A 144179-nucleotide genomic window follows, 5' to 3' on the forward strand; every position below is an offset into this window, starting at 1 on the left:
TTATTACAAGATCAGTACACTCATGTTATTTTATTTTTTATTTTTTTAATTTTTATTTTTAAAAAGGTGACTGTCCCCCTTGCTTGATAAGTGTCTACCTAGTGACAGCTCCATACATTGGTGGCGTCCTTCGTGTCCTGGCGTGACTAGTCAGCCTAATCCATCCAAGTCTTTCTCATCTCCTAACCCATGAAGTGGTGTCACGAACTCTGTAGGAGATCTGGGTCTTTTCCAAGACAATTGACCCCCTTGCAGGTATGTGTTACCTGCTTTAGCTCACATTCCATTGCTGCCTGGCTCTGTCTTGGCTCTGTCATTCAGGTGGATCCTGCCTTTAGCTCCCATAAGCTTGAGATCTCCTTCTGTCTTCCCCTGTCATTGAGCCCTGGCTTTCTCTCTGAGACTTACAAGAGAGGTCTGGGCTGGCCTCTTGCGTTTCTGGAGTTCTCCCTTCCCTCAGGGGGGCAGCTGCCCACCCTAAACTCAGCGCCTCAGAACCCAAACCCTGCCTTAGCTTCTGGTTCTCACACGGGCTTGGTTTCTGACCTCCACACAGCAGGGGGAACATGAGACACCCCTCTCCTCTAGTGAGAGGCCTGGCCATTTCTGGTGCCATCTAACCCTTATCACCATCCTAAACCCATGAAAACCCAGGATGTTAAGGCCCCCTCAGGCATTATCCCTCCAGGTGGATACATGTGAGCAAGAAGTTTTTCTTCCTTCCTCCCTGGATCTTACGTAGATTGTCCTTGGGAATGAGCCAGACAAATCCCAGCAAGAAAGAATGTGAGAAATGGTGTGAATTCACTCTCCAGCATGGGGGTGGTCCACGTCCCCTCCCCACTTGCTTTTCGGCTACTCTGATGCGGAGGGCTGTGAAGGGTTGCCAGTGTATTTGTTCTGGGCAGGGGAGAAAGCAATTTTCACCAGGCAGGGTTCCTCCTCAGGCTTGGTTCTGCCCAAAACAAGAAAGACAAAATGCTTTCATGTCAACCTCCACTCAGGTTGTCCTTTTCCCCATTGGCTGGAGAGAACACTGAGTCAGGCTAGACTTTTTTTTTTTTTTTTAAGATTTTATTTATTTATTTGACAGAGAGAGATCACAAGTAGGCAGAAAGGCAGGCAGAGAGAGAGGGAAGCAGGCTCCCCACTGAGCGGAGAGCCTGATGTGGGGCTCAATCCCAGGACCCCAAGATCATGACCTGAGCCGAAGGCAGAGGCTTAACCCACTGAGCCACCTAGGAGCCCCAGGCTAGACTTTGATATAAGCAAACTTTCTGCTTCTCTTGGTCCTTCCCCCAACAAGTTCTATCAAAGGGCAATATGGTATTTGTTTTTCCTGTACATTCCCCCAATCTTCCTCCCCTTGGGTAATCATCAGTTTGATCTCTGTACTTACAAGTTGGTTTCTTGGTTTGTCTCTCACTTTCTTCCCCCTCTTCGTTTTGTTTCTTTAATTCCTCATATGAGTGGAATCAGGTGGTATTTGTCTGTCTCTGACTGACTTATTTTGCTTAGCATAATACTCTCTAGGTCCATCCATATTGTTGCAAATGGCAAAATTAGTTTTAATGGATGAATGATATTTAATGATGAGTGATATTCCATTATATATATATATATATACATATATATACATACATATATATATACACACACACACACACCCCATCTTCTTATCCATTCATTTATCGATGGACACTTAGGCTGCATCCATAATTTAGGTATTCTAAATAACACATCAATAAACATAGAGGTACATGTATTTCTTTGGATTAGTGTTTTTAATTTTGGGGGTAAATACCCAGTAGTGCGATTCCTGAAATGTAGGGTAATTCTATTTTCAACTTCTTGAGGAACCTCCACACTGTTTTCCGTGGTGGCTGCACTAGTTTGCATTCCCACCTACAGTGCAAGAGGCTTCCTCTTTCTCCACATCCTCGCCAACATTTGCTGTTTCTTGTGTTTTTTATTTTAGCCATTCTGAAGTGTGAGGTGATATCTCATTGTTTCTGATTTGTATCTCCCTGATGATGAGTGATGTTGAGCGTCTTTTCATGTGTCTGTTGGCATCTGCATGTCTTCTTCAGAGAAACGTCTATTCATGTTTTCTACCCATTTTTAATGGGATTATGTGGTTTTTGGGTGGCTCAGTTGTATAAGTTCTTTTTATATTTTGGGTAATAACCTTTTATCAGATATGTCATTGGCTAATATCTTCTCCCATTTCTTAGGTTGCCTTTTAGTTTAGTTTTGTTTTGTTTTTTCCTTTGCTGTGCAAAAGCTTTCTATTTTGATGTAGTCCCAATAGTTCATTTTTTACTTTTATTTCATTGCCTCAGGAGACCTATATAGAAAACTGTTGCTATAGCCACCAATGCCTGTGTCCTCTTCTAGGATTTTTGTGCTTTTAGGTCTCACATTTGAGTCTTTAATCCATTTTGAGTTGATTTCCTGTATATGGTTAAAAAAAAAAAAATGGTCCAGTTTCATTCTTTTGCACATTGCCATCTGGTTTTCCTAACACCATTTATTGAAGAGAGCATCTTTTTTCCATTAGATATTTATTTCTCCTTTGTCGATATTAATTGACCATATAATTATATGTTTACTTCTGGGTTTTCTATTCTGTTTCATGGATCTATGTGTCTGTTTTTGTGCCAGCACCATGCTGTCTTGATGATCACAGCTTTGTAATAGAGCTTGAACTCTGGAATTGTGATACCTCCAGTTTTGTTATTCTTTTTCAAACTTGCCTTGGCTATTGGAGATCTTTTGTGGCTTCACACAAACTTTAGGATTGTTTTTTCTAATTCTGTGAGAAATGCTATTGATATTTCAATAGGGATTGATTTAAATCTGTAGATTGCTTTGGGTAGTACAGACATTCCAACAATATCTGTCCTTTAAATTCGTGAGATGGAATGTCTCCATTTTTTGTGTCTTGTCTTTAATTTCTTTCATTGGCGTCTTACTGTTTTTAAAGCTCAGGTTTTTCATCTCTTTCGATAAGTTTATTCCTAGATATTTTATTATTTTTGGTGCAATTGTAAATAGGATTGTTTTCTTAATTTCTCTTCCTGCTACTTCATTATTAGTGTATAGGAATGCAACAGGTTTCTGAACATTGATTTTGTGTCCTGTGACTTTACTGAATTCCTTTATCAGTTGTAGTAGGTTTTTTTTTTTAAATGGCAGTTATACTTTATTTGGATTTTAGAAAGGCAGTTAAATTTCTACATGTTATTATTTATTATATAAAATTATTTTTTAATTTAAATTCAATTAGTTAACATATAGTGTATTATTAGTTTCAGAGGTAGAGGTCAGTGTTAAATAATACCCAGTGTTCATTACATCATGTTAATTAATGCCCATCACCCAGTTACCCCATCCCTCCACCCACCACCCCTCCAGCAGCCCACAGTTTGTTTCCTCTAATTAAGAGTCTCTTATGGTTTGTCTCCCTCTCTGATTTCATCTTGTTTTTTTTTGCCTCCCTTCCCCTATGATCCTCTGTTTTGTTTCTTTAATTCCACAAATGAATGAGATTATATGATGATTGTCTTTCTCTGATTGACTTAGTTCAATTTACATAATACCCTCCAGTTTTATCCACATGGTTGCAAATGGCAAGATTTCATTTTTTGGGGTTGCTGAATAGTCTTCCATTGTGTATATACACCACATCATTTTTATCCATTCATCTGTCAGTGGACATCTAGGCTCTTTCCATAGTTTGGCTATTGTGGACATTGCTGCTATAAACATTCATGTGCACGTGCCCCTTTGGATCACTATATTTGTGTCTTTGGGGTAAATACCCAGTAGCATGATTGTTGGGTCATAGGGTAGCTCTATTTTCAACTTTTTGAGGAACCTCTATACTGCTTTCCAGAATGGCTGCACCAACTTGCATTCCCACCAACAGTGTAGGAGAATTCCCCTTTCTCCACATCCTCACCAACACCTGTTGTTTCCTGACTTGTTAATTTTAGCCATTCTGACTGGTGTGAGGTGGTATCTCATTGAGGTTTTGATCTGTATTTCCCTGGTGCCAAGTGATGTTGAGCACTTTTTCATGCATCTGTTGGCCATTTAGATGTCTTCTTTGGAGAAGTATATGTTCATGTCTTCTGCCCATTTCTTGATTGGATTATTTGTTCTTTGGGTGCTGAGTTTGATAAGTCCTTTATAGATTTTGGATACTAGCCTTTTATCTGATAAGACGTTTGCAAATATCTTCTTCCATTCTGTCAGTTGTCTTATGGTTTTGTCTATTGTTTCCTTTGTTGTGCAAAAGCTTTTTATCTTGATGAAATTCCAGTTGTTCATTTTTGCCTTTGTTTCCCTTGCCTTTGGAGATGTGTCTAGCAAGAAGTTGCTGTGGCTGAGGTCAAAGAGGTTGCTGCCAGTGTTCTCCTTTAGGATTTTGTTGGATTCCTGTCTTTCATTTAGGTCTTTCATCCATTTTGAGTCTATTTTTGTATATGATGTAAGGAAATGGTCCAGTTTCATTCTTCTCCATGTTACTGCCCAGTTTTCCCAAAACCATTTGTTGAAGAGACTATCTTTTTTCCACTGGACATTCTTTCCTGCTTTGTCAAAGATTAGTTGACCATGGAGTTGAGGGTCCATTTCTGAGCTCTCTATTCTGCTGCATTGATCTATGTGTCTGTTTCTGTGCCAGTACCATACTGTCTTGATGATGACAGCTTTGTAAGATTGCTTGAAGTCTGGAATTGTGATGCCACCAACTTTGTTTTTGTTTTTTTCAACATTCCTCTGGCTGTTGGGGGTCTTTTCTGGTTCTATACAAATTTTAGGATTATTTGTTTCAGCTCAGTGAAAAAAGTTGACGGTATTTTGGTAATACCATCATTATATGTGTAGACTGCTCTAGGCAGCATAGACATTTTCACAATATGTGTTCTTACAATCCATGAGCGTGGAATATTTTCCATTTCTTTGTGTCATCCTCAACTTCTTTCATGAGTGTTCTATAGTTTTTTGAGTACAGATTCTTTACCTCTTTGGTTAGGTATATTCATAGACATCTTATGGTTTTTGAAGCAACTGTAAAAGAGATCGAATCCTTAATTTCTCTTTCTTCTGTCTTATTGTTAGTGTGTAGAAATGCAACTGATTTCTGTGTATTGATTTTATATCCTGCCACATTGCTAAATTCCTGTATGAGTTCTAGCAGTTTTGGGGTGTAGTCTTTTGGTTTTTCTACAGAGTATCATGTCATCTGTGACGAGTGAGTGTTTCACTTCTTTGCAGATTTAAATCCCTCTTATTTCTTTTCTTGTCTGATTGCTGAGGCTAGGACTTCTAGTACTATGTTGAACAATTGTGATGATAATGGACATCCCTGTCATTTTCCTGACATTAGGGGAAATGATCTCAATTTGTCCCCATTGAGAATGATATTCGTTGTGGGTTTTTTGTATATGGCTTTTATGATATTGAAGTATACTACACTGTGAAGAGTTTTGATCAAGAAAGGATGTTGTACTTCGTCAAATGCTTTTTCTGCATCTATTGAGAGGATCATGTTGTTCTTGTCCTTTCTTTTATTAATGTATTGTATCACATTGATTGATTTGCAGATGATGAACCACCCTTGCAGCCCAGGAATAAATCCCACTTGGTCTTGGTGAATAATCCTTTTAATGTATTGTTGGATCCTATTGGCTAGTATCTTGGTGAGACTTTTTTCACCAGGGATTTAGGTCTGTTTTGGTGGGGTATTTGTCTGTTTTGGGATCAAGGTAATGCTGGCCTCATAGGAAGAGTTTGTAAGTTTTCCTTGTTTCAGGAAGGTTCCCTGTTTTCTTGGAACAGCTTCAGAAGAATAGGTATTAATTCTTATTTGAATGTTTGGTAGAATTCCCCTGGGAAGCCATCCGGCCCTGGACTCTTGTAAGAATGTATTATGAACAACTATATGCCAACAAATTAGGCAATCTGGAAGAAATGGATGCATTCCTAGAGATGTATAAACTACTAACACTGAAACAGGAAGAAACAGAAAACCTGAGCAGACCCATAACCAGCAAGGAAATTGAAGCAGTCTTCAAAAATCTCCCAACAAACAAGAGTTCTAGTAGTTTTTTAGTGGAGTTGTTAAGGTTTTCTGTATATAGTATTATATCATCTGCAAATAGTGAAAATTTTTTACTTCCTCCTTACCAATTTGGGTACTTTTTATCTCTTTTTGCTATCTGATTGCTGTGACTAGGACTTCTAGTACTACGTTGAATCAAAGTGGTAAGAGTGGACATCCTTGTCTTGTTCCTGACCTTAGGGGGAAAGCATTCAGTTTTTCCCTATCAAGGATAATGTTATCTGTGGGTTTTTCATATATGGCCTTTGTTATGTTGAAATATGTTTCCTCTAGACCTACTTTTTTGAGAGTTTTCATCATGAATGGATGCTGAACTTTGTCAAATGCTTTTTCTGCATCTACTTTAATGATCATATGGTTTTAATCCTTTCCCTTATTGATGTGACATATCATGATGATTGTTTTGTGAATATTGAACCACACTTGCATCTTGGAAATACATTCCACTTGATCGTGGTATATGATTTTTTAAAAAATATGTTGTTGGATTCAGTTATTGCTAATATTTTGTTGAGGATTTTTGGATTTGTGTTCATCAGAGATAACGACCAGTAGTTCTCTTTTTTTGTGTGATGTCTTTATTTGATTTTGGTAACAGGGTAATGTTTGCCTAATAGAATGAATCTGAAAGTTTTCCTTCCTTTTCTATTTTTTGGAATAGTTGAGAAAAATAGGTATTAATCCTTCTTTAAATGTTTGGTAGAATTCACATGTGAATTCTAGTCATGGACTTCTGTTTGTTGGGAGTTTTTTGATTACTGATTGAATTTCATTGCTGATAATTAGTCTGTTCAAATTTTCTATTTCTTCCTGCTTCAATTTTGGTAGATTATATGTTTCTAGGAATTTACCCATTTCTTCTAGGTTGTCCAGTTTGTTGGCATATAATTTTTCATAATCTCATATAATTCTTTGTATTTCTATGGTGTTAGTTGTTTATTTTTCCTCTTTCATTTATGATTCTATTTATTTGAGTCCTCTCACTCTCTTTTTTTAATGTGTTTAGCTAGATGTTTATCAATTTTGTTGATCTTTTCAGAGAATCAGTTCCTGGTTTCATCGCTCTACTCTATTGATTTTTTATTTTTTTAATTATTATTAAAGATTTTATTTATTTATATGACAGAAAATGAGGCAGCGAAAGAGGGAGTGCAAGCGGGGCGAGGGACAAGAGAAGGAGAAGCAGGCTTCCTGCTGAGCAGGGAGCCCGATGCGGGGCTTGGTCCCAGGACCGTGGGATCATGACCTGAGCTGAAGGCAGATGCTTAATGACTGAGCTACCCAGGCACCCCTGTTCTATTGATTTTTTAGGTTTGATATAATTTATTGTGCTCTAATCTTTATTACTTCCTTCCTTTTGTTAGTTTGGGGTTTTGTTTGTTCTTCTGGCCCCTTTAAGTGTAAGGTTAGGTTGTTGACTTGAGGTTTTTCTTGCTTCTTGAGGTAAGCCTGTTTGTCATATACTTCCCTCTTAGAACAACTTCTGCTGCATCGCAAAGGTTTTGGACTGTTGTGTTTTCATTTGCATTTGTTTCCATGTAGTTTTCGATTTCTTCTTTGATTTTTTTGGTCAACTGATTCATTATTTAGTAGCATGTCATTTAACCTCCATGTATTTGTGGTCCTTCTGATTTTTTTCTTGTCATTGATTTCTAGTCTTATAAACTGTGGTCAGAAAAGATGTGTGGTATGACTCCCTTATTTTTCAATTTGTTGAGACTTGTTTTGTGGCCTAGCATGTGATCTCTTCTGGAGAATGTTCTGTGTAAACTTGAAAAGCATGTGTATTCTGGGGCGCCTGGGTGGCTCAGTGGGTTAAGCCTCTGCCTTCGGCTCAGGTCATGATCTCAGGGTCCTGGGATCGAGCCCCACATTGGGTTCTCTGCTCCGCAGGAAGCCTGCTTCCTCCTCTCTCTCTCTCTGCCTGCCTCTCTGACTACCTGTGACCTCTGTCTGTCAAATAAATAAATAAATAAAATCTCAAAAAAAAAAAAAAAAAGCATGTGTATTCTGCTGTTTTAACATGGAATGTTCTGAGTGTATCTGTTAAATCCATTTGGTCCAGTGTGTCATTCAAAGTCACTGTTTCTTAGTGGATTTGCTCTTTGGATGATCTGTCCATCAATGTAAGTGGGGTATTAAGTTCCCCTAGTATTATTGTATTACTATCAATTATTTCCTTTATGCTTGTTATTAACTGTTTTATATATTTGGGTGCTCCCAGCTTGGGCATACCTATTTATAATTATTATAGCTTCTTGTTGGAATGTCCCTTTATGACTGTATAGTGCCCTTCTTTGTCTCTTCTTACAGTCTTTGTTTTACAGTCTGTTTTGTCTGATATAAGTATTGCTACTTCTGCTTTCTTTTGTATATGTGCTGCCGAAGCGAGCACTTCTGCTTTCTTTTGATAACCCTTTGCAAGATAAATGTTTCTCTATCCACTCACTTTCAATCTGCAGGTGTCTTTAGGTCTGAAATAACTCTCTTGTAGATAGCATATATATGGGGTCTAATTTATTTATTTATTTATTTTTATTTTTATTTTTATTTTTTTTACCCATTTTGTCACCTTTGTCTTTTGATTGGAGAGTTTAGTCCATTTATAGTCAAGTAATTATTGATAGATATGTATTTATTGCCATTTTGTTACTTCTTTGTGGTTGTTTATGTCATTTTTCTCTGGTCTTTCCTTCTCTTCCTTTCTTTCATGGTTTGTTGGTGTTCTTTAATGATACACTTTGGTTTCTTTCTCTTTATTCTTTGCATATTTATGATTTTGCATTTTGATTTGTGGTTACCATTAAATTTGTATATAGCTTCTGCATATAGATAGCAGTCTATATTAAGTTGATGGTCATTTAAATTTGAACCCATTCTTTACTCCTGTCCTCCCCATGTTTTAGGTTTGTGCTGTCATATTTTACGTCCTTTTATTTTATGAATGCCTTGTCTCATTTTTATAGGAATACTTATTTTTGCTGCTCTTGTGTTTTTTACTTTTCATACTCTCACTTATGTTCTTTTCTTTCCATTCACAGTGTTCCCTGTAATATTTCTTATAGGGCTGCTTTAGTGATCATGAACTCCTTTCATTTTTGTTTGTCTGAGAAACTTTGTTCCTTTTTTTGGAGAAGCTCTTTATCTCTCCTTCTATTCTAAATGACAGCCTTGCTGAATAGAGTATTCTTGGCTGCACATTTTTCCTTTTCAGCACTTTGAATATACCATGCCACTCCCTTTTGGCCTGCCAAGTCCTGAAAATCTGCTGATAACCATATGGGATTTTCCTTATACGTAACTGCCTTCTTTTCTCTTGCTGCTTTTAACATCCTTTCTTTATCACATTTGCCATTTTGATTACCCTGTCTTGGTGTGGACCTCCTTGGGTTGATTTTGGAGAGGAGGGTCTGTCTCTAGGCTTCCTGGATCTAGACATTGATTTCCTTCCCTGGATTAGGGAAGTTTTCAGCTATTATTTCTTTAAATTAATTTTCTGCCCCCTCTCTTTCCTCTGTCTTCTTCTTCTGGGATCCCTATAATGTGAACAATGTGGTATTTTTTCCATGGTTGCACCGTGCTGGGTGGGGGATGCTAAGCCTCTGAGGTTTATGTAGAAGGAATCACATCAACAGATCACCTTGTCCCTGAAATGAAGATAAATGCAAATGCAGCCTGTTTCCCCCCAGTCTGCCTTCCTAATCTTGTATGGCAAACAGGTCAAATTTGTCACTTGTATGGCAAGCAGGTCAAATGCAACAAATCCATATTTTGGATATTTGGTTTTGGAAAAAGATAACTCACCAGAGAATAATTTCCAAATACTCTGCAAAGGTTATATAGACCCACGGTGGTTTTCTAGCAGTAGGACGATTGGGGAATTTTTCAATTCCATTCTTATCTACATTTCAAACCCTCTGTATGTTTTGAAAACAGCAAAGACACCCCTTCTTCTCAAGGCTGAGTCTGTCAGACTCTAAAGGGGAGATCATGAGCACAGCCCAAGAGGAATACACCAAGAAAAGAACTGTGCTGTAAGGTTTAACTGCATGGAACCCACCACTCTTGGGCATCCACATTTGGCCTAATTAATATAATAACTCACTCACATCAGGCTGTAGGGTTAGCAAAGGACTTTAAAAAAATATCGTCTATGTGAACCTTGCAGCAAAGTAGGTTTTTGTTGGTCTCTATTTTTCTAATAAGAAAATGAAACAGAGGGATTAAGGTCACTGGGAAAAAAGTCTCAATCTTCAGATTCCAAATTCCACTTCTTCCCACGTATTCAATCTTTAGCCTTTGTCTTTTGCTCTTTGTATTGAAGGCAGGACTGAGTAAGTCTGGGGTGAGAAACTCTGCAGCCCTGGGAGAGTGTATCTATTTTTTTCTATGAGAAAACCAGGACAATATTTTTGGGAACAAAAGCTTTGTGACTCCCCCAGGTTCACTCTGAAGGAGAGCCACAGTGTACTACTCTGTGACATACCATCTTCTTCCTGTGTTCTGCCACTATGGTCAGAGCTGTGACCTCCCTCCCAGAAAGAAACTGGGCTCTTCACCGCAGTGAAGTACATCCATTAGTCTCATTCTCAAGATCAATGTATGACAGGTGCAGAAGGGGTTTAATACAAAACAGTCTCTCCAACATGGAACAAAAAAGACCTCTTTTCTATTGCTTGAGGTTTGAGGTCAAGATTCAACACAGCCAAGTATAAAGGTGAATCTATAAATAGCATCTGATAATGGGGCTACTTTGAGGTTCAATGGGATTTTTCCTTCCTTTGCAAACCATATAAGGTGGCAAGGTTCCAGTATGGCAGCCCTGCGTACCTAAAACTAATTTCTTTACTGACCTAATGAAGAATTCATTGTGTCAGACTGCTCAGCACTTTTTTTTTTAAGATTTTATTTATTTATTTGACAGATAGAGAGATCACAAGTAGGCAGAGAGGCAGCCAGAGAGAGAAAGGAGGAAGCAGGCTCCCTGCTGAGCAGAGAGCCCAATGCGGGGCTCGATCCCAGGACCCTGAGATCATGACCTGAGCCGAAGGCAGAGGCTTTAACCCACTGAGCCACCCAGGCGCCCTGTGCTCAGCACTTTTAACTTTGAAAATGTTCCCAGAGGCAGCTTGGCATACAGTGTCCAGCAATTAGAATGCATATGTTCTCCAAAGGGAGGTCCAGTGCTCACTTTCATGAGATTTTTCTTGGCAGGTTCTCAGAGGTAACAGAATCTACTCCAGTTAGCTCAAGAGGAACAGGATTTATTAGGGGATAGAGATAACTTGCCCAATCATTGTGAAGGATCAAAACAGAGAATTGGGTTGAACTTCCAGGAAAAACTCTCCTTAAATATAAACCTGAGCTGCTGAGGGAAGGGGTGCTTTGGTAGTGGTCCTAGAATAAGGAAGTGGCTACAGCCTTTAGAAGAAGCCACCATACTGCTTTCTCAGAGCCATGCCACCACAGTCCCAACCAACAAAGCAGATGTGTGATATAGAGAGTGTCTCTTCCCATGTGGCTCAGTTCTGAATCAAATTCTCACCCTAGTGCATCTGAAAGGCAGAACTGAGGCTGCATCTTGAACTCTAAGCAAGTGAGCATCTGGCGTTGGCATGCCAGCTGGGTTTAGAAAGGGTGTTGAGAGAACAGCTCTTCCCTCACTTGCATACTAAAGAGCAAAGCTTATTTCCCATACATCTAGCTTCCTACCTCTCCCTTTATCAATCACTCACCCATTTATCCAACCATACATGTATCTATCCATCCATCCATCATCCATCCATCCATCCAATTTTTGAACTTTTGGTATTCTTTCTTTCTTTTTTTTTTTTTAAATAATCTGTTTCAGATTCTTTAAAATTTGTGTCTAAAAGATAAGGACTGTTTAAAAACTCTGACTACAATACCATTAGCATGCTAACATTTTTAACAATAACCTCTTAAGATCATCAAGTATCTAGTCAGTGTTCAAATTTTCACAATTATCTCCTAATTTTCAAAACCAGTTTGTTTGAATCAGATTCTAAATAATGAGGGTCTCACAGCATGAATTGATGGGCACATCTCCCAGACTCTTTTAATCTACAGTTTAGAGTGCTTGAGGAGAACACAACACCCTGAGGCTTGCAATCTTCATTTGTGTATCTTTGGGTGACTTATGTAAGCATCCAGTCATGATCATTGTTTCTTGTTCCATCACTTCACTAGGGGTTTGCAAAGCATGTAGTTTCTTGGTTTTTCATTCTTTCCTCATTTATTGGCTGGAATATTTCAAGTGTGTGAAACTATCCCCCATCAGTAATTTGGCTTCCAAGGTAAATTTACATAGGAAAAGTAGAATACATTCTTGATCTCCCCCCTTTTTTCTTATCAGTTTTCAGAAAAGCAAAATAGAATTAATTAATTTAAAGGTAGCATCTTTTACAGGTAATTGAACTTTCTTTAAGTATTAGTATGATATCATAGATTTAAGCAAATTTGGTTTGCGTCAATCTACTGCAATTTTTTTTAAAGATTTTATTTATTTATTTGACAGGCAGAGATTACAAGTAGGCAGAGAGGCAGGCAGGGAGAGAGGAGGAAGCAGGCTCCCCACTGAGCAGAGAGTCTGATGTGGGGCTTGATCCTAGGACCCTGAGACCATGACCTGAGCTGAAGGCAAGGCTTTAACCCACTGAGCCACCCAGGTGCCCCTCTACTGCAATTTTTTTAAAAAACTGATGTCCAAGTTGAGCCATTTGAGAGGAAACCTCTAATTCTTTTTATACAATTCTAATTTTTGTGATCATCACCTTGGCCTCCTTGATTCCTGGTGTGAAAACATGCTGCAGGTTTCATTCATGTATTTCTTGTCCCAGATGTAGAATCAGCCATTTCTTCAAGGATCTCCTGTCCCTTTTACCAAGAAACAGTACTAAGAGAGCACAATCTGTGAAATAATCGCTTCTCGGCCTTTTGGCTAAGATCAAGTGTGGATGCTCTATGAACTAATATATGTTTTTAAGAAGTAATTTATTCCACGGGATGCCTGGGTAGCTGAGTTAAAGCCTCTGCCTTCAGCTCAGGTCATGATCCCTGTGTCTTGGCTCAGCGGGGAGCCTGCTTCCCCATCTCTCTCTGTCTGCCTCTCTGCCTACTTGTGATCACTCTCTCTCTGTCAAATAAATAAATAAAATCTTAAAAAAAAAAAAGAATTCAGTGAGTGGCAAGAGAACTTGTTGAGAAATCTGGAGACTTGGCTCACATCCTACAGTAAGAATTGCTCAACCACGCTCACTTTGAAGCATCCTTTCCTGTTCTGGAAGCCATGTCACCCTTTTGTGTGTTTCCTCATCTGTTCAGTGGGTGGAGTATGAGCACATGTCCTGGGGTAATGTATAGAGTAGGACAGTCATCCTTATCCTAGCAAACAAGATTTATCTGAGGGCCATTCAGACAGAAATCAAATCTATGTAGACATGAAACGACTGGCAGTGATTTTATCTTCTCCCCACCGCCCCCTGTGGTCCGGGCTACAGGAGCCAGCTGGTTTGAAGTCTATTGCTGGTCGCCTTGGCCCAACATCATTTGTCCACTGGCTTTGCCCCAGTGCTTGACAGTCCCTTGATTCTCACCCCTTGGTATTTAGGGATGGTTCTTCAAATGTTGTCTGGGAAATGATATATGATCTACTAAGCCCTGGTTAAAATGATCTTACTGGACTAGACTGCAGGTTACCTGCTAAGTCTTGGTGAGAATGAGCATGGCAGGGCTCCTTTTCTTGGGGCAGAAAGTGGTGGAGAGGTATGGAGGGGACAGTGGGGGGCTCCATCGTAAGGGAGAAGGGCGGGAGACGGAAGTCTGATGACAAGTCACTAGGGGTATCTATGGTTTTTATCTGCCTGGATTTCATTCTGGAGAATTACCCTTCTGGTCTTGTTGAGAGGTTTAAGTATCTCCTCGAGGGAAAGGATATGTCTATGCTCTGAGCTGGGCCAGTCAGATGCTGTCCCTGAATCTTGAGTAGTGAGACATAAAGACCTAAAGACCTAAAGACATAAAGACCTAAAGCATTTCCATGGCATTCACTCCTGCCACCTAGATCTGTCCAGATCTCTGGCCTTCCAGAGCCTAGATCTTCAACTTCTTTTGCTGCCTTTCAGTGAATTTACTTCTCTCTCTTTTCTCCTCTGCTTAAGTTAGCTGGATTTGGCTTCTGCTCCTTGACACCAAGAATTCTAACATCAGTGCATGAAAAAAAAAAAAAAAAACAAAACAAAAACAAACAAACAAACAAAAAAAACAAACCAAAGAAACAACAAAAAAAACCCAACCCAAACTGGTTTAATACCATAATTTAACCTGCTCCCTGCTGTGTCAGAGAGAAGTAGCTAAGCCACATTATTGAATGCACTATTGGGAGGCACTTATAGATCTAATATTTCCAGTGGACTTTGGGGGCTGGTCTCTTTTAAGCCTGCAAGGAATAAAGTGCCCTGTGTGTTCTTCAAACTTCTTCCTGGACAGCTTGGATTTAGTAGGGAAAAAAGTGGTATATGGAGGGGAGAAGTTTGGCCTATTTCTTCCTCTTTTTGTCTCTTGTGTGCCACTATTTAACGTCATACTGTTATACAGTATACATTCTTCAAGAGGAGGTAAAACATTTTATCTCCCCCCTTACAAAAATGCACAAGGCTCTTATAGAAAATACCAAGACTCAAAAAGATGAAAACAAAACTCATAATCTTACCACCAGATTACTTCTTAACATTTTGCTGTGATTTCTTTCTTTCTTTTTTTTAAGATTTTATTATTTATTTGTCAGAGAGAGAGAGACAGTGCAAGAGAGCAAGCACAAGCTGGGAGAACATCACGCAGAGCTAGAAGCAGTCTCTCTGCTAAGCAAGGAGCCTGATGTAGGGACTCAATCCCAGGACCTTGGGATCGTGACAGGAGCTGAAGGCAGACGTTTAACTGACTGGGCCACCCAGGTGTCCCTGCTGTGATTTCTTACAGTTCTTATGACCACACACATATAAATAAATTCTACTTTAAAAATTGGATTATAATGTCTTTTAAGCTTAAAGTAACTTAATACAGTAATGTTCTTAGGTCATTAAATTATTTCATGGTTGCACAGCGTTCTTGCCCTGTTGTATACTCATTATTCACATTCTTAGTTCATCTAAAATTTCGCGTTCTTTTAATGTACAAAAACCTGAGAGTTAAGAATCACTTTTCTTATCTGAAATTGGTATACGCGTTGTGGACGTAGCTCAGTGTGAGCCAGAGCCCACACTAATGTCCAGTACACATCATCGGTCCCTCTTGGTCACTTGTTGGGTGACCAGTGGGAAATAAAGCAGGTGCTCTTTTCTGGTGACCCAGGCAATAGACCTTGCACGGAACTTGCTGTGCTGGAGAGACGTGTAAAGGCTGAAATCCATGACCTTCAGTCTAGCAGATCTCTATCTTAGTATCAGTCCATCCCAGGGGAGAGTTTGCTAGAAGGTTCTTGTTATCAACGCACTTTAATCTCATCCTACACCAAGCCCACAATGATATGCTAAGGAGAACTCTACTCTCCTGGGCACGACAGTGAACATTTTTCCTTGGTAGGTTTCAGAACGTGCTGAGGAATCTAGGCTGAACAACAGGAAAGGGGGAAGAAACGAGATTCTGGCCTGTCACTTGCTTTACTGGGATGCAGGATTTCTTTTGATTGGCTGAATCAGGTAAGAGTACCTGTATGGTCCTGGAGAGGGAGGGAGGGATCTTGAATCATCTCTCTGTCTTAGAGATCCTTATGAAATCCTAAAAGCTTCCCTCCATTTTCTTAGCCTTGGAAACCCATTTTACAAAATTATCACCTTTTACTCTCACAGTCTCAAAAAACTGAGACCTCAGCGTGGTAGAGATGTGGCAAGTGGCTTGCTGTGGTGTCACAGAACCTCATCACTGAACTTGCAGAATTGTGCCAGAAGAAGTGAGAACCAGTGGGAAGTGTCAAATCTTTTACAGCCATTAGCTCAGCTCTCCGTGGCGCATTCTGAAGGCAGACAAGGCATTTGCTTTCACATCTGACTTCAGATGATAGTCATCAGTGGAAAATAAATAGTGCTAAGTGGTTAAAAAAGAGGAGTAATAACTTTGGCAGTAATTCTGGCAACAGAGCAGTGAACCCCGTGAAGTACATCATTGAAATCTGAGTTTGAGCCGGACATGCTAATGTTAAATCAAGTGTCTTGTTGACTTGTGTAAAAGGCTGGTGGTGGTCAGCAGTTCAACAGAATAAAACTTGCAAAAGAAGAAAGAAAGAAAAATAACAGTATGATTTTGAACCATGTCTGTTTGTTGCATAGGCTCCTACCATGAGGTCACATTTACACACACAATTCATGTGTGGACGCTCTGGGGTTGGGAACTCCCCCTGTCGGTCAGCCATGTTTAGTTGTTCTATTGGGACAGGACTAGTAAGCTTAGTTGGATCATCAAAGTTTCAGTGGCATATCTTAGATGGGTCTCCTGACTCCTGGGGGCTGACGGTGGATGTTGGGACCAAGATCGGAACTAATTTGTTTGGCCTTAAACTTGAAATTGTCCCTGATGGTGGCGGTGAGAGTGATCATGGTGGTGATAAATGGATGAGGAAATCCTCCTGCTATCCAAGAAGTTTGGAAAGATGGGCCAGTCTCTTTGATCCCTCCCAGTTCAGCCCTGCCTCTGAAATGTTTGCTGTTAGACCGCTTTTTAAACTCTAGTCCAGCGATTGCAAAATAATCTATCTGCAAAGACCAGGTAGTGGAAAAGATGGAAAAGGTCCACTGGGAAGAGTCGGTGGTGGGTGGGGAACGTGCGTCCCATCTAAAGGAACAGCAGCAATGGAGTTCTACCAAACTCCTGGCACGTAGGAAGGCTGACTCAGTGTTGCCGTGGATTATCAGAGATTTTGGAAGGAAACTTGAGGGTTTAGATTAGTAAATGTAGACTCTTTTTACAGATGAACTATGAGCTCTTCTATCTTGTCAACTAAATCAAGTTGAAATGAAACATTGGGCCAGGCTAAGCACACTTTCTTGTAGCCAATTTGTAACTCTTGGGGACAGTAACATCTAAGCTGTGTATTACCCCCCTCGGAGGCAAGTCCTGGGACTCTAATTCCATCTCATTGTCCTGGCTTCCTGCAGTACAAGTTAAGAAAATGGGCTCTGAAGTTCCTACCTGTGATTCCAGTAATTCTTTAATGCTCGCTTCATATAAACTCCCTTTGAGGACAGTGAGGAGCAGAGTCTGCTGTTTGGCAACCTAATGATAAATGCAAACATGTTCAACACCTACTGTGTTTTATGGGATGAAAGAATTATTACTCTCATCTCATTTTTATAAGAACTCTCTACGATGGGGACTAAAATTGTCATCATCATCACATTCCTACTTACAGATGGGCAAACTGAGGCTTGGGGTTGGGAAGGATTTCCCTAAGTCGTCCAGTAAGTAGCAGCAATGAGATTTGGACTCTGGAGTCAGAAGGCAGAATCCAATTTTTAACCACCGCATTATGCCTTCTCCTGCTACATTAAGTGGATTTTTAGCTTCGATAGTCTCACTGAGTGACGACAACTCCTACTCCCAAAATAGCTTAAGGAGTCTGTAAGGACGCTTTCTGCTTTTGTAGAGCACAGGGGCATGGTCTTTGTCCCCATCCTTTGACAGGGTTTGCAGAATGTGTGGGACCCTTCTGATGACAGAAGAGGGAGATTTTCTTAATGCCTGGCTTGAGACCGGAAATGCCATTCCCTCTTCCCTATTGTTTTCTATTAGGTATTAACTGGAGATTAGCAAATGGAGTTTCAAGGTCAAAATTGTGAGTTTCACTTCCTTATAGACAAGGTAGTCTTTCTTAGGCCATGACCACAGAGGACAGCCTAACCAAGGGCAATCATCCCTATTGACGGAAGTGCTCCAAACTCAACCTGTGTGCAGATAATGTCACCACCATAAATGAAAGCGGTATGACGCAGCCAAGGAGTACACATAGATTTTGGCTGAGATGCTAACGCCAATTGATAGGCGGTGGCTTTTAGAATGAGCACTGTGCCAAGAAGGCTTTGGAAACCACATGTGAGTTCACCAAAGAGTGCTGTGATTGATTGGTCTTGTCTGCCCTGCCTCGGGATAGAGAAGCAGTGGCAGGTATGCTGTGCTTGCCATTCCTGGTGTAGTCTATTCGGATGGAAGAACTAAGACATCTAAGGCTTGGGCAGCTCAAAGCATATACGTTTTAATTTGTGATTCTGTCTTTTTCTGCCTCTTCCATTTCTGCTTTTTCTCAGGAGAGATGGCCAAACGCACCTTCTCCATGCTAGAGACGTTCCTGATCTTCCTCCTCGTGTTGATGACCGCTATCACAGTAGCCCTTCTCAGCCTCCTGTTTATCACCAGTGGGACCATCGAAAATCACAAAGGCAAGTTGTCATGGGCTCTCTTGGATGCTCTTCCTAGCCTGTGGGAAATTTCTTGATTACTGGGGACGCCAAGGCAAAGAACAGTGTCTGCTGATAATGCAGATAACAGGGCAGTTCAATGTGTACTTAAGCAGCCGGGATGGTCGTCTAACCTTTACATTAATTGCCTTTTCTGCATCGATAGCAATTTTTATCAAGCTTACCTTTGTCCACAAATAGCCAGTTGATAGGCATTATGACATGCATTTATTCCTCTCTCACTTTTCCACTGACCTAGGCCCAGTTCAGAATTCTTCAAGGCCCAGTAATGTGAGCATTTGCCCCAAGCCTTCTCTCTTTCTCTTTGCCTTTTCTTAGGCATCATCTCCTCTTGGGGACAAAAGGAAAATGACAGGCACACTGGATATTAATGAGTCTGTGGAAAGCTTTAGAGAAGGGAGCATTGAACTCAACTTCTTAGGAGGGCCACTCAAGTTCTGTAAATGATGTGGTGTGGGGAGGTGGGTGGGGTGGGTAGTAGTCATGGTGTCACATGGATGCAGATCTCCAGAGTTTTCAAGAGAAGCTGGAATGGATGATTTAGGCTTCTCCTGATGTATTAATGTTGGGAATTAATTTAGTCTTGGAAAACAATGTAGGCTACATTACAGGCAATATTGGGCCCCTGAGTCTTTGATGATCCCTACTTCGGTGGTGGGTCATACACTGGTAAACAAGTAGAGAAGAAAGGCGGGGGTTGAACACTTTGACCGAAGTAAAGGGAGAGCTGGTTTTAGACCAAATAGAGAAGGAGCCCAATATTTTTTACCTCCGTTTTCTCTCTTATGGCCTCTTTCTTCCAGTATATTCTCTAACATGACCCTGTGCTTTGAATTTCCTGCAGAGGGACAGAGATCCTCTGCTCTAGCAGTGTGCAGAGTAGGTGCATGGACTGCTAGAAAGGAAAGCATCCATAGGACTTCCTTAGTTTTAGCTCTTAAACTTGGAGAATCCAGAGGCTAAGATTCACAGGGTGATCAACAATTATGATAACTATTCTCATAGTAGGAGCTGCTGTTTGTTGAGTGGTTGCTTTGTGTCAAGCACTATGGTCAAGAGTCTACTTCCTTTTCCTCCTTAATTCTCATAAAACTTCTATAAAGGTAGGTGCTGGTCTTAGTATCATTTTCCAGATGTAGGACCTGAGACTCTGAGGTCCCAAAGGAATCGTCCTTGGCCATTAGACATGGTTTGCCTTTGGCTGGCACCCTGTTCCTACATGGTTATCAATAAAGAAAAAGAGCCTGCCTCCTTCCTTGCGATAATTGATGTCTTGTAGCAGATGGAGGCTTGCGGTTGAGAAAATACGGATTCTAACTTCATGTTGAATATGGATGAAAGAGCATCAGACCCTGAGTCAGAGGACCTGGGCTGGGCACCGGCTTCATCTCGTATTGTCCCTGAAATTGTAGTTCCATCACTTCTCTGGGCTTCGGTTTTATTATATGTAAAACTGAAGAGATGAGAGCCCCCCAATTCTAGGATCTCAGGGGAGTCAGCAGCCAGTCTCTTGACCAAGTACTTTCCTAGCACTAATGCCTGTGACAGTGGCATCTGTCGCCTTGGCCACCCTGGCTGTTGTTTGGGGTGGAAACAAACAAGCAAATAACAAGCATGGGTAACATATCTCAGTATATAAATAGAACTAAAGCTATATGCTGGCAATTAGTCTAAATTTATTGTTCAAAACAACCCTTGGGAGTAGAGTATTATCACCTCTATTTTATAGATGGGAATAATCAGGGTAGAACAGGGTAAGTGACTTGCTCAGCTAGTAGGTGGTAGAATTAGTTTTCAAACCCAGGCTATTTGGTTCTGGTACTTGCTCATGTAGTCTCTGTGCCATTCTGCCTCCCTTGATACTCTGTGTGTGTGTGTGTGTGTGTGGTCACATAGGACATGTGTGTGTACATGCACATATGCAGATGGTGATATGAGTAAAATAAGGTAGCACTATGCCGAGCAGACAGTGGTCTAGTGGGCATTCCAAATAAAAGATTTGAGAACGGAGAAGAGGGGGCAGTGTAGAGACAGTGGCATCACTGGACACAAGTGTTGGGCTGCCTCAGAGTGTGACGGAAACAAACCAACTCAGAAGGGAGCTGTGGGGCTTGGTTGCTGGAGCAGAGAGGAGGAAGGTCTCTGGATGGAGAGAAGAGTAGAGACCAGTCCCTGGAGGCTAGGGTTAGCAGGCTGTGCGCCAGGAACCTGGCACCTGGTTTGTTTGGCTGGAGGAGAAGAGCAGGGTGAGTGAGTGCAGAGCCGTGCGTTTGACGAGGAATGGCTTGTGATGAGAAGTTGAAGGATGTTTAATGCAGGCTTTGATTATTGGTCAGAAGTATCTCCAGTTCAAGAGAAAGACCCTTCTTAGGATTATTATCTACAACAAGTTCCTGAGATATTCCTTACCATATATTTTAGTTTGTGTTTTTATTTTTTTTTAACATTTATTTATTTGTGGGAGAGCATGAGTGGGGTGGGGGTAGGGGCTGAGGGAGAGGGAGAAGCAGACTCCCCACTGAGCAGGGAGCCCAACGTGGGGCTTGATCCCAGGACCCTGAGATCATGACCTGAGCCGAAGGCAGAGGCTTAACCCACTGAGACACCCAGGCGCCCCTTTACCATATATTTTAAATATAAGAGAATATATAGATTTTTCCTTAGGAACCTCAACCTATGTGTTCTAATTGATGCCAATAAGTAAGCAGACTGAGACGTTATCCCTGAAATATTTTATTCTGCTTTTAGATTCAGGTCTCCCGTCCACCCAGAGCTCCCCGGCCACCATGGGCTCCACAGCCAGTCAAGGCCCAGCACGCACCGATGGCACTACGACCACGCAGGCCCCTCCCGTGGTTAGCACTCCAGAGCCTCCTCTCTTCCAGAACTTCAGTGGCTACCATATTGGTGTTGGGCGAGCCGACTGCACGGGACAAATAGCAGATATCAACTTGGTAGGTCAATCATGGGCTCCTCAGGGAGAATGAAACGGGTAATGATATTCCTCGCATCCTATACTTATTCCAGATAATTTCATCATCATCATCATTTTCTTCTTCTCACTTTTTCATTGACGTCACTGCCGTCTAACACTATGACTATTGTGCTATAACGAGGGGCCATGTGTTCAACGGCATCTCCTTTGTAAAGTCGACTGGCCGTTTTTTTATGAATGGCAGGGGCAGGGCTGGCAAACTCACATACCACGGGGCACCGCAGAAGGAAGCAGGCCAGTGTAAGCGGATAAGTGTCTAGTGAATCCTCAGTTTGGGGGGCAGTGGGAAGTGAGGGGTACAGCCGGAAAGTCCATGGCTTTAGCAATATTGCCGTGTAGGGCTGCCCTATCTTAAAGGTTTTTCAAGAGAAGCGGGTCACCTCTGGATCAGAGACTGAGGATCTAAACCTCTCAGTTGGGAAATAAAGGCAACTCTAGTTCAAACTGGAAACCTAATGTGGGCCAGCACTGCGGAAGCCAAGGAAAAGGCTTCTGTGGGTCCGGTGTGGCCTTTTGGCTGCTGGACTGCAACTTCTTGATTGTGATGATGGGTGTATTCATTCATAGCTTCCATAGGAAGACAGAACATGGCGTTGTTTGATGAGATTTTTTTCTCATTCCTACCAAATAATCTTTAGATTCTAGGACTTGTTTCCCATTGTCTGTTCTGAGAAATAGCTCTGGAATGAGAACCCGAAGTGCCACTACTCCTGTGAGGGGTAAAGCAAGCAGTAGAGGAAGCATGCTGAAGACTTCGTGGGTGGGCTTTAGGACGTGGTGAGAAGGGGGGTTTGCGATGGGTACATTTGGACTGACTTAACTGAGGGATGGCCAACAAGGTAAAAGCCAGCATGAGGTACCCTCAGTGAAGACTATTTAATCACAAGGAAACCATTTTCTTAAGAAAAAGAAAGAAAGAATATCACACACCAAACAACCAAAAGGAAGGGAGCCTTCAGTCTTCAGGACATTCTCGGAATGTGGGATGATGGTAGGGGAACTACTTCCTTCCATAGTATCTCAGGCAGGAGAAAAAAATTGAAAACCCTGGAAGGTCGCTGACATGGTAACAGAATTCCAGAGCCAAGCCCCTTCCTTGCCCATAGGCCTGTGAATGTCTCCTGCCAAACTGATGGTTACTTTGCATTTTTCCACACAGAAGAGTAAAGTCTCTCTTATGATGTTGGCTTTATTCTCGAAAACACATATTATTATCCCAGGTGGAATCACAGTGTCCCATCCACTGTGTTGTACTTCACCTTTCCTAAGTGGTCTCGTCCTGTGTGGTTGTACCCGGCTCTGGTGGCGGGGGAGTGAGGCAGAACAGCTCTGACTTCTCTCTCCTCCTCTCTAGATGGGCTACAGTAAGACTGGCCAGAACGCACGCGGCATCCTCACCAGGCTGTACAGTCGAGCTTTCGTCATCGCGGAGCCCGATGGGTTAAATCGAATGGTGTTTGTCAGTGTCGACATAGGCATGGTATCCCAACGCCTCAGGCTGGAGGTGAGTGGCTGAGGTGATGATGAAAGGACATGTTTAAAACAAAAGCTCTGAGTGGATGTGACAGGAGCTAAGCCCTCCTGGCTTCTCATCTGGTGAGTTTCTACTCTGCAGAAGCCTTTGGACAATCGGCCTGCGAACAATTCCAGTCTCAGTCACCTTGGTCAAACTTGCAAACTTGATGATGACAGCTCATCGTCGCTATTACTGTGTTTTGCAAGCTTATTATGTTTGAGGCAACCTTCACATCCATTCTCTTATTTAACCCCCCTCGTTAGAAGTCAGAGAGCTCCGACTCTGACTTAGTAATCCTTCCCTCAAGTTTTTAGACAACTGAGATGCAAGAGGCCAGATGAGAAGTAAAACACAACATTGAAATGCGATTGGCCATAAATGGCTGGAGTTGGGTGAGAGGGAGATGGGGGTCTCATTATGCGATTCCGATGATTTTTGTACATGTTTTAAAATTTCCGTAATAAAATGTAAAAAGAATACAATGTTAGTTAGCTTTCTTACTCTTTAAGCTCTATTGTAGGCAATGGTGGGCTCTTTTGTGATTTTCCCAGAATTGAGACTGTATTACCCCCTCTGTGGGGAAGGCTGGGTTTAGCAGAAGGTGCCTGTGGGTTCTGGGCAGGCAGCAGTAAGATGTGCAGAGGGAGAGGGATACATAGGGTGATGGGTATGGCCTTCCAGCTCTGTCTTTCTAAGCCAGGTTCTTGGCCTTGACTCAGTTGTATTGTCTGCATGGGATCAGGTCACAGAAAGAGAACGTGCTCTTTCAATGTCTGCTCCCATATTGATGAAGGTGAGCAAGAAGGGAGTCTGGAGCACCCAGGAAAGTGAGCATTAAATGTCCACTTCAGGGTCATGTTCTGTCAGCCTCTCTTAAACACTGTTCCTCCTGTGTCATGAAGTGGCCAGTGACAAGGATGACAAGGGGGACCTCAGAGCGTTTCTCCAATGTCACCTCCCCCATCTCTTGACACCCAAGGATCAGGGGATCCCATGTTCTCCCCACTCCTACATTTACAAGAAAACTATGAGATGGGTTTTTGTTATTCCCACTTTATGGATAAAATAATGGAGTCTTAGAAGAGGCAAGGAACTTTCCCAAATTCACACAGTTAGCGAATGGTAGAGCTGGGTTCTGAACACACGTATGCCTGATACCAGAGCCCTCGTTCTTAAAAGTGACATTATTCTATTATCATGGAGGAAAAAATGCATTGGCCACCTGTTTTCTGCACGGTACTTTGCTGGTCACTTAGGAGGCACATAACCTGAGTCGTAATCCACATTTCCTACAAGTTCACTACCCAGTTGTGGAGAGAAGGAAGGGCCGTAATAGAAAACACACTCTCTGTAACTCACTGGAGTAACGTATGGTGCGTAATGGCGGTGCGTTCGTTATCTATTACCGAGTAACAAATAGTCCCAGAATACAATGACTTAAAACAATAGACGTCATCGCACATTCTCTTGGTCAGGAAATCAGGACTGGCTTAGATGTGTGGTTCTGGCTTAGGGTGTCTTGGAATCAAGGTGTTGACAAAGGCTGCAGTCATTGGAAGCCTTGACTAAGCCACCTCTAAGATGATTCCCTTGTGTGGCTGCTGGCCAAAGGCCTCTATGCCCCACTTTCTGTATCATTGCAGCCCAGAGCAGCTGCTCTCCCCAGAGTCACTACCTCAGGGGGGAAGCCACAGTGCTCCTCCTAACCTGGGTCAGAAGTTGCACTTCTAGCCCATTCTGTCCATTGGAAGTGAGTCACCAAGTCACACCGAGGGAGGGGAAAGAAAGCAAAGCGTCCCCTCCAAAAGGGAGGGCTAGCAAGGGACTTGTGGACACACAGTGGTTTAAAACCACCACAAGGGGGGGGCGCCTGGGTGGCTCAGTGGGTTAAAGCCTCTGCCTTCAGCTCGGGTCATGATCTCAGGGTCCTGGGATCAAGCCCCGCATCGGGCTCTCTGCTCAGCAGGGAGCCTGCTTCCCCCTCTCTCTCTGCCTTCCTCTCTGCCTACTTGTGATCTCTCTCTCTGTCAAATAAATAAATAAAATCTTAAAAAAACAAACAAACAAAAAAAAAACCACCACAAGGGGACTGGGAAGCAGGGAATAATCTCATGACGGACGTGACATGTGAATGGGCAGGATTTTATTTTATTTCAATTCCAGAATAGTTAACAGTATTGTTATATTATTTTCAGGAGTAAAAATACAGTGCTTCCACAATTCTGCACATGACTCAGTGTGCACCATAGTGAGCGGGCTGCTCGTGGCCTTGACCTAGGCCACCCCTCCCCCTCTGGAAACCCTCTGTTTGCTCTCTATAGTTAGGCGTCTGTTTTTTGGTTTGTCCTTTTTTTCTCAGTGTTTGTTTGTTTTGCTTCTTCCATTTCACCCATGAATGAACTCATCTCTTTCTCTGACCGACTTCTTCCACTGAGCATTATGCCTTCTAGATCTGTCCGTGTTGTTGCTGATGGCAAGATTGCATTTTCTAATGGAATATTTTATATATAATGTAATATATGATGTATATATATGCATCTAATGGTATATTATTCCATATATATAATGGAATATTGTATATATTATATACACATGTATATATGTATACCACATCTTCTTTTTCTGAATGGGAAGAATTTTAAATGGCTAACATGGGGAGAAAGAGCTATCAAATGGAGAGACGGTGTGACAACATGGAGACACAGGGAGGAATGTAGACTGTCCTTTGCAGGGACATGGATTCCTGCCATTAGGACATGTGGGCATGTAATTGGGAATACACTTGGAATGTATGCTGCTCATAATTGTAGAGGGCCTGGGATGCCAGCTTATTTTGACTTCGGTAAGCTCTGGGGTTTCTTTGAAAACTGCTGAGTGGAGGAGTAACACAAACCCAATTTTGCTCCAGGATGAGGCATCAGGGATGTTTGATGCCAGACTGGGGCAGGAGGTGAGGACACAAATTGGCGGCTCGGTTCCATGAATGCCAAGGCTGTACCGGTGAGGGTCCGCGTGGGAAACCGGCAATCATGCTCAGGTGTTTCAAATGCAGGAGATGGAACCCGCGGGAGCTCTCCGGTGCGTCGGAAGGCTGAGCGAACTAGAAAGGGAAACTCGGGTGGCAAGAAGGATTTCAACTCTGCCTGGAAATTTCTCCTGTGCCACGTGAGGCTGGCACAAAGGTCTTAAATCAATGCGTGGCAGCGAGACTCCATGGCAGTAGGAGGTCACATTAAATGCTAGTGAGATTGGGGAGTGAATAGAAATAAAAGCTGACACTTGCGTAGTCCCCACGATGAGTCGTGCCCTGATTACTTCATATGTATGAATGGGTTTAATCCTCCAAACATCCGAAGGAGGGAGGTGTTATCATTATGTTATTGGACGGATTGGGAAAGCGAGCTGCAGGGGATTGAGTGACCCATGCACAGGAAGCCAGCTAGGAAGTGGCTGGGCGGGGTGCACCCACAGCCTCTGGGCGTCAGCGCCCACACTCGCTACCACTAAACTTCCTGCTTTCCCAGAGCGCCGGCCGTGCTTCTCACGGGGAAATGGTGGGGTCATGAGAAGAAACGGAAGACTCAGAGGTGGACTTTTGGGGGTGGTGTCCAAAGGTAGACAGTTGGTTTGCAGAGGCTGTGAAGTCAGCAGTCCACCCAGCATTTGTCCAGCTCTTCCAATTTCTACTTCCCCATGCGGTCTGAGACCCAACCGGGAAGGCCTACCAATGAACCCACTTCTCTCACCCAGATGAACCCAAGGGCAGGCGTGAAAAATAAATGTAGCAAAACAGGTGCTCTTAGGCTGCTTTAGAACATCTGGTTTTAAGCAGATTCTCAGTCTCAGCTGTAAGGATTGATGAAATTTCCAGCATGGAACGAAGGTTCGGGAAGATCCCTGAGCAGTGAGGCAGGACAGGAGAACAGAGCGGCTTGCCAGATCTTTCCATGGCAGGAACTCAGGTGTATCAGTATTAGGAAACTGAACACAGAGGGGTGAGATGTAGACCCTCGGACAACTTCTTCACTCTGTTCAAACCCTCTCCTCTCCTGACGTAGGGAACTAACTAATTATAATGGTTACCCGCAGGCATTTTCATTAGATGATTGAGTTTTTCTTCCCTTCTTCTTGAAGTCCCATGTGTTGGACTTCATATTGGAGAGTGTAGTTTAGGATACAATGGCTGTGAGCTGTTTGTAGTCTTTTTTTTTAAACATGAGAGCCATAATTTCTTTTTTTTGAAGATTTTATTTATTTACTTAACAGAGAGAGAGAGAGATCACAAGTAGGCAGAAAGCCAGGCAGAGAGAAAGGGAGCCAGGCTCCCCACTGAGCAAAGAGCCTAATGTGGGGCTTGGTCCCAGGACCCTGAGATCATGACCTGAGCTAAAGACAGAGGCTTAACCCAATGAGCCACCCAGATGCCCCGAGAGCCATAATTTCTATCTGCTTAAAGGCTTGATTCCTGAGAGAATAAGGAGATAGACACTGACTTCTATAATCCTAACATCATAGTTCTCTGGGAATAAAAATGGGCGTAGTGCCAGGCTTGTAGTGAGTTTTGTGGTACCCCCTCAGTGACCTTTCCACCCGCTCCCAACAGACACCTCTTCCTTGTGAGTGTCGTCATCACTATGTGGAAGAAGGTAAAAGAGCGACGAAACATGTGGGCTGGAGTAGGGTTCCACAGAAACGACATGGAAACTTCTTGGGATGGAGAATGTGGGCTACTTGGTCAGAGGGAGTTAGTCTGGTCATGTCCTATTTCCTCTCCACATTGGCTTGCAATAACCTAGCAATCAGCGTTTGGGGCCTGGATTGGTTCACGAGGCAGGATGGTTCGTAAGGTCTTCCTCATTCAATGGCCACACGAGTGGATGAGGGTGTGTAGCTCTTCACCTAAAACAGAAGAGGTTGGATGGATGTGTTTATGTGTGTTGGGTACACGGTACCGAAGTTCCCGCCATGCCCTTTTGCTCCGGGGTGTTGTTGGAACTGGCTTGGACCAGCTCACAAGGGCTGACTGTTAAATGTTCAGGAACTTGCTAAGCTCGTTGTTAGATTTTGGTAGCTTGAAATGGACTGTGGTGGGGGTATTTATACGTCAGAAACTGGTGAACAATTCGAAGGGGGGGCTTTCGTTTCTGTCTGCATGACAGCTTCCCAGCACACTGCCTTCTGTGCCATTCTCGAGGTAGACAGGACTGTGAATCAAAAAAGGCCTTCTTGTTTTGCTAAGCCCAGATTTGGATTCAGAATCCTTCTCAACACATTGCATCTGAGAGCAGCTACCAGTAAGTAGGACTGGGTCCTCATGTAAGTGGTATTCACCGTCCCTGCCAGAGGAGAGACTTCATCACTGTGCCTGGTATTAGGTGATAGTGTCCTATGTCGAGGAAGGTTGGTTTGGGTTTGACACTTAAAAAAAAAATTTATTTATTTACTTATTTGAGAGAGAGCGAGTGTGCAGGGGGAGGGGCAGAGGGAGAGAATCTTCAAGCAGACTCCCTGCTGAGCGTGGAGCCCAACCAGGGGCTCGATCTCAGGACCCTGAGATCATGACCTGAGCCGAAACCAAGAGTTGGAACTGACAGGTGCCCGTGAGATCATTTAAATGATTTTTGGCCTAAAAAAAGGTCAGAACATCTTTCCCAGGGAAGCCACAATAATACCAACTTTCAGATTCAGAAACAGGTGCCTGGCACCATCAGGGATTTCTCTCTGTCGTTTTCTCGACGTGTCTATGCCCCACAAGCACACGTTATCACACGTGATGAGATGTTCACGGGCTGATGAGTTCGGTGCGTACTCCCCGGTCTCTCTGTGTGCATTATCTCCTGCTCCACAACGAGTCATCTGGAAAACTCAGGGGCCTAAACCCACACTCGTCCTGTCCTTTCTGTGGCTCCGGAATCCCAGGGGGCCGGGCTGGGTGATTCCGACTGAGGTGAGAACTGCAGTCCCACACCTTCCTGCTGTGTCGTGAGGTGGGACTCCCTGGCTGCCTGAGGCTGTGGGTGTTGGAAGGCTTCCTGAGGTGAAGGGTCAACGGGTCTGAGGGGTCGGCAAGCTGGTGCTGACGAGAGGGTTCCTTTCCACATGGGGCATCCCCACAGGGCTGCTGGGGTGTCCTTACATCATGGCAGCTGGCTTCCCTCAGACCAGTAAGTGTGACCCCATGTGTCCGGTTTTGAGTTCTTCATTTTGGGCCAGGAGGCAGTAAAGAGGCCTGGACACACTCTGTTCACGCTCTGTTCACTTTTCCCTGTGTACTGCCTGACCAGCTCAGGCTCTTCATTTTAAGCCTCTGATGGAAGATGACGTCTTTGAAAGGTGGTTTTCCTCGCCGACATCCGTCACTCTCTCTTTCCCTACCCAGAAACATTTTTCTTCATGGCACTCACCCCTGCATGATCTAATGTAATATTATACACTTCTCTGTTTGCTCATTTCTCTCCCATTAAGAAAAAAAGCTTCGTCAGGGTAGGAACCTCACCTATCCCTAGTGCTCAGACCAGTGCCTGGACGCTAACACTACGTGTGGAATGATGAATAGGAAAGTGCACTCTTTCTATCGAGACACGGATCTGCATTGTGGCCCTGCTACTTAGGAGAGCAGCGGGCATGGTATTTATCTTCTGGATACTTCCGTGTTCTCAGCTGGAAGCTTAAAAATACCTACCTGTTGGGGTTGTTACAAAGATTCTAAAACAACATAATGCGTGTGATACCCAACCCAGTGCTTGCACAGAGCGAGGAGCCATGAAACGTAGGCCTTGGCAGGGACCGTTGGTGTTGACGTTGTTACCATGGCAATGCGCTCCCGCCTAGAGGGAAGGGCCACCCGCCAGGGATGTCATTGATAGGGACTGGCGATGAGCCTCTCCCGAGCCTTTTCCATAGTGAGTTGTTCTGTTATCCCTCTTCTTAGTTCTAATTTTTTTTTCTTTTCTCCTGTAGGTCCTGAACAGGCTGCAGAGTAAATACGGCTCCCTGTACAGAAGGGACAATGTCGTCCTGAGTGGCACTCACACTCACTCGGGGCCAGCAGGGTTTTTCCAGTACACTGTATTTGTCATCGCCAGCGAAGGGTTCAGCAATCGAACTTTTGAATACATGGTCACTGGCATCGTGAAGGTAGGCACAGAGGGTTCAGGAGTGGTTTGCTGTGATAGGGAGAGAGTCCTTCTAGGATCTCGGGCTGCGCGTTTTTGCTCCTACCTTGCCCCCGTTCCTGATTCCCATGTAGCTTCTGGTCTCCCAGGCACCGACCGATGGAGAGAGGACAGTTCTCTGCAGGAAGCCTCATGCCGTTGTCTAAAGGGACAGTCATAATCTTTGTAACACAGAGGGCCCCACACGGTCTGTTCTCTGCCCTAAGTCACACAGAAAGGAACCCATCAAGGAACCTAAAGTAATTACGAGTAATTGTAATCTTGCCTCCTATTTCCCAGACACAATGACGGGGGATCCTGTTTCCACACACACCCTCAGTGCTCACCCACATCCTCAATGGTCACTGCAGATGACATGGTGCTCCTTCCAGAACGCCCAGACCCCCTGCTGTTGCTGGCTTGGGTGCCTCTTACTCCTCTCTCCCCAGCTCTCACACAGGATCCTTTCTAGTGTTCTCCTCATGCTTTCGCCTTTGAAATGTAGTTTCTCTCTACTTTTTCTCATGAAGCTACTCTCTAAGCCCAGCAATCTAGTCAGCAAAAGCAGACATATCTTTTTTTTTTTTTTAAAGATTTTATTTATTTAATTGAGAGAGTGAGAGTATGAGAGAGAGAGAGAGAGATCATGAGCAGGTGGGAATGAGTAGAGGGAGAAGCAGGCGCCCTGCAGAGCAGGGAGCCCGATGTGGGACTTGATCCCAGGACCCTGCAATCACCTGAGCCGAAGGTGGATGCTGAACTGACTGAGCCACCCAGGCACCCCCAGACATGTCTTTACAACAATGTTTTCCAGATTCTGCCCCGCAGTTCATGCCTGGCTGCGTGAAATCAATTTCGTGGGTCGCGATACGCCCTGAGATCAGAGATCAGATCAGAGAGTATCATGGTGCCAAACACATCATAAGGATGTAGTTCATCTTGTGGACGTCTGTTTTAGGACACACATGTCGAGGGATATTAGGCTGTGATGAAGAATATATTGCTTATTGTGGTTTTGAGTTAGAAAAGTTCCAAAAAACTTTGCCTCAGAGGGTGGGGTGGATGGAGTAGGTATGGAGGAGAAACGCCTACATGTTACCAATTCTGGTCCAGTGCTGGGGGAGTCGCTCCCAGTTTGGCCCCCTGAACCTGAGGACAGTGCCTGACATGGGCGCCGCAGGACACTCAGGTGCCCATCGGTAGGAGCTCCTGGGTTCCCAGCAATTCTGTGTCTCAGCCCCGAGGCCAACGGCACACCCCCAGAGTGACTGACCCTCCCTAGCAGGGGCAGCTTGGAGACCAAGGAAACTGTCCACAGCACACTTGTCTTTGTATTGACTAAGTCCGTACCCCACCAGGATTTCTAAATTCACAACTCGCTCACGCTCTCTCTCTTTAACCCACAGAGCATCGAGATGGCGCACAGAAATATGAAACCAGGCAAAATCTTTATCAACAAAGGAATTGTGGAAGGTGCCCAGATCAACCGAAGCCCTTCTTCCTACCTTCAGAATCCCGAGTCAGAGCGAGCCAGGTGAGGGGATGGTTGGAATCAGATCATGTGTTTCCTTTAGCCGTCAGTCACAAAATCTAAGCACACAGTTGTTCCTCAAGGAATGGGGTGGGATCCTGAAGGAGTATTCAAACTAAGATACATTTGAAGCATGCTTAGAGTTTAAGAGTGGCAGAAATACCAAGTCAGGACCTGCACACAAGTCTGGGTGCTTTGCTGGCTGTTGGGGGGGTGTAGGTGTCAATGCCAATGTCGGAAGGACTCCCGGCTTTGAAATTGGGCACGACGCTGGTCTCATCTCAGCTTGATCTCTTCCAAACCGTGTGACCTTTGGTTATTTACTTGTTCCTAATCTATGGGCTCTCAGCCTGTTCTTTAAAGTGGAGATCAAAGTGTGGGCAATATATATTTGTTAAATTAAGGAATAGCTCCTTTTATTATGTCATTCAGAAGAAATCATCTTCGTCCAGGTGGCAAGAGAAAGGACATAAAAGGATAAAGAAACTGGAATGAAAAGCAAGAAATAAAACTAGCAGAGTTGAATGGAACAACTAAGGGAGATAGTTATTTGTCTTTTTTTTTTTTTAACGTGCTGAACCAGGTCTGCAACAGACGAGAAGCACTTGCCTACTACAACATAGGAAAAGAGTATTTCCGTTTTGATGTGACCGCTTAACCTTTTACATTTGTCTGTGTACTTTTCAGTAGATTTCAAAGGAGCTGATTTTTAGAAAACATAATCTGACACCCCTTGAAAGGACATGAAAGAACCGCTTTACGCTGCAGGTCACGAATGCTTTTCATTTTGCATAGTCCCTGCTATTTTTAAGAGATTCCATTAGAATTTAATCTGAGTAGAAATTTCAAGGGCAGATCCTTTTTGTAAGAAATACCAGTATGTTATTGAAGATCACGTGTACGACATAGAGATGCACACGTCACCTCTCGTTGGCTGGCCTGATGCCTCTGACTCTGGTGGCATTTGCAAACCATTTCTTTAGCAGAGGAATGGGGTCCCTGGTGTGGTTCGTGAGACTGTCAGCCTGTCAGGGTGCCTGGCTTACGGAAAGGCGTTTTGGTTTCTGTGTCAGCTTCTACTGCTGGTCACACAGGAGGGCCAGGCTCTGATATAGAAGTGACTGAGTTTCTTTGTTTGGCTGACTAGGTATTCTTCAAATACTGACAAAGAAATGGTCGTCCTAAAGATGCAAGATTTGAATGGAGCTGAACTGGGCCTCCTCAGGTACTCTGTTCACCTTTTTTTTTCTTTTTGGTTTTCATTCTGTCTGGATAACTTTCCTGAATCCTGCGGAGGGAAAGGGGGGAGGGAGAGACTAGAATCGTGGCAGAAGGGGTTGAGAATCTATTGAGTGGTTAAGAGTCCAGATGTGGCAATCAGGCTCATCTGGGATCCAGCCGTGGACCCCGGGGCAAGATTCTCAGCTTCCCAGGGCTCAGTTCCACAGCAGGAAAACAGGGTAAGTTAAAGGATGATGTAAATGGGGGAACTGCGTGCAGAAAGCAGCATAGCATCTGGCGTGTGATGTAAGAATTCAGTCAATGCTAGTGCTTGTTCCTCTCTCACGATGTCATATACGGGACTTCCCCCCTGTAATGAGATGCACCACTCTCTCTGGGTAAAATGAGAAAATGCTCTGACCGACCAGGCATGGGATGGTGGGTTCGAGATGATTTACCTGTGTTTTCCTACAAGAAAGAAGTGACATCTAACGTAGGACAGTGCTAACTAGCGATGGAAACAGAATCAAGGCAAAAACTACAGCTTGGCATGGATTTGAGTCCCATTTTATATGTAAGAGAACATGGATTTTGTTTTCTTCAAAAAGAAGGCATTTGCATTCACGTGTGAATTTGGTCCCTGCAATCGGACAGTCTCGGCTACTGGATGGGTAACAGTGCCGATGCCTTGATTCCAAGTGATCGAGGATGCCCAGTGGGAGCACAAGATGGCGCACGGGCCCTGCGGTTAAGTGGCCTGGGGTCACTCTGGGTTCTCATTGTGATGAGCTATGTGACTTTGGCTAAGTTACTAAACTGCTCTAAGTCTTGATTTTCTTACTTTCAAAATGTGGGATAAGGTGAGCCCTCAAAATGTTGCTAATAAGTGTTAGTGAAGGCAGTACGTGAAAGTTTCTATGGAAGTCAAATTCACAGTTAATTAAAAGTAATAAGTAATAAGAGGTGAATGAAAAAGTAATAAGAGGTGAATGAAAACATGAAAGACCATGACCAGGACTGGCACTATAACTAGTTGGGGGGGTAGCCTGGTGGTACAGTGTTCTAGTGTTCATGTAGGTTTTAGGACTTGAGTTCAAATCCTAACCTTCTACTTACTAACCCTGAGGCCTGGGGGAAGTAACCTACCTACTTACACCTCAGCCATTCCATTGAAACTCATAGGATCGTTTCAAGACTAAATGAGGTAATACTTGCAAAGAACGCCATTACTGGCTTATCAGAGTGCTTGACATTCTTAGCGTTGGAGTTACTTCTTTGGGTTTCAGGTGAGTTCACTAGAAAGTCCCTGATAAAATAGTCTTTATTTTCCAGGCTGACATAATAGGAGTCATCCATCCATTAATGATTAATTCATCTACTGATCAGTGCCCCCGGCCCAGTGTTTCACTCAATAGACTTTCTAAATATCAGGGCTGCGACTGTGTGCTGGGGGTATGAATAAGGCATGGTTCCTATCTGGAAGGTCCTATCCCTGACCAGTGGGATGATTGGGGCAGGGGACAGAGACAGACAGACAAGGAATCATAACATAAATCACATGGTCACAAATGTTACCACCTGGGCATGAATAAATGCTGTGGGAATTTGAAGGAGCTGGCACTGATGCGGGAGCAACGTGGAAGGCTTCATAGAGAAAATGACGTTCACATTGGATCTGAAGGACCCGGGGGATTTCTCACGGAGTCCTGAAAACACGGTGAGCTGTGAGGCCGGAGTATGGGTGACTATCAGACAGGGGGCTAGGGATGAACCTGAAAAGGTGAGCTAGTTCCAGACTGTGAGTCACGCTGGTGGGACATTTGGTGCAGAGACCATCAGGACACAAGCGTGTCATCTGTGACTAGTAAGAGAATTCCACATTTATTGGGAGAAGAAGGACCATCATTCCTTGTCGTTTCTGCCTAACTCCTGGCCGGAAGACTGAGACCGTTCATGATTCCCTTTTATTAGTTTCCGAATCATTTAGCAATGCCAACGGAAAGCTAAAACATGTTATCCTTTTGACAGATGTTCTTTGCTTCCTTGCATATGACTATATGACATATCTAGAAGTCTCAGGGTCAACTGTCAAGGTTATAACAGCTCTTCTCCATCTGCTAGGCGTTAACACAGTGCAATAACTTTCTATTGTTTTCGTAGCTGCCATATGTTCTCCGTGATGTAATTGCTCCAGCAATTGCTTCTTGTTGCATCATGATAATTGGTCTTTGAATGCATTAAAAATGATCCAAAGCATAAAGTCAAGTCTGGGCTGCTCAGTAACTCAGCCGCCACACGTAGGTGCCTGCTGTTAGGCAGACTCCCAAGGTAGGAGGAGTCTGAATCTCAGATTTGCAGAGCATGGGTATCATCTAGTTCAAAGGTCAGCTATGGCCTAGAAAGGGGATGCAATCTGTCTGTTATCATGGCCGAGACTGTTCTCTTTGCACTGAAAATCATATTGAAGCCCATAATTGATTCTCTGCTACTTTCATTTTTGTTTTCATTTCTTCATTCCCTAAGTCTGCCCTGGGTACCTACTATGTGGCATGCAGGACTCCCCAGTCCTTGGAATGGTGCATTTCCTGACTATGAAATCAGGAATCAAATACCTTGGAACCAAATCCCCATGCCTGTGCTCCTTGAGCAAATCCTTTAGATTCTCAGATACTCAATTTCCATATTTCTCAAATGTGGATCTAATATCTTCAGGCTATTAGTTACTCATGTGTTCATTGAATATTGTAGAGTATATGTGTCCTGAACTCAGCTAGCACTATAGATACACTGATGAGCAGAAATAGATGGGAGTTGTTGCCCTTACAGAATTTATAATCTCCTGGTAGAGACAAAAGGTATCCAAATAGTCATACAAATAATTATAATTGGGTTATAACTGTATGATTATATAATTATAATTGGGTTAAATGTTATGAAAGGAAGGTATGTGCAGCTCTCTTAAAGGGACTTGACCTGGTTGGGGAGACTGGGAAAAGATTCCTTAAGAAAGTAACAATGGAGCTAAAAACCAATGGAAGGGTGAGAATTAAAGTGCAAAATGGGGGAGGTGGCTGCAGGTGGTGGTGGTGAAGGAACATTTACGTAGATGGAGAAGCATGTGCAAAAGTCCTGTGGTCCATTTTAGGAGCTGATAGAAGGTCTGTGTGGCTGGAGTGCAGGGGAGAGTGTGTTGTGAGTCAAAATGAGTAGTAGAGATTAAATGCTATGATAAAGGTTTTGGTCTTTACATCAGGAGGAAGGGAAAATCATTAAAGTGTTTTAGTTGGGGTTGGGAGATGGATGCTCTTGAAGGGTTAGGAAGAGTGGTGACCTGAAAAATGGGATAGAATTATGTGTGTGAACCTATTGCATAAGTCATTAAGTTCTTTGCATTCATGAGGGCACCATTTGCTTTGGTTGGCCTATCTATGCCAGGAAAGTGTTTCTTTTTGCCTGACGCTATCTCATACAGAAACAGTAAATGATTTGTCTCCAGATGTGGAGGACATGTTTGGGACGTTCTGAATTCTGAATTAAAATGGAAGCTGGGTGGCATTCACAAAATCCACTTTGGGGCGGCTCTGGAAGGCACCCCAAAGAAGGAGTCTGTCCTCCAATGGGGAACACAATGTTAAGTCTTGCGAGATCCTGTTGGAACAGGACACCATGGGAGAGAGGGAACTCTGAAGGGAGAAAACCAGCTAAGGTTTCAAATGTCTGTACCCACAGGAAAGTCATAAGGGTGGGCAGATAATCTGAAGGGCAGCTCTGGTTGGTGGCGAGCCACTTCTCCCAGTAGCCCTTGCACCTGAGGCTCTGGATGTTAGTGGGGTGGGGTCTTGGGGTATATGGGGGGCCAGGCTCATTTTCCTCAAGCTCCAGGCACCAGCACAGGCTTGGTCTCCCTGCTCTTCCCTCTCTCCCCTGTCAGGTTCTCCTCCTTCAGCTTATAGGAGGGCCACGGACTCTCCTCTTCCTTTTCTTATCTTGTCAGCCCTGTTGGGCTCTGTCCGGCATGGCTTCTCGTCACCAGAGCTGTGAGGAAGGTCTAAGCAAATTTCTGAATGATTGCTCAACCCCCTTGTGTTTTACACACTGAAGACCTTCTTATTCTTGCAGAAAGGGCTGGTGTGAGGGGGTTCTTTCTAAAGTGTTTTTTGTTTATTTGTTTGTTTGTTTGTTTGTTTTTTGGACAGAGAGAGAGATCACAGGTATGCAGAGAGGCTTGCAGAGAGAGAGGGGGGGTTGCAGGCTCCCTGGCGAGCAGAGAGCCTGATGTGGGGCTTGATCCCAGGATCCCAGGGTCATGACCTGAGCCAAAGGCCGAGGCTTAACCCACTGAGCCACCCAGGCACCCTGAGGGGGTGTTACAAAACAATAGGATGATTTGTTCATCCCATTTGAATAATTGGTGTACACACTTAGAGAAGCCCGATTTATGACATTAAGCTAATTTATTTGGATGACGGTGACTTATAGAACTTGGTTGTAGGGTGTGTGTTCATGTGTAAATCTTCTCTACCGTCTGTGAGCATGACTTCTTGAACGAGCAGGTCTGTCTGTTCTGCCTTCTGTGTTCGCCCCTTAGTCTCCTCACCCCATTCACGGAGCAAACAAGGAACGCTCAGTGACTGCCTTTCACCAGCCATTCTGGACTTCTCCTTTCTCCACTTCCTCTCATCTTTGTTGGCACAAATACCTTCTCCATTAGCGTCAACTCTGGTTTGTGAAACCCCACTCTCTATTTCTAGGTCCTGAATTTCTTCTTCCTGTTCCGCCTCATCTATGTTGATGCTGTCTTCTTGCTCCAACTTCCTGTCAGTGCACTTGTACTGTTCCTCTCCAGTAGAGGATAGGCCTAGGGCTGTGTGGTGAGCGATTGTCCTGCATCTGGTCTGTCCCTGTTTAAAGTGAAGCTCCCTACTAAGCACTCTTTGATGACAAGGGTGATGATAGTTGACTGGTGACAGATATAAATCATGCTTGTTAATTTGAATTGTTAAATTTAAAAGATTAAAAACCAAAAGTTTATAGGGGTGCCTGGGTGGCTCAGTCGGTTAAGTGGTTAAGCATTCAACTCTTGATTTTGGCTCAATTCATGATCTCAGGGTCAAAAGATCAAGTCCTGTGAGAAATATTAACAGTGTCTCTCCATGGGCTACTAAGTGTGTGCATGTGTGTGTGTGTTTTGTAGTGATCCTCTTTACAACTGGTAATAATTTTATTTTTGTCTCAAAATCTTTGTATTCTCGGGGCGCCTGGGTGGCTCAGTGGGTTAAGGCCTCTGCCTTTGGCTCAGGTCATGTTCCCAGGGTCCTGGAATCGAGCCCCGCGTCGGGCTCTCTGCTCAGCAGGGAGCCTGCTTCTCCCTCTCTCTCTCTCTGCCTGCCTCTCTGCCTACTTGTGATCTCTGTGTGTCAAATAAATAAATAAAATCTTTAAAAAAAAACAACTTTGTATTCTCATGTTAGCATCACTAACTTGGTTCTCTACAGGTTAGAATTTTCAGGTATATTTTTCTATCATTTTCTTTCAACTTTTATTTGTTCATACATTTTAGAGGTATTCCTTATGAGTATCGTATAGCTTTATTTATTTCTTACTTTGACAATCTTCATCCTTTCATAAGTGAGTTTAGTCTATTTTTAGGAATTGTGATTATTACATATCTACACTTTGGGGATATCTTTTCACTTTGTGCTATTTGTCTCTCTTTTTCAATGTCTTTTCTCCCTCTCTTATCCTTTTAAGATTGATAGAGATTTAAAAAATATCTTTGAGTGGAAGATTATAGGGGCACCTGTGGGGCTTAGTCGGTTAAGTGTCTGCCTTTGGCTCAGGTCATGATCTCAAGGTGCTGGGATCAAGGCCTACGTCAGGCTCTCTGCTCATAGGGGAGCCTGTGTCTCCCTTCCCCTCTCCCCGTGCTTGTGCTCTCTCTCTTTCTGTATCAAATAGGTAAATAAAACCTTTTTAAAAAATAATGGAATATAATAATTTCCAAGGGTGGCGGCAACAAAAACTCTTATCACATGTATTCTGTACAAAGTGACCTCGATAGGACCCATGAAAAGGCTTTTCATGGAGAGCTTTTCTCCAGCCCTTGAGTCTTGGCTAGCCATGGGATCGTTTTGCCTAATAGACGGTGGGAGGGGGGAACCCTGTGGCAGGGTTGGGATAACTTTTTGCCTTTTAATGGGCTTTATTTTTTAGGCCAGTTTTCGGGTCCCGACAAAACGAAGCAGAAAGTGCAGAGATTTTCCCATATACCATCTGCCTGTCCTTTCCCCCATCAACATCTGGGACCAGAGGGCTATACATCATAAATTCAGTGAACTACACAGATACATCATTATCACCCAAAGTCCATAGTTTACCTCAGACTTCACCCTTGGGGTGGTATCAAGTGGTTTTTATTTTTTATTTTACTTATAATTTTTTAAAAGATTTTATTCATTTATTTGACAGACAGAGATCACAGATAGACAGAGAGGCAGGCAGAGAGAGAGAGAGAGAGGAGGAAGCAGGCTCCCCGCAGAGCAGAGAGTCCGATGTGGGACTCGATCCCAGGACGCCGAGATCATGACCTGAGCCGAAGGCAGAGGCTTTAACCCACTGAGCCACCCAGGCGTCCCTCAAGTGGTTTTTAAAATCTCTTCTCTTTTGTTCATGTATTTTAAAATATTTCAACAATAAACAAGAAACAAAAAGGGAAGGAAAATTAAAAATCACCTGGTAATTCTGGGATAGGGTAGCTTCTGTTACCATTTTGTTACATAGCTTGTTAGATCTTTTCCTAATCATATCCATACATTTTTTTTATTTGAAAAAGTGAGGCTTTGTATACCATTGGTAACTTTTTCATCTAGAAGCACCTTATGAGTACCTTTCAATGCTACTAAGTATTTTTTAAAGTCACCATTTTAAATGGCTGTGTGATAGCCCATTGTATGTATGACAAGGTACTCAACAAATTGGCAATCATTTGATACTTAGTTTACAGTTTTTGCCATCATAAATGCAACACGATAAGCATTCCAGAACAGATATCTTGTATATTTGCCAGTGATTTCCTTAAGCTTGAATTCCTAGAAGTGTGATTGCTGGGCTCAAAAGGACTGCTGGTTACTACCCCTTTTCTTATAAGTGGCCAAACGGCCCTCTGGAAGGTTTCTGCTCGTTTTCACTCCTGTTACCCAAACACAAGTGGGGTGTTGTTCTCTGTGTTTTTGTCCATCTTCGTATTATCCTGCTATCCAATTATTCTTTCTTTTTTTATAAAGATATTTTTTATTTATTTGACAGAGAGAGAGGGGGGAGGTCACAAGTAGGCAGAGAAACAGTCAGAGAGAGAGGAGGAAGCAGGCTCCCCGCCAAGCAGAGAGCCCGACGTGGGGCTCGATCCCAGGACCCTGGGATCATGACCTGAGCCGAAGGCAGAGGCTTTAACCCACTGAGCCACCCAGGTGCCCCCGATTATTCTGAATAATAGATCCCAAAAGCCAAATCACGTCTGTCTTCCTTTCAGTTCCTTCAGTTCCTGGTTCATTAGGCTGGATTTTAGAAGATACGCTCTGGGCCATTTCTTGTTCTGCCTTTGTTGATTGCTTTACCATGCCATTTAGGATATAAGAATTTTGATTGCAGTGACTTACTGGGACCTCCCGAAACCAGCTATCTCCCCAATAACATTATTGAGAGGGTCATCTGGGACTTTTGAATGAAAGTCCCAGATGACAATAAAAATATTAAAATATATTACAATAAAAATATAAAAAATACAATAAAAATAACTGAGAATGGAAGAGAGATGGTAGAAAGATTTTTGGGGGATGCTGGCCACTGAGTTCACCTGTAACTTCAGGAAGTCTCCCCTGGCTAGAGCTCATGGTCTTCCTTTTATCTGAGCAGTCTGGTTCGTATTCACTGCGTCTGCTTGTTTAAAAATTCAACTTGTCCTTTGGGTCCTACTAGTATAAAGCAATGAAACACTCTTTCCTCTCCTTTCCAGATATTTTGTAGTGGGGCAGGGTGAGGACTGTAAGGGAGGGGAAAAGGGGTGGGTGGTTTAGGGTAATTCGCACCAGGAGCCACAGCAGACAGACCATGAAATTCTAGTGGCATAACCTGTTAAAGACTCGAAATGTGCACATTTCCCCCACACGCAAAGTCCCAGAAAAATCGAGTGGTCCTTTTGCTTTTGTGTGATTGGCCAGAGCTCTTCACAGGTCCCATCCTGCTAGGGAGATGGGGAAGTAGACGACTCTGGGTATTTGGTAAGCCCTTACCAATTCTTACCAATTCTGCCACAGGAGGGCAAGGTTTCTTCCTTTCATTAGTTCATGTGCATATGATGTGGGTGGCATATACCCAGGTTCACATGCACCCTATGTTTTAGTGTTGTCTTAATCTTATCGCACACACATGCACACACACAGAGCTTTGCATCTCTTTCCCCCTTCTCCTGACCATCACCGTCATCAGCTACAGCAGCGGGGTCAGGATTACAACCATCCTGCTCATCATAGTGGTAATCCATTCCATTCTTAGTGGAGATCATTGGTTGTGTTAAGCACTTTGGATGTGCTTACTTGTTCCTTTGGTTGTCAAATGGGCGGCAAATACTACAGTTATCATTATCCTACAGAAATGAACACTGAGGTTCCACTAGATTAAGCAATTTGTGTCTGAGTCTAGAGCTAGTACTCTAGCTGCTAAAACATAGGGCCTCTGTAGCACTTTCTTAAGGAGGTCCTAACACACTCTTATAGTCTGACTGGCTTAAAACAACAGAAATTGATTCTCTCGCATGTCAAGAGGCCAGAAATCCAAAATCAGCTGGCAGGGTTGGTTTCCCTTGGATGCTCTCAGGGAGAGTCTGTTCCATGTGTCCCCCAGCTTCTGTTGTAGACCCTTCTCTTCACATTGCCTGCTTCTCGATGTCTCAGGGCATCTCTCTGTTCCTTTCCTCTTGGTATGAGGACACCAGTCACTGGATGTAAGACCTAACCCAGGCCAATATGATTTCATTTGCTCTTTCCCTTGTTTATATCTCTAAAGACTATTTCCACATAAGGTCATGTTCTGAGGATCTGGTGGACGTGAATATGGTGGGGGGGGGGGCGCTGTTCAATCCACTACAGCTTCCTATATTGTATTTACCTCAAAGAATCCCATACTACTACATATCTTTGTGAACACTACCTTTGAATGGATGTACAATATTCTCCTTCCCCATTGGTGGACATTTAGGCTGGAGAGGGCTGCCATTAGTGCATAAGACCTTCGTGCACAGCATACACAGGCACTCCCTTCTCTGGGCTGACTGAGGTGCTGAGCTCTATGAGCCGGGCAAGGACTGGATTTCAGCCTCTGTTTACCCCTTTGGAACACATTCCTATGTAAGGCACAACCTTCATGCTGGACGTGGTGGCCCAGGTTGGAGAGAATGGCACTTGGGGTGGGTTTGTTACTGTTTTAGAATATGGAAGCAGCTCCATTTTCACATCTGGCTTTTCTTTTTCTGTTTTGGAGTAAGAAGCACAGAGTATCTGAATTAAAAGAGGCCCTAGAAAATGCCTCAGTGACCCAGGAGGAGAGAATACTTAGAATAGTCTATATTAATTTGCTCTGTATTGAGTCACAAAGCATAGTCAAAATTTATTACTGTTCAGTCTTAGGAAACAGAGACCCAGAAATTTAACTAACTGTGCTACAGACTGGAATAAAATCTCAAACCTCTGACCTTCCCTGGTACCTTGATTGTATCCTGCTAACCCCAGAAGGCCCTGCTTTAGCTGTGACCTAATCATTATTTAGAAGTGTTTATTTTATTAAAGATTTTATTTATGTATTAGAGAGAGAGAGAGAGAGAGAGAGAGCGAGTGAGCACATGAGCAGGGGGAGCAGCAGGCAGAGGGAAGGGGAGGAGGAGACTCCCCGCTGAGCAGGGAGCCCGACGTGGGGCTTGATCCCAGGACCCTGGGATCATGATCTGAGCTGAAGGAAGATGCTTAATGACTAAGCCACCCAGGCGCCCCTTTAGAGTTTTATTAATAGGGGCATATATATCCTTTTATATCCATATTCTAACTTCTTTTGAAATCACTTTCACCTTTCTTTTTCTCTTTTGAACTCTGCTTTGAAGAACATTTTTTTGACCAGATAAAATAAATTATGAGTGCAGCTTTCTTAAACTAAGAATGATTGCTTTTCTGTGTATCTCTATAAAAATTCATCTATTGCCATAGTACTTTGGTTGCTGTGACAAGCCTGACATTTCAATAGCACATATTCTAAAGGCCAGAGGAGGAAATATATCGCATCTTCTTATTCTGAAATATCAAATAACTTTTTCAAATACTTATTTTTTTCAGTTTCATAGAGAAAAAAATTCTGTTAATTTTCTAAGGCCTAAAATAAATGAAAGCAAACACATGAAAACAAGAAGAATTCAAGTCTTTAGTCTAATTAACAGATCACAATTTTCAGCATTTGCTTTCTCTCCAGATATTATTGTTCCTTGATGGTAGGGGACATACCTGATTCCTCTCTGTGTTCATTGGGGTTTAACACAATCCAACCACATGCTTGTCTACTAATAAATTCATGCTGATTGAATGAATAGAACAATTGCCATGTCCTGTCTCCCCGCCTTTACCCATTGTGCTGTGGCCAGATTAACTATCCATCCTCCAAACCTGCTATACCCCTTCCCATCCCCACGCCTTTGCTATGAATGAGTTTTCTCCAGTGATCCCCTTGCTAAGTTCTTACCCATCTCTGAAGACCCAGCTCAGATGTCCCCCCGCTGTGAAGCATTCCTCAAGGACAAGATGACGCCTTGTTCATCTCCATGTCTCCAGCGCCTGGCACAGAATCAAAGTTAATGAAATGTGTACTCAATGAGCCAGTGAATGAAACAGAGGAACAGAGCCAGTATCCCATGACAGATAAGAACTTGGGATTTGTGATCTGACAAACCTGGATATTCATGGACCTGCTTCTTGACTTACAAGGGGGTGGCCTTGGTCAGATTACTGCCTTGTTCGGAGGGGTCATTTCCTTAGCTTTACAATAAGGACAATGATAGCATTTGACTCAAAGCATTCTTGTTAGAATGAAATGAGATCCTGAGCATAAAATCCTTCACCTAATCAGTGCTAAATGATAGCCATTGTTGACAAAATTGTTCTATAGGTTTCCTTCACACTGGAGAGGTTGCAGTCTGGCCAAATGTGGCTGACCCTGCAGTCCTATCAGACGCAAGTATTTTGGTCCAGGAGCCAAGGAGCTGTCATGGCCTCTACCCCCTTTCCCTTCCAAACTAGATGGAGTAACACTGCAAAAACAGACTCCCAGCTACCTGGAAAACACTAGTTGACTAGAATTTTCTCTGGCACTTGAGTTTTAGGAGAAGGAGACAAACCACACACACACTCCAAAGAAACTAGGGTAAGGGTTTTTAAAATTTTTTTATTTTTTTAAACATAGAAACTCTGCAAGTAACTTCTAGGAGATGATCTTAGAATTCCCTTTAGCCTAAATTTCTGTCCCTTTACATCGTAACAAAGACATACCTTGGGGATTGAATTTTGCTTTAGACTGGTGATTTGGCCTAACGCTGTTTAAAAGAAAAATTCAAAATGGATGTCAACATGAAAAAAAAAACTCTTATGGAAATTTTCAAATATATGTCAATTTAGCATAATTAGCCTAATGAATCTCCACTCAACTCTTATTCTGCTTCAGTAATTAGCAATTCTCTGCCACTCTCTTCCATCCCTCCTCTACTTCTGGTTTGTTTTTTAAAAGACTTTTAAAAGCAAATACCAGGGGGCACCTGGTGGTTCAGTGGGGAAAGCCCCTGTCTTCAGCTCAGGTCATGATCCCAGGACTCTGGGATGGAGGCCCGCATCGCATCAGGCTTTCTCCTCAGCAGGGAGCCTGCTTCCCCGTCTCGCTCTCTGCCTGCCTCTCTGCCTACTTGTGATCTCTGTCTGTCGAATAAAAAAATAAAATCTTTAAAAAAAAAGGCAAATACCAGATATCAAATCATTTCACTCATAAATATTTCAGTGTGTAGCTCTATCCAGTAAAAACATAAAAAGAGTATAACTACAATCCCCTATCATAACCAACAAGATTAGCAATAATTTCTTAACATGATCTCAAACCCAGTCTATATTCAGTTTTCCCTGTTTGTACCAATAAAGAGTTTTCACAGTCCTTTTATTTGAATCGGAATCCAAAGAGTTCACAAACTACATTTGCTGCCTATGTGTTTGAAGGTTCTTCTCTGGTAACCATTCTTCTCCTTTTATCCTATGTTATTTACTTTTCTTCTTTTTTTTCAATTTCAGTTTTTTTAATTTGAGCATAGTTGACACACAATGTTACATTAATTTTAGGTATACAATGGAGTGATGCCATGTACAATATCTGTATGCCATGTGCTATGCCCATGACAAGTGTGACTCCCGTCTGTCACCATACAACACTGTTACAGAGCCATGGACTCTATTTCCTGTGCTGTGCCTTTCACACCAATGACTGATTCATGCCATGACTGGAATCCTGTGTCTTCTACTCCCTTTCCCCCATTTTGCACAGCCTCCCAATCCTTCCCTCTCATGCCCTTTACTTCTTTAAGAGTTTTTAAATTGATAAACATTTCACAAAACCATGGATGTAGGCAAGAGCTGGCAGCATTGGCTTAGACTCTCATAAGCAGCATGGTAGAGGTCACGGTCTTCCAACCATGCCTCCAGGTATCCACAGTTCATGCCAGTCGCCATTCCATCAACCAGCTTAACCCATCCATGTTGCCTGCCCAACTTTCATGGGCGTGGTGCTGGCCGTCTCTGACCTACATATACATCAGGTGGGCAATGAGGACTGAATCCTGAATGACAGCCTTGAGGGTTAGAAACATCCCTAGTCATTAAGTAAATGTTCAGCTTTGAGCGCTATTACTTTGGTAGGAATGTAAGCTGAGATGCTTAAAAAGCTTTCAGCAAGACTTACATCAATGAAGGATTTTTTTTTTTTTAACAAATCTTAAATTGGCCTGAGACTTTAGGAATGGGTGTCTCTCTTCTCTTGAACATTCATTCTAGTGAATTTGCTTTATAGCCCTCCATTCTGTAGGTCTCTTTTTCACCTGTGTGGAGGTTTGATCCTACAAAGGCCACTGGACAAGGTTTCCCGAGATGCGAACTTCAGTCTTGGGCTGCCATTTTGCGTCTCTGAGACACTTGGAGTGGAGGGAATGACTGTCTAGCTCTCAGGGTTGTTGTGAAGTTCAAGTAAGGTAACAGATGTGAAATTAGTTGGTAAACTGTGTAGCTCTACACTTAAATGAGGTATTACTATGCACAAGGATACATCAAATTATGTGTAATAGCCTCTTTCACACCTCTCTGTGCTTTCTTTGTCGTGCCTTTCCCCTGGAATGCCCTTAAGAATTAATTGCTAGTCATCTGCAGTCCCCAAACACTTTATGCCTATCTCTTTATAACATTTGCCACACTGTATTAAAGCCATTTGTTTACATTTTTGTCTTCTGCAAGATTCTGAGCATAAACTGAGTTTATTCTGTGCTTGGCACACAGCAGAACCTCAGTAAATGTCTACTGAATTAGATAGGATTGATTTTAATAATTATTATGTGCACCTGTCTTAAAGGACAGGGTCTGTGCCTATACAGCGTTTTAGCCATATCGTCTGGTCACTGACCAGTCTTGGGTCTTGTTAAATCTTGTGATACTGAGGAGGATGATGAGGATGATGATGATGACGACACATTTATAAAAATAGAGCTTTGTATTTTAAATTTCAGTAAATGATCAGACTTCTGGAGTATATGACTAGTCGTTTGGGCTCCCCAACAATGGAAGAACCTAAATGCGGAATGCCTCTTATTAAAACGAATTTCCTTTCCTGCTGGGGAAAACATAAGCTCCCAGTCATTGTTTTTGCCCCCATTGTCTGGCTCTTTATTCTTTTTACAGCTGGTTTGCCATCCACCCGGTCAGCATGAACAACAGCAATCATCTCGTCAATAGCGACAACGTGGGCTACGCCTCGTACCTTTTTGAGCAAGAGAAGAACAAAGGCTATCTACCTGGACAGGTGAGAATTTGGGTCATTGGAAGCATCTTCTTCACCCACTTATCACCATTCATGCCATGCTCAGAATAGCTGATTCAACTAATGAATCATTGAACATTACATCAAGAACTAGTCATGTACTATACAGTGGCTAACTGAACATAATAATAATAATATTAATAACAATAATAACAATAATAAAGAATAGCTGATTCACATCCTCAGTGTCAAGTGTTATCATGGACATCACATACTCACATGCTTGGAGAAGATTTCTCCATCCTCCCTGACAGGGAAAGAGAAATTAAAAATGGCTAACTGTGTCAAATACTACTTCTATGGATGGTTTCATCCAGTTATAGTTGGTTGGATAAGGAAGGACAAGTTCAGGATTTTGGCAATATGGAATAGTTTTTGACCAACTTGGAAATAGGATAAGTTGTGTTGATGTTTACTTCTGTTTTCAGAGCTACGGAGGTATTAAGCACCTTCTGAATAGTGTTAAGAACCCGACTGAGGGCAAGGTGATGCATCTTTTTCACTGGTTCGGATTTCCCTGTTAATGGCGAAATTCCTTTCAAGGAGTTTGTCTTACTTTCCTTCGCTAAGGCCAAAGTCAGAGACAGCCCTAATGCCCCAGACTTGTTTTTTTTTTTAACTTTGAAATGCAATGAGGGCTGGAATTAGAGAGGGGGCCAAAACTCAGTCCATGTACTTCAGAAAGCTGTGTAAATTACCGACTACAGACAGCTAGGTGGTGGTGGCGGGACCCTGTTCTGTTTGACCCTGGTGTCCAAGTCCCAAATGCAGAAGAATAGAAGAGGATGAGAGCCCCAGACCCTTGAGTAGAATAAATATCTAAAAGGTGTATAATGATATAAAAATTATTGGTTCCATGTACATTTGATATGATCTTTAAGCTCTTTGTTGACCCAATACTATTTTTTTTTTTTCCATTTGAGCTTGAGTTTTAGGGAAAAGAAAGGAAGTTTCTGTTTATGATTACTGGGTGCTAGGCAATTTGAGATAGGTTATCTTTTTGGTATAAAAAGAGACATATGATCTCTGACACCTGTTTTTCTCTCTCCCTAAGAAAACTGAAGACACTGAAAGTGGAATGGTAGACCAGCTAGCTGGATTGAGGTTAGGGTCTTGCACCACTCGGAAACGTTCTGTGTTGTTACTTCAGGTTGAAGGGATAAGAGAAAGGCTACACAGAGGGAGATCTGGGTGGTGGATGCTATATTTAGGTTCAATGTTGCCAAAGGAAGATCTGGATTCACTATACTGTTTTTAAGCCAGTAGGATATTTATTTTTCAAGGAAAATCTCTGAGCTCCAGATACCATATGAGAATAGCTTGATGAGTCAGCATTTTACAATTTGTTGTTGTAGGCTGTGTTCCTTGTCAAAAATGTTTCTGTTGTGGCACAGGTTTGAAACTCTCCTACTTGAAATGGCTTTATTGATCATTGGAATATCATGGGTAACAATATGTATGCAGATTGCTGTGTGAATTTTTTTCAGAAATTTTCTCAGAATGTTATACCTCCTCCTTTTAATTGTCTGCAAATGATTTTGAACAGTTCACCAGAGTGAACTGAATGTCTGCATTTTTAATGGACATCATTATGGGAAATAAGAAGAAATAAAAGACACTTGGATGTTTCTTTTGGCAGGGGCCGTATGTAGCAGCCTTCGCTTCATCAAACCTGGGAGACGTGTCCCCCAATGTTCTTGGCCCACATTGCATCAACACAGGAGAGTCCTGTGATAATGCCAATAGCTCTTGTCCCATTGGCGGGGTAGGTAATCGTGACATGAAATCTTTGTTTTTGTATCTCATATGCATTTTATGCTTAAATATCCATCATTAATTAATAATTATATTTTCCTCAAGTGTACACAGGCCTACCAACTGCTAGCTCTAGCTCTTCTCAGGAGCACCCACTAAATTATGATTGGATAAAATTCTAGTTTCCCATTGGACTGACCACTAAGTTTTTTGAATGGTGAGACAGTTAGCCAATGTCAGAGATACAATACCCTTCCCCAAACTTGGACAGTCTGGAACATTTCGCCTTGGCATTTCTGATGTTCTGAGTCAGTACCGAAATTGCCTGCCTGAGATGTTTTTCACTGATGATAATTTTACCAGATTTTTAAAAAAATATAAGATTGACATTTTAAAATTTTCTTTAAAGTCACAAACAAAAAATCTTGCTGTAAAAACTCACACGACATGGAAAACACAGACAGCAGTAGGAAGTGAGTCCTGTTCACTTCCTTCCCTGCCCACCTCCATGAAGAGTTATGACTGTCACACCTCTTCTCATGTACTCCTCTAAGTATTCATGGATAAAATTTTGTAACTTATTTATTGATTTTTTTATTGGTCTGGGATTTGAGTTTTCCACCTCATAGGTCTTGAAAATCTTCTTATGACCCTATATAGGTCTATGTGGTAGGTTTTTAAGACAACAAGAATGAGGGATGCCTGGGTGGCTCAGTCATTAAGCGTCAGCCTTCAGCTCAGGTGATGATCTCTGGGCCCCAAGATCAAGTCCCTCATTGGGCTCCCTGTTTGGTGGGAAGCCGGCTTCTCCCTCTCCCACTCCCCCTGTTTGTGTTCCTTCTTTTGCTGTCTCTCTCTGCCAAATAGATGAATAAGATCTTAAAAAAAAATGTAAAGACAACAAGAACGCGTGTATGTACCCTCATTTATTTAACTGTTTCCTTGACATGTTCATTTACAGGTTTTTTGTTTTTGTTTTTGTGGTTTTTTTTTTTTTTTTTTTGGCTTTGACCTGAGGAGAAGATGCTATTCTTTGTGTCTATAGAACATGTCACTGTGATATTCCTTTCATTAGACATCATTTCTGGTCTATTTCTTCTATTCTAGTCAATGCCACCCAATGAGTAGTATAGTTTTAACAATTACACCTTTTTATTATATATTACCATTTTTATATAGAAAGTCTGGCTTTGTTATTCTTCATTTGCAGAATTTCCACACATTATGAATTCACATTGAAGATTACTTGTTAAATTCCAAAATTCAGAGTTGCAATTCTTAAATAAATTCTGAGATCTATTTGCAATAGAATATTATGCATCAACTCAGTGTGTTGGGTTGGAATACTTAATGTGGGAAAAAGCTCAGAGTACATGATCTTGATTAAGAAAATCAGCATTTAATATCACATATTCTTTATGATTGTAGTTGTGGAAATAAATGGGTCCCAGTAAAAAGACAAAGTGAAACACACTGAATTGTTAACCCTGGTTTTTCTCTGTTTGGCATTATTACAGGGAGTGTTTATTCTGTTTATCTATTTATTGTTTTTATTCCATTTATACGCTTTTATTTTTTTTCTACCATGAACATACTTGGTAATCATAAAAAATTACAACAAAATCACACCCTCTCCCACAACAGAATTCTGTTTCTCTCTGTTCTGTTCCATCTGCTAGATTGACTTCCCTCATGTTTGCAAGATGGCAATCAGCACTAAGGGAAGGGTGTCCTTTTCTCCCCACATCTACGGCAGAAGAGAAAACCTCTCTTCTAACCATGGAATAAAAGTTCTTTTTGGTTTCGATTGGGTCAATGGAGGTACATACTCATTCCTGGACCAAAGCACTTGCTGGGGAAATGGTATGTGTTGATTGGCTTGAACTGGGGTTTCTGCCCAGTCTTCGGCAAGGCCTAGGGAATGGCCATGATCATCTTAAACTTATCTGGAACTGAAAACGGAATCATTGACTGTTAAAGAAGAGATGGCTTTCTGAACGAAATCGTGATTCGCTTAAGAAACTGAAAGAGGGCAATGTTGCAATGTCTTCTGCTTTAACACTGCTTCTTCAAGCAGATTTTTTCTTTAACTTTAGAAACTAGCTTTGATGTAAAAAAAAAGATATATGCTTGTTAAAAATTCAAATAATATTGAAAAGTTCAAAAAACAAAACAGGTAAACGAGAAGCTCCTAACACAGCTAACACAATTAACCTGTTAAAAATTTAATGACTGTCCTTACAGACAGCATTTTCTGTGTCCAGGCACTTATCTTCATGTAGAGTTGTTTATAAATGAGGTCCTACCATAAAGCTGTTCTGGAACCTGCTTTCTTGTTTCCAGTGAATATACTTGAAAACATCACTTAAACTAATGCCATAGTTTTCAGCCATAAATGAGTCCACCAGTCCCATACTGATGAGAACATTCTTTCCCTCCCTCTCTTCCTTCACACCCTCTTTCCCTTCTTTTTCTTCCTTCCATCACATAAACATGCTCTGGTCACTATTTGTGTTGTGTGTCGTACATATTTTCACATGCCTATGAGTCTCACTTAAGACAAATTCTTTTTTTTTTTTTTTTTTTTTAAGATTTACTTATTTATTTGGAAGGGGCAGAGGGAGAGAGAGGCTCTCAAGCAGACTCCCCTCTGATCACGGAGCCTGATGTGGGGCTCTGGGGCTCAATCCCACCACCCTGAGCTGAAACCAAGAGCCAAAGTTTAACCTAATGAGCCACCCAGATGCCCCTAGGACAAAGTCTTAGAAGTGAATTTGTTGTCAAAGAGAAAGACAGCACAGCCCCAGGGGGTACACATCAGTCCCTTCCCCTCCAACACCCCACTGCAGAGCGTGAGTGACAATTTCCCCAAACCCTCACTGATACCCGGTTTATCAGCCTTTCAGTCTTTACCAACACAACACTCCAAGAGTTCTCTTTTTGTAGTTTAAATTTATATTTAATTATTCATGAGATTGAAAATATTTTATGTTGAATGACCACTTGCACTTCTTTTTTGCAAATTACTTGTTTCTTTTTTTTTTTAAAGATTTTATTTATTTGACAGACAGAGATTACAAGTAGGCAGAGAGACACGCAGAGAGAGGGTGGGGAAGCAGGCTCCACACTGAGCAGAGAGCCTGATACAGGGCTCAATCCCAGGACCCTGAGATCATGACCTGAGCCGAAGGCAGGGTTTTAACCCACTGAGTCACCCAGGAGCCCCAAATTACCTATTTCATCTATATTCTATTGTGTATCCATTAGGATTTTTTTTTTTTGCTTTTTTCCCTCCCACCTCTTTTGAGATGTAACTTGATATACAACATTATATAATTTTAAGGTGTACAATGTGATAATTTTGCCACACATATAGGATGCTTTGACTGCAAATAAGAGAAAAACCCAACTCAATATGGATGAATCAAAAGATATTAAGAAGGTAGTCATCCATATTATCTTTTAATACTTTTTAATTTTCAATTATAATATTTAGCCATCTGGCCCATTTTAAAAGTATCTGGTATAAGAAGTGAAGTAGAGAGCCAGATTTATTACTGATTTTTCACAAAAGATCATATAGTTGTTCCAGTATAATTTTAACTGAGTTTCAATTTAAGGCAATCACAGGCAAGAACAAACACGTAGGAAGATATGCAGCCAGTGGGGAACTTTGCTTAGGTCTTAACTCAGATATTAGCTACTTGTACCGTCCCTGACAAATCATCCAACCCACCTGAGCCTCAGTTTCCTAATCTGTAAAGGTGCTCCTTGTTTATGGATAAAGAAGAGGTGGTCCATACATACAATAGAATATTACTCAGCCATCAGAAAGGATGAATACCCAACTTTTGCATCAACATGGGTGGGACTGGAGGGGATTATGCTGAGGGAAATAAGTCATGCAGAGAAAGTCAGAAGTATCATATGGTTTCACTTACTTGTGTAGCATAAAGAATAACACAGAGGACATTAGAAGAAGGAAAGGAAAAGTGAGTTGGGGGAAATTGGAAGGGGGAGATGAACCATGAGAGACTGTGGACTCTGAGAAACAAACAGAGGGTTTTAGAGGGGAGAGGGGTGGGAGGATGGGTTAGCCCAGTGAAGGGTATTAAGGAGGGCATGTATTGCACGGAGCATTGGGTGTTATACGCAGACCATGAATCATGGAACATGACATCAAAAACTAATGATGTACTGCATGGGGACTAACTGAACATAATAAAAAAAATTTTTTTTTAATTTTAAAAAGTAACAAAAAAAAGTTGCTACAATACAATTTCGGAAGACTTTCCCTGCTCCAATGCCATGAATGATTTTGCTTTACATAATCTGTAAATTGAGAGACTATCTGACCAGAAGTGCTAGCATGTGGCTTAGAAACTCCGCTGACTTAGCCTCCCTTGCAATGCCGCTTGGATCCTCAGCTTGGACCCTCGGCTTACCTCACCGCCCATCTGTCTTATCTCCCTGTCTTGCAGCCCAGCATGTGCGTTGCTATGGGACCCGGACAGGACATGCTCCGCAGCACGCAGATTATAGGACGGATAATCTATGAGAGAGCGAAGGTTAGCCGTGGGCCCCACTTCTTTCACCTTCATTTAACGTTGTTCTTTAAAACCCACCGACAGCATTCACGAGGAAGTCTTTAATGGTAAGAGGCAGCGAGAGCTTGTGCTGGCCATGGAGTTGGCTGGCACTGGCCCTCTAGGAAGGCTGCTTCCAACGGCATGCAGGAACGTCTCTCTGACGGCTCATCTGACTTCTTACAGGAAGTCTTTTTTAAAACCAAGGATTCGGGAAAACATCCTGTTTCCATCCAGGTGCCTGCCTCAGACGGCACGGTGATAGAGAGTGTAAAATTTCAGCTAACATGGAGTCTGGCAAGACCGGACTGATCCAGATTCTCTTGGCTTTTGCTGCCCTGTCTCCTGACTGTTCTTAATATCTTTGGTGACAAGGCCACACTGAGCAGGACTGCTCCCCATGCCTGCAATTTGCCTTCAGATTAGTTCCTAGTCTTCAATATGCCCCAAGTGTCCATCTTCTATTTTCTTCTCTTTTCTTTTTTAAGATATTTTTTGATGAGGAGTGAATCTGGTCTGCAGTGAGATTATGAAGAGTTGCTCTCTGCTTCTCCCTCTGTGAAATTGTGGCCCCATATTTTGCCTCCACTCTTCTGGAGGCAGATTTCTGAATGAAAAGATGGAGGGTGACTTCAAGCTGAGATCTCTCCCATGGTTGGATCTCTCTTCCTTTGCGTGGCTAACTCGTACCTTTGTTGCGTATGTGTGAGCCCATGCATGTGTTTCAGTAAATATTTTGCTCCGGGGTCCTGAAATGTCTCAGGAGCAATGAAGGAAGAACTAAAGCACCCTTAAAAACGTGAGGCACCAGCCAGCCTTATTGCTACAGTTTCTTTCTAATTACTGTGGTATTATCAGTGGATGGTTCTAGATTAATCGATTCTATTTAGCATTCGCCCCCATGACACAGTTTGGTGTCAGATGTTGTTACCGTTCTGGGCTTGGGAGTCACAGGGATTGTCCCACATTCCAGATTCTCTCAGTAAGGACAACCTCGCTCCTAATCAGGGAGGCAGCTGGTGTTACTGGGCTTTCTTACTTGGGCTTTCTCCAAGACCCCCCCCCACTTGGCTGTCAAATTGGGGATGGGAGACAGGCAGGTGTCAGGAAAAGGGGCATGTGGTAAGGTGGGACAAGCTGTTTCTAAAACGCTGACTCATATTTCCCATGAGATGGAAAAAGCATCAATTAACCCTACAGGAAAAAAAAGGAGGAACCTCAAAGGGTGGATGGTGGGGGAGTGCAGAGTCTTTCCAGCCACCCTTTGGTGCCAGCCCTGTCAGAGGACTCCCCGCTTCTGAGGGAGAATCCCTGAGGTTATGCTCTTATCCTGGCAAAGAGAGCCTCTTCCTCATCTTAAATTTTCTTGACTGTCTTTCAAGGGAGGACTTTTGTGCCACAGCCTGTATCACTAGACTGTCCCATTTGTGGGGGAGTGGACACAGGTCCAGGTCTCAGGGACGCGGGGCATCCGGGAAGCAATGAGGGTAGGCAGAGAGACCTGCGTGGGTAGTGGCCATTTTAAGCAGCCGACAAAACAAAACATGGCGGACAGATGCTTCTCCAAATGGTACTTATTGGGCACAGTTGGTACTATTCATTTGAGCTCTTTTGCTACTAACAGTAAGCCTGTGTGGGTTTTCTAGGAACTGTACGACTCCGCCTCCCAGGAGGTCACGGGACCACTGGTTGCAGCTCATCAGTGGGTGAATATGACGGATGTCACCGTCCAGCTCAACTCCACACACACAGTAAGTATCACTGAGTCATGCGATGATGACCCAGAGGTAAAGCTGTGGTCTGATCTCATGACTTACCGGAAGTTTAACTTCTTCTTGTTTGTGTTTACTTTGTATTTTTGTGTTGTTTTAAAACTCTCACCTTTAGGCAAAAACGTGTAAACCCGCACTGGGCTACAGTTTTGCGGCTGGGACCATCGATGGATTCGGGAACCCCAATTTTACGCAGGGTAAGGTGCCGTCAGATGAAATCTGTGGTTCCGGGTTCTGAAGCTTCAGGGTTTGGAAGGGTCTAATGGTCACCATGCATTTATGGTTTTTTACTGTTATTTTTAGACATGGGGGTGTGTGTGCTTTCCAGGTGTGTCCGTGGCATCCAGATTTCCCAGGGATGCGTGTCTCCTGGAACTTAGCTTCCACTGATTCAAACGGAATTGGAGACAGCTTCCCCTTGCATTTCAGTCTACAGATGGATGGTTTTTAACAGGTCTGGGACGAGGGTGGACTTGGGAGGAGTACAGAGTGGGATTGTCATTGTACCTTCAATGATAGGAGCTCGCTCTACCGTCTGCTAATGAATGCCTTTATGGAAGCCCAGAGTCCTCCAGGCAGAGGTCTTCAGGAGCCCAGACACAGGCTGCCAAGTCCTCTTTCTATGTGCATTTCCACAAATTTATGACAGAGGATTGTAGGCTTCCTACTTTCATCCTGATCATCTCCGTAGTAACATGCGCTGTGAAGTAGGGAAGATGGAAAAATATTTGAGTCCCACCTGTAGGAAACATTTCGGCTTCTTTCATTCCTGCTTTTTATATATTGTATTTTGGAACTGTTTACTGACAAAATGATGAATATAGTTGCAATTTGAGACATTTGCCTTATCTTTCCTGGTAATATTTCATCCTGGGTGGTCTAATTTCCTAGAATAGTAATTTTTAACAGCTTTATTGAGATGCATTCACATACTGTACAATGTACTATTTAAAGTGTACAACTCTGTGGTTTTTAGTATATTTTCAGATATAGGTAACCATCCCCATGGCCAATTTCAGAGAATTTTCTTCACCTCAAAAAACAACCCTGGACTCTTTAGCTCTCACAACCCCCTACCTTCATCTCCTCCAGATCTAAGCAATCCCTGATCTTTCTGTCTCTCTGATTTCTTATTCTGGACATTTCCTGTAAGTGGAATCATAAAAAATGTGGCATTTGTTAGCTCATGCTTTCGAGGTTTATCTGTGTTGTACAATTTATCAGTAGTTCATTCCTTTCTGTGGCTAAACCCTTTGACTCTTGCACAAATCCCATCTTCCCTACACTCTAGCCCCTGACAAACCATCATTTTACTCTCATTTCTATGATTTTGGCCACGTAGAAGCGAGAACCTCCAGTATTTGTTTTTCTCCATCCGATGATTTTACTGTTGCTTTCCAATTTCAATGCCTTTTCTTTCTTTTTCTTGCCTTATTGCTCTGGCTATGACTTTTTTGAAATTGGGGATTCAGGGGTGCTGACTGGTTAACAGGAAGACACACTATCATTCCTCTTTTGAGAGAAACTGTTATGTTTTCGACCAGAGAAATGGGCAGAGGCCTCTCTCCCTAAAACATGGCTCATGTTAAGATGTTACACTCTGGGACGGGCTCCCAGTCTTGGCAAACATGCGCAAACATGCCCAGCCTGCTGTGTTCCTTTGCAAGGAGTAGAATCTTATCAATAAGATTCAGAAGTTGAGACAGGCCAACTTTTCACCCTATAAACACCTTATACTAAAAGGGGGAGGGGAAGAAAGCACAAATAAGAGTTTAAGATATTTGAGTCCAGGTTTTTCAAATATGAAGAATTTTTAACCAATCCATTCTTAAATTTTAAAATTCTTGACATTATAGAACTGGAATCTACTAACATCTACTCTTACCTTTCTTAGTGACAAACAAAATTCAAAAGCCAAAAACCCAAAGCAAAACTAAAAACAGCTCTTAGTTTGTTTTTTTTTTTTAAGATTTTATTTATTTATTTGACAGAGAGAGAGAGAGATCACAAGTAGGCAGAGAAGCAGACAGAGATAGAGGGGGAAGCAGGCTCCCTGCTGAGCAGAGAGCCCGATGTGGGGCTCAATCCCAGGACCCAGAGATCATGACCTGAGCCGAAGGCAGAGGCTTAACCCACTGAGCCACCCAGGTGCCCCCAGCTCTTAGTTTTATTAATTGTTTCAATTGTTTTTCTGGTCTCTATTTTATTCATTTCTTCTTTGATCTTTGTTATTTCCTTCCTTCTGTTAACTTTGGGTTTTGTTTTTCTTTTTCTAGTTCCTTGGGGTGTAAAGTTAGGTTGCTTATTTATTATCTTTCTTTTTTCTGTTCTTTTAAAAAAAAGACGTATTTATTCATATTAGGGAGAGAGAGAGAGAGAGAGTCAAGCATGGTGGGGAGGAGCAGAGGGAGAGGGAGAGCAAGAATCTCAAGCAGAGTCTTCACTGAGCGCGGAGCCTGACACAGGGCTCAATCTCATGAGCCTGAGATCACAACTTGAGCTGAAACCAAGAGCTGGACACTTAACTGACTGCCCCCCAGGTGCTCCTCTGTTTTTCTTAATGTAGGGGTTTAGCATTATAAATTGTCCTCTCAGAACTTCTTTTGCTGGACCCCATATGTTTAGGTAGATTGTGTTTCTAATTTTATTTGTTTTGAGTTATTTGTCATTTCCCTTTTGATTTCTTCTTTGATGCATTAGTTCTTCAGTAATGTGTTGTTTAATCTCCACATATTGGTGAAGTTTCTAGTTGTCCTCCTATTATTGATTTCTAGTTTCATCACCAAAAACAGCTGGTATTATTTCAGTCTTCTAAATTTGCTAAGGTTTGTTTTGTTACCTAATGTATGATCTCTCAGATGGAGGGTGTTGTGTGCACTTGAGAAAAATATGTATTCTGCTGTTGTTGGATGAGATATTCTGTATATGTCTGTTGGGTTCATTTGGTCTAAAGTGTGGTTCAAGTCCAGTGTTTCTTTGTTGATTTTCTGTCAGGGTGATCTCTCTATTGTTGAAAGTGGGATAAAAAGATCCCTACTATTTTTGTATTGTTCATTTCTCCCTTCATATCCTTTCATCTTTGTTTTATATATTTAGGTGTTCTAACATTGAGTGCAGAAATATTTCCAATTGTCATATCACCTTGATGAATTGACCCCTTTATCGTTATATAATGACCTTTTTTGTCTCTTGTTCAGTTTTTTATTTAAAGTCTATTTTTTCAGATATAAGGATGCTTCTCCTCAGTTTTGGTTTCAATTTGTATGGAATATATTAATCCAACCTTTCACTTTTAGCCTATGTATATTCTTAAAGCTGAAGTGAACGAACTCTTGTAGGCTGTATAAGGTTGGGTCTGCCCCCTACCCCATTCAATCACTCTATACCTTTTGTATGGAGGATTTAATCCATTTCCATTTCAAGTAGTTAAATAAAGGTTAGTACTTACTAATGCCATCTTATTAATTGTTTTTTGGCTGTTTTGTAATTCCCTTGTTCTTTCTTCCTCTCCTGCTGTCTTCCTTTATGATTTGATGATTTTTGGTAGCACTGTGCTTTGATTCTTTATGGTTTGCATATCTACTATAGGTATTTGCTTTTTGATGACCATGAGGTTTACATAAAACATCCTGTAGTTATGACAGTCTATTTTAAGCTGATAACGTAACTTTGATTGCATGCAAAAGCTATTCTTTTATTTCCTCTTCTCATATCTTATGTGTTTTGATGTCATAATTTACATCTTTTTTTTAAGATTTTATTTTATTTTATTTGACAGACAGAGATCACAAGTAGGCAGAGAGGCAGGCAGAGAGAGAGGAGGAAGCAAGCTCCCTGCCGAGCAGAGAGCCCGATGCGGGGCTCGATCCCAGGACCCTGGGATCATGACCTGAGCCAAAGGCAGAGGCTTTAATCCACTGAGCCACCCAGGCGCCCCTAATTTACATCTTTTTATATTATACATCCATTAACAGATTATTGTAGCTTTAGTTATTTACTTTTTTATTTTTAAAAATATTTTTATTTAATTTTTGACACAGAGAGAGATAGCAAGAGAGGGAACACAAGCAGGGTGAGTGGGAGAGGGAGAAGCAGGCTTCCTGCCAAGCAGGGAACACTACGTGGTGCTCACTATGGGACCGTGGGATCAATACCCGAGCCAAAGGCAGACATGTAATGACTGAGCCACCCAGGTGCCCATAGCTTTAGTTATTTTTTATACTTTTGTCTTTTAACCTTCATACTTGAGTTTAGTGATTTATATACTACCATTAAAGTATTACAGTATTCTTAATTTAATTATGTACTTACCTTTACCTGTGAGTTTTATACTTTCATATCTTTTATGTACTATTAGTATCCTTGTATTTTAGTTTGAAGAACTCCCTTTAGCATTTTCTGTTCCATAATTCATGTAGGCTTCCTTCACTCTTTTTTATTTTTATTTTCCTCTTCTGATTGGATAATTTCAAATGACTTGTCTTTGAATTGACAGATTATTTCTTCTGCTTGATCAAATCGGCTATTGGTGTGCCTTACTGTGTTGTCATTTCATTCGCTATATTCTTCAGCTTCAGAATTTCTATTCTTTTTAGTGATTTTGTCTGTCTATTGAACTTCTCATTTTGTTCATATATTATTTTCTTGGTTTTGTTGTCTAACTGTGTTCTCTTCTAGTTGTTGAGCTTTAAAAAAAAAAAAAATTTCAAGGGGCACCTGGGTGGCTCAGTCAGTTAAGCCTCTGCCTTCAGCTCAGGTCACAATCTCAGGGTCCTGGGATGGAGCCTCCCATGAGGCTCTGGCTCAGTGGGAAGTCTGCTTCTCCCTCTCCCTCTGCTCCTTTCCCCTGCTTGTGCTCTCTCTCTCTCTCTCTCAAATAAATAAGTAAAATCTTTTGAAAAATTATTTCAAATTATTTGTCATAGATCTCCATTTCTTTGGGATCCATTATTGGAAAACTATTGTGTTCCAGTGGTGGTATCGTTTCCTTGACTTTTGCTGTTTCTCGGAGCCTTGAATTTTGTCTGTATATTGGATAAAGCCACCTCTTTTAGACTTTGCAGACTGGTTGTCGGGGGAAGGACCTTTACCCTCGGGGGTTATGCAGTGATATAGGATGGGCGAGCCGTGGTAGTTCCAGATCCAGGGTAGGGCAATTGGCGTAGTGTCCATGCAGTCCTTTTTAGCTTAGGTCAGCACCGGTAAAGATCACATGGGTCCTCAAATGCCAAGGCCGTGGGTGTCTGCAGCTGCTATCTGTGCTCTTGGGATCTCCAGGCTGCTGCTGAAATCCTCCTGATCTCTTTCCCCACTGGGGGGTTGTCATGGCTGAGGAGCTCTCTCTTGGGGTTCGGTCGGGCTTGCGGGTGCCATTACAGTAGCAGAGGCACTGATGGCTGATGCCCATGGGTCAGTGACAGGTCTGCGATCTGGAGCAGAGGCGCTCATAGAGCAGGGGCAGCTCCAGGGTCCGGGCCACGGGCTCTCCAGCAGCAGTAGAGGCTCCACGCCCGAGTTGTGGGTACATGTGGAGCAGCTGTGCAGCTGGGGATTGGAGCACAGGAGCTTGCCAAGGACAGTGTCCAGGATAGCCCTCAGCGGTGGCTCCAGTGCCTATGATTCAGGTACATACCGAGCAGTTCCCGATCCAGGGTCTGGAGCACAGGCACATGTGGTGCTCCTGCAATGTTGTGTTCTGACATGGGTGTGGATGGAGCAGGTGGAGCTCTGCAAACAGGGGCACTTGGGGGTGGGGGCTGCAAACCTGTTCCCGGGGTGGTGTGTAGAAGCTCCTTATGGGTGAGGAAGCAACAGCTCATCTCCTGGGGTGGGGGCAGTCCATGGTGGTGGTGATGGCGGTGATGGCTCTTGGCGATCCCAGTCGTGAAAGTTGCTGGTGTCCTTTGTGGAGTAGGCGGCTGGGGTCTGTGTTTGTCAGGGGGGCTGTGGAGTGGCAGGGACTGCTGGGGTCCTCCACGGAGCAGCCACTGGGTGCTGGGACGGCATCGACCATGTGGCTGAGACTGAGAGTCTCTGCACTTCTTTGTTCCTCGCTGTTTCAGCTAAGTTAATCCTTCCAGGGGTCCTTTCTGGGTGATTATTCCATGTTTTGTGCTATAGGTTTTTAATTGACTCTGGAGCCCTCCTGGGACTATCTTCATTTGTGAACCGCTAATTGTGGTTTTTCTGTGGGGTGACAAAGGCTTATATTTTCTTTCCCTTCTTGCTAGGTCCCTATCCCCTTTTTTCTTCATATGGGCATTAACACTATAAATTTCCCTCTAAGCACTTCTTTTGCTGCCTCCCATAAGTCTTGGTATACGGTGTCTTCCTTTGTATTTCTCCAAAAGTGTTTTCATATTTTAATTTCTTCCTTGACCACTGTCTATGATCGTGTTGCTTAATTTCCACATATTTGTGAATTTCCTAAATTTTCTTCTGTGATTTATTCCTAATTTCATTACTTTGTGGTTGGAAAACGTACTTTGTACGATTTGTACCCTTTAAAGTTCATTGGGATTTTTTCATGGCCAGTATATGGTCGGTCCCAGGCAGTGTTCTGTATGCACTTAAGAAGTGTCGGTTATGGGGCACCTGGGTGGTTCAGTGGGTTAAGCCGCTGCCTTCAGCTCGGGTCATGATCCCAGGGTCCTGGGATCGAGCCCCTTATCAGGCTCTCTGCTCCGCGGGGAGCCTGCCTCCACCTCTCTCTCTGCCTGCCTCTCTGCCTACTTGTGCTCTCTGTCTGTCAAATAAATAAATAAAATCTTTAAAAAAAAAAAAAGTGTCGGTTATGTTCTTGTTGCGTGGAGGGAGGTACGAGCAGGTACCTCGTACATCCGCTTGGTTTCTCGTGTTGCTTGCATTTTCATGGTCCATCTTCTGACTGGTTGTCCCATCTGTTACTGCAGGTGGGTTATTAATGCTCTAACCATGACTGTGGAGTATCTCTTTCTCCCTCCATCTCTGTTAATTTTGTTTCTTGTATTTTGGTGCTCCATTGTTAAGTCATGCATGTTTATAATTGTTATATTTCCCTAATGGATTATAGATTCTAAGTTTGTAGGTTTCGGAGTTAACATAACTTCCCCCTGATTATGGCATTTAAGGGTGATTTTTGTGTAGATAAATAAGTGGGGAGTTAAGAGAGCCTCTTCCTGTGACTACAAGCCGAGCAATCAGTACTTCAAGTTGGAGGTGTCATTTTTAGTGTTTCAAATGGGGAAAGGTGATTTCATTCATAGATCTACAGTTAGTTATAGTGTATTATTTTTCTTTGCAACATAGATGAGGAAGAGCAATGGAAACAAAACTTTAAGGACATTAAACAAAATACTCTCTCTTATTCTATCAGCCACATCAGGGATCTAATTCAATAATGACTCCTATTTTAGGACGCACAGGAAATTTTACCTCTTCTATTATTCATACTGTTTGGAATTATTGGGCAACAACCTTAATAAAATCTTTGCAATAAAGGCATTGTCGTACATTTGTCAAAGTGATGGCATTGTTCAGAGGGTTGGAATCACACTAATCCTAACATTCCTAAATAGGGACAACAGTAGGGGATCCATTTTGGGACACTCTTCGGGATCAAATCCTGGGCAAACCATCTGAAGAAATCAAAGAGTGTCATAAACCAAAGCCAATCCTCCTTCACACTGGAGAGGTAATGCATTTTGACTATCATAGTAAAATTAGTATATTGTTATTTTAAAACAGAACTTGTGAGAGACAAATGATAGCTCTTATGGACAGAGTTCTTATTTAGATATTCCCACATCAAATTTTTAATATTAAAAATATGTACATTAAGAATCTAAGGCATAAGGGGTATGATTATTAAGTATTGTGACTTAAAATTTATGATAAATAACTAGAATGATGAAAACAGTGGTAAAGGAAGAATTCAATCGACATATATCTTATTCAGGATTCATTGTTATTTACTCCAGGACAGGAGTTCACATATAATTCTCTGCAGAGGAAAACATCCTCAGGTCATAAAAAAAAAGGGGGACATGTTCATATCTCAATTTTCTCACAACTCAGACAACACAATCAACTAAAGCAATAGTCTTTTAATACTCCTTTTGGACCATGGATTTTTTACATTCTAAACATCAAAAGGCCGTGTCAGTGTTTGTAATATAAATTACTGATGGAGAAAATATTTTTGAGTAAAGTTTTCCTCCCTAACATTCAATTGAAATTCTTCAGGAAAAAGAAAGAGGAAAGAAAGGAATAGAGGGAGAGCTTCTACACTAATCTGACTAAGGAAAAGGGTAGATTGTCTTGGAGAAAACTTGGGAGAGTAAGGCAAGACTTGGTAACTGCAAATTTTTAAAGTGCTATGAGAATACAAAGAGTAATGATTAAGTTAAGCTGTTCCAAATGTAGAATTATATATCCATCTTGGCAAGGATGGTCACCACGGTGCTCCAAGAGAACCCTTGGTTACCTGCTACACATTGTGATTCTAGGACACCAGATCCACCAACAACTTCATTGATGAGGAAGGAAGTCAGGTGAATACATCTGAGATCCTTATGTTATGACCAGTTTGAGGATCTCATACTACCTCATTCATTAGATAGAAGGTCTGTGCTGATAGGCTAAAGCACCCAAAACAGCTGGACACATTGTCAATCTTTTTATCCATAAAGGAACTTGTGTGAGCATCTTCTGTCTTTTGCCCATAGAAAGAACAAAATCCCTAACACAGTTTTCATGTTTTGGGTTTTTAGTTGACAAAACCTCACCCCTGGCACCCAGATATTGTTGATGTTCAGATTGTCACGATTGGGTACTTGGCCATAACTGCCATCCCTGGGGAGTTTACGTAAGTCTCCTTTGTTATTCTGTAGTTAAAAACGTAATCATAGTGTATGTGTTTCTGTTGGAATTGCTTCTTCTCACGGGCCATAATTCTGAACTGACTCCTTTGTATCTCACGCTGCCATTTTGGCAACAGTGACAAATATTTCAACCCTCTTTTGGTGTGCCTCTGAAGAGTAAATCTTTTGCTGTGTATTTCTAGTGGGTAAATTGTAGCAAACAAACATTTGAAAAACTGCTTGCAAATGTAAATGATGTGCATTACCATGTCAGCAGAAAGACTTGAAATAGTATCAAAATATAGATACTGGAAACAGTTGAAGTATTAGAAGCAGGAAAGATTGAAATCTGCTCCTTAAGCAGTCTTCTCTGTTTCAGTAAGTAGCCCTTTTATATCTTTCTAAACCTTGGAGTCATCGCTGAATTCTCTCGCTTTTCAATTTCTCCCACTTTCAGTGTCACAGCAAATTCTGCACATTCCGCCCAGCCACCATTAGCTCTCCTCTAGGTTACCGCCATAACCTCCCATCTCACCTGCTTGCTTTCTCCCTTTACTCCTCTATAGCCTTTTCTCAATACTACAGTCAGGGAAATCCCTTGAAAACCCAAGTTTAGCCAGGGCTCAGAATCTTCCAATGGCTTCCCATCTCACTCTGGGTAAATTCTTAAACCCTTACAACATCCTGCAAGGGCACCATTGAGATTTTCCCTGTGCAACCTCTCTGATCTGATTTCATACCCATCTCCCCCTTACTCACCCCTCCTTCAGCCACCTTGGCTTCATCGCATCACTTCAAGCATACTCCTGTTTTAGGGCTTATGAACTTCTGGTTCCTTCTGCCTAAACACTTACCCTCCTTTCGTCACCACAGCTGGCTCTTCTATTCCTTCGCTTCTCGGCTCGGATCTCTAACAGAGATGCTCATTGTACTGACATAGGACACTGTCCTCACCACCATCACCACCACCACCATTACCACCGCCACGGCCGTATTCCCACAGCATTAGCACCGGCCTCATCATCACAAGAACAACCACTACCCCCTGTCATCCTTACCCTGCCTTACATTCCCCATAGCACCTGCTGTCCTCTCACTTCTTATATTTGCTTGCTGACCATCTTCCTCTCTGGGATGTAAGTTTCCTCCTGTTGAATCCTTAGCATTTCAAAGTGGGCCTCTTCTGTAGTAAGTGCTCTGTTTTATTGAAGGTTTCGATGAAGGAAAGAAATGATACATTCTTCCTAGGCAGGAGCGATGCATTCTCTACCTGCCTCAGTTTTTTTTTTTTTTTTAAGATTTTATTTATTTATTTGACAGAGAGAGATCACAAGTAGATGGAGAGGCAGGCAGAGAGAGAGAGAGAGGGAAGCAGGATCTCTGCCGAGCAGAGAACCCGATGCGGGACTCGATCCCAGGACCCTGAGATCATGACCTGAGCCGAAGGCAGCGGCTTAACCCACTGAGCCACCCAGGCGCCCACCTGCCTCAGTTTTTACTAACAGAACATGAACAGTTTACTTCTGCTGAAACAAAGAATGGAAAATGATTGTGGTCTTTGCCAGTGATATTTATTGATTCCCTTTCCCCGCTACAAGTTGTCTGCTTTCAGTTTGGGATTTATTTTCAAGATAGGACAGTTAGGGACAAAAAGCTCAATTTTTGCTTTGCTTTGCCGTAGAGCTCCTATGAAACTTACCATATTGTATTATGAGCCAGGATCACACCCGTCTCTCACTCTGAGTTTTTCCTGTATTTTTTGCATACAATCTGAGTAGGAAAACACTTAGATAAATCTGTTTTCTTGACTCAGGACCATGTCTGGACGGAGACTTCGAGAGGCAGTTCAAGCTGTAAGTTAAAAATGAAATTAAATGTCTATGCGTTTATATTTGATGAAGAGAAAAGAATTCCCTATTCCTGTAATCTGATACCTTTTAAATTAATCTTTGCTGAGATGACCAGAGTTTCACAGTTCCTGAAAGTAATACCTAGAGGTGACTATGAAATATTAGTGGTATAAGAACAAGCTTAAAGATTATAAGGGAACTAGAATCAGGTTTAAATAATTTATTGCTCTTTATATATTAACAATTTAGAAGTTGATGATGGTTTTATGGATTAAATACCAAATCACCGTAAGTACCTTAATATCATGAAGTCCTGTCTAAATAAAATCTAACACATGTTAAGAGTTCTGTATCTTATCTCTATTTACTTATATTCAGAAAACATTGCAAGTGGTTCTAGAATGACATAATCAACAGAGATCTTATTACTTGGAGTTGGAAATAACTACTATGGTTAGTTAGTATCCATTTAGGAGATGGGTAAAATATCTGTCATTCAGTAATAAGACAATTCTCCACCTGCAAATGTAATCACTAAGATGTTCATAGGTCCGTCGACTTGCTCAACTGTAGTGTAGTTATGGCTCTAACTTTTCCTCAAGGACTCACTGTACTTCTACATTCGTTGGCAGTTCTGATCATTATGAGTGATGTTAGGAGAGACGCCCTCCACCACCACTGCTCACATCTAGGATCATATGTTAAGTTTAACTGGGCTGATAATATACATTACAATGGAGAGTAATTTTATCGGGCTCTACCTTTCCCCCACTAGGAATTTGCAACCAATGGGATGGAGAATATGACCATCGTGATTTCGGGTCTGTGCAACGTGTACACACATTATATTACCACCTTTGAAGAATACCAGGTAAAGTGGAAAGTTCTCAGTGTTTAAATGAACTACCCCCTCATCAAGATTCTTGTGTCAAATGCAGGTTTTCCTTCTAGACTTCCTTAATGGTGTTTTTGAGAGATGCTTTTGTTTTGGGAAAGAGGAGAGGATGATAAGCCAGAGGTTGTATTGGGGTGTTCTAGGTTTGCCCTTTCCAAGTTCAAGTCAGAATTCGGGTCTTACTGATGTCGACTTTTTCTGAAATAAAGTATTTCATCAGGGGTACTGTCCATAGTGCTTTTAGTGCCTGAAGCAGAGAAAACTCCTGCTGATACTACTATTTATTGAATGTACTAGCTCAGCACTTTGCAAATATTATCTTCAGTCATCTTCACAACAAGCACTGGAGTAGGGTTTTATTATATCCATGACATAAATTAAGAAACAAAGTCTCAGAGAATTTAGGAGAGGTGATGTTTCTTTGATTGCAAATAGTGCAGACAGTAGCTCAAGTACTTTCTTTTTTAAGATTTTATTTATTTATTTGACAGAGAGAGAGAGAAAGATCACAAGTAGACAGAGAGGCAGGCAGAGAGAGAGGAGGAAGCAGGCTCCTGGCTGAGCAGAGAGCCCGATCTGGGGCTCGATCCCAGGACCCTGGAATCATGACCCAAGCCAAAGGCAGAGGCTTGACCTGCTGAGCCACCCAGGTGTCCCCAAGTACTTTTTAACAGTAGTTGTCAGAAGCAAGGGAACCGTCTAGTTCCCATAGTTCATGTTTGCTGATATATCTGCTTGAATCTCTTGGCAGTCCAGACAGGGGCATACAATCTACTTTTTTACAAATGTCCCATGATGCCAACAGTGGCATCTGCCCTGTGGCCCTCTATTGACTTTCCTGAAACTCTCTGCCTTCTAGGAAATTCTCTTGAACAAAGGTTCTTAACTGAGGCAAACTTGGATGAGAATACTTTTCATTTATCCATTTTTTTCATTTCTCTGTAACTGTTATGTAGAATTTCCTTCAATTAGGAATGTAGGTAACAAATGGCAATAATATTAACAGTAGCTCTGACTTTGTCACCAATAGGAACCACAGATACTTTTTATATCACAGAGAGTTATTGCAGATTTGGAAACAACTCCCCTCTCATCACTATTTTAAAATCATAGTAGTTACGAGATCCACTACTAGATCTTGTTACTCAGTAAAGCACAAACATTACTTCTTGTTCAGTAAAGAAGGACAAACATTATTCTTCAAACATTATCTTATCACAAACATGGTTTATTTTTCTTTGATTAAATATATTTCAGTCTGATTCATTTCCTTTGTCAACAATGTATTTCATTTTATACATTTAGAAACATTTACTCTGAGAGGGGTTCACAGGCTCCACAGACTGCTATAGGAGTCCAGGGCACAAATAAGGTTAGGAACGCCTATAATGTCTCTCAGGGACATGTTCCTTCAAGGATTAATATTAATTTATTCACTAATTCATCCAACAGATATGGGTTGAGACAGATACTGTACTAGGCACTATCTGGGCGTAACAATAAGTAAAAATCCGCCCCTACCCTCAAGAGTACTAGGATTTAGGATCTAGTGAAAGGCAAAGAAGAACAAGTAATCTCATTACTGTAAAAGGGATGCATAAGGTAATAGGAAAAGAAAGAGAAAGTGCACTAGTCTTTATTGGGTGTTTGAGAATGGAGACCTGCAGATTTTCGGGAAGATGTAACCCTTGTCTAAGTTCTTGAGAATGAGTAGGACTAGTTAGGGAAATAAAAGTGAGGGAGGAATCCCATAAGGAAGAAGCTGGACATGCAGTGGTCTGGGGGTGCTGAGTTAGTATGTTTGAGGGGCCATGAGTAGTTGAGAGTAGGGAGATGAGAGCTGGTTGATGGGGAGGTTTTCAGTGGTAGAGCATCTTTTATGCTCTGCTACAAAGCTTGACCTCAATAAGGAAGGAGGTCGTTTTGGAAAATGGCAGTAGAATTCCAAGGAAGGAGTGTTCTGATCAAATTTTGATTTAAAAAGGTCACTAGGATGACAGTGTTGAAAAACAAATTAGAAGGCCAAGTGTGGGGGCAAAGAACTGATTAGGAAGTTGTCCTTATCTGGGTGAGAGCCAAGAGTCTGGCCACAGTAAGATCAGGAGAGACAGAGGAAAATGAAAGAATTCAAGAGATTCCAAGTAATGGTCGCTTGGAGACTTTCAGGATATAGGATGAGGGAGAGGGAAGAGTCTAAGATGGCAGAAGGTTGGCATTCGCTGGGATGACGGACGTCGCAGGGAGAGCAGGTGTCTTTGGGGTGATGAGTTCCACTTTAGATCTGATGAGTCTAGGATTCCTGTGGAACAACAAGAGGCTTGCTATTCAGTGTAAGGAGATGTATCTTGTTCGGTTTTATAGCTGTGTGATGGTTAAATGTCCTTCTCCAGACAGAACCATCAATGCCCAATTTCCTCAGGAGTTACTGAGACCCTCACTTCCCTTATTTTTTCCCTCTTGCTGTGCTCCTTGAAGGCCAGCATTTATATTTTAAGATAGATTTAAGATAGACTTAAGCTCAGGAGCTATTCCCCTCTCTCAAATTGGATGGACCAAGAGTCCACATGGTATAAACCAGGAGAACCCATTGTTGATGGGAGCCATTTATTTGAGCTGATAAGTGGAAATGCCCACCGTCCTTTGTCATGATTAATCTTGTTTGAATTATGTGAGATGTCCAACCTCACACCCTTCGTCTAGGACGTTGCATCTCTGTGAATGCGTGGAGATACACAGAATGGTGTAAGACTCAGTCCTGTGTCTCCTGCAGGCTCAGCGGTATGAGGCAGCATCTACAATTTATGGACCACACACTCTGTCCGCTTATATCCAGCTCTTCCAAGGCCTTGCTAAGGCCATTGCTACGGTAATCAAAACTCATATGCTTGTGTGTCTTGGGAGAAGGGAGATGCAGAGTGAAAGAAAAGAAAACTTGAGCTCCCAACGTTCAGTTTCTTTCAAACCCCTTGTATTTAAAAAGTTTGTAGCTACAACATAGCTCTAAGAAACAAAACCATCAGTGAATTCAGATGCCGTTAACATCTCATGGTGGTGACAGCTTTGTTCACATATGTGATCTCATATTATCTTCGTGATCATCCTGTGAAAGTAGGGAGGTATCATTTTCTCCCCATCTTTCAGATGAGCGAAGTGGTCTGGAGATGCGAGTCATTGGGCTTATTCTAACTGTAGCCGGGGTCTGGACCAGTGTTCTCCAGTCCTGGCCAGAGTCTCTCCAATCACTTCATGAATTGAGCAGGTCATTCTTCTGAGAGGCCTATTTCCCATACCACAGCATCTCTGAAACAAGGATGCATCTTCCCATCAGAGGAAATTTATGATTATAATCAGTGACATGTTTTTACTTTCTTGGTGGCTCAAAAATAAGGCAGTTGCTGTGAGCACTAGAGGCTGAGAAATGATGGAGTGTAACTGTGGAATGCGTACACTTTGCATCGATCTAGAATATATACACCCCAACACGTTGAATTAGAAGCACCCCACCTGTGGATCTCTTTCTTTGGGAGTGCAGGTATCAATGAAGCTGACTCTGGCCTCAGCAGATGAGCCAGTAGACAGGATAAAGGGCTTAAAATCATTGGCAGATCTTTATATAATACCCTATAAGCACCAGTAAAGCCTGGGACACGATTGCCGCATAGCAAAGACAACAAAGCCCTTTCAGAGACAGAGCTTGGTTAGATCAAGTGGAAACAAATGATATAGCTGCTCCTGTGGGTCGAAACAATTGAATATTGGCAATTCCATATGCCTCCACCTAATTGCTGACCATAGGAAATTTCACTACAGGGTATCTACTTAAGATGTATTTTTTTTTTTTTTAAAGATTTTTTATTTATTTGTCAGAGAGAGAGAGAGCGAGCACAGGCAGACAGAGTGGCAGGCAGAGGCAGAGGGAGAAGCAGGCTCCCCACAGAACAAGGAGCCCGATGTGGGACTCGATCCCAGGACGCTGGGATCATGACCTGAGCCGAAGGCAGCTGCTTAACCAACTGAGCCACCCAGGCGTCCCAAGATGTATTTTAATTGCCTGATGATTGTTTTATCATAGCATTCCTCTCCATTTTAGGTCTGGTCCTTTTTTTTTTTTTTAACCAAAGTAGAACTGCTTTAATTTTCATCGTGAGAGCTGTAACTCCTCCTAGAATATTCTGATTACACAGTAAAGAATAAACATATAACCCATCCCAAGGGATAGGCTCAGACTTCACTTGCATTATGACTGTATGTCTACAGTTCCTTCCACGGAAATAGTCTTCAAGTTTTATAGTGACACGTAGGGAGAAAGTGTGATTCGTTTTGTAAAAATTTGTGTCACAGCCAGTGTTATGGTTCTCTCTCTAAGATTAGCTATGAGATCTCAAAAAAGAATACTGAGTATCTCCCAGCTTACGTTCCCATTTGTGGAAAGGGAAGGCCAGCAAATCGATGTTATGGCTGTTGAGAAGATTAAATTATTAAAAGGATCAGTGTCCATTATGAAGGATTCCCTAAAATTTGAGATTAATGTTGTAATGACACCATTAAAGATGACAAATTTTGTGGAAAACATAGATTAAACCAGTCAGGGCATATGCAGATCTTAACTTTTAAGTTAAAAGTATATTTATTATATGTATTTTTAATTAGCACAGAGAAGGATCTAGGGGGAAATAAAGCTTGGTGTTGACTCTGGGTAAGAGTCAGCACATTTAAAAAATTAAAAGGATAGTCACGATGTCATGGTACGAAGGCTTACCATATGTTAGGCTCCTATCCAGAGTCATGTAGTTGAAAAATGACTGTCCCAGAATCTAAACTTGTGTAGTAATTACACTCCAATCTCAGGACTGCATGGTCTGGGGGAGTGAAAGTGTTGTCTATGACCTGAACTTTTCTCTAGTGACAAAAGTTTGAATTGTGGACATCTAGACTCACATTTTAGCAAAGTTGCCCCACATTTTGTTAAAGCTGTTCTCTCTTAGAGAGAGGCGCTGTGTGTGTGTGCATGTTTCCTTTAATGAAGGCATTTCTGGGAGGTGGGGGCCTGGGGAAAGGGGCTTTGACTCTACATTGTGTGGTCCTTAAGCAAATGCTCTCTGTTCTAGGATACAGTAGCCAACCTGAGCAGAGGTCCAGAGCCTCCATTTTTCAAACAACTGATAGCGTCCTTAATTCCTAATATCGCGGATAGAACACCGAAAGGCAAAAATTTTGGGGATGTTCTGCAGCCCACGCAAGCTACATACAGAGTGGTAAGACTCCCCAAGAGATCTTGGAATCTTCCAGAAGCCTGTGTCTGAGGATGGGAAAAAGACACTGTCTAATGTCAACCCCTGCTTCTAATCATGCTGTAGACAATGATAAGTTGCTGTTAGCAATGATAAGTCCTAACAATTTGATAATGGTTGTTCTTGACACTGCAGAGCTCCGCAGATGTGGAAATGGGGAAATATTTATTTTCCAGGTGGTGATGATGTAAAATCAAATTTCTAAAATCCAAGTGCTTCTTTTTGTCTCAAATTGTTGGTCGTGGAACCATTTACTAGAGCTCAGAAAGTTCTCTTAGATCAAGGACAGGAAAAGCACGTAGCAATGAGGCAGGACTTCAACTCCTACAATTTTATGTTGACCTTGTGTCCTTCCACTTTGCTAAATCACTTATTAGTCCCACGAGATTTGGGGGGGGTGGATTCCTTAGAAATTCCTACGTACACTATCATGGCGTCTGTGTATAAAAGCAAGCTTACTTGCTCCTTTGTGGATTACTTTTCTGGAGGCTTTTAATTTTTGTTTCCTTAATGCACTGGAGTCTACAGTACAGTGTAGAAGACGTGTTGTGAGACTGGGCGTCCTTCTCTTGTTTCTAATCAGGAGGAAGAGGACTCAGTTGTTAAGTATGATGTTTCCTTTAGGATTTTTATAAATGACTTTAATCAATCAAGTTGAGAAAGTTCCCTTGTATGCCAAGTTTTTTTGTTTGTTTGTTTGTTTGTTTTTAATGAAGTATGGGTGTTGGATTTGTTCCAAATGCTTTCATGTCTGCTCAGGTGATCATGTAGGATTTTGTCTTTTATTCTATTAAGGTAGTGTATTGTATTAGTTGATTTTCAGATACTAAATAAATACCCTTCCTTAATGGTATAGAATCTTTTTTTATCTGTTGTTGAATTGGGTTTGTTAATATTTTGCTGAAGTTTTATACTCATGCCCACGAGGGACATTTGCAGTCTTCTTTTCGCGTGTTCTCTTTGCTGCTCTTGGTGTCAGGATAATATTCGGATCAAAGAATGAGTTAGCAAGTGTTTCCTCCTGTGTTTTCTGGAGGTTCATAGAAAATATTGGTGTTATTTTTTTAAATATTCAGTCATATTTATCAGCAAAGCCACATGGACCTATGTTTGTCTTTCTGGCAAAATTTTTATTTACTGCTCCAATTTCTTTACTTATCATAAGCTTATTCAGACTTTCTGTTTTTTGTTTTTTTCTTTTTTCTTTTCTTGAGTCATTATGTATCCCTCCTGGCATTTAGTTTGTCTTGAGGAATCTGCATCTTCCTAAAAATTTGCATCTTCCTAGGAAGTTGCTTGTTTTATGTTAATTGTCTAATTTGTTTGGATAAAGTTCACAATATGTTCTTACAATCCTTTTCATTTCTATAGGGTCAACAACAATGACCCTTCTTTCTTCATGATTTTGACAGTTTGTGTCTCCAGAGAGCTGGCTTTTAGCTTCCTTGATTTTATCTATCATTTTTCCTGTTTCAATTGCAATGATTTTTGCTCTGGTGTTTTATATTCTTTCTGCTGACTGCCTAGATTTTATTTTCCTCTTCTCATTTCTTAAAATGGAAGCTTAGGTTCTTTTTACGTGTTAGTATACCTTTTTTATTCTTCTGTTTTTTTGGTTTGGTTTTGTTTTGTTTTACTATATATATTTTTTTATTATTTTCCTAGTAGTTGTTTTAGGGAATTGAAAAGGAAAAAGAATTCTGAATTTCCTTTCCGCACTCCCTCCTTTCAGTACTTCTGGCAGCAGTGGTATATGTGGACATTTCCCCCACACCAAGCAGTTCTCCAATTCTCTGCAGACGTCAGCTTGGTGTCCTGTAATTCAGTTCAATTCTGACACTATCTACTTGGCGTTGGCATTTACTTCACAGGTTAAGGGCTCGGTCCCACAAGACTGTATCCCTCCACTCCCACCGCCTCACACAATTCAGATGCCAGTGATGAATCCAAGTTGTCACTTCTGCTCCTGACTGATTGGCTACAAATTGGAGATTCCCAGGAGTCCGACCTTGGGCTAAATAACTTGCTGGAATAGGCTGACAGAACTCAGGAAAACAGTTTACTTACTAGGTTATCGATTTATTATACATGGCTTACAACTCAGGAACAGCCTGTTGGAGGAGAGGCAGATATAGGGAAAGGGAAGGCCAAGTTTCCATGAGCTCTCCGGGAAAGCCACCCTCCCCAAATCTTCATGCATTCACCCATCCAGAAGCTCTCTGAACCCCAGACTTTAGGGACTTTCATGCAGACTTCATTATATAGGCATGATTGATCAACTCATTGGCTATTGATGACTAACTCAACCCTCAGTCTCTTTTCCCTCCCTGGAGATCAGGGGGTTGGACTTGATAATTCCAACCCTCTAATCACAAGGTTGATTTCCCTGACAACTAGCCTCCATCCCGATGTTACCCAGAAACCCTCAGCCACTGGTCATTTCATTACATACAAAAAGACACACCACTTCTGGAATTCTAAGAGTTTTAGAAGCTATGTACCAGGAGATGGGGACAGAGACTATCTATTTATCTATCTAGTCCATATATATATATATATATATATATATATATATATATGAATATATATGTATTTTATCACAGGTCTACAATATACATCTTAACTAATTGTACCCTACTTCAATATAATACTAACAATTCCAAAAAATATAAAAAGATTGTTCCAATATATCTATTTTCCTTTCCCATCCTTTGTGATATTGTTGTCACATATGTTGAATCTATATATACATACAATACTACAGTGTTATAACTAATTGTCTTAAACAATCTCGTGCCTTCTAAAGAGATTAAGAGAAGATATGGAAAAGCATAGTCACAGAATATTTTAAACAGCCCACATATTTATCATTCTGAGGATCTTTATTGTTTCTTAGGAATTTGAACTACTATTAGCATCTAGCATCATTTCCTTTCAGCATGAAGAACTTCCCTTAGTTCTTTTTGGAGGACAGCTCTGCTAAGAACAAATTCTCTCGGGCTTTATTCAGCTGCAATAGCTTTATTCTCCCTTTATCTTTAGAAGGATAGTTTTGCTCCCTCTTCGTGGAGAAACTTTTTCTTTTAACACTTTGGATATGTTCTCTTGTTGCCACTGTTCTTCACTGTCTAATGAGAAGTCAATTGCTGATTTTATTGGAGTTTCCTTATGTAATGCATCATTTTTCTCTTGCTGCTTTCAAGATTCTCTATTTGCCTCTGTCTGCCCCCAGTTTGCTACAATGTATCTGAATGAGAAGCACTCTTTGATTATCCTACTTGGGATTTGTTGAGTTCCTTGGGTCAGCAGGGTAATATTTATCAAGTTTGGAAAGTTTTCATCTGTTATTTCTTCCAAATTTTTTGTTTGTTTGTTTCTCTCTGCCGTCGAAATCTGGGACTTGTGGTTTGTGAACGTTGGTATACTTGATGTCCTGTTTATTTCTGAGGTCCTAGCAATTTTTCTTCAGGTTTTTCTGTCCATTCTTCAGACCAAATAATTGATTTTTATTTTTATTTTTTTTAATTGTGTTATGTTAATCGCCATATACTACATTGTTAGTTTTTGATGTAGTGTTCCATGATTCATTGTCTGTGTATAACACCCAGTGCTCCTTCCAATCTGTGCCCTCCTTAATACCCATCATCAGGCTAATAATTTATATTGATAAATTCTTGTTCACTTATCCTTTCTTCTGTCATCTCATATTTGATATTAAGTTCTTCTAGTGAATTTCTCATGTCAGTTGTGACTTTCGGCTCTAGAATATCCAATCCATTTTTAACAAGTCTCTTCTCTGAGGTTCTTTATATGTAAAGTAATTATCATCAGACTTTTATTTTTATTTTTTTCTTTAAACGTGACTTATAATGTTCTTAGAACACCTTTACAACAGCTGCTTTGAAGTCTTTGTCTGTTAACTACAACATCCGAGGACACAGAAGCGCAGTTTTGACTGGGCTTTTTTCCCTTAGTATGAGTGACCTTTTCATGTATGCACATCCCATCATTTTGTTGCTGTTGAATACTGAATATGTTTTGGTACATTGTACCAATTCTGGATCCTAGCCCTCCACCCCCACCCCCAGAGTTGTCGTTTTTGTTCGTTTGCGCCCTGAAAACTAGACTGGACCAAGTCAGTCAAGTCTATCTCTCTTGCAATGTGTGGCTACAGGGTCTTCTCTGTTTCTTTTGTTGTTCTTGATTTTACATTTAACTCTGGCTCTCAAGGTGTTGTCCCTATGGTTAAATAACTTAATGTCCAGCCCAATATTGACCAGTGTGTGTGCTTAGATGCTTCAGGGAGTAAGGATTTCAGTCTCTGCTGATAGGTTCTTTTCCTGGGTTCAGGTGGTCCTCTTCTCTGCACGCAGAGTTGAGGGGAATCTTCTGCAGATCTCCAGAGTGTTCCCTCTGTATGTAGCTCTCCTCTCTCTGGTATGCTCTTCTCTCTATGACTTTGCCTTGTGAATATGAGACTATTTGGCCTTCACGGACTCCCACATCTATTCCTTAACTTCAATCAGCTTCCTGGTTTTGCTTAAGCTCTGCCTCCTCACGCTGTACGTGCGCTCTGAGGGCATTAGGCTGGGGCCATGGCAGGGCTGCTTTTGTCTCTTTTCTGTCACTCCAGGATCACTGTTTTCATCGTTTGGTTGCTTTCATTGCTCTGCTGTCTGTAGAGCCATGGTTTAATATGTATTTGCCCAGCTTGTTTGTTGTTTCAGGTGGGGAGGTAGGTACACATCCTGTCATTCCACTTTGTACTTCACACGAGCCAGCATCAGTGTAAGTGTAAGTCATTCAGGGAAAGTGTCGACTGCTTTGATTTGAGTCAGTCTCCTTCCTGTAGGTGTGTCAGAGGGAAGTGTGAGACAACATTAAAGTCTGAAAAAGCCATTTTTAATGCATTGTCTTCATCTCTATCTGAATGTACTAAAAGCGAATTCATTGGTGAAAAATTCTTGAGTAATTTCTCAGCCCAAAATTCCCATGTCCATGGTTGCAAGGTGTGTTATCTAATATTCTCCGAAGATAACTCATTTGATTAAGTAGGATAGAATCTGCACGGGTGTCCAGCATCCTTGAACATTTCATAAATCATGGCCCAAATATGAGCACGATGAAGAACAAACTCATAAGATAAGTTTTTATCTTCAGGGAGAAGTTGCTGAAGTTACCTTCGTAGGCGCCAACCCGAAGAACTCAGCAGAAAACGAGGTAAGCATCAATGATTCTTTTGACAGATTTAAATCCACTTTTTAGTTGTCATTTGAATAGCCTTATGGAGATTAATGACATAATGATAAAATGCTCCAATTTGCTTTTCATCGTATTTTTTAGGTATGGGGAAATTTTCCGTAGGATGAGTACTATGGAATTCAGTCTGGGGGGAAAAAGCACAGGAAACATTTAATCGGGTCTGCTCAGAATCACATATTGCACGAGGTATCAAGAGTTACACTGTCCCTGGAGAAGATAGAAATTTGAACACAATCTCATTTATGTATTCCAATTTAGAAACTCTACTAAATTGGGTAAAATAAGCAAAGGGCCAAGAATGAAATGTATCCTTGGTTCCTTCCCACCAATTCTGCCTCCCCTCTTACTCCAGCATGGTAGCCTCCAGTCCCACCTCCAGAGTGATCATGGGCACCTGCGGGGGTACTCCACGGCTTGGGGCCCTGGCCCGGGCGCTTTATCTTGCATCTGCCCTTTCCTGACCCTTGACTGCGGCACTGAAGGGCTATTTATTTATTAATCTTGAAAAAAATGACACAAGAAATACATGTTTGATGTAAAAACAGACCATATAGAAGAGCTTTTTTTTTTTTTAAGATTTAATTTATTTATTTGACAGACAGAGATCACAAGTAGGCAGAGAGGCGGGCGGGGGCGGGGGGAAGCAGGCTCTCCACTGAGCAGGGAGCCTGATGCCGGGCTCCATTCCAGGACCCTGAAATCATGACCTGAGCTGAAGGCAGAGGCTTTAACCCACTGAGCCACCTAGGTGCCCCTAGAAGAGCTTTAAAATAGAATGTGAAAGTGCCTCTCTTTCCATAAACCTTTTCAGAGGTAATAACTGTTCATAGTTTGTTATGTATCAATTCACACTTCACTGTTTTAATCATATATAAAGTATACATAGGTAATGTAGCTATTAATAAAATGAATCAATTTTGCTCCTCTGTAACTCCTTTACAATGTTCTTATAACTGGGGTCCCTGGGTGGGCTCAGTCACGTAAGCATCCGACTCTTGATTTTGGCTCTGGTCATGATCTCAGGGTCATGGGCTGGAGCTCAGCGTCAGGCTCCCTGCTGAGCAAGGAGTCTGAGTAAGAGTCTCTTTCCCACCCCCTCTGCCCCTCCCCCCACTCTCTCTCGAAAAAGAAAAAAAGAATGTTCTTATAAGTCCACAAGATAACTAGGCATATTCTGGTTGTGAAAATTCAAACAATAAAGAGATATGTAGATGAAAAAGAAAGTATACAAAAGTGATTTCAAGGTCAGATTTTTTTAGTGTGGCAGAAGCTGTTTTTTCTGTATCCATGAGCCATTCTTCCCAGGGACCACTGTTACTTAGAACCCCAAACACCCTTCTCCCAAACAAGCCTTCCATTTCTGTTCATTGAAATATCCTTATTGCTCTGATAACAATTGTGGCAATATGACATCGTCAAATATGTCACTGGGGAAAAATGTTCTCCTGCTTGGAAATTCAACATGCACCTCTGGAAATAATTTCTCTAGGCGGTCAAACTGTGCCGTAATATTTGCATGTTTATAGCATTGTTTCCTGAAGATATCAAAGCGTTATGGCAAAACTGCAGGATTAGCTGTCCTTTGATACCCTTAGGCTGGAGAAATACCATCATCGTTATTACCTTGGAGAAGCAGGAGAACAAAATGCTTAAAGCACTATAACAAGAATAACATTGGCTGCTAAGAACGCTCTGGGACTCGGCATACAACAATTTTTCTTCCCTTTTATGTTAGTGATCCTCACCACTATTCATCAAAGTTTTATTCTTTGTAGCCACCAGGTGAAACGCTTTACATACATTATTATGTTAATCTCATTTAATCCTCCCTACTATACTCCCTACTACTTACATTTTATTGTCCCCACTTTACAGATGAGGAATCTGAGGCCAGAAAGATTAAGTAACTAGGATTAACTAATTGTGTTTCAGGTAGAGATTAGGGTTGGGAGGGGGGAAAGGATAGCCACATAGTTCACATATGCAGTGGTCTAGACTCATTCTGTGGTCTACACTCTACACCTGTCCATGAGGTTTCACCCAATCTCCTACTCCATCCACAGCCTCTCCAATGTCCCTCTGCCCTAAATGGCCAGAAACCCTTCTCTTCACAAGTCACCATCATCATGAAAACGTTATTGACTATAACCTATCAGTTGAGTAATTTGAGTTTTAAATAATCCCACGGCCCAGGTGTAAGTAATGGAAAGTATAAAACTTTTCATTCAGCAAAGTTTTAGACCTGTAAGTGACAGATATAAAGGGCTTTAATGGGTAAAAGGGAATGAGACACAAGTCCTGCCCTTAAGGGCCCACAATCTAAAGATTTTTGAGGAAAATTGGAGATTTATGGCCTCTGTATCTTTTAATTTGTTATATTATTCAAATCTGTGCTTTACTTGACACAGAATTCTTGGTCTGAACTGAATTATTATAGCTATTTTCCAATGGGAAAAATATAACCTGCTTTTGACGTGCTTTCTAGCAATCCATTATGACAAAGTATAGGGATTGCTTTTAGCACCCGAGGACAGGGAAGATGTATGCATTCTTTTCAGTTCTTTCACTCAGGAGGTATATTTACTCATAATTCATTTACCCAGAGAAGGAAAGATGAAGAAACTCTCCCATTTTCCTTCCCAAGTCTTGAGGTAACTAGAGAAAGTCTTGGAATATAGATCAATAAACATGTCTTTGAGTTTTTTTCTCTATCTCTTCTCCACCCCCATTTGCAAAATTTGCTATCAACTCTAACATTAAGATCACCCAGTTTTCTAAGGACATTAGGAGAAGGAAAGGCAAAGTGAAGGGGGGAAGTCAGAGAGGGAGATGAACCATGAGAGAGTGTGGACTCCAGGAATCAAACTGAGGGTTTGTGGGGGGAGAATGGAGGGATGGGTGAGGCTAGTGATGGGTATTAAGGATGGCATGTATTGCACAAAGCACTGGGTGTTATATGTAAACAATGAATCGTGGAACACTACATCAAAAACTAATGATGTACTGGATAGGAACTAACATAGCACAATAAAAAAAAAAACAAAATTAAAAAAGTCATGGTGTGTAATAGCCTGGATAAATGAACATTCTGAAGACATTACCTGGAATGTAAATAGAAACACCTAAGAATTTGGATGGAATTCTACTACATTTTCACACATGATATTGGCAGGTGTGCCTGCACGCCACAAGGGACATATTTGCAGACAAGTTCCTTCCATGACTGTGCAGGGTCTCACCAGTTAAACTAATTGCATTTCAGACCCATCAGACCTTCCTCACTGTCGAGAAGTACGAGGCCGCCTCAGAATCATGGTGGACAGTGCATAACGATGCCTCCTGGGAGACTCGGTGAGCATGTCTGTTGCATATTTTGTCTTTCAAGCCTTGACAACAGCTGGTTAGTAATGCAGGGAAGACAAATGGGAAGCCCAGCTCCATGCATGATATTAATGATATCAAATTCCCAAGGATCCTTCTGGCCATATTTAGTTGATTTATTAGACTTCATTTGGATTCTGTTTTTCTGCAAAATATGGTGGTGTGTGCTTCTGGCAGATTAGGTGCTAATGAGGTTATGGCCTCCATCTTTGTAAACATCTGTTAGTTCGGTTTCCTTCCGCAGCCACAGACATTGCTCCTGCAGACTGCCGAGGCTTCCTACACACTGGCCGAAAGGCACTGGGGGTGGGCTGTGGCTTCACAGAGCCTGATGCTCCTTCTGGGACAATCACCAGTCTACACTCAAAGTGTGTCATCTGTATATAGCTGCCCAAGGATCCTTCATTTGAGCCAAAGGCATATTTTGAAGATTTGCAAACTGTGTCCGAAATAAGAGAACGTTTCTTCTCCCAATTGTCTACATTTCACACTGCACAAGTGGTCAGAGGTTTTGGGAATTTGTGTTGAATTCCGATCGCCTTCAGCTAAGTGACGGGTTGCATGTTGGTTTCCTTCCCACGGTTAACTGGAAATCCAGGTTTGACCACACGGTTGCCCCTTTGATAATCACCCATAAATATGGCAGATATTTTCCTCTGATCTTTAGGACTCTAGGGCATAGGTCATTTTTAAACTAACAATAAATACATATTTATGGTTAAAAGAAGACTATACAGTTAATAAAAAATGATTTTGTTTTTTGAAAAGCCCCAAATCAGAATAGCAGTGAACACTGAGGACACAGATAGGCTTCCGTCCTGTCCACCAGCAGCAGTATCGTAGCAGCAGTATCGTCGCGCCTGTCGTGAGAGCACTGGGCCCATCCCTGAAAAACACAGAAGGTTGAGAACACCGTCTGCCCAGAGCACTCACTCAGCACACAGCTGGGGACCTCAGTCAGTTAGCCGGTTGTATCTCACTAGCAGGGTTATCTGAGCTCTGTGTTGTGGTCTGCACTGACCCATATGAGCTGACTCCATCTGTTTCTGTAAACCCAGCCACTGTGCCACACCTCACCACGCTCTGATCCTACCAGAGGGTTCTGTTCCTCTACCGTACCCCGTGCTTTCCCGCTGAAGCCACTTTGCCTCTCGGTTCCTTCTGCCTGGAATGTCTTTCCTCCGGGCACTGTGCATTCAGTTTAAATAACATCTCCATAGAGATACCTCTGCCTTATTTGCTTCATTTACTTACTTGCTTACTACCTACTTGCTTCATTGCCTAGCACTTTTAAGATCATTTGTCGATTTCTGGTTTATTGCCTTTTCTTCCCCCGCCTGGCCCCAGGGAGAAGACGCTCCGTGGAACTTTGGGCCATTCCTGTCTTGCTCACTACTGTATCCTCAGACCTAGAATAGTCTGGCACAGGCAGTCATTAAATATACACTTTTAACAAATGAATCTAGATGGGAGTTTTCAGTGTCAGTTGACACAGGATGACAAGGGCAAACAGAATGTTCTATCAGTTCTCACACAAGAGATGTCCTGTATTCTGAGTATCAGGCGAGGGAGGCTCCTTGGGATGGACAGTGTTTGGGTAGTTAGAAAAGTAGAACAAGTGGGACTATTTCTACAAATGAATATTTCCTAAAAGGTCCCTTCTAGAAAGTCAGTATCTGTCCCTGTTTTGTTCTTTGCTATACTCCCAATACCCGGGCTAGTGCCTTGGTTAGGCTAAGTACTCCCTGAGTGTTCATTCATTTTTCAAATCATACATTTTTAAGAGTAAACCTCGGTTGGCTTGTTTGTTTTCTACCAACAGTTTCTATTGGCACAAGGGGCTGCTGGGTCACAGCAATGTCACAATACAATGGCACATTCCAGACACCGCCCAGCCTGGAAGCTACAGAATAAGATACTTCGGACACAGTCGGAAGCAGGAATTTCTCAAGCCGGCGGTCATCCTTCCATTTGAAAGTGCTTCTTCTACCTTTGAAGTAGTAACTGCTTGGTGAACAGTTGAAAGGTCATTGAAACAGCAGCTACACTCGCTGATTTACAAAAATGATTTCACATGAATGTACACTGTGATGATGACTTCGATAATTGTCCCTATTGGGGAATAGGTAGTTAACAGCGAGTAGGACTGAGGTGGGTGTGTGCGGGGGTCCCGTTCATTTTGCTCTAGGAGCTTTGCATGCCTGATGGTCTAACCCTAATGCATGAGTTCCCTTACGTCTGTTTGAAGAAACATATCCCCTCAGTAGGAAGCCTCTGAAAAGTGAGGGAGAGTGCTTGCAGATGCGTGAACAATAGTACAACTATTTATGTACAGAATTGTTGACTGTTAGTGCTGGGGAAGATTAAAGAGATTGTGGACTTTGATTCTTTCTTTTGCAGATGGGAGCAATGAAGTTTCGCGGATTTAAGATTATCAAAGTGTCCAGGAACCCCCCCCACCCCTTGCCCCCATCACGCTTAAAAATATATAAACATTGACTATCAATGTATACGCCCAATTAGTGAAAATTAGTGCGGAAATGAGCATGCCACCTCTTCTATCTTGAGCATAGCCTCTCAAAGACATTATCCTGGAGTCAGTGTGCCTGATCCAGGACTCGTAATACTGGTAAATTCCTTCTGGCATTGCCTTCTGAGGCCAATCACGAGAAAGTCAGACCTGTAATATTTTGTTCATATCTTGTGTTTCCCTCACTGCCCTTATCCCTTCGAGTTGTGTCTCCTATTCCCAAGACTGGTTCTAAGGGATTTTGACTGTTTTCACTAATCACATTCACCCCCAAAACACAAGATTTGCCATTAGTGGAGATATTTAAAACAAAAGTGTTACTGGATTGGAAGGGGGTCCTTAAAAGGCAAGCTCTAAATTCATTTATCTGTTCTTTTGTCATGCACTTACTCATGGACCTGTTCAATCACAGGATATTTACTAAGACCTACATACCCAGTATTGTACTAGTGCCCGGCCTTGACAATTATTGTGATCATACTTGGGATGAATGTGTAAGTGTCAAAAGGGGACTGTTTCAATGGAGAATGTTTAGTATATAAATTCAATACACTCAATTCAGTATATAAATTCTGGAAGACATTTAAAAAGCCGTAATCTCCAAGTGCTAGTTTATATATAATCTGGGTTGGATGCTCTAATTTAAGGGGAAAGAGGCTCCAGACAATTTGGAAAAAGCTATTTTCATAGTTATTTGGGGGCATTATGAAATACCCAGCCCAGTGTCTGGAAGAATGAGATATGACAATCTGATATTGATTGCCCAGAAGTACTGATTCTGTTTAAAATTATCCAAGTTAATGAGACGCTGGCTCCTAGGCTACCAAGTAAATTTCAAAAAACCAAGTCATGCTTTTGTATGTAGGTAAAAGCTTTAGAATTTTAGGGGGAAAAATCACCGTCTATTTCAAAAACAAACTTTAGGGCTTGAAAATAGTCCTGATACTAAGAACCATAATCCTGGTGTTCACTGATATATGACCGAACACGTTGTATCGCATTGGAGTGGACCTGGGACACTCTGATGGGCCAGGGTTCTGGTTCTGTGGGGGCTCCCTGCTGGAGAATTAGCTAATCGGGATTCCAAAGAATAGTGGTCATTTCCCCTAAGCACACACGGTGTTTAGTATAAACAGTTCAGAGGCTTTGAGAAGCAGGGAATTCTGAAAGTAGTTGACCTTAGACAGATAAATGACATTAGAACGGATGATAAGATTTTAAAAAGCATGTCTCATGATTCAGAAGAGCTTTTGAATTATTTCTCACTACCTCCATGCCTCCCACTGACGCTCCCCAGTGGGTCTGTGATTGCCTGTTGATGACTTGCAACAGTGCCGAGCCAGACACGGCACTGCTTTGGTGCTGAACCTTCCTCACCCATCCTCCGTCCACCAGGACCCCTGGCCCCAAACAACCCACAGAAACATGTTTGCTCACTCGCTGCCGTCTCTTCCAAGCCACGCAGTCCTAGCTCTGCGGTTTGTGTAGGAAAATAAGACCAGATCCCGCATGATCATAAACCATAGCTATTCACACCTGCACTAAGCAACACCACAAAGAGTCAGATCCGATCTGTGAATATATAGAAACCTACATCCCAGCTGTTTTGTGGCTGCTGCTGGGAGCGGCTCTTTGGAGCCAAACCATGTGGCAAAACCTCCTGAAACTGCTGGGGAACATGGGAAAAAAGGAGTATTGTTGGTGGGAGAAGGTGTCTGCGGAAGGTGTTGTGTCTCATGTCAATGTGTCTGTGTTCTGTTTGCTGTAATCTGTCCTCTCTGGTTTGAAGGAGGCTGTGACTTCCTCAGAAAGTACTGAATGATGTCTCTATACTTTTCAATGAGTATTGTGTCAAATTGCTAATATGCAATATCATATTTAATAATAAATTAGTAAGTACAATTGGGAAAATATGTTCTGTTGAGAACTGGTGTGGACAAATGGACACTGTTTTTTCTAAGAGATGGAGTGAATGGGGCTGGATTCCACGTAGGTCAAGTCGGAAAGCGATATGAATGGCGTCTGTAAGTAACCACCCAGACATAAGGGGTCCCCTTCATTGGTTCCTTCCTGCCCTCCAAAGATTTATTGTTGGAAAAATACATATGGTTTTCGAACATTTTTTTTTTTACTACCAGACAATTGAGAGCTTCCTAGGCAGGTAGTTGTCCGTAAAATCATTTCATTAGCCAATTCCAAATAAAGATGCCAAAATGAATAGGCAAGTATCCTCCGATCTACCCTCTCATGCTTCTCCTCCAATGTAGACAAACATACTGTCCTTCTCTAATAGGAGCACGTGGTTTTCATCTTTAGCCAAAAGATTTCATCATTAGATGATCCTTTCCTGTCTTTAGTTCTTCAAATAAAGATTTTGGCTCCTGGCTGTCCCAATCCCACCTGCCTGTTTATAACTGGTTTTTGGAATACTGTGTCTTATATGATGTCACAGAGGAAAGTTTGCATGTTCCTTAGTGATATAGTTAGAATGTGTTCATCTGTAAGTTATAAAACATTCCCGATCAACAGGGGTCCAAATAGTAAAGACATTGACAATCAGATGTAGCAGTAATTCTTAAGGTTACAGAGCCAGCTTTCCCACAACCATTCTATGATGTCACTGGCTTTTTTCCCCCTTAGCATACTAACTTTCATTCTCAGGCTTGTTGCCTCCATCTAAAGAGAGCTCCCTCATGTCTTCCAGCAGCAAGAAGGAAGAGGAGAGTTCCCAGAATCCGTGTTTGAAAGGTGAAAAATATTTAGTAGAATTCTCCTTACATTTCCTTGTCTACAGTTGAGTCACATGTTTCAGGGGAGCCTGAGAAAGAGAATATTTGGCATTTTCTGCCTCTGGACAGAGAGGCAGGTTCTGATCAGCAGGGAGAAAGAGACGGGGCAAGTAGCTGCTGTGTAAGAGGGTCAGCGCACTCCGTGAGCCACACTCCCAGTTACCATGACAAGCAAGCGACACTAGCCACAGAGCCAGCTTCACAGCTCTTTGACCTAATCGGCACTCTTTTTCCCTTAGCAAATCTGTTTCAGGAAAGAACACACTTTGGAACCTTGATGGTGACAGGACGCGCGCTCTACACAGCAAAATCCCAATGTTCATTCAGCAGATTTACACGGAGCCCCTGAATCCTTGGTGGGTGTTGTGCTAGCCCCTAAGGATACGGTAATGGTCAAGACAGCAAGCTCTTGCCATCAAGGAACTTCGAGTCTTAGCAGAAGATGCAGACAGGTAGATAGGCAACTCCATACAGAGTGACCTGGACTGCTGCTGTTGAGTCTGTGGGAGATGGTGTTGGTGATATTGCAGGAGGCGTCCTGAGGAAAATAACATCTAAGCTAAGACCCAGAAGATATTAGCTAGAAGAAAGGTAGTGTGTGTGTGTGTGTGTGTGTGTGTGTGTGTGTGTGTGTGCGCGTGTGTGTGTGTGTTTCCATGCATGGTTGCAGGATGACTACACTTTCCAGGTAAGGGGAATATGAAATAGTTTATCAAGGCTGTAGTTACAGTGCAAGGGAGGAATGGTTAGAGATGTAACCCTGAACTTCACCTTCAATAAAAGCAATTTGGAGTTACATTCGTATTAGCATTTCCCCCTTAAGACCCTTCACTTATAGTATGAATGCACTTGAATGTATTTTCCCTTTGCTAAACTAGTAAGATACAACTTTTAGAACTCAGGAAACTGATTTTTGGTTCCCAGTCTCCAGTGACATTGGGTATCACCTTTCTGTCTTCATAGGCTAGAACTATTTCTTGGAATTGAATTTATTAAGACTTCTTTTGCTCTGTCCATCTCATGTTTCCAAATCTTGATTTTGTTTTGCTTTTTTATGCCTCCTAAATGGGTGAGTGTAGCCAATAAAGACCACTCTCTCCCTTGAGATGGAGTCCAGAGTTCCAGCCTATGTCTTGTAAGTACTTCTTACTACCAAAAAGCTGTCCCACCCACATGAACTTCAAAATTACCTTGGTGTGCATAATTTTAAGTTATCGGAGACCGAGCCTGTGTTGATTTTTTTTTTTTCTTTTTTGGCTGTGTTTTAGGATAATGAGCTATCAGAAACCTGGGATATTGGCTTAACATTAGCAGGAGAAAACAAATCTCCCACCCCACTCTCTGGATCCCCACTTTCCGGAAAGAGTGACATGACCATATTTCCCCCTCTCTTGGAGCTTCCTTATTCAATACAAGACCAGGGTAAGCTGAATGAGCATAAGAACTTAACATCCCAGACATTGTAATGTCAAAAAAGTGTCCAACATGGACCCACAACATTGCTGAGTGAAATTTCAGCCAACTGGCATGTATGATTTTATCAAGTTGTCATCACCACAATGCAGAGAATATGCACTTTGAATGTCTTTCTGAAGCTGTGGATGGTACCCTGCAGATGTATTGCTACTCTGTTAAGTTTCCCTTAGTCTCAAGTCCACAGATGTAAAGCATCTCAGGGAGACTAAGGGGTAGCTTTTAACCATGGGATATAACTGAGAACTTGTATAATGTGAAAGAGAGAACCTAGGTTTTAAAGTCCGGTCAGCTTGGATTGAATTATGTCTGTGCCCTTGGGAAGGTTACTGAGCATTCCTGGTTTATAAAATGGTGTAACACTAATGCCTTTCTATGACTGATATTGGGCTGTAGTAATTTATGTTTAAGAGAGGAAGCTCATTGGAAACTAATAGGAAACAAATTCTGGAGATCATTTGGTTTAAATCTTAGTTCTACTATTATTTATCCAATATCCAACTCTGAGTAATTTACTCAATTTCTTTTTTTTTTTTTTAAAGATTTTATTTATTCATTTGACAGAGAGAGATCACAAGTAGGCAGAGAGGCAGGCAGAGAGAGAGAGAGAGTGAGAGAGAGGGAAGCAGGCTCCCCGCCGAGCAGAGAGCCCGATGTGGGACTCAATCCCAGGACCCCGAGATCATGACCTGAGCCGAAGGCAGCGGCCTAACCCACTGAGCCACCCAGGCGCCCCAATTTACTCAATTTCTTAAAGCCACAGGTTCTTAATGCATCTCAATTTCCTAATATATGAATGAGAACAACAAAAACACATACAGTCTTTATTTATGAGATTAGAATAAGGTAGAGTTATTGGTGGAGTGTCTGGCATATGGAATATGCTGAATTTATTTATTTAGCTGCTAATTGACTTAGCTGTCACTAAGTATTATGTCAGATTATGCATATAAATATCTAGAAAAGAGTAGGAAATAAAGAAGAATCCTCCATTGTGAACTGAATCCATCATTTGCCCGGGAGACATTACACTTCTCCTGATCTTTTGACTCTCTGATCTCAGCATGAGAAGAGTCAGAATGCATGAGAACTGAGGCTCTGAGAGTTGTGTAGCCTGAGAGATAGTGGAGGTCAGTGGAACCAGAAGCAGCTTCAGGAATGTGTCAGAACATGGAAGTGTATGAAACTCTACAGTTAAAATAGTCATGCCTTACTGATGGATGGGATGGGGAGGGGAAGAAAGACAGCTTTAACAGTTTAAAACACTAAAATGTCATTTGGGTGACAGTAGCAGTAGAAACAAGCACCATAGTAAAAGGAAGAGGGTTGCAGAGGGATCTGGGTTTGGATGTCTGGGACTTGACAAGGTGTCCAGGCGGCAAAGTCTAATGCGCAGTGAGAAATGGGGGAGCTCAGCTTTTGCAGAGAAAGTAGGGTAAAAGAGATATGGGAAACATCCATTTTAACCAAACAGCAGAAATCAAGGAAGTTGATGACTTGCAAGAAAGAGAACAAAGAGGTGGAGACACCCCGGATGACAGGCCTGTGGGAAACACGTACTTTTAGGAAGGGGGAGGAGAAGGAGGACCAGAAAATAGTATTACTAAGAAGGACAATTAGTAGAATTCATAGAGTAAGAAGAGAGAACTCCAAGAAGGTCAATTTGGTAAAGGTTGTAGAGAAGCTAAAATGGTTAAGGATTGAGTTAAGTCTTTAATACTTGAGAGGAGCAATTTCTTAAGAATGTGGAAGGCATATACAAGAGATAATGTGGTTATCTACGGGGTTGGTGGGATGTGGCAAAGGCAAATAGTGGCCATTCTGTATCTGCTCTCCCATCCATAGTGAGAGTTTGCGCTGGTCACAGGGCAGGGCTCCGTTTCTCAGCCTGGGTGTATTCCAGGACTGAATCTGACTGCTGGGAATAACCATCCAACTTAGGTTCTGTTCAGTGGGAAGATAGATGTGGTATGTTCTATTTCCCTACTTGTGCCCTCAGAAAGGATAGTCTTATCCTCCCTTTCCCAGTTCCCTTCCTAGTAATGGACAAGGTAGCAAGGGCCAGAGCAGCCATCCTGAGTCTGGAAATGGAAGTTCCATGTCAAGGATGGCAAGCCTATAAAAGATGTCTGGGTCCTTCCTAGTCCCTGAGAGTCAAATCATTCCTTAACGGCTTCATTTCAGATGATGAGCTGAGGGGATGTAAATTCCCATCTCATCTTTTACTATTCACATCATCGCTAGAACAGCAGAAACCTGTATTCTAACTACTACACTGATCGTAGTTTCCACAAAGGCTATGATTGAGACACTTTCTTCTACAGTGGCTAGAATAAATATCAACATATTTACATGAAATTAGAAAGCAGATCTCTACTAACTGACCTAGAGAAAATGGTAGGGTGACCTCTGTCTGTTTTTTGACTCTCTGGCCATTATGAGTTGGATCATGTCCCCCAAAACAATGGTTAAATTTCCTAACCCCTGGTGCTTCAAATGTGATCTTATTTGGAAATAAGCTCATTGCAAATGAAATTAGTTAAGATGAGGTCATGGTAGAGTAGGGAGGCCCTTAATCCAATATGACTTTTAATAAAGATATCTTTATTTTTAAAAATGCCATGTACAGAGCTACAGACAAGGAGAACGCAGTGTGAACAAAGAGCAGAGAACTGAGTTCTGTGTCTACACAAGGAATCCCAAAGATTGCAGTAAAGCCACCAGAACCAAGTTGAGAGGCATGGAGCAGATTCTCCCTCACAGCCCTCAGAACTAACCAACCTGCTGACCCTTTGGTCTTGGACTTCTAGCCTCCAGAACAGTAAGCCAACAAATGACTCTTGTTTAAACCTCCAGTGTGTGGCGTTTTGTTATGGCAGTCCTGGGAAATGAACATACTGGCCAATGGATTAATTTCCACCCCTATAGACGCCACCAGAAGAGATTCTTGGGTGCCATCCAGTTTAGAAGACGTAATAATTATATCTGTTCTTTACTCTTTTGGATAATACGGTCATTTTATGGCAACTGGTCTCATCTGTCTTTGGTTATCTCTGAGTTCATCTGTCACTGTCAAAGACTATAATAAATTCTAAAACTAATTTCCATATCATAAAAAGCCAAATCAATCAGTTATGATGCAGCTCTAACTAAAATTTTATGGAGAGTAAACATTCTTCAATTTTGGGAATTGATCTTTTATGGGCTGTGGGTGAGACTAGGAATATCTATTACATATATTTATAAGATGACAGAATCAGGACAAATATAATTATGCATGTTTATTCTCAGTTCTTATTGAACTAAATTGGGTTTTTTCATCTCCAATCTATTATGCAAGTATGACGAGATCTGCAGCAAATGAGAGACATGTCAGTATGGAGTCTATCTTCCTGTTTACATGAGACACAGCTAGAAAGGAATCCTAATATAATTTAAGAATTTGGTAGTACCAATTTCAAATCAAGGCAGAAGATGGCTGTTTCTGTGTATTAGGTTATTTTGCAAAAAGTAGGAGCAGTGAGTTTTTCTCTCTATGAATGTTTTACTTAATATTGACATAAATGAATGCTTTCTATTTCAAGACATGCTTTTGTGAATAAGAGAATGCTTTAAGGATTATCGAAAAGGAATCTTTTTGGACTTTTGGACTTTCGTTTATATCTTAAAACCACCATTCCACACTCTGTTTCTGTGTTGTTGTTTTTTAAGATTCCATGTATGAGTGCTACCATGTGGTATTTGTCTCTCCCTTTTTGATTATTTCACTTGGAGTAATGCCCTCCAAGTCCATCCATGTTGTCACCAATGGCAGGATTTCCTTCTGTTTCACTGTTGACTCATATTTCATTGCATATTTCAACCACATCTTCTTTATCTGTTCATCCATTGATGGACACTTCGATTTTTTCTGTATTTTGACTATTATGAGTAATGTTGCAATAAACATGAGAGGGTACATACCTTTGGGACATCGTGTTTTCATTTCTTTTGGATCTATACTCAGAAGTATAATTGCAGTGTCATACGGTAGTTCTATTTTTAGGTTTTTGAGGACCCTCCATAATGGTTTCCACAGTGGTTGCACCAGTCTGCATTCCCACCAACAGTGCGCGAGGATTCCCTTTTCTGCACATTTGTTACCAAATTACCTCATCTTTTTGATGATAGTCATCTAACTGGTGTGAGATGATATCTTGTGGTTTTGATTTTAATTTGTCCTTGGTGGTGGTATCTTATCATGTACTTGCTGGCCATCTGCATATCTTCTTTGGAAAAATGTCTACTCAGTTCCTCTACCCATTTTTTTTTTCCAAGCAGAGAGAGAGAGAGAGGAGGAAGCAGGCTCCCTGCCGAGCAGAGAGCCCGATGCGGGACTTGATCCCAGGACCCTGAGATCGTGACCTGAGCTGAAGGCAGAGGCTTAACCCATTGAGCCACCCAGGCTTCCCAACCCATTTTTTTTTTTTTTTTTTTATTTGACAGAGAGAAATCACAAGTAAGCAGAGAGGCAGGCAGAGAGAGAGGAGGAAGCAGGCTCCCTGCTGAGCAGAAAGCCCGATGTGGGGCTCGAACCCAGGACCTGGGATCATGACCTGAGCCGAAGGCAGCGGCTTAACCCACTGAGCCACCCAGGCGCCCCTTCCCAACCCATTTTTAATTTAAATTGGTTTTGTTGTTGTTGATGATGATGAGTTCTTTGAGTGTTTATATATTTTGGATATTAACCATTTGTCAGAGGTATGGCTTGTAAATATTTTCTCCCATTTTGTAGGTTGCCTTTTCATTTTCTTGATGGTTTCTTTTGCTCAACACCCAAAAATGAATAACCCAATTAAAAAATGGACAGAAGACATGAATAGATATTTCTCCAAAGAAGACCTACAGATGGCCAGTGGACACAGGAAAAGATATTCATCATCACTTATCAGGGAAAATCAAATCAAAATCACAATGAGATATCACCGCACACCTGTCATAATGGCTCAAGTCAACAACATAAAAAACAACAGGTGTTGGCAAGGATGTGGAGAAAAAGGAACCCTCGTGCGCTGTTGGTGGGAAACGCAAACGGGGGAAGCCACTGTGGAAAACAGAATGGAGATTAAAACAAACAGTTAAAAATAGAGCTACATTATGATCCAACAATCACACTATTGGGTATTTACCCAAAGAAGAAAAAAATACTAATTCAAAGGGATACATGCACCCCTATGTTTATAGTAGCACATTATCTACACTAGCCAAGATCTGGAAGCAACCCAAGTGTCCATCAGTTGATGAATGGGTAAAGAAGATGTGACATCTATATAATGGGATGTTATTCAATCATGAGAAAGAGTGAAATCTGGCCATTTGCAACAACGTAAATGGAGCTGGAGGGTATAATGTCAAGTGAAATAAGTCGGTCAGAAAAAGACAAATAGCAAATGATTTCACTCATATGTGGAACTTAAGAAACACAGGAGGAGAAGAAGAGACAAAACACCAGACCCTTAACCATAGAGAACAAACTGATGGTTCCAGAGGGGAGGCGGGTGGGGCGATGGAGGGAACAGGTGAAGGGCATGAAGAGTGCGCTTGCCCCGTTGAGCATGGAGTAGTGCACAGAACGGTTGAATCACTATAATACACGAATATAATACTATAGAAACTAATAGGACACTAAGGCAACTACACTGGAATTAAAATTTTAAAAATTAAAAGTTTATTTTAAAGTAAAAAAATAAGGACACGTGATGTAATTATGGGAAAGCACAACCACTTGCTAGAGGCTGATGGTGGAGACATGGGGTTCCATCATGTTATTATTCTTTTGGTCTTTTCCGTATGTTTGAAGGATTGCACTGGCATTTGTAAAAGGAGTGGATGCAGAAAAGATGGGGGTTAGCGTGACTGTGAGAATGGGGTGCGGGGAGGAGGGGGCTGAGAAGGGCTGCGATTTCAGACCTGGGTGGCCCGTGAATGGCAGTGCCCTGCAGAGTTGCACTTGTTACATGAAAATCAGGAAGGAGCCGGAGGGTGGCAGCCATGCTTTTGGGTGCATGACATTTGAAATTCTGGCTGGAAGTCATCTACGAGTGCCCCTGAGCCCATTAGGAATGCTCATTCTGCATCCTCAGTAGTTTTGAGAAGAGAAGTAGCAGGACGTGGTGTACGGGCTTCATGCTCAGCTTTTCCTGCAGCACTCGAGAGCGACAATTTCGAAGCTGAAACATCATGGGGGAAAAACATACAGAAGTTCCTAAAAATACAATATTGATGAAGGGACCTGCCATTTAGCTCAAGATGGGTACCCGAATGGCTTCAAAGCCAAGTGTGAAAAGACTCGGCGTGGAGGTGGGGCTCTGGGGCAGGAGCACTGGGAGGACTGGGTCATTCTGGGCCAGCAGAATGGGACTTGCTTCTCCAAGTAAAGTTGACATGCCAGGCAGCTTGCACAAACGACACAGCCTTCCCCTGCCTGCAACAGACAGCTTTTGGACTCAATGTGCACCTCCCCTCCCTTGCCCCTTCTCCAAATGAGGAAGGGGCCACGAGACAGCAGACAGACCCTTGAGGCTCTATCATCTGGGCCTGTCCTCAGGGGTTCTGTTTAAACAATCTGACTCCCAGTGGTAGAGGTCCAAATCATGGTGGATTCAGAAGTCTTCTGTGGGACTCAGAAATCATGGGTCCCCATCCTATTTCTCTTGCAAAGCATCTGGTGAATTTGGGATACATTTCTTTTTTTTTTTTTTTAAGATTTTTATTTATTTATTTGACAGACAGAGATCACAAGTAGGCAGAGAGGCAGGCAGAGAGAGAGGAAGGAAAGGAGGCTCCCTGCTGAACAGAGAGCCCGATGTGAGGCTTTATCCCAGGACCCTGGGATCATGATCTGAGCTGAAGGCAGAGGCTTTAACCCACTGAACCACCCAGGTGCCCCTGGGATACATTTCTTAAAGACTCTGATTCTTGTCAATGATTTGATCTTCCAAGTCTCAGAACCGTGTGGATTTCACTGGGCGTCTCTGTTGCCTGATTCACACAGTTGCTGCTGGAGAAGCATGTTGGAAAAGATTGAGAGCCCGTGTCTGGGTCCGGGGCAAATTGTGTTCTGAGTCACTAACACTCGCTGACATGATGGGGGCCAGTGCCCAACTGATGGCTCAGCGTTTTCCCTTCCTGATCTCCAGAATTCTACAGATCTCCCTCCCCAAGCCCCTTTTCAAGGGAATTAGATACACAGGCAGAATTTTCAGGAAGGACAGAGACACATTTTGGACACTACTTTACTCCTTGGTCCCTCCAGCAAAATAGACCAATTTCCTCCAGGCTGATGGACAGCATCAGAGATTTCAGAGGGTATGGAACAAACTGGATAGTCATCCCGGGATGAATCCACGTGGACTCTGTGGGATTTTTTTTCTCCCCTGAATCGTCAGTGCTACCTACTGTAGCAGCCAGGAAACAATGCCAAGCCTGTGAAAGGATGTGCAGTCACAGCGAGGGGAAATCTTTCGCTTTATACTGAAGACCACATGTTTTTGGCTCATAATTGAGCTGCATGGACATGATAATTTTTTAATAGGTGAATCCTTTTGAGAAGCTGTTACATTTTGAATTCAATATGAACAACAATCGTGAGTAGGTTGTCAATACCTGTTGAGTCATTTTTTCATGTTTAAAAATGATTATTTAAATGATAGAATTGAAGATTAAGCACCCCAAGCCCCTTTTGTACACTTCTGATGTCCTTATCATTGTCAGGATGTTGGTTTTAGGAGGTAAACAAGTCTGGGAGGGAGAAACAAAAGGCAAGTGGTGTTTGTCAAACGTCTATTATATATTTCTCCAAGTTATTATTCCCAGGACTGTTGACATCGGTGTCACAAAAGAGTCCCATGATCTAGTAAATTTGAGAATTACTATGTACTGATCCCTTTCTTGCCAACTCACAATGCATGTTTGCATAGTAGAGGTTTTTAGATTCTCTGATGGCGAGAAGTCTGTTTAATTCTAATTCAATGTTTCCTAAGCTTAGTTGAACACAACTTAGTTATTTTAAAACACTTCAGATACGGGGTTCTCACATGCCGACGCAGTGCCAGGTGCTTTGCATACGTGAGCTGACTGACCCTTCATTACAGCCTGTGATTTTACAGAGGAGGAGCTGAGGGTTGAGGGGACTTTTGCAGTGTACATTGTTAGCAACAGTGCTGGAACCGAAAGCCAGGCCTGCCTGATGCCTAAGTATAAGCTGTCCCCAACTTCACCACATGGACTCTGGACACACCATTGCAGTTTCCACATGGCTGAGGGCAGGATCTTCTGCTTGGCAAGGTGAAGCATGGCCACAAGAGCCCCCATTTTCGGTTGGCCTTTCCCTGGGATAGGGGCACTTTAAAAGCTCCTGTTGGAGAAGCAAGTGATTTGCTTCTCCTGGGTGTTAGATGTGGCCTGCCTGTGACAGGTGCATTGTGTCATTTTTGGCAAACTCAGCCATCTCCTTCCAAAGCTGGCCTCATTTTGGAAGGTATCTGGAGAGAAAGGATGTCTCTGGAAATTTTTCATTTGTGCAACATACGCTCCCCTTCCTTCCCAGGTCTGTACTGGTCTTGGGTTTCTTGGCCATGAAAACAGAATTTATAGTCGGATTCTCTGAGATTCAGGTTCAAAGGCATTTCCTGCAGGGATTATAGATTTTGTACCTTACCAACAAGGCGCAGCTGTGAAAGAACAGGCTGTTCCAGAAGGTCACCTGTCCAGAAGCTATTTTTAGGCAGACTATTTTGGGTGCTTTATAGATGAAAGTTGAATGAGAGCAGGGCTTTCGGAGAGGGCGCAGGGCGGGATGGGCTCTTTGAACTTGGCTGTCTCCCTCACACCCTGCGACCCTGAGTCTTGGTTTTGTCACATGGCCAAAGGAGGCAAATGTACCTCATTCTTCAGGCTGAACTGAGGACCAGATGAGGTCCCGAGTATCTTTGTTCTCTTGTTCCAAATTGTTACAAGCCCACGAAACCCAACAAAGACAACCACTTAAAAAACAGCTGACAATGGGTACCTGGGTGGTTCAGTGCATTAAACGTCTGCTTTCGGCTCAGGTCATGATCCCAGGGTCCTAGGAGCGAGCCCAGAGTCAGGGTCCCTGCTCAGCGGGGAGTGTGCTTCTCCCTCTCCCTCTGCAGCTCTCCCTGCTTGTGTTCTCTCTCCCTCTCCATGAAAGAAAGAAAGAAAATCTTAAAAAAAAAAAAAAAAAAAAAGCGGCTGACAAGATATGTTGAAGTGGATGTGGAAAACTGCATGTCTGACCCGCATTCTAGAGAACATTCCGGATTCCCCACCACCCTGTTCTTCAAACTGTGGTTTAAAAAGAAGGTGAATTTAAGAAGTTTGAGGAGAAAGGAGGAAAGCCAGACTTTTCATGTGGATTAGAAGTAGGATTACGGGGGTGCCTGGGTGGCTCAGTGGGTTAAAGCCTCTGCCTTCGGCTCAGGTCCTGGGATCGAGACCTGCATCAGGCTCTCTGTTCAGCAGGGAGCCTTCTTCCCCTTCTCTCTCTGCCTACTTGTGATCTCTGTCAAATAAATAAATAATAATTATTTAAAAAAATAGGATTACGGCACATCACGAAAATAAACTTGTATTACATAAGTGATGTGTGTGTGTTATGTTCCCTCCAGACTGTGTGCTTGGTTTGAGTCTAGGTGCCCACATGGGTCAGCTGGTGCCTCCCTTCCCTTCAGGGTACCCAAGTGAGAAGACATCCTCTGCTCCCACACTCTCAGGGAGAAGCTATGGATTCATGTGGCTCGGGGTGAACTGGCCCACATTCACTTTCAAGGTCATCCTGTCACCCTCCATGTTCAGAACCCGTCTCTGAGCTGCTCTGGCCTTGACAGAGAGCGGGCGGGGAGGATTTGGGCTTCCTGGCATCAGATGGTGGAGTAGTGAAGACCTACCCCAGGGGCCCCAGAACAAAGGTTCAGCTCCCGGGGATAGACGGGCAAGCCTGCCAGAAGTCTACTTGCGTGAGGAGTCCAAGAGCTTCGAGGAAGGGAGAACTGACTCTTGGACTTCAGCTTCTCCACAAAACCCCTCTCTGTCTTGCGGGAGTCACTGAAACCATACCCAGCCTCCTGGGACCATCCTGAGTCTGGGAGGACCGGCGCTGTGACTGGTGATCGTCGTGAACACAGGGATTGTGTCTGCTCCGGCCACGGAAGCAGGTGCTGGGCGGTTCATCTTCACGGGCCAGGGCGTTATTTCTGAGCGTGGGGTGCACTGGCTCCAGAACCTGAGAGGCCTGGCAGGCATCATGTTTTCCCCCCAGAGAGGCAGGTGTTTACCGCCACTGGCTCAGATGACCGGAAGTGGCCAGAGGATGGCCTGTGGATAGGGGAGAGCCCCGGTAAGCCAGACTTGAGTCCGTCTCTGCTTATTACCTAACACTCCACAAGCCCGACTCTAACAGGAGCCGGTGATGATACTGGGTGATGATACAGGGACTCTGGGCATCAGTGTCCTGGCAGACCGGTGGGCAATCATCTTCTGAACCTCTGAGTTCTCCCCTCGCCAGCCGGCAGTCACCCAGTAGCCAGCTAGGTCTCTTCTGGGAAGGCAATCCTTGCACCGTATTCTGGCCACAGTGTTGCGGGGGTCTTTCCTTTTGGGGATCTGGCCATCTCCTCGGTCAGTGGGTCTTGGATCTGAAAATTCTTTCTCATCTGGGAACTGAGCAAAGGATGTTGACTTGTTATTGAGGCAACGGCTCTTGGCCTCCTTCTCCTCTACACCCTCACTACCCGCCTAGTTTGGTTGAGGGGACACAAGAGAATATTCGATCAGCATAAGGAATATCCTATTAACCATTTCCACAACTCTGTGTGGCTGAGGGTCTCTGGGCTGCCTGTTGGACGTTGCTGGTTACTAAGATAAGGCAGCTCCCTGGCTTCGGGTGTGGGAGCACGGTCTCCTGGCCTCTGTCGCTCTGGGGCCCATCACCCTTCACCCTGCTGTACCATACCGTGAGCCCTGGCTGGCAGAGGAGGACCACTCACTAGCATATCCCTTACAGTGCGTGCTCTGGGCCCTCTGCTGCTGTGACTTTGGACCCATAGTATCTCCAGCTGGCAGGCCACCCCTCTGAACCTTTTGATTTCCTCTAGCATTTTCCAGGGCAATGCAGGCCTTTCTATTTCAATCGGAGTGAGTCACCACCATCTCCAGGCTCAAGAGTCATCTGTTACATGAGGGGCACCTGGGCGGCTCAGTCAGTCAAGTGTCCGGCTCTGGATTTCAGCTCAGGTCATGACCTCAGGGTCACGAGATGGAGCCCGTGTCTGGCTCTGTGCTAAGCTCGGAGACTGCCTGAGTTTCTGTCTCTCCCTATTCCTCTGCCCCTCCCCCCTCAAATAAATACATAAATCTTTAAAAAAAAAAAGAAGAGCCACCTGTTACATGCAATGGAAGATCACCCAACCAAAACCAAAACAAAACAAAAAAAGCAGGAAATCCTGCTATTTGCAACCACATAGATGGAGCTTGACAGTGAAATAAGCCAGAGAGAGAAAGACAAATTCTGTCTGATCTCATTTATATATGGAATCTAAACGAAAAAAAAAAAAAAAAAAGGAACTCCTAGATCTGGAGAACAGATGGGAGGATACCAGAGGTGAAGAGTGGTGTGTGGGCAAGGTCAGTTAATGTGGTTGAAAGACACAAAGTCCCAGTTATAAGAGGAATGAGTTCTGGGGCTGTAAGGAACAGCACGGCGACTGTGGGTCAGAACACCGTATTGCATATTTGTAAGTTGCTAAGATTCGGTCTTGTAAGTTCACATCGCAAGAGAAGATTGTAACAGTTGAGGTAGTGGACATTAATGAGGTCTGTTGTGACTATTTCACAATATATACATATGCCAAATCATTATGTTGTACACCTTAAATTAATGCAATTTATATGTCCAAAAAAGGTCATCTGAATTAGGCAGGATAATGCCCCTCCCCACCCTCAAAAGAAGTCTGTGTCCCAATCCCTGGAACCTGTGAAAATGTTACCTTCCTTGGCAGTTCACAGCTGCCATGAGGGACCTTAATTTGATTAAGATTGAGGATGGGGAGGAGGGCCTCAGTCATCCACGCGTGCCTCAACGTGATCACGAGGGTCCTTACTAGCGGAAGCCAGAGCGGATGGTTGGAGAGCGCGATTGTGGGGTGGGGTGCTACTCACGGCAGGGGGTTCGAGAACGCTAGCAGCCTCCAGAAGCAGATATGGAAACAGATCTCTGCCTCGTCTCCAGAAGGAGCACGGCTTTGCCGATCTCTTGATTTTCGCCAGTCAGATCCATTTCGGACTTGTAATCTCCACAGCTGTCAGGTATGAGATCTGTGTTGTCTCAAGCCATTGTGGTCTGGGGCGATCTGTTAGAGCAGCAGAGCGCTAACACAGCCCCCGCCGTGAGGTTGCCCCTTCCTCCGGGATCCGTCCCGCAGTATTAAATCCTCTGGCTCCAAAGTGCCTCAAGTCAATGGACTCTGCCTTCTCCAGCCTGACTCACTGGCTCCCACACAGTCCAACCCCAGGGGTTCTCCTTTGGCTTCTGCTTGTATCTGCCTGGGTAACTTCTGCCACTCCTTGTAGGGGTGCACCTTCTTTCCTATCAGCCCCAGCATGTCCAAAGCCAAGTCACGCTGCATTTGACCCTTTCTATCGGCCTGAAAGTCAGGCAAGGAGGTGGGGGCATCGCCTTAGGGGGACGCCCGTTGCCTGGTGCAGGAGAAGTTTCCGCGGTGTCTTTCCACACAGGGGACATGCTAGTTCTTCTCTGGAGGGTGGGCCACTGCTGCAAACTTTTGTTGAGGTGGGGAGGGGACCTGTGGACCAAGAGCCCTGGGGGTCTCCACCCAGACGTCCCCATCCCATATTCCTGGGTCCCATGTTTTCCTGACCAGAGACATGGTTTCAGCTTAACTGATCTATTTTGGGTGAGTATTTAAATGTGAGTCACTGTGCGGATTCAAGGACAGCACTCCGAGAGCCAGCAAAATCATATACCGTGCACAGTAGACTCAGTTAATGTTTGTGAGGTAAAGAGGAGGAAGGGACACTCTATAATAGTCCAAGAGCCATAGGTATGCTCAGAGAAAAGACAAGAACAGCTTCTAGAGCCACTAATCCTGCTTTATTATTGAAATGTCTCTGGAATTCGGCAGTATTCTCGGGCGTTTGGAATAGTTCCTCAGCTGCTTACTTTTCCACTGTGAGATATAAGCTACTGACGAGATCCTTGGGTTCTCTCAGCCCAGAGCTGTCGGTCCCCCAGCCTCAGTTTCACCCTGTCCTTCTGTACAGCATTAATACAACCCGGTAAGGACTCACCAACTCTCCTGTCTGTGCAACACTCGTTCCCCAATATCCTGCAAATGCCGGGGTCACTGGACTGTCGAAGGCATTCGCTTCCATCAGGGCATTTGCCCAGGGTTACACAAGTGAACTCTTCATCGAGGAGACTGCCATCTGCAAGGGACACTCTGTGCCCTATGACCATCGAGGATGGAGTCCTCCCTGTCCATTGGGTCACGATGGGGCCAGTCCTGAAACCTCACAATATTGGCACACGGCAAGGGCATCATCAGTGGTAGCTGAACAAATCAGCAAAACAGTGGGGTTTTTTTGCCCGCTTCTGGGATCACCTGTGTGTCTAACACAAGAGACCATCCCTTGAAGATCCGGGGGAGGGAGCAGAAACCGGAAGGAGAAGCTGCAGACCGCAGGGCCAATCTGGTGCTTATGAAAGGAGAGGAGGGGGGAGAGAGGGATCGCATCCTCAGATCCTCAGATCATAGCGCATCTTGAGGAAGTCTCCGTCAGGCTGATGGAAAATACTGGGCAAAGCTTGCTGGAAAGGTGACTCCCCTGCTGGCAGTGATGGTCTGGCCCTCGCCTCCTGCTGGGCTTGATCAGTGTCTGGGAGCAGCTCTGGGAAAGTGTGGCCCTGTCGTGAGCCAGCTGGCAGGTCCCGCTGTGGCTGCTGCTCCCTTACAGGAGGTCTGAGGGTCTTGCCTCCGTGGCCACTGCAGAAGTGAATGTCCTCCGATCTGGAGGGAAGCTGCCGGGTTTGAAACTTGACAGGGCCGCTTAGTAGTCATGTGATCAGTTTCCTTCTTTCTTTCTTTATTTCTTTTTTAAGATTTTATTTTATTTGACAGGATGAGAGAGATCACAAGTAGGCAGGGATAGGGGAAGCAGGCTCCCCGCTGAGCAGAGAGCCCAACTCAGGGCTCGATCCCAGGACCCTGAGATCATGACCCGAGCCAAGGGCAGAGACTTTAACCCACTGAGACACCCAGGAGACCCTTGTGATCAATTTCTGTAAGCCCTAGCTGTCACCTCTCAGATCATGTAGCTCAGAGTGCCTGTCTCACACGCAAGCCTTGAGGCTAAAATGAGTGCCGCGGTGGAAAATGCATAGGGCCCAGCGTGGGGGCATAGCAGGGTTGTCAGAAGCGGTGGCTGAACCAATCAACAAAACAGGATCGGAGGCTCGAGAACCTGTTCTCTTCTGTGAGTCTACCCATTGCTCTAGGAAATCCGGGAGGGTGTCCACTCTATTCCTCTTCATACACCTGACAGACGATTCTGAAGAGTGCCCTCTGCGCACTGTACAACTTGGCTGATCCTGTAGTGCCATCTTACAGGTCACTCAGGAGTGTTCTGGGAATTCTCTGAAATCCTCTTAGACTCTGAATGTGTGGCTACCGTGGGGGTCCGTTTTGTTTTGTTCCCCTTCTTTCAGGGAACTCAGATTCTAACTGGGCAATACAGTGATAGGACGAATAATTGAAATGGAAGGCTTGAGGGTGCCTGGGGGGCTCAGTCAGTGAAATGTCTCCCTTGAGCTCAGGTCATCATCTCAGGGTCCTGGGATCGAGTCCTGTGTCAGGCTCTCTGCTCAGTGAGTCTGCTTCTCCCTGTCCCTCTGCTTGTGCTCTCTCTCTTTCTCTGTCAAATAAATTAGTACAATCTTAAAAAGATAAAAGAAGGGGTGCCTGGGTGGCTCAGTGGGTTAAAGCCTCTGCTTTCAGCTCAGGTCATGATCTCAGGGTCCTGAGATCGAGCCCCACATCGGGCTCTCTGCTCAGTGGGGAGCCTGCTTCCTCCTCTCTCTCTGCCTGTCTCTCTGCCTACTTGTGATCTCATTCTGTCAAATAAATAAAATTAAAAAAAAAGACAAAAGAAATATAAGGCATGATTGAGAGAACATGAGAGAATGGGCAAGGCAGGAACAGAACATGCAGATACAGACAGCAGAAGGGGACTTTTTTCAATAACAGGATCCAGGAGCTCTCCAAGGGCGAGGTTTTACTGTATTTGAATTGAACCCTAAAGCACACAAGTGGGAATAGCTAACAAGATAAGGGGGACAAGAAGGGAGGTAGATGTAGGGGAGAAATTCCAGGGGGAAGACAAGATTGACTGGTAGAGAGGCAGGGGAAGTTTATCCTGGGGGTTTTGAAGAGGTGGGTCGCAGAGCCAGTGCAGTGTGTAAGCAAAGAAAATAGGATAGGTGATACTTTTTACCGAGGTCCTGTGGACTTGTTGAATGCCCTTCAGAGTCACTTGGGAAAGAGAGTGAATGGAATTCCTAATAAGCTGTTTCTTGAATGTGACTCTGCTAGGAGACTGAACGAGGTTTTATTAGGGCCAGGTTTATTTATTTATTGGCAATAGCGCCAATTGCTGACAGTGTCCCCATGTTTGTGGCATAAATTAGAGACGGAAGGTAGGAGGATCTCTGGTCAGAGGGGACATGTCCCCTGGCTACAGCTGCAGACAGTCTTCCAGGGTTGCGAGTATGGCAAACCCACACCAATCTTCAAGATAAGCTATTTAACTATCCAGAAAATGTTCACGCTCATCATTTTGGAGGGTGAATCTTTCTAAATTAGATTCCATATTTCCTTACTTGATTAAGTGTAGGATTCTAAGAATCATTGAATTGTTCTTAATGGCTCAGGGTCATCACCACGGGCATTAATTATCGGGCCGGGTTATATAGAGTGAAACGTTTGGAGTTTAAAGTGCATCAGACCTTATGCCCCTGGACTAATGGTGCTACCTACACCTTCAAGTTCCTTAAAATTATTATTATTAGTTCTTGTTTGTGTCCTTGCTGCTGCCAACTCTTGATAGGAAGCAGTAAGGTCATTACTAGTAAGGTCAGTGCTAATGCCAATTGTCAGGGTGGGGGCTTGTCTTTGAATGAAAGAAAAGCATCTTTGTAGTAAGTTTGTATTTCAGAAGCCTGGGAGGAGCTAGAGGAGGTTTCTAGCATGGACAGTTAATTATGGGGAAATGAACAGGTCGGTCTTTAGCAAGATTTGGCTTCTGCCCTCAGTCCCGTCCCCAAGTAGATAATATTTTTGGCATCACACAACCTTTGTCAGACTAATTTCCGCATCTAGAAAACAGATGTTTGGAAACCTGAGGTCCCAGAGTGCTGAACGCAGGCAGACTGGGGTCCCAGACTGTTTATGATTCCCTCATGTCTTGTCTTGCAAGATGGCAAGTTAGCTGCATGAGTTAGTGAACTTCTTCACGCCTTTCTGTTTCCTTCTCCATTTGGGTGGATAGTGACCTAGGGCTCGCCGTAGCAGTGGCGTGTGGGTAGGACCCACGGGGGAAGTTCCCCTCGCAGGGTCTGGCAACCGAAAGTTCTCTACTCGGTTGCCAGACCCTGCGAGGGGGATACTCGTTCGTTCCAAGTCCCTTTCTTCAACTGAAGTCTTTTCAGTAAGATTGGGTGCCTTCGAGGTCAGAACTCCCCAGGCTGGTCCAAAGTCTTGAAGTGTCATTAGCCAAGTAGACCACTGGATGTCACACTTGGTCTAACTTAGCTCCCACACAGTGTCTGGTGCATCTTGGCTGGGCCGGTCTTGGGCTCCTCTAGGCGGAGTACACCATGGTGATCCTTGAAACCAGAGTCAGCTGCAGGCCACAGGCGAGTTTTGTTTCGCATGTGTTTTATTCTTTTCAGTTTTAATGAAACCTGAATGCATTAAGACTCTGTCCTGTTCCCCACAGTCCACAGTCCTCTTTGGGCTCCTCACTCATGTGGGCTCGAGGCATTAACGTGAGGAGCACCTGACCTCATTTTATAGTTGAGGAAACTCACCACCCAGCTGCCTTCACGGTTTCACCAAAGAGACAAGCTCCAAGTTCACAGCTGTGGGACTAGAACTGCTGTCACTTGACTCCCAGGTTGGCACCTGACATGGTGCCCGATACTTTCTGACTAAATCAAGATGAAGCACCTTTAGGACATTTCTATTGTGCAGAAGCAGGGGAGAAACAACCATGTTGGGCTGACGTTCTGTCCTAAGCTCTGTCCAGTTGACGGGCTTCAGAATATCTTGGCTTTCGCATCGGTGTTAGAATGAATATTTTAGCCCATGAATTTGTTTGGGAGGATGGGACTGTGATTGGACACTAGAGCACGTTTCCCAAGGCACGTAGCAGAGATCTATTAGGCTAACAAGAAAGTCCACAACCTCTAACAGGAAACCAGTAAGACAAGCCAAGGGTCATCATTTATCCCAGCTCTTATCAGAAAAAGCAATCCAACAGAACTCACTCTGGGTACTAATAAGTTACAATGTAACACCACACACACACACACACACACACACACACACACACACACACACTCACTCACTCACTCACTCACTCACTCACTCACTCACTCACTCACTCACTCTTAAATTTTCATAACTACCAGATGGAGGATAAGCTAATAGTGTTCACACGCTACCCACTGCCTTGGGAAAGAGCAGGTCAGAGAGGGCAATTATCTCTCAAAATGAGATTTCCCTGGTTGCATTCTCATTAGGACAGCAGAAGGTTATTTCTGGGATTATGTCAGCAGAATCCAATCGCCTGAAGGATCTACCAAGATAAGAGGAAATCAGGCTTCCCTTGAAAACGTTTTATTGCCCAGGGCACTCGTTCCACCATTCCGCACATTTTGGGGGAGGATACAGTGCCTTCCTGGGGGGATGGAAATGTGAAGGATGAGCTATGCCTATCTCGCTAGTTGACATGAATTGCGAAGATTCTTAAGAAAGCACACTGGCAGTCTCTTTAAAGCCTGCTATCAAAGAATCCTGATGTCAATGAAAGAAGATAGCAGAGCCTTTAGAACAAATATTGAAGACCATCACGTCCAGCCATCTCATATTACAGGACCAAAAATGCAGGCCCATAGGTGACAGAGGACTTACTGGTGGTCACAATTAGCTGAGCCAATATTTTCCCCTTTCTTTTCTTTTTTTTTTTTTCTGCTAATATACTTTCTTGTACCCAGATTACCAGAATCTTCAATTCTTGACTTCTCTAATTATCCTGTTGCTTTTACTATTTTTATATGCATTTGTTTGTTTTTTATTTTTTTTTACTTTTGTTTTTAAAAACTTTTATATTGGGGTCTTGGTGACATCATAAACTAAAAACATAACACAATGGGATAATCTGATGTTTTGACATATATATCCTCACAAAACCAACATAGCAGCTGAGAAGATGTCTTACCCCTTCAGAATGTGCTGCTGCTGCTGCATGACTCCATCCCCAGGCAACCACTGATCTGCTTTCTCTCACTGCAGGAGGGACTGCATATTCTGGAATTTTCTATAAATGGAATCACACAGTGTGTCTTCTCTTGGGCTTTCTTCTTGCAGCACACTTATTTTGAGATTCCTCTATGTCATTGCATAGAGAATACATTGTATTCATAGTTGATCCTTTACTGCTGAGCACATTCTTTGTATAAACCCAATATATTCCTTTATCCATCTGTCAATAAACCCTTTCCCTAGTTATTGGCTATAACGCATAAAGCAGTGATGAACATTCACATACAGATCTTATTTGTTATTTTCTGTTTGTTTTATTGTACTGGCAAGGACACCCCCCCGCCCCCACTCCCCAGCACAGTGCTGAAAAGAAGTGATAGAATTGTTCTCGATTTCACAGGGAAAGCCTGGAGTTTTCACCACTGATATCAAGTTAGTTGTAGATGTTTTTGTAGATGCTCGCCATCATTTTGAGGAAGTTCTCTTTAATTCCTATGGGGTTAACATTACTATGATCATAAGGACTTAGAGTTTCTTTGTCTGATTTTGATATTGTGGCAAAGCTGGCCTCACAGAAGAAGCAGGAAAACATTCCTTCCTTTTCGATTTTCCAGAAGAGTTTGTGTGGAATTGGAATTTCTTAAATATATGGTAGAGGTCATTGGAAAAGCCATCTAGACATGAAGATTTCCTGTGGGTTTGTTTTTATTTTACAAGTTTAATTTCTTTAATAGCCATTGGACTAAGTCATGCTATCTATTTCTTCTTGATTAGACTTTGGTAACTTGTGTCTTTCAAGGAATGTGCCTATTTTATAAACTGCCAAATTTCTTTTAACATATTTGTTCATAATATTTCTTTATTATCTGTTTAATATCTGCAGAATCTGTGATGTTTTAGTTCATTTGTTTTTTTCTGCTCTTTTTCCTGATCAATTTGGCTAGAGGTTTATTAATATTACTGATTTTATCAAAGAGCTGCCTTTTGGTTTCATTGATTTTCATTCTCATCTTTATTATTTCCTTCTGCATGCTCTAGTGTGCCTTCTTTTTCTATACTAAAAAATGATCTGAGGGCTTCTTTCTAATATATGTATTTCCTGCTATACATTTCTCCCTATGTATATTTTTGTGGTATCCCAGATACTTTAATATGTTGAGTTTTCATTTCCATTCCATTCAGCTTATGTCCTAATTTTTTTTTCTTTGACTCTTTTTTTTTTTGAAAAATATATTACTCAGTATCTAAATATTTGGTATTTTCCAGGTACTTTCTTTTGTCGGCGGGGGGGCTTGGCTCTTTTTATTTTTATTTTTTATTTTTTTAAAGGTTTTATTTATTTATTTATTTGACAGAGATCACAAGTAGGCAGAGAGGGAGGCAGAGAGAGAGGGGGAAGCAGGCTCCCTGCTGAGCAGAGAGCCCGATGTGGGGCTCGATCCCAGGACCCTGAGATCATGACCTGAGCTGAAGGCAGAGGCTTCAACCCACTGAGCCACCCAGGCGCCCCAGGCTTGGCTCTTTTTAAATTGCTTTTTTGTTTTGTAAACTAGGCTCCACACTCCATGTGGGGCTTGAATGCATATCCTTGAGACCAAGCGTCACATGCTCTATACTGACTGAAGGAACCAGATGCCCCTTCCAGATATCTTCCCATTACTGATTTTCAATCTGATTCTATTGTGATTAGAATGTACTCTGTATGACAGGACTTCTTCGACATTCGCTAAGATTTCTTTTTTTTTTTAAATATTATTTATTTATTTGACAGAGATCACAAGTAGGCAGAGAGGCAGGCAGAGAGAGAGGGAAGCAGGCTCCCCACTGAGCAGAGAGCCCAATGTGGGGCTCAATCCCAGGACCCCAAGATCATGACCTGAGCCGAAGGCAGAGGCTTAACCCACTGAGCCACCCAGGCGCCCCTCACTAAGATTTCTTTTATGGCCCCAAATATGGTCCATCTGAGTAAATATTCCTTGTGCATTTGATTGTTTTTTTTTTTTAATATTTTATTTATTTATTTGACAGACAGAGATCACAAGTAGGCAGAGAGGCAGGCAGAGAGAGAGAGGAGGAAGCAGGCTCCCTGCGGAGCAGAGAGCCCAATGTGGGGCTCGATCCCAGAACCCTGGGATCATGACCTGAGCTGAAGGCAGAGGCTTTAACCCACTTAGCCACCCAGGCGCCCCTCCTTGTGCATTTGAAAAGAATACATATTCTGCTGTTTGGTCAAATTAGTTGACAGCGTTTTTCAAATCTGTCATACTTTCACTGATTTTCTATTCCATAAATTATTGAGTACATTTCGATCTCTATGCACAACCATGAATTTGTTGATGATTTCAGTTCCCTCAGTTTTTGCTTCATGTACCTTGAAGTTCTATTAGTAAGTGTATAAACATTCAAGATCGTCTGTCTTCTTCAAATTAACTCCATTATCATTACAAAATAGATGTCTTGATCCCTGGCCATAATCTTTGACATGCCTTTTTGAGATTTTTTCCTGAGTATGTGCAGCCTGGGGTGAACCTGGAACTTAAGTCCATTAATACTCAGATTGAGGGATTTCCCTTCCCCGCTCTCCATTCTGGGGTTTCTCTTATTTTCCGTTTCCAGGGACTCCTTGCCTTGTCCCCTGGGCTAAAAGGGTGTGTTTCTCTCTGAGTCTTATCTTCCTGTGTTCTCATGCATCTCCATACCACTGGGTCTGCTCTCTGGGTAAAGTGGCCAGAAAAAATAATTACAGTGAAGTTTCTTTTCCTACTCTTCCTCTTCTGCCTGGATGGAGGAGTCTTCTTGGGGTCAGGGAGGAGGAGATGGGGTGTGGGGAACAGGCAGCTGTGTGCTGCTGTTACTGCCATTCTTGCGACTGCATCCTGGCAAGGAGGTAAGGACTGGGAGAGAAAAAAAGAATAAAAAAGGAAAAAATGAAGACAGTCCTTCACCCTCCCCCACACTGTCTGGTTTTTCCTTTCTTGGGCCTCTGGTTAGAAAGGGGAATTCTCTTAGAGATTTTAGGGTTTGTGCTTGTAAAATTTTGTGACTCAGGTCACCCTCACATTAAATCCTAAGGAAATAAAGGAGAGAGAGAAAACAAAACAAAACAAAACAGAAAAGTCACTACCATTTGGATCAGTCCTCATGTTTTGCCTTTCCACCCTATGGTGCCTGCTAGCATTTTCTGTTGTAATCAATGGAGGAAAATAGAAAGCTGCTGGTTTACTTGTTTGTACAACACCAGGAGTCTGTGAGCCTGATTTTTCCCTCGTTCCTTAGAGAAGTGAGCCTGGAACTTTCCATCAGAGCCCTATGTGCTCTTTGCAGATCTTTGTAATACTAACGATTTCTACTTATCTGGTTTTTACCATGTCAGACACCGGGATGAGCATTCTAATGTACGTGATCTCAATAAAGTCTTGTCATACCCTGTAAAAGAGATACAATAATTTCTCTTTAGATGAGGAAACAGAATCCAGCAGTGTCTGTCTTTCCCACGTTCCTGGCCATTAGTGGTTGGTGGAACAGACTCTGGTCTGAAGGGCTCCCAAGCCCCCGCTCCCAGCCACTCTGCCAGGGGGCGTGGGATCCAGAAGAGCAATCAGAACTACAGGGAGGTGGATGTTGAATGTTCTTTTTCTTTAACATGACTTGACATAACGGTGGGAATGGATCTAGATTCCCTATGTTTTCAGATGTCTTTCTTATTTCTCTGTCCCCATTCCATTTGGGGGATGAGGTATGTGCTGTCTTCCCCTTGCTTTTCCATGATACTCTGTCTCTACCATAAATCACTTTCTCCGACTCTTTAACTTCCTCCCAAGACCCTGTAAATTCTTTGAATTGCTAAAGCTTTTGGAAAACCAGAGCCAGAAAGGCTTGCATGGAGTCTATTTGATGTTTGGCCTGATATTTCCATAGAAGCAATGATAGATGGGCTTGCTGAGAAAGGAGGAGGATATGGCGAGAATAGATGTAAGTTAGTATCTTCCCTTCCCTTTCCTCCTTCTGTTTCTCCCCCCTCCCCCCTCCTTTTTCCTCCCCCTCCTCTTCCATTCCTCCCTCTTTCCCCCTCCCCTTGCTCCTCCCCTCCTCCCTTATTTCCTCCCTCCTCGCTTCCCTCCCCTCCCTCCCACCTCCCTTCCCTCCTCCTCTCTCTCCTCCCCTCCCTCCCTCCTTCTCTGCTTCCCTTCATCCTTCACTCTCATCCCTCCCTCCCTCCCTTCTTTTTTCTTCCCACTCCATCAGCATTTCTGAGCACCTCCTACCAGGTGCATACAACTTCCTTAGCTTTTATTCTCCTCTGAGCTGGGCCTATGGCCCCACATACTGACACCAGCAAGTAATTCATAAACTCAGAAATCGGGTTGATTTCACAGGGTGTTGTACGGAAGTGCCGAATCACTGTACAATACACCTGAAACGAACATAACACTGTATTAACTCACTGGAGTTAAAAAAAAAAATTGGGGTGGTTTTTCTGATTTTGCATAATAGCTTCTGTAAGTCTGCTGACAAACACATTTGCTTTCCCTGTGACCTTCTACCTCTTTACTGTTTTATCCATTGTCTGTTGTTCACAGCACATGATCCTGAAACCCAGTCACTTCAGAAAACACTCACTATGCCTACAGCTCCTATAGGGCAGACATCCGGGGGGCCCATGGCTCTGGCCTGTGCTCAGAGCTCTCCCCCTCTGCAGTGGCTGTGTTGGCCCAGGTGGTGGTCAGTCAAGTCTCTCCTGAGTCCAGACCTGCTTTCAAAGCCCAACCATGTGGCTGTAGGCAGCCGGGTGTTCCTCACTGGCTGTTGGCTGGAGGCTGTCTTTGTTTCCTTGACCTCTGGGCCTTTGCACAGCTCACCGCATGGCCCCAGCAGCTGGCTTTATCAGTGAGCAGGTAAGACCCAGTGAGAGGCTGGAGCGATGGGAAGCACAATGTGTTATAAACTCATTTCACCCTTGAAGCTTTCCTGGGGGGGTTGGTGTGGTGCGGGGCTCCGCTAGTTCTCAATATGCATTTTTCCACTCTCTTATAGCAAAATGATTTTTTTATGGTTTCCCAGATCATGTCCTCTCTTATGCCTGGGCATGGCCGTGTGCTTAGGTTTTGCCCCGTGGGGTGTCAGCCACTGTGAAGAGTGGTACTGTGCAGTCAGTCTCTTCAAGGGAAGGCTAGTTAGGGGTCCCTCCCTCTCCTTCTTTCTGTCTTTCTCTTTCCTAGTTGGAATGTACATGCTGCCATCTCAGCCATGAGATCAAGAGCCTACTGGTAAGGACGAGAAGAAAGACCTCTGTTCCTGATGCCTTGAAGCATTATACCACCATCGTACTAGCTGCTGGGACTTCTGGGGTGGGGGAGGGTAAACTGTTATCTGATGTTAAACCACTGCCATTTTGGGTAGTGTCTTTGGCCGCCAAACCCAATCTGAGGGCATTTGGAACTTAGTACTTAGAAGTGGGGTGCTACCGGTAACAGAAGCCAAAATAGGAGGTGTGGCCTATGCAGGGTTGGCGAACTCATTGTAAAGGGCGGGAGGGTAACTATGTTAGGCTTTGTGGGCCATCCATGGTCTTGACACAGATTTTCCCTTAAGCTTAAACGGCCTTTTAAAATGTAAAAAATGTCTTAGCTCAGTCCTTTGAAAAGCTCACAAAGGCAGCTGGTTCTGGGGTTTGAGGGATGGTTTCTGACGTCTGGTCTTGTCCATTAAGGATAGGAAAATGTCAGCCTCAGTGCTCACTGACCTTTCTGTAGGCACGCTTTCTCTTTATCTGTAGCCTCTAGGTATTTCTCTTGTTTTCTTTGTTGATTGGAAAATAACGCACCTAATTACTAAATGTTACCTTTACTCTCAGAAGATGCCCCAGAGGGAACTTTTATAAAAGATGCAAATGTAAAGAGATCACCAAAGGATACCTGCAATTATAGGTCATTAATATTGAGGTATTTACTCAAAAAAGAGTAGAAATATGGCGTTCAGGAGAGGAAAAAAAGAAATCAACTCACATTGGTACTTTTTAAAACTTTATAATGTTACTTCCAAATTCAATCGAAACCATGTTGTCATCTTGAAATTACACTTGTCACTGGAATTACACTGTATTATGGCTCATTTCACGTGATTTATGATTCTGTGGTCCCATTATGTTTGCATCTTCCAAACCCATGATCGTTTTCCCAATGAACGGATGTTGTGATTTTACTCGGTATGTTTAGATCGATCAGAGTTCTAGAAAATACTGTACTCACGGTACAAAAATAAGTGCCCGATGCACATTCTTTAATACTGTTTTTAATCTCTCCGTCTTTTTTGGCACCTCAGCTAACTAACTTCACATAAATAAAGTCATTAATAATAACAAGGAGAAGCAAGAGATGGTTTATCACGTGGAAACCAGAAACGCATTTGCTGACAGCATCGTTTTCGTTGACAGGGGACAGTGATGTCCGGCTCTGCTGTAGTCAGAAAAGTAGCGAGGGGAAAAAAAAGACCTCATGAAGGAATAGAAACAAAAATACCAATAATTCTATGAAACATTTAAACCAGGGACAATGATAGATGGATCTTAAATACATTTATCTGTGGCTCTTCTTCTCAGATGCTCAGATCCCCCAAATCTCTTAGGAATTACAGTACAAAGTACCAAAGTTCAAAATAAAATGGACATTTGTTAGGGGCATGTATGCCTCATTGCAAGCCACTCATTGCCAAACACTAGGTGTAGATAAGGTTTGTTAAAAAGATTTTGGAATTTTATAAATATGGGCGTATTTAGAAAACAAATAGTTAATAACCACAGTGTTTTCAAGCGAACGACAAACCATGGAGGTACCTGTTCTTTAATGTCATAAATGAGTATGTGAACTTGCCGATTCCACCTTTTCAAGCATATTTTAAAGCTTCTGGACTGTTAAGGAAAATTGTTAATTCTTTTTTATTCTTTGCACTGTCTTGTGTATTTCTCCTGGGGAGCATATTTGAAAACTCCTCTAACGTGAATAGCAATAATTACAGGTGAAGAGTTACATGAATCTTTAAAAAGCCTCACTGTGCTGCCTAGCAGTTGGCAATAATAACTAAAGCTTAAAATTTAGAGAATTGGTTTAACTGTGGGGATTCCAGCTAAGTGAAACAAGCTACCAAGTGTAACTATACTCAGGTTATAAGAACACAGAATGGGTCGCTAGACTGTGAACCCCACTGAGGAAACACGCACACACATCCGCAGTTTCTGGCATAAGAGAAGGTGCATGGTAAATGCAGACTGATCACGCATTCTACAAAGTAGAGGCTTGTGGGCTTACAGTGGGAGGGATAATGATTTGTTTAATTCTTAATCTTAGTGAAGAAAATAAATGAAAATAATGAAAAAGAAGTTCTATAAAAAAGGGAAATATCTGTCAATCTTATTTTCTATTAAGAAATATTTGAAACCTGGGGCGCTTGGGTGGCTCAGTGGGTTAAGCCTCCGCCTTTGGTTCAGGTCATGGTCTCAGGGTCCTGGGATCAAGTCCTGCATCAGGCTTTCTGCTTAGTGAGAAGTCTGCTTCTCCCTCTCCCTCTGCTTGTGCTCTCTCTCTCTCTCTCTCTCTCTCTGTCAAATAAATAAATACAATCTTAAAAAGATAAAAGAAGGGGCACCTGGGTGGCTCAGTGCCTTAAAGCCTCTGCCTTCAGCTCAGGTCATGATCTCAGGGTCTTGGGATTGAGCCCCGCATTGGGCTCTCTGCTCATCAGGGAGCCTGCTTCCTCCTCTCTCTCTCTGCCTGCCTCTCTGTCTCCTTGTGATCTCTCTCTCTCTCTCTGTCAAATAAAATCCTTAAAAAAAAAAAAAGAAATATTTGAAACTTTATAAGAGATTCTATGAGGGTTTTTGTAGGGAAGAGTTCATGAGCAACCATAACAATGAAGTGAGATGGGAGAGTTTGAGCAAACCTGTGAAACATGGAAGGGAAAAGGGAATGGGTAGCTTGAGGGTGATCATGAAGCAGAAGTTGATGTGTTCCTCTGTTCATGAGGCTCCCATCCCTGTCAGAAAGAAATTGTTGGGCCTTTTTGTTTAAAGTGGACTTGCTCTGGAGAGGATAAACCCAATTCTACAATATTTTAAAAAGAGAGAAAATAAAAAGGAGCCGTAAAGATGGGGTCACTGTATGTTATTGGAATTGGGACACATTTGTGAGTACCAAGGGCTATCGTTAACATGGATAAAGTGGGGAGCACCTGGGTGGCTCAGTTATTAGCCATCTACCTTCGGCTCAGGTCATGATCCCAGGGTCCTGGGATCGAGCCCCGAGTCAGGTTTTCTGCTCAGCAGGAAGCCTGCTTCTCCCTCTGCCACTCCCCTGCTTGTGTTCCTTCTCTCGCTGTCTCTCCCTGTCAAATAAATAAATGAAATCTTTAAAAAAAAATAGATAAAGTGGGACCACAGACATAAGCTGGGGCTATCCCTGCCAGCTGGGTTGGACCGTCACCCCAGAGAGGCTGCTGAACCCTGGGTGGGGTTGACATTCTTCAGGCTCCAAGAAGTTCCGTCCAGGAGCTTACCTTCTTTAAAGCATGGTTTCTTGGCATCTCCCCTCCCCTTAGACAAAGTAACAATTGTGAAAAGTGAACAAGGCATATTCAATAGGAGAAAAGTGAGAGGGGGAGATGCAGAAGTGTTCTAGATTTCATTCCAGGCACATTTCCAGAAAAATAAGTGAATTATTTTTCACTTCTCTATGGGTTACTAATTTCTCTTCACTATTAGGTGAAGTTTAATGTTTTCTTTAACTTTCCTACAGAACGGAGGTGACCTGGGGATGCATAAAGTTTGCGTTCTCCCATAAATGAGCCTGTCTGTTCAAGGCATGTACTGCTGTCCCTATTAAACTCACATATTTTGCTTTCCGTATAAACACTGTACGAACTAGATGGCTTTTTAAAATGGGCATTTTGGGAACTATAGAATATTCTGTATCCATGTTTTTACTGAATGAAATTTTTAAAAAATGTTTCACTCTGTAAGTAAAGTGATAGGGCATGGGGGTCAGAAAATCTCATTTTTCTTATGGTTTTACTCATTGGCTTTGCTTTGTTCTAATGTTGGCAAATATAAACATATATCCTGGTGGGTACATTACATTTCTATGGCTATGTTCTTGCAAAGCCTGAAGCATTTTCAAGACATCACCAGAATGAAGTAAAATCTCAGCTTCAAATCTGATGATCATGTTAATGAAACATATAACTATTACCCATCAAGTAGGAATATTGATTTCCTACTTTCTCTTGTTTTCCAATAAGTACATTAAATTTTGCTATTAATATTTTCTTTTAAAAGTATTTATCACAGGGGCACCTGGGTGGCTCAGTGGGTTAAAGCCTCTGCCTTCAGCTCAGGTCATTGTCCCGGGGTCCTGGGATTGAGCCCTGGATCTGATCGGGCTCTCTGCTAGGCAGAGAGCCTGCTTCCCTTCCTCTCTCTGCCTGCCTCTCTGCCTACTTGTGATCTCTCTCTGTCAAATAAATAAATAAAATCTTTAAAAACAAACAAAAAAATTTATCACAAAGTTCACTTAAGGTGTCACCTTTGAAACTTAAGTTTCATCTTGGACAGATGCATCTACAATAGGTAAAAACGTATCCATAAGATATAAAAAGTACCGAATCTCCAGGTTAAGTTGTAGGTACATTTCATCTCCTGGGAATTTCTGTGTGAATGCAAGAAAGGGGATAAGAGATCATAGCCTCCTGTGTATCCTGGGACACATTCTTCACTTTTAGTTGTAAGTTACTTTTGCGAAATCTTGGATAGGCCTGGAGTTGGACAGCAATAATAGATTTTATCAAACTTTGTAGCTTTGGAAAGACAATTTACTCAAAATAACTTTCTTTACTAACCCTCATTCTTAAAAAGGCACCCTAGAGAATCCCCTGTCCTCCATGGATTCAAATCGTGACTCAGTTGTCCAAGGCAGAGCTATAAAACAGTCATTGAAAAATACAGTGAAAACAGCATAAATTGAAAATTATATTGAGGCAATATATATGAAAAGCTAATCTATGTGATCAGAGGAATGTGTATTTCTTAAAACTTTTGTATAAAACTAAAACTAACTTTCCAAGCAATTATTATCTATACATAGCTATACTGTGCTTTCCATCCACCATTAAAAAGTTAAGGAATTCTGGTTTGTTAGATATGTATTGAAGTCAGTATTTTCTTCACACGAGGTAGCTTTCTAGCAGCACTTTGGGTGTTTTTATCCAAACACAGTGTGGTTTGGCATGATACCAGGATTGGGCAGGAGTAGGAGGAGAAAACTAGCTATGTAGGGGAATGGTCACTTTGTTACAGCTAAAGGTGGTCTTCTAGCTACAGTAATGGGCTGGGAGAGAAGTATAGGAATTTGAGAACAGACAGCATTTTTACAGGTACGAAGATAGATGTCCAGTCTCACTGCTTGTCCATTTCTTCCTAAGTAACAGTGGTTGATTTTAATGTTCACTAAGCTGTTAATTACCGAAACTTAGAAACTCCATTCTAACTTGCTGGATGCTTCTAAATTTTTGATTTGGGTATTCTGTTATCACTTGGTTGGTTGACTCATTTTAAATTTCCTCTTTATATAAAGAGTTTTTTTTCCTAAGAAACAATGAAGTAACAAATAACAAAAAAATAGAGGTTGATGCGCAAGATATAATAGGTCATAAGTAGGTGCTAATTTCCAAAGTCTAAAAATATAAACATCAGGCAAAATAAACTTTTGGTTTTACACATGATTTTTAAAAATCCCATTTTTTAAAAGTTTCACACTCAGTATAGCTGTATCCTGAGTTGTAGAGCTGTGTAGTTGCCCTACAGTACTTAATTTGGGCAAAGTAAATACAGATGGCACAGTAGACACATTGATACTTTCTATGAATATGTTCTAATGGAATTCAAAGTATTCTCTAGATTTTAATAGAGTAAAACCACATCTACTCACTTGAATAAAATCAGTCCTTAGGAGGTAAATGTACAAATACTTGTGTTTCCCTAAGCAAGAAATGAGATGGTGTTCTGGGGGCAATTTTCTTGACACTTTGCCAGTTTTTGTATATTTAGGTTTCTGTTCTGAGCCTTTTAAAAAAATCATAATAATTTAATCTGGAATAAAGATTTTTCTCATAAAACATTCCTGTATTAACTAACTATTCATTCTGATTTACATTTAAAACTCTTCTGGATCAGACCTTCCATTTGGCATTGGCTAGACATTCAGAGCACTGTTTTCTATTTTCAAAGATTTTAAAGAACATGAAAATTTTTGCTCTTGGAATTTGGAATGCTTTTTTGGACTAAGTAGGAACTTGCCTGCCCCAATGTCATTACTATTTTTGAGTATAAAAGCAGGTCTGTAGGGGAACGTTGATTTGGACCTTAAGAATTGCTGACAGAGGAATTTTTTACTTTCTCATTTTTAGAATTAGTTTGGGCCAAGAGTTAGTTTGAAGCCAATATGAATTACATTCAAATCCCTACTTTTAATGAGATGAATATTTATAAAAATATGATTTGACTATCTGTTTTAACTTGGACAAATTTTATTTTTTGCATTTTTCTATTTAATGCAAGTAAAATAAATAAAGAAAACATTAGGGGAGAGCATTGAAATAGAAAGACTATAGCCATTCCCAAAGTTAGCTACACTCTGAAATCATCTAAGATCTTTAAACGCGGGGGCCAGGCTCCCGCCCCATGATATTCTCATGTAGTGGGGATTGGGCACCATTTTGGCATTCGTGGTCTGAAAGGCCCTTCCGGTGTTCCTAACGTGTAGCCAAGTTTGGGAACCACTGGCCTACGGACTATGAGGAACATGCAAAGCCAAAAGCACCAAGCCTTTCAGAGTGTGAGCTATAGCTTCGAGGCCTTTGATGTCTGATTGGAGTTAACAGAACTGAAAGGTTAGAGGGACTTTTCATTGTTACTGAAATTTAGCTGATTTTGACTGGAATCTGGGCTGATGTCAGATCACAGGATTCTGTTCAAGAGTTGACAAATTTTTCTGTCTTTGGGTTTATGTTTTCCTTTGAGTCCTATAAAATTGTACCAGGGCACAGGGATTTTTTTTTTTTTTAAACTGGAAATTTTGGTGCTGTATGTCTTAAGCTGCTAAAGAGACAGAAGCAGTGGTGATAGGTATTTGGAGTTCAGACCTCAATTATTTCTAATTTTGAGCAAAAAGTGGTCATTTACAAGTATGGCAAGAAAGTAATGCCTTCTGTTCCCTCTATCCCATTTTTTGTAGCTCTGGAATCCCCATGAGATGTTCCTGGCGAGAGGCCTAAAGATCTAGAGAAGTTGGGTCACAAACACCCTTGCTGGGTGTCTAAGAGTCCACTTCTAATCAGTAGTAGGATGTGTGTTTGTAAGGTTTTCTGTGTCCATTTCAAGACCAAAAGGCTCAGATATGATAGAGCCATCTGATACTCGTGGAAAGTGGAAGGAAGGGAAGGTAGATTTCTTGGCAGACTGACTGTGAGTGGGTTAGACAATCCAAGGCCAACCCCACACTAAGATAACTGTCTCTGAATGCTGGATGGTGGTCAGGGTGTGGCAAAAACACCAAAGAAATGAGAGTAGACCTTCACTTCTTTCCTTGAAATGACTTTTCAGCCCATTTGTGGAATAGGAAAAAGCATTCTAAGTGATATTCCTGTAGGTTGGGTGTACATTTTTATGGTATTTGACATGATCAAAATGAGACTGATGTGAAAATAAATCCAAGTGGACAAAGTCAAAATGTTTAAAGGGAGAAGAGTCCATTTTAAGTTGGGGTGCTTACTCTGTTGGGGGATGCTTCGGAAGGATAGGGGGGTCCAGGGAAGGAGAGGTGTGGGCTGATAAGTTTAATAAACACTGGGTCTGGACTAATTTTATTCTTATCTGCAACACATCACATGGATTTCCGAGGGGTCCCCGGGAGATGGAAAGGGCGGGGAGATGGACACCCAGGACAGATTGACGGGTTATTTTCAGATGGAAGTGATGCTGGCCCCATCAAACCTTGGGCTGTCTTTCACAGACTTGGGCCTGAGAACATACCCCATGTGGTGGGCAACAGGGAAAGCATTTCTATAAAATCATCCTCTCACCCTACCGCTGCCTGGTCATGACTTTGTGTATCACAGAAGGAACTGTGAGCTGGGGTTAAGGCTCTGGAGTTTGCTTGCCTCCCTTTGTTGCTCCTGACTGGCCGGGTCGGCTCAGCCCCTGAACACTTGCTGGTTAAAAACCCTCTCTTCTCGTTGTCAGGGAGCATAAACACACGCCCAATACCCTCAGGAACCTGGGAGAACCAACTTTTGGGGACAATGGCTCTTAAGCTTTCTGGTGGACAAGAGGCTTCTTGATACTTGATATCACCAGGAATATGTCCTCATGTCTTGATTCTACCATTAGCATAAGCTGAGCAGTCTCCAGAAAGGCATCTCTTTAGGAAAAGTAGGACTTGTGATCATATAAGGAAACTGAGCGAGAGGTTTATTTCTTCTGGATAGAGTTCTGTGTATTTCTTAACTTAAAGCTATCTTCAGAAGGTTCCATATCCATCCCCTCGGGCAGTCACTGCAAAAGTGGGGTAGACCTCATACGTTGTATATGCTGCCAAATCCTGTCCAAGGGTCACCGCTTGCTTGAGCTGGGCTGCGGACACGGGCACCGTTGCACTGGGGACAGCGTATCCTGGAGGAGGAGGTGGAGAAAACTTTATCAGAAGCCATGCACATTTGCTCCCTCCTGCTTTATTGTCTTCTCTTGGGAAGACCAAAAGTTAACCTCACTTAGAGCCAAAAGTTAAAATGTAGGTTTTTAAAAAGTGAATTCAGGGGACCTAATACCTAGACTCTTTGATTAGGGGACAGCATGCCTCAAAGTGAGGTCAGCTGCGTGTACCAGAACTGCTTCATGCTTAGAAAACTGGAAACCCTGGGGAGAGAGTCCAAGACATGGAAACTTAAGAGGATGCCAAGTTGGTTAAAGCTTGAGATTGAGAACTTTTGCAGAGGATCTCAGAGTTTATAATGGAGGGGAGGTGACTGACGGGTTGGCCGGGCTGAGGGGTGGGGCTCTGTGGGTCTGCTGCTGGACCCATGCCCCCCACCTAAATGAAATGTTAAAAACCATTGCTTTTACCGAAGACATATAAGGAGTGGGTAGACCAGTAGGAACAATTTGGAAAGTTTTAACGTGTTTCTGCATAGCACCATGCAAGCAAATACCTGGTCTGTTTTCATGTAGACCCAACCGTGAAGGGCCAGGACTTCTTGTTTCACCACCAAGCTGTAGGGCTTTGCATGGTAAGGAGGCCACCATGTGCGGTCACGTTAGGATCATGTGTGGCCGAGGGACATTCACTTTTAGAGAAAAGGGCATAACAGCTATTGTACAATAGCGATGTTTCCCTGGTAATGTTTAAGATCAAAATTAAGCTAATTCTGAGATAATCCAAAAAGTGTGAAGATGACAAGAAAAAGGGGAAAAATTTACTTAAGCAACCAATGGGGTCCTGATTTAAAACAACAAAACCATCCATTTGGATTATGTGCCATGGCAGTCATCCCAAGCCCAGACACACTGATTTCTTTCTGGTGGCTTCTCAGGAAGTGGTGGCAGGAAGCTGGCTGGACTATATTTTAAAAAATTAAATCCACTCGTTGGCTTGGGCACTTTGGCCAGTAATGTTGACTAACGCACTACTGAAGTTTGGTATGTTTTCCAAGGATGTGAGAAATGTGTTACCAATTACTTTCATGATTTTGGAAAGAGTATTTCTAAATAAGTGAGTAAGAAAGACCCACGTGCGAGAGTGTGTGTGTATGTGTGTGTGTGTCATGTGGATTTTATCTTTGGGAATTTTGAATTTTCTTTTTCAATTTGGCCACTTTCTTAAGAGCAAGAGTATTTGGACTTTAAACAGATTCTTCCCTTGGAACCTATTATTCTTTGCTTGACTCCACAGCAAAGTTTTAAGAGAGGCTCTCAAATTCTTAGGCACTCCCAGAACAACTCTCATGTCCTAAATATTTTCTACTTCTTGCAGGAGCAAACAGGAGAGAGGACAAGATCAAACATTCTTAGGTGAAAGCGAATCCTTTCCAATGTGCAAGCGAACTGTAACATTCTGACAGGGGCTCATTTATTTTTATAGTACATTAGTTAGCTGTCTTTGGGGAGCAGCTTTCCATGAGACAGGGATTCAACCTTCTCCAGGAACCGAGAGACCCTGGCATAGGTCCCCAGTAGACGGACATGTCAACACCACATTCTGTGGAAAGCAAGCCTGGGACTGATGGCCCCAGTCCAGCCCAGGGGACCTGCCCTCTGTGGTGGCAGCTGTTGCCTTGGTAACCTCCTGGGGGCGCACGACCCATCCTCCCTATGTTCTCTGGAACAAAGCTGGAATTGAGGTCGTGTTCATGTGTGAAACGTGTTTAGTTGCCAGGATGGAAAGCATATTTGCAGTTTTTGAGAAACAAAAGAAAGTGAGAGTGAGCCCAGGTATTACAGATGAGAGGAATACAGCAGTTCTCATGCCTGAACGTGACCAGCACATGACAGAATGGACTGAAAGAAACGCCCTGTGTCTGGGTCCAGCCAGATCTTTGAATTCGTCTTAAGGGAGGTCCGTTGACATAGTGACAAGTTGAAGTGACCAATGTCTTCAAAAGAAATGAACTTTGGTTGCTAAAAAAGAATGGGATTATTCAAGCTAACTGCTAAGGAAGGATCTACAAAACAAATTTCTTATCTGGTCACTTTTAATCTCTAGAGGGTTCATTTTTTAAATTATTAGCATTTGTTGTAGGTACATAACAAATGGGGAAAAGCCTTTTAAATAGGACCCTGAAGGCATGCCGATCTACAGAGAGGCTTTATTCTGAACAAACAGCATAGGCTCCAGTCCAAAATTATAGGACAGATAAATGAAAGCTGATTATCTACATACTGAAAGGTTCTTGCTAGCTCTCCGTCTCTCTCATACTCACAGTTTTTGACTTAAAACAATTTAAGAAATGCGTGATCTAGGGTGCCTGGGTGGTTCAGTCGTTGGGCGTCTGCCTTCAGCTCAGGTTATGATCCCAGAGTGCCGGGATCCAGTCCCACACTGGGCTCCCTGTTCAGCAGGGGGTCTGCTTCTCCCTCTGGCCCTCATCCCACTTGTGCTTGCTCTCTCTCTCTCTCTCTCAAATAAATAAATAAAATCTTAAAAAAAAAAAAAAAAGAAAAATGTGATCTACACATTGCTTTCGGAAAGCAAAGCAATAAAAGTCAGGTTGAGTCAAATATTCGAGTTCCAGGACTCCTTAAAAGCCAGTTGACTTGGCCCCTTTCCTTCATCATTCCTGTCCTGGGTTCCATCCGCTGTACCCAGCCATTACGCTACAGCCTACTCCTTGCAGCGTCAGACTATTCCTGGCGTAATTAACTACGCTGAGCTTTTAGGGAAATGCCTGGCAGGCAGATAAACAACTATTGCTAGGGAGTTCCGAGTTCTCTGAACGAGAAAGTCAAAACCCCACCCATCCAGGGACAGAAACTGGTTCTTTCAAGGTCACGCAGCTGGCTAGACCCCTCTTCTACTCCCCGCTCACTCTTAGCTCCTACCTTGATGGTTCCTGCATCTGCCCCGTGTGTTTGGTCACAGAATGTGTAACCGGATTTATTGTGGTTGAGTTAAAAAAAAAAAACTCTCAGAGTTCAGGGTACCGGGGTGGGGGGGCTGTTTCTCAAACACCCCGGGCAGGGTGCCATGTTCCCCACCTGGGAAGGCGGTGGCGGCAGCCGCCGCGGTGGGGGCATCGGCCGCGTCGGTGGGAATGCCCAGCGTCTGCAGGGTGTACTCGGCCGCGTAGGTCCTTGCTTCATCCACGTAAGCACTGAGCTTCGGAGGCGTGAAGGGGTGGCTGCAAGGCAGAGTCAGGCGTTACCTTTGAGGTGCTGAGATGGGACAAAACCCAAGTCGCTGTTCGCGGGCTAAGAGCTGCAGATGATGGAATTTTATCCGCGTGGTTTTCATTCTCTTTGCATTGAAGACCTCTACAGGTGTATGCGCGGACGACAGCGGGGGCTGAGAGGACATTCCTGGAGCACACCTGGAACTCACCACATGGCTTTTCTAAGGTACACGTGAAACAGGATGGTTTCTAAAACGTGTACCCAGTCAGGCTCCAGGCGGCAATACTCACCCACAGAGAGGACTTTGATCCAAAATGTAAGTGACCTCGCATAGGCTGTGGTCATGGATAAAATGGCAATTTCATATGGTTCAATCTAAATACTACGCAGATAAAAGAATGGACTCTAGTTCCGATTCCTGTTGCATTTTATGTCTGCACTTTTTTACTGGTTGCTTACACTGCACAGTCTATATTGTGTGAAATTCAGGGCCTCTGAGATGTCAGACGCCCCTGGGCACGTACGTCCCAACTACACATCTCAGCGTTTGTGTTTAATGAAACACGAGCAAGCAGTAGACCCAAGTGTTTTGCTTATTGGGGTAGTGATAAAATACACTTGATCTACAAGAGACTCTTATTCTAAAAAGCGTTAAAGATTAGGAATTTGGAGATGTTACCCACATTGCAGGATTCTGGCTGGCCAGGGCAGGAATGGTTATTTTGTATAAGAAAAGTTGTCTTTGATCTTGTCCAATGGCCGAGTGCAGCTGATACACTGGTTGTCCCCAGTTGTTTTTCTGACAAACTTCTTCTAATATCTACGAGAGTGAAAAAAAAAAAAAAGTGATTTCCCTTTCAAATGTCACATTTGCATGATTTCTCCAGCTTTCAGGGTTTTAAACTCTAATCTTCAGCATTTAAGCTAATGTTAAGAAAATAGAAAATGCCACAGGGTTTAATGACTCATAAAATTTAAGATGAACTCAACTTGAACTCCATTTAAAATGTTATGTCGATTAATTCACAAAAATCATTTTCACACCATTTATTCTAATATGTTTTTAGTTGAGTTCATTAGCTATAACTTTTTTTACCAATAGTTTAACTTTACGATTTGTTTGATGAATTTATTCCATTAAAAACAGTGGACATTTCAAGCACTTCCGTGGCTGCATTTCCTCATGACTACCGTCAATCCTTCTATTTATAATGTTTTACAGAAAATAACCTAAGAATATACTTACTTCATGTCGTTTGTCATAGGGTTTTAACTTCACATTTTCATAAAAAATTGAGTTAAAAAGTTTAATGGTTATTAGTTACTGGTGAGCATTAATAGTTGGATGTGGACCGCTGCAATGTCTTTATTTGGCAAAATACCACTTCTGGCTGTTTTCACAAAGATCTGAGTTTTAGAATCTTCCTGCATGCTTTTTTCTGCCTTTTTCACTACTCCAAGCTGAATCTTGTCTCAAGGCACCCATTTTTTTTTTTTTTCATCCCGCAGTCATTTTCAGTGACCCACCAGCCCCAGTGCTCCCATGAGTCAGCAGGTTCAGGAAACTGAAAATCAGGGCCTAACTGTGAAAGGAATAAGACTTGGGGACAGAACAGTGCCCCGGGCTGACTCCATGGAACTTCTTATCTCATTGGTTCTGACACGAATCCAGCTGCAATCACAGGCATTTTCCAGATTATTAAATTTGTAGATTGCTCTTATATCCTCTGATGACTTTTGCTTGTTACGACTCTTGGCTCTGTAGCGTCTCTTGTTGTCTACAAAATCTTCCCAGAGGGTCCTGGGCACCAGTAGACTGCTTTAGCTGGCAGACATTCTGCCTGCCTCTTTGAGCCTGTCGTGCAAACACGTGCACAGAGAGTATGGACTCTAACTCCTGACTCTGTTGGGCACACCTGGTCTCCTGGCTCTTGTCTGATGACCTTGACCCCGCCATGGGGTTGTTAAAGCTCTATCCGTGTTTGTTTGCAGTGGCATCACCTGAAATTTCTAAGCCGTCCTTGTAGAGATTCAGAGACTAAATAAAGAACTTTCATTAGTTAGTTGGGAGAGGTGGTTCCTTACATATCCCTATAAACCATGACCAATTTCCTTTTTTTTTTAAAATTTTTAATTTTTTATTAATATATAATATATTATTAGCCCCAGGGGTACAGGTCTGTGAATCGTCAGGCTTACACACTTCACACCACTCACTATAGCATATACCCTCCCCAATGTCTATAAGCCAACTGCCCTCTCCCTGCCCCCTCCCCCTGGCAACCCTCAGTTTGTTTTGAGTCTCTTATGGTTTATCTCCCTCCTGATCCCATCTTGTTTCATTTTTTCCTTCTCTACCTCCCAAACCCCCCATGTTGCCTCTCAAATTCCTCATATTAGGGAGATCATATGATGATTGTCTTTCTCTGATTGACTTATTTCGTTCAGCATAATACCATCTAGTTCCATCCATGTCATTGCAAATGGCAAGACTTCATTTCTTTTGATGGCTGCGTAGTTTTCCACTGTGTATATATACCACATCATCTTTATCCATTCATCTGTTGATGGACATCTAGGTTCTTTCCATAGTTTGGCTATTGTAGACATTGCTGCTATAAACATTCGGGTGCACGTGCCCCTTCGGATCACTACGTTTGTATCTTTAGGGTAAATACCCAGTAGTGCAATTGCTGGGTCATAGGGTAGTTCTATTTTCAACATTTTGAGGAACCTCCATGCAGTTTTCCAGAGTGGTTGCACCAGCTTGCATTCCCACCAACAGTGTAGGAGGGTTCCCCTTTCTCCGCATCCTCACCAGCATCTATCATTTCCTGACTTGTTAATTTTAGCCATTCTGACTGGTGTGAGGTGATATCTCATTGTGGTTTTGATTTGTATTTCCCTGATGCTGAGTGATGTGGAGCAATTTTTCATGTGTCTGTTGGCCATCTGGATGTCTTCTTTGCAGAAATGTCTGTTCATGTCTTCTGCCCATTTCTTGATTGGGTTATTTGTTCTTTGGGTGTTGAGTTTGCTAAGTTCTTTATAGATTTTGGACACTAGTCCTTTATCTGATATGTCGTTTGCAAATATCTTCTCCCATTCTGTCAGTTGTCTTTTGGTTTGTTAACTGTTTCCTTTGCTGTGCAAAAGCTTTTGATCTTGATAAAATCCCAATAGTTCATTTTTGCCCTTACTTCCCTTGCCTTTGGCGATGTAACTAGGAAGATGTTGTTGCGGCTGCGGTCAAAGAGGTTGCTGCCTGTGTTCTCCTCAAGGATTTTGATGGATTCCTTTCTCACATTGAGGTCCTTCATCCATTTTGAGTCTATTTTCCTGTGTGGTATAAGGAAATGGTCCAATTTCATTTTTCTGCATGTGGCTATCCAATTTTCCCAACACCATTTATTGAAGAGGCTGTCTTTTTTCCATTGGACATTCTTTCCTGCTTTGTCAAAGATGATTGGCCATAGAGTTGAGGGTCTATTTCTGGGCTCTCTATTCTGTTCCATTGATCTATGTGTCTGTTTTTGTGCCAGTACCATGCTGTCTTGATGATGACAGCTTTGGAATAGATCTTGAAGTCCGGAATTGTGATGCCACCAACTTTGGCTTTCTTTTTCAATATTCCTTTGGCTATTCGAGGTCTTTTCTGGTTCCATATAAATTTTAGGATTATTTGTTCCATTTCTTTGAAAAAAAATGGATGGTATTTTGATAGGAATTGCATTAAATGTGTAGATTGCTTTAGGCAGCATAGACATTTTCACAATGTTTATTCTTCCAATCCAGGAGCATGGAACATTTTTCCATTTCTTTGTGTCTTCCTCAATTTCTTTCATGAGTACTTTATAGTTTTCTGAGTATAGATTCTTAGCCTCTTTGGTTAGGTTTATTCCTAGGTATCTTATAGTTTTGGGTGCAATTGTAGATGGGATTGACTCCTTAATTTCTCTTTCTTCTGGCTTGTTGTTGGTGTAGAGAAATGCAACTGATTTCTGTGCATTGATTTTATATCCTGACACTTTACTGAATTCCTGTACAAGTTCTAGCACTTTTGGAGTGGAGTCTTTTGGGTTTTCCACATATAGTATCATATCATCTGCGAAGAGTGTTAGTTTGACTTCTTCTTTGCCGATTTGGATGCCTTTAATTTCCCTTTGTTGTCTGATTGCTGAGGCTAGGACTTCTAGTACTATGTTGAATAGCAGTGGTGATAACGGACATCCCTGCCGTGTTCCTGACCTTAGCGGAAAAGCTTTCAGTTTTTCTCCATTGAGAATGATATTTGCGGTGGGTTTTTCATAGATGGCTTTGATAATATGGAGGTATGTGCCCTCTATCCCTACATTTTGAAGAGTTTTGATCAGGAAGGGATGCTGTACTTTGTCAAATGCTTTTTCAGCATCTAGTGAGAGGATCATATGGTTCTTGTTCTTTCTTTTATTAATGTGTTGCATCACATTGATTGATTTGCAGATGTTGAACCAACCTTGCAGCCCTGGAATAAATCCCACTTGGTCATGGTGAATAATCCTTTTAATGTCCTGTTGAATCCTATTGGCTAGTATTTTGGTGAGAATTTTCGCATCTGTGTTCATCAAGGATATTGGTCTGTAGTTCTCTTTTTTGATGGGATCCTTGTCTGGTTTTGGGATCAAGGTGATGCTGGCCTCATAAAATGAGTTTGGAAGTTTTCCTTCCATTTCTATTTTTTGGAACAGTTTCAGGAGAATAGGAATTAGTTCTTCTTTAAATGTGTGGTAGAATTTCCCTGGGAAGCCATCTGGTCCTGGGCTTTTGTTTGTTTGGAGATTTTTGATGACTGTTTCAATCTCCTTACTGGTTATGGGTCTGTTCAGGCTTTCTCTTTCTTTCTGGTTCAGTTGTGGTAGTTTATAGGTCCCTAGGAATGCATCCATTTCTTCCAGATTGTCAAATTTGTTGGCGTAGAGTTGCTCATAGTATGTTCTTATAATTGTCTGTATTTCTTTGGTGTTAGTTGTGATCTCTCCTCTTTCATTCATGATTTTATTTATTTGGGTCCTTTCTTTTTTCTTTTTGATAAATCTGGCCAGGGGTTTATCGATCTTATTAATTCTTTCAAAGAACCAGCTCCTAGTTTCGTTGATTTGTTCTATTGTTTTTTTGGTTTCTATTTCATTGATTTCTGCTCTGATCTTTATGATTTCTCTTCTCCTGCTGGGTTTAGGGTTTCTTTCTTGTTCTTTCTCCAGCTCCTTTAGGTGTAGGGTTAGGTTGTGTACCTGAGACCTTGCTTGTTTCTTGAGAAAGGCTTGTACCACTATGTATTTTCCTCTCAGGACTGCCTTTGTTGTGTCCCACAGATTTTGAACCGTTGTGTTTTCATTATCATTTGTTTCCATGAATTTTTTCAATTCTTCTTTACTTTCCTGGTTGACCCATTCATTCTTTAGAGGGATGCTGTTTAGTCTCCATGTATTTGGGTTCTCTCCAAATTTCCTCTTGTGATTGAGTTCTAGCTTCAGAGCATTGTGGTCTGAAAATATGCAGGGAATGATCCCAATCTTTTGATACCGGTTGAGACCTGATTTAGGACCGAGGGTGTGATCTATTCTGGAGAATGTTCCATGTGCACTAGAGAAGAATGTGTATTCTGTTGATTTGGGATGAAATGTTCTGAATATATCTGTGATGTCCATCTGGTCCAGTGTGTCATTCAAGGCCTTTATTTCCTTGTTGATCTTTTGCTTGGATGATCTGTCCATTTCAGAGAGAGGAGTGTTAAAGTCCCCTACTATTATTGTATTATTGTCAATGTGTTTCTTTGATTTTGTTATTAATTGGTTTATATAGTTGGCTGCTCCCACGTTAGGGGCATAGAAATTTGAATTGTTAGATCTTCTTGTTGGACAGATCCTTTGAGTATGATATAGTGTCCTTCCTCATCTCTTATTATAGTCTTTGGCTTAAAATCTAATTGATATGATATAAAGATTGCCACTCCTGCTTTCTTCTGATGTCCATTAGCATGGTAAATTGTTTTCCACCCCCTCATTTTAAATCTGGAGGTGTCTTCGGGTTTAAAATGAGTTTCTTGTAGGCAACATATAGATGGCTTTTGTTTTTTTTTTTTTATCCATTCTAATGCCCTGTGTCTTTTGATTGGGGCATTTATCCCATTAACAGTCAGGGTAACTATTGAGAGATATGAATTTAGTGCCATTGTATTGCCTGTAAGGTGACTGTTACTGTATATTGTCTCTGTTCCTTTCTGATCTACTACTTTTAGGGTCTCTCTTTGCTTAGAGGACCCCTTTCAATATTTCCTGTAGAGCTGGTTTGGTGTTTGCAAATTCTTTCAGTTTTTGTTTGTCCTGGAAGCTTTTAATCTCTCCTATTTTCAATGATAGCCTAGCTGGATATAGTATTCTTGGCTGCATGTTTTTCTTGTTTAGTACTCTGAATATATCATGCCAGCTCTTTCTGGCCTGCCAGGTCTCTGTGGATAAGTCTGCTGCCAATCTAATATTTTTACCACTGTATGTTACAGACTTCTTTTCCCGGGCTGCTTTCAGGATTTTCTCTTTGTCACTAAGACTTGTAAATTTTAGTATTAGGTGAGGGGGTGTGGACCTATTCTTATTGATTTTGAGGGGGGTTCTCTGCACCTCCTGGATTTTGATGCTTGTTCCCTTTGCCATATTGGGGAAATTCTCTCCAATAATTCTCTCCAATATACATTCTGCTCCTCTCTCTCTTTCTTCTTCTTCTGGAATCCCAATATTCTAATGTTGTTTCGTCTTATGATGTCACTTATCTCTCGAATTCTGCCCTCGTGGTCCAGTAGCTGTTTGTTCCTCTTTTGCTCAGCTTCTTTATTCTCTGTCATTTGGTCTTCTATATCGCTAATTCTTTGTTCTGCCTCATTTATCCTAGCAGCGAGAGCCTCCATTTTTGATTGCACCTCATTAATAGCTTTTTTGATTTCAACTTGTTTTGATTTTAGTTCTTTTATTTCTCCAGGAAGGGCTTTTGTATCTCCTGAGAGGGTTTCTCTAATATCTTCCATGCCTTTTTCGAGCCTGGCTAGAACCTTGAGAATCGTCATTCTGAGCTCTAGATCTGACATATTACCAATGTCTGTATTGATTAGGTCCCTAGCCTTCGGTACTGCCTCTTGTTCTTTTTTTTGTGGTGAATTTTTCCGCCTTGTCATTTTGTCCAGATAAGAGTATATGAAGGAGCAAGTAAAATACTAAAACGGTGGCAAAGACCCCAGGAAAATATGCTTTAACCAAATCAGAAGAGATCCCAAATCGTGAGAGGGGAGCGAGGGGATAAAAAGAGGTTCAATAAGAAAAAAAAAAAAAAAGAATAAAGAAAAAATATAAAAAAGAAAAAAAATGTATATATTAGGTAATCTAGTTAAAACACCTTAAAAAAAAGAAAAGGGTAAAAGTTAAAAAAAATTTGGCAGAAGAAGAGAGAAAAAAAATTGAAAAAGAAAAAAAAAATTATTAACTGCAAGACTAAAGAATCATGGGGAGAAAGCCATGAGTTCTATGCTTTGCTTTCTCCTCCTCTGAAATTCCGCTGCTCTCCTTGGTATTGAAACTGCACTCCTTGGTAGGTGAACTTGGTCCTGGCTGGATTTCTTATTGATCTTCTGGGGGAGGGGCCTGTTGTAGTGATTCTCAAGTGTCTTTGCCCCAGGCGGAATTGCACCGGCGTTATCAGGGGCCCGGCTGAGTAATCCGCTCGGGTTTGCTTTCAGGAGCTTTTGTTCCCTGAGCGCTTTCCGTAGAGTTCTGGAGGATGGGAGTGAAGATGGCGGCCTCCCAGTCTCCAGCCTGGAGGAGCCGAGAGCTCGGGGCCCCACTCCTCAGTGCGCCCTCAGAGAACATCACCCAATTACTCCCGTCTCCCTGGCCTCTGGCCACGCTCTGAGCTCACCGAGCCTGCGACCAGTTCAAGGTAACCCCGAGCTGAGAGCTCACTCCTAGGCTCTGTCTCTGTAGCTGGCTTCTGCATTTTAATACCTGCAAGCTCTGTGACACTCAGACCCTCCCGATCCTTCTGTGACCCTGCCGGACCTAAGGCCACGCTGACCCCGCTTGGGCTTCACCCCGGTTTAGCCTCTGGAGCGATGTCCCTCAGCGGAACAGACTTTTAAAAGTCCTGATTTTGTGTTCCGTTGCTCCGCTGCCTGCCGGGAGCCGGCCCCTCCCCCCGCAGTCTGTCTTCCCGTTGCTTTGGATTCACTTCTCCGCCAGTCCTACCTTTCAGAAAGTGGTTGATTTTCTGTTTCTAGAATTGCTGTTCTTCTCTTTGATCTCCCGTTGGATTTGTAGGTGTTTGCAATCTTTAGATAAGCTATCTAGCTGATCTCCTGCTACCTGAAGTAGTCTCAGCCTGCAACTTCTCCGCCATCTTGACTCCTCCCAATAGATGGTTTTTGATCAAAGAAATGAGTGCTGTGTGCCACTCTACTAGGCATCCTTATTTTTAATTGACTGGGTAGGGTTAGCAGAAACCTTAGATGAACTAATCTGTATGTACAAGATCCCGATTGATCCTACAAAAATAATAGGATGAGCTTTTAGAAAACCATGCTTTCTGCTTGATCACAATCAGAAGGCTACTTCCGTGCATTTGGGGCTTACCCCTTTGGGGCTGGAGTAAGGATGTTTCCTTTGGGATCCCCTAACTGTATCTCTGAACAACTGGCATCGGTTCCTCAGCCAGTGTCTCTACAGAGAGCCTGGCATAGACTGCACAGCCCCAGGCAACAGGCTCAGGGTTCACATAGATCCTGTTTTGTTTTATTTTTAACCCTGTTATTCACTTTCCACCCTGGAACAGCTTTTATAACTTCTAATTTTCCAATAATAAAAACCACAGCCTCATGTGGAAACATGGAAACTCGGGGCTGTGGAATGAAAGCATTACAAAGTCACCATCATGTCCTTCCCCAGACAAAATCCTTGTGGGAGACCTAATGGGATATGACCGATGGCATCTTATCGTTAATACAAGTCACAACATCACCAGGGGTGGTATGATGTTTTCTCTCACACAGTGTTTCCCATAGAAGATGTCCTAAGTGTCCTATTCATTTCCTGTCATGATACTCCCCATTAGCCAACTCCTACAGAGCAGGTGTTTATTTTGAAATAGGGTCTTTGCTTCATTTTATTTTCATTTAAGATATCAGTTGAAAATTCTTAATAGCTCTCAGAATCCTCACATTCCATTTTGTTCAGATTATTTAGGAAATAGAAGAAAGCCTGTGATGGAACAGTGGCCCTCAAGGGGCAGCATTCTCTCACTGTATGTTATGCTGATTGGCCACTTGACCTCTTTAACCCAACCAAACCAAACAATAGCCCAAGGAGGGATCAAGTCAGATCATTTGATGAAAGGCAAATGTGGATGGTCTTTGGCCCAACAGAAGGAAACTTATCTCTGGAATAACATTACCTACCTGGGGAGCAAGTTTAATTCCTTGGGGTTTTAAAGTGACAGGATTCATTGGGGTGAGCTCCATTCCAGGTAACATGTCATAGAGTTTGTCTTCTCTCTTGTCTCCCTTGACCTGGTATCCACGACCCAGGCCTGTATAGGCCAAATAGCCCCGGCCGGCCAGTCCTCTCACTCCCGCGGCCCCTACAGGTACATTCATGTAAATTTCTAGGAATGTAAGAAGGCATTAAACTGAATCAAACCACCAGAAGATCACCCTGAATCTTACTGTAATGGAAAAGTTAGCCCAAGTCACATTGATCATTGCCCTCAAGATGCATAGAAAACTCTAGGATTCTAATGTAATGAAACTCAATATAGAGTTCATAGTAAGTGTCTTGGTTTTTGTTTTTGTTTTTTAAATCTGTGGAAGAAAGCCATATTGTCAAAGCTACTGATAAATACATGAGCAACTTTAAAACTTTGGCCCAGAGAAAAAAATTGTAATTTCTATCTTCACTTGACCTTTTGTTGACATTTCTCTATAGACTAATAAATGTTGGGAAGGTATTTAAACATCCCAGCATGGTATGACCACATGTATTAAAATAAGTCTTGCATTTTTTATCATTGATCAGTAGATCAGAAATGAATTCTAGCTTCCCCAATAATCCCAACCCCAATGATCGGTTGGGAAACATTGACCATTTAGAAACCATGTTTATTGGTTCACTATTTTCTGTTTTATGTTTGGACAATTTGAGGCTTTTATTTCCACTGAGTTTCATTAGTAGATTCCTTTTGATTTTTTGTTTTGCCATGTTACTACTTTGATTTCCTATTGGTGGTGTAAAGTGATAAAAAATTTAAATTGATTACCCTTCATCCATGAATATCATTCTTTGATTCCTTTCTTGTTATAAGATGTTTTTCCCCTTAGAGTGAAAAATTTTTTTTTCCTACATTACAACTGGTTGACAATTTATATTTAATGTATGGATTATTTAACAATATGATTTCAGATTATAAATGCACAATACTTCAATGCCATAATTTGTTATCACATAGAGAAATATCCTGGAGGAAAACCTGATGATTATAATTTTGGGTGGAGTGATTTTATTATGATTATGGAACTTTTAAGGCTGTTGAAGACTAGAGCTTCTAGGATGGTCAATTCAGTTTTCCTGAAAAATAGCAAAACACAGTAAGATAATTGTTTTCACAGTTATCTGGATATGCCCTTTTGCTTCTAAGTAAAACCCAAGGATAGAGTTAAATACAACTCATTGCCAAATTGCCCAGAATGGTGTCCTATTTGGAAGATAGAACTGGCATTATTTTGGCATTAACTCTATCCTAGCAGAACCATTCAGAAGGATCCCATTAGGCAGAGACAAGGTAGTTTATTCAAAATAAAAATGCTTTCCTTAATGTCTATATTATTTGAACTGAGCCCAGAGAACTGGGTGAACACTTGGAATTTCTGTAGGTTTATATAGGAAAGATTTATTGTTTGGTAGTCAGTCTTTCTTCTATTTGGACTTTACTATTTAGTTCCCCATATCCTGGAGAAATAGGTTGATTTTCTTGACAGTGTGGCCTTTTAGAAGGCACAGCATGTATTTCTGGGGCGAGGTCAGCTGAAAGTATCTCTTATATCTGTTAGAATACGTATGATATTTTGTGATTATGTATGAATTTGATGCCACTGAGTTACACTCAAATATACATGTGCCTTGACCTGTTTTTTGCTATTTGAGATAATTGGTTTCCATTGGACCATCCTGCTTTCACTTGGGTTTTCTAATGAGTCCCATATGACTGCAGTATGGTGGTCCAGTGATAAGGGAGAAGCTAACTACTTAGTCTGCACAAATTTTATGGGCCCAGACAACGATCAAATGTATGCATTAGACCCATTTGTGCTATGTTCTGACCAAGTTTTTTCAATAACCAGTTGTAATGTGAAAAAAGATTTTTATGGAAGGACAACTACTGATATAATAATTCTTGATTTTTCATAAATGATTTCCCAGTCCTTTTCTCCCAGTGGGTCCATCCCATTTGTCTAAGGCTGTGGCAATACACATCATTTGAAATTGTAGAGTTATTCTAGAGCAAGAATTGATGAGCATTACCTCTAACAGAAGGGGCTCGGATAATGGCCCTGTTGCCAAGGTGTCCTTTGGTGGCTGGGAAATGAAGGCCGGGGATTGCTGTATAGGCCTGAGGAGCATAGAAGACAGGAGCTCCAAGGTAGGTTGTGGTGGGATCATAAACATGGCCCAGAGAGTAAGTGTACTCTCCTTGCAGCATGGTGCCTCTTCCACCCGTGCCTCGGGTGTACCTAACGTAACTGTCTTTATCCACTGGTTTGGCTAGCGTCACTTCAATGGGGGACCCATCCAGCACCTGTCGTAGAGAACAAAGAAGAAGGAATATGGGAAGATATAAAGACAGCCAACTGTGCCTGAGCCCTGGTCTCTTGGGTGTTAGTCAATTTGATGGTCTGGTCACGGTCTCACTTATACATATCTTGTCTCTTCATGGGTTCATGTTCATGTGCCAGTTGAGTTTTCCTGAGTGGTTTTGTTGGAAAATTGCATATAATATGTGACAGTTTTGATGGGAACAAACTGGGCACCGAACCCTGACATTCAGGTTGTAAATTATGTGATACAGTCCCTGTGACAGAGAATTATGTGAAAGTTTTATGTGATATATGTTTTAAGTTACATATTACATAATTTTAAGAAATTTTAGGTTAATAATGGGTGGAATATAATGTCTACTACTTAGCACAGCACAGGGAAGTTGGTAGGAAACCAGTAAGGAAATCTTGTCGATTGTTAACACTGTGGCAGGGATAGCATTGTCAGATCTTTTGGGCCACCTGCCAGCTAGATGATTTACTCCTTAGAGCAACCACTTGAAAGGTAAGTTTTCACTGGAAGAGAAGACAGGCTTAAAAGAGGTGGGAACTGGCTGGGATGGCAGGGGCAGTACTGAGATTTCTCAAGTCACACAGTTCTTAAAACTTGTCCTCAAGGATTATTGGAGAGGTTTTTCTTGTTTGTTTTCCTAATGCAAGTTTTGGACAGTTTGCAAACAGATCCAGATATTGGCAGGAAGGGCTGTGGGGAGAGCTACACGCATGACTCACTTTTCCATACGGCTTGTGTACCTAAGAGTCAAAGATGTCTCTCAACAAATGCTTGAAGGATTGAGGTGGTTCTTATTGATGGGACAAGGTGTAGCTTCTTCTGTGTAAGACTAGTATAAGCTAGCTATTTTTATAAACAAAGCAAGTAATATGAAGCATTCCCTCCAGAATTCCCTGTCATGGCTGCTCGCCATTTTGTGAGTGCTCAGTGATTCTGAGACCATTGAGGTTTGCTGGCCAAAGTTGTGCTTCCCGGTTGTCACTTGTTCTTAGTTTCATATATCAGCCTGATTTTCTAGGAGCAGGAGCCAGTATTTAACATATTAGCTGGAATACATTGGGAGAGAGAATCCTGATGAAATTCAACTATCTCACACTGGTGTCGATGTTATTAGAAGAAACAGATCTGAGTGTCCAAAGGAACAGAGAGGTCTTACATATAAGAATTTTTATCTTCAAGTAGTATATATATATAATGGAATACTATGCAGCCATCAAAAGAAATGAAATCTTGCCACTTGAGATGATGTGGATGGAACTAGAGGGTATTATGCTTAGCAAAATAAGTCAATTAGAGAAAGATAACTATCATATGATCTCCATGATATGAGGAAGTGGAAATGCAACATGAGGGGTTTGGAGCTAGGAAAAGAATAAATGAAACAAGGTGGGATCGGGAGGGAGACAAACCATAAGAGACTCTAATCTCACAAAACAAACTGAGGGTTGCCGTGGGGAAGGGAGTAGGGAGAGGGTGATGGGGTTATGGACATTGGGGAGGGTATGTGCTATGGCGAGTGCTATGAAGTGTGTAAACCTGGCGACTCACAGACCTGTACCCCTGGGGCTAATAATACATTATATGTTTATTAAAAAAATAAAAAATAATAAAAAAAATTTATCTTCAGTCCTGTCTAGAGGAAGGTGAGACACCCAAATAGATCTCTGCTTCTAGGTCCTTCCATATTAAGAGATATTTTTAATGGAATGTTTCTTTACTGCAAAGTCAGATTTAGTGTTGTAATAGATTTTGTACTGCATTTATCTGTCCCTGTAATAGTGTTTTAAACTCACTATTGTATTTTAGTTTTTTTGGTCTAGATGTTTCAAGAGATAGGACGACATCTTATTAATCAGTGTATCCCCAAGCCCAGCAAAATTCCTTGTACATCACAGACATCCACAAGGATTTCCAGAACAAATGAACAATCAAATGCAAAGCTCAGTTCATCAACTTTCTCTCTAAATAGGTTTCCTTTCCTGCCTTCCCTGACCATGTCATCCTGGTCTCCCATATTGAAAACCAATGACTCTTGCTCACTTCAACATCCAGTCATTTCCTGGGTGTTTTGAATTCATCCCCCATAGCCCTGTGTGGCGCTTTCTCCTACTTTGTATTCCTGCCCTTGATCAAGCCCTATTTCTTCCTATTTGCGTGACTGTAATAGCTTTTCAGAAAGTTCCAATGATACCTCTCTTCCTACTCCATAAAATTGCAACTCTTAGTACATTCATTTCCCTAAATTTTATGTGATAATTACTCCAATACACAAAAAGCTTTTGAGTCTCACCCTGTCTAATAGGTCAACTATTAATATGCATTTGTATACTCAAGCCTTACAAAGTTCCTAGGCAAACTTACTTTTCATTTTCCCATACAACATTATAGTTAGATATAATATTTGGTACATATTTTAAGATATTGAATATATATTTAACCTCATGATATATACACATTGCTGTAAAAATATCTAACTGTAAGAACTGGGAACTATTTGAATATTTTTCCATTGTGATTATTTCAGTGTAATTATTTAGCACGTAATTTATGACTGATGGTCCCTTCTCAGCAATTGTCATGTATCCTCAGGAATGTTTTCAAATTGAGAAATGAACCTACAGATTGTTTTCAAGGTAGTAACAATTTTATGATACTAAATGTAATCACCAATGAAGACTAAATCATGTTTTGCTTCATGGACATGTATTTAAATTTGCATTCAATTTTTGCTTTACAGTTTTCGTGTTTTGGAGGCAGTGTGTGTGTTTTTTTTTTCCTCCAGGGCCCAAACGTATGATTGGCTCCTAAACCCAGCCACGTGTGACTAAAGGACCTGCTCCAGAGGTGCTCCCTTAGCCCCTGGCTGTGTCCTGTGGCCAAAGATCCCTACTTCTCCTAAGGAGACCTGCTCTACACAGCCCTCTCTCCGTGAGGCTTCCACTACATTTCTTGCCCCCCACCCCATTGCCTTGACTCTGGTGGTGCTCTGAGCTTAGGTTCCACCTCTCTTGAGTTCCCTCCCCAACACTCACCCTTCTGTTCTTAGTCCCTTCACCATCTGTCTGCCGTTAGGACTAACTGTGCAAAGCCAGACAGGCGACACGGCCCTACGTGCGTGATGTTCTAACCGAATCGGTCAATTTTCACTGTTCCTCAGTCATCTCCTGCTTTTTCCAAATTCCGTGTCTCTGAGATTGCCTCTCCATTTCTGCGGTTTTTCCCTTTGGGAATTCTGTCCAACTTTTATCGCTTCTCATGGATACCACCATCTCATCTCCATGAAGATTTACTGATTCCTTCGGACTTTTTCACCTCTCTATCTATAAATGTAATGAAACTGAACTTATTTGGCTGAACTATGAAAGACGTTTGTGGACCCGTTCTATTCCTCTGTAGACTTCTACCTTGGTGACAAGTATCTTTTTTTTTTTTTTTTTGTCCCAGACATTGTTTAGCAAAGTAAGTGGTCTATAGAAAGATTTTAATGTTTATTGCATTGACAAGTAAATATGATCTTGGTTTCTATGTACAAGTCAGGAGAAAGGCTTTTAGAAGCTAATTTTCCCCTACCCCGCTCTTGGCAAGGGGAAGAGACCCAGAGCCTTCCAGAGTAGGAAAGGCAGACTCTGAGGGCAGAATGACAACAGAATTGGCCTGTTTTCTGGTCTTCAACCTCCAAAATACTGCAGTAATGAGGTGATAATCTCTTGAAGTAATGAGAGAAAACCGAGCCTGAGAAAAATGCCTTGAAATAATGTACTCCAATCACCCACTTTGTAGGAAAATTGAGAGCCAGGGACTTGGTTCAAATCACCCCAAATTAGAGATAGAGCCAGACACATGAGCCACATCTGCACTGTGTTTCTGTCACTTCTCTTGTGTTCATCTTTGATGGACCCAGGCAGTCTTGTCAGAAGTGGAGAAAGCCTGAGGGACACAGACTTGAGGGATTGTTCTTCTGAATAAAATTTACGCAACACACTTGGGTGAAACCTGTGTGTGTGTGTGTGTGTGTGCGTGTGTGTGTGTGTACGTGTTGTCCTACCTTACCTTCCCATTTAAAGCCTTCATAGCCTCTACTGCATCTTCTCGATTACTGAAGTGCACAAAAGCATAGTCTCGAATCTTCTTTACTCTCTCCACAGCACCTAGAAATGGAGAGTAGCCCCATTAGCAAAAACCAAGAAAGCCCTGAGAATGATTTGATTTTTTTTTTCGGGAGACTCACTACTTAGCTAAGCTCTTAGTGAGAATATTCACTAGGTCCAGGTTTACAATTCAACACATCCAACAGAAGTTTTATTTGTATTTTTTTAACATGCCCTATATTCTGCCTTATTGTTAGTTATGGATTGTGTTTCCCACTTCCTAGGTTATAAGATCCTTAAGGATAGAAGTACTATCTTACTTTGTCTGGCATAAAATGTAAAAGATAGTAACTTATACTCAGGGAAATATTCATTGAATTGATTTGAAGTTAACTACTGGACATCCTATTAATCTCTACTTAGGCGATTACCTTTTAAAATTTTATGGCTTTTCCCCAGAAAAATGTTTTATCTTTTGATTTATGGACTAAAACTTTAGAATTAGGAAAGACTTTAGTGATGATTTACTTTAAGCTTTTTAAAAAATTTATTTGGCCTTAATGTAAGTATTTTTAACTTAGATTAGGAACCTAGGGTTCTGACAAGGAAAGTGAGATTCATGAGTTGACGCCACCAGGAACCTGAATGCAGATTTCTTAACTGCTTATCTGATGTTCTTTTGATTAAAAAAAAAAGTAATTCTGGACACTGGGGAGGGTATGTGCTATGGTGAGTGCTGTGAATTATGTAAGACTGAAGATTCTCAGACCTGTACCCCTGAAACAAATAGTACATTATATGTTTTATAAAAAAGTGGCTTCTGAAAGAATATCAGAAAACCAAGAAAGTTCCTTGCAATGCTGTTCATAATATTTAAATGTTGGAAACAATGTAGATATCCACTAACTCTACCTTGAGAAATGTCTTTTATAGAAGCACCCCTGGAGTGCTAGAGAAGCAAAAGGATCAGCATAAAGACATAACTTTACCGCTGTTAAAATAGCAAAAATAAAACCACTCAAAGTCCATTCTCATGAGATTGATTATACCCAATACATTCATATCAAATAATGTGAGTATTTAAAGAGAACAAATAGGGGGCGCCTGGGTGGCTCAGTGGGTTAAAGCCTCTGCCTTCGGCTCAGGTCATGATCTCAGGGTCCTGGAATCGAGTCCCGCCTCTGGCTTTCTGCTTAGTGGGGAGCCTACTTCCTCCTCTCTCTCTCTGCCTGCCTCTCTGCCTACTTGTGATCTCTGTCTGTCAAATAAATAAATAAAATCTTCAAAAAAAAAAAAAAAGAACAAATAGACCTATGTATACTTACGTGGAAAGCTTTAAGACCTATTGTTATATTTTAAAAGTTTGTAAAATAATAAGTATAATACTCTAACATTTATGTTTTTAAAATCCCAACCCACATATGTGCACACATAAATAAGGATATACACACAGAAAGAGAACTGGAAAGACAGAGACCAAACTGTTAAAATAGAGATTACTTCAGGAATGGGGAGAAAATTTGGAGAGAATAAAGGGAAATTTCATATTTTAATTTATATGCCTTGGTATTTTGCAAAAATTTGCAATGCTTATTATTTGTGTAATAAAAAAATAACAAATCAACCTAATCTATTTTTATATAGAGGAACTGCTGCATATGTTGATGGTAACATGTATAAAAAAAAGTTTTACCAGAACAGTTGAAACTTACATTTTATTATTAAAATGTTGCTAGAGAATATTGTTGATTACACAGTCTCAAGAGTAAGTTATTCTTCTTGGAGTGAAGGTGAAATGGACACTTGTGTAACTTGTTAGCAGTTAACTGTTTAGCATGCCAATTGTCATTTTTTTTAAATTTTTTTTAAAGATTTTATTTATTTCACAGACAGAGATCACAAGTAGGCAGAGAGACAGGCAGAGAGAGAGGAGAGAGGGGGAAGCAGGCTCCCTGCTGAGCAGAGAGCCTGATGCGGGGCTTGATCCCAGGACCCTGGGATCATGACCTGAGCTGAAGGCAGAGGCTTTAATCCACTGAGCCACCCAGGCGCCCCCAGTTGTCTTTTAGTGACTCTGACTCCGGGGTGTCTCGAGAGACTGGATTCCTTCTCTTATCCTAGTCACCACACAGAACCTACGATGGGACCCTTCCCTAGGAATGGACGAGAAGAGCAGATAAGGTTTCTCCTTTGTCCTCGCCTATCAAGGTTCAGTTATCTATCCTCTTAGATTCAAGATCACAAAGGCAATTTGACTTTTTACTCTCCCACAATGGTTGGACGGCTGTAAGTTGTCTTTTGGAATGATGGCAGGGCTGTAATGCAGGGACATTGAAAAACCTGGGGTAATCCTCTCGTCCCTCAGCGTTCAACCCTTGACTTCTTATGGCAGTCATTGTCCAAGGCACGACTGTCTGGTGAGGCTAAGGAAGTACATGAAGGTATTTGAGACCGTGAAGCAGGGGACGTGGAATTAACCGACCTTCCAGCACCGTCTCTTTAGTCCTTCAGGGTCGGGTAGGGTAACTACCATGACCTAACCCCATGGCTTATCCTGGTCATTGAGAAGTGAAAGGGGAGGCCAATGAGGGTCTCTATCTTTCCAGTCTTGGCTCCATTCATTCTTCAGTGCTGTCATTCATCAAGGCTCCTCTTGACCGTTAGCCCCCTGAGAACAGGATCTGGTTTAGGGGCGTCCTGGTATTATCATCACCAGGTCCTACCTAGTACCGTGTGTGTAGAGGCTGCTCTACAAATAATACATGGGAAGAGCAAATATTACCAGTCAATTCACGCTCCAGCTTCCAGCACTCATATTCGTTAGGTGGCATTTCGGGTGGTTACGGATCTAAATGTCCCCCAGCTCTGCTCGCAGGTAACGAACCTGGCTTGGATTTTTAAGCTAGGCTGTTCAGCTGCACCTGACTTTGGAAATCTTAATGAATGAAGATCTAGCCTCATGAAACAAGTTAGAAAGGGAGCATGGTTTTCCCTACAATAGTGTTCACCACGTGGCTTATGATGGTATGGCCCTTCTTCAGTCTGTAGGAGTTTGTTTACTGATGGATCATTACTTGGCAGAGGGCAGAAGCCATAAAATAACAGCGGTCATCATCAGCAACGAAGTAAAAGACTCTAAAGTCGTAACGTAGGGAACTGCAAAAATATTACTCAATTCATGATCCACTTGTCAGCAATGCATCAATTACCCGATGAGAAACACGCTGCTATCCGAAGGCCATGGTTCTCAGAGCAGCAGCTTCAGTTCCCCCCCCGGAACTCAGGAGAAATGCCAATGCCCGGCCTCCCCAACCCCCACCCTGGACCCACTGATTCAGAAACACCCGGGGGAAGAGCCCGCAATCTGTTTTATGCCCTCTTGGTGATTTGGATGTGAAACTGTTTTAGGGAAATCAGATTTTGTAGAATGACTATAATTGGAATTTCAGCAGATAGCCTTAGGCTACACAGGGGAAAAACAGGTTTTCAGCCCCAGTTTCTGTTCTGATTGTCAGTTATTTCTCTGAATGTCAGTAGAGTATTTTTAGGTTAATCAGGGTTAAAATAATAGGGTCAAATATTTGCCAGGAATATTTAGGCTCCTTTGAGGGATCCAAACTTTCAATACGGTTTTTAAGGGGTTATTTTCCTATTCTCTCTGGAAATTTTCCTAGGTAAGTATAAACACACCCTTTCCACTGGAAAATAAACTAGTCAGCTCTGACTTTTTCTTCCTAATACAGCAGGTGTCTGCTAGTCCTCTACCCTCTATAGTTTATATTCTTTTGTGGAGTGCCAAGAAGCAGCCACACATCACTATAGAGCCCTGAGTTGTGCCACCAGAGGAGGAGAGGAGGAGAGAGGGAGAGAGAGCCTGCATTTATTATTTTCACTATAAACTAGGACGACACGAGCTCATGTCTCCCTTTAATGGGATAAACTGATGACCAGGGGACTAGGACAGGAAGCAGTCTTTGAGTCATTTCTCATTCCAGCTTTTTCCAAAAAGCAAAAACAGAACAAAGCAAAATGGTAATGTTTTAATTAGATAAAAGGGAGATATATATTTTGCAACTGTCATCACCATGCGTTTCTAGAACCTCTTCGTGAACCAAAACTGAAACCCTGGATCTATTAAATAATCATTTCTGAGTCCTTTCTCCCCTGTCCTTGGGTAGCCACCATGATTATCTATTCTTCAGGACCCAGGGTGTCGTTTCCCCCAGTGATGGCGTTATTTTGTATTTCCATATACAGGGCACGTGGTTCTCTCTGCTCCAACTTCTCCCAGCATCTATGTCATCTTTGATGATCGCTACTACTACTGCGATTGTTATCTTGGCCAGTGGGCAATGTTTTGGAGTTGCATTTCCCAGGTGAATAACGAGTGACGTTGAACATCTTTTAATGTGAGTGTTGACCTTGTGTCTACAGCAATCGCACAACATTGTTCATTGGACAAATGTACATTGGAATTTTTATTTAATTTTTGGTAGATATATTGTTTGCAGATGTTTTCTCCCATTCTGTGGGTTGCTTTGTCAGTGTTGAGAGTGTCCTCTGGTGCAGTTTTTAATTTGGGTGTAGTTCAATTAATCTATTTTTTCTTTGTTGCCTGGACTTTTAATACGGTCAGAGAATTTGTTGCCAAATCCAGTGTCAAGAAGCTTTACCCTGTATATTCCTCTAATTTTTTTTAGCTCACAAGTCACTTCTCTTAAACATGAATCTTACATGTGCCCCAAGGGTAGGCTGTCATGGCTGTTATTCTTCTGGAGTATCATTTAGCTGGGCAGGGTGGGGGTGGGAGGTGCAGAGGGAGAAGGTGAAAGAGAATCTCAAACAGGCTCCCTGTTGAGCGTGGAGCCTGATGCGTGGCTCAATCTCACAACCCTGAGATCATGACCTGAGCCAAATTCAAGAGTTGGACACTTAACTGGCTAAGTCACTGGAGGGGGGTGTGTGTGTCCACTCTTCTGGAACATCTTAAACTCCTTCCACACATACATTACATCTGTTCACTCCTCCCACAGTGCCTGGCAC

At 42.3% G+C, this 144179-nt stretch overlaps 2 protein-coding genes across 2 annotated transcripts in view; one reads left to right on the forward strand and one right to left on the reverse strand.

Moving 5' to 3' along the window:
- Positions 1-18449: 18449 nt before the first annotated feature.
- Positions 18450-82830, forward strand: LOC111145321 (N-acylsphingosine amidohydrolase 2). Its single transcript, XM_022500158.1, has 20 exons — positions 18450-18576; positions 21364-21569; positions 22965-23114; positions 30087-30263; positions 31687-31814; positions 32959-33036; positions 47045-47165; positions 48823-48948; positions 53420-53506; positions 55171-55275; positions 55412-55493; positions 62853-62968; positions 64047-64141; positions 65950-65989; positions 66762-66857; positions 69652-69747; positions 71990-72136; positions 77333-77392; positions 80697-80785; positions 82638-82830. The coding sequence occupies exons 1-20, from the start codon at positions 18450-18452 to the stop codon at positions 82828-82830; spliced, it is 2319 nt and encodes a 772-aa protein (XP_022355866.1).
- A 36873-nt stretch (positions 82831-119703) lies between these two features.
- LOC111145083 (APOBEC1 complementation factor) overlaps positions 119704-144179 on the reverse strand; it is an 81472-nt gene continuing 56996 nt past the window's right edge. The window contains exons 7-12 of the mRNA XM_022499712.1: positions 139099-139196; positions 134743-135016; positions 132624-132829; positions 123835-123971; positions 123017-123159; positions 119704-119938 (exon numbers count right to left, since the gene is read on the reverse strand). Coding sequence (XP_022355420.1) covers positions 119787-119938; positions 123017-123159; positions 123835-123971; positions 132624-132829; positions 134743-135016; positions 139099-139196 — 1010 coding nt within the window. The 3' untranslated portion in view covers positions 119704-119786. The remainder of the gene's footprint in view (positions 119939-123016; positions 123160-123834; positions 123972-132623; positions 132830-134742; positions 135017-139098; positions 139197-144179) is intronic.

Source organism: Enhydra lutris, unplaced genomic scaffold (genome assembly GCF_002288905.1).
Source record: "Enhydra lutris kenyoni isolate GAN:26980312 unplaced genomic scaffold, ASM228890v2 scaffoldscaffold12, whole genome shotgun sequence".
NCBI classification, from domain to species: domain Eukaryota; kingdom Metazoa; phylum Chordata; class Mammalia; order Carnivora; family Mustelidae; genus Enhydra; species Enhydra lutris.

Excerpts from the sequence above, each read along its gene's own strand:
- LOC111145321 (XM_022500158.1), top strand. The coding sequence starts at position 18,450 with ATGGCCAAACGCACCTTCTCCATGCTAGAGACGTTCCTGATCTTCCTC. Across the intron at positions 33,037-47,044 it reads GCTGAACTGGGCCTCCTCAG|CTGGTTTGCCATCCACCCGG; the intron begins GTACTCTGTTCA and ends TTCTTTTTACAG. Across the intron at positions 64,142-65,949 it reads GCCATCCCTGGGGAGTTTAC|GACCATGTCTGGACGGAGAC; the intron begins GTAAGTCTCCTT and ends TTCTTGACTCAG.